Raw genomic sequence first — 144,179 nt, forward strand, 5'->3', positions numbered from 1 at the left:
GCTGCCATGATCATGGGAATAATTCCATCTATATCTGCATGTACAGAGCTTGGCTTAGATTCAAGCCAATGTTTCCCTGTGCAATTGTGTGGCTGAGAAGGCCAAGGAAGGACTGTAGCCCAGTGGAAGAACATCTGCTTTGCAAACAGAAGGTGACATGTTCAGTCTCCAACATTTCCAGGTAGGGTTGGAAAATACTCCTGCCTGACACTATGGAGAGCTGCTGCCAGTGTAGACAATACCAAGCCAGTTGATCATTGGCCTGACTGGGGTCTTGTTACTGCTTTTATGTGTGTGGAAAATGGACAGGGTTGAATGGGCCCTTAGTACCTAGAATAGCATTGCAGTACCATGAGAAGAGTGATGGATACTCTAAAGGCAACATGATGAGTAGGGAGGAAAATCTGCAAAGCTAGGAATTTAAGTGTAACATGACTCTACATGCCAAGATGAATCTAAAGAAATAGGTTAAATATTTCTTATGATGAGAAGAATTAGGAATGGGTGGGGCATATCAGAAACTATTAACTTTACGCCCAAAAGTAATTTCACTGTTACAATTTAGTTTCAAGAATATTTGGGAGTTCAGCACTTGCTATGTTGGTGAACATTTGGTGTGAGACGGAGTGGAAGATCTTGGCCCCAATCCAGAGATGTTCATAGGTTGCTTGCACATAAGGGTCTCTTTCCTAATACTTGGAAGAGAACCAGTTTCGTAGCCTACAGCTAAGGTGTAATTTGGCATGAAGCTCTCAGGTGTAGCTGTGAGCTTTGATCACTACAAGATGAAACAAGAGTAGCAATCATATTGGAGGAAACTGAGCAACAAGCCTTTCATAATTATGATTCAGACAAGTGCATAATCTAGTGACTCTGGCTAAAACTAAAGGCTACTAATCTCAGCCTGGATAGCTCAGTTGGTTAGAGCATGGTGCTGATAACAGCAAGGTTGCTGGTTCGATCCCTGTATGGGACAGCTGCATATTCCTGCATTGCAGAGGGTTAGACTAGATGATCCTTGGGATCGCTTGCAGCTCTGATTCTATGAGGGTTACTTCTGCTTCACCATTCAAAGGCAGTATGCTGCTGAATACCCATTGCTAAAAACCACAGGAGGGGAGAATGCTCTTGTGCTTCAGTCCTGCTTGAGGGTTTCTCATAGACATCTTGGTTGGCCATTGTGAGAACAGGATTGGTCTGATTCAGAAACATCTTCTTATATTCTTATGTACCCAATCCAGCAGGAGCCACAAGTGCACAATAAGGAATGAATTGGAAAGTGTGTGCATGGAAAATGGCACTCCATGCATTTGATACAGGTGGATCTTCAAAAGGAAAGGGGGTCACGGCCAGCTCATCTTTCCAGTTGGTTGACCAGCACTCTCACATCTGACAGCTTCAACCATCAGTTGCAGGGCTAGGAATGATCAAGGAAACCTGCATGTCTCTGGAACTGTGCCCTGCTCAGATTCATGGCTGCAGTAATAGGCATGCTAGACTTCAATATTACACTTTGTCTTCATGCCCTTCTTCCTTTGGATAGGTGAAGTGTGGGCTGGGAAAATGGCACATGTAAGATGCAGTCAGTTAGATCAGGAGTGTTGTTGATAGCGAGTGTTGCTTGATATTATTTTCCTGGTATTATTGATAGAAGTCATTTGTACTCAGTCTTCCCAAACCCCAGCCCTGCGTAGCATCCAAAGCAATTCCATGATAGCTGGGCAACCTCTCTCAGATAAGTTTTCCTTTATGTTAGTTATCACCCACAGTTCTTTCATATTCAACATGTGCCCATGTATGTCAATTGATTGCAATGCCTGTACTCCAAGTAAAATGAACTCTGGATATCACTCCATAATTGGGAAAAGCAGAGGTTGTGTTCCCATATGCCTACTGTACATATGTATCCGCTCTGCAGATGCACACAATTTCATTTATAATCCACCTTTCCTCTAATAAGCTCCCCTCTCTCAATTTCACCCATCAAAGGATAGCTGCATTTTGGGTTGTGTATTTGTTCAGGAACCAGGGACACGGGTGGCGCTGTTGTCTAAACCACTGAGTCTCTTGGGCTTGCCGATCGGAAGGTCGCGGTTGGAATCCCTGCAATGGAGTGAGCTCCCGTTGCTCGGTCCCTGCTCCTACCAGCCTAGCAGTTCAAAAGCACGTCAAAGTGCAAGTAGATAAATAGGTTCCGCTCCGGCGGGAAGGTAAACGCCGTTTCCGTGCGCTGCTCTGGTTCACCAGAAGCGGCTTAGTCATGCTGGCCACATGACCCGGAAAAACTGCCTGCGGACAAACATCGGCTCCCTCGGTCAGTAAAGCGAGATGAGTGCCACCAGTGGCGTAGCGTGGGGGGTGCAGGGGGGCGGCCGCACCGGGCGCAACATCTGGGGGGTCGCGCTCGCACTCGCAGCTCTCTGCCCCCTGCTAAAATCCACGGGTTAGGGGGCGCAAATTACTTGCCTTGCCCCGGGTGCTGACAACCCACGCTACGCCACTGAGTGCCACAACCCCAGAGTCATTCGCAACTGGACTTAACTGTCAGGGGTCTTTTACGTTTTGTTTTGTTTTGTGGTTCAGGAAGTGTAACTTAGGTGGGTTTGCATGAAAATGAAAAGTGAAACAAATTTGCCCTCCACGCCTATCAGAGACACAATTTTTTTACTTGGAGAGTCCATTTATCTGTTGTCGCTAATAGCCAATGGTAGATCTATTCTCTGTTTAATATTTGTCTAATCCCTTTTAAAACTAGTCTCGGAGTGTAACAGAAAAGTGTAACCATTAAGGAAAAGCAGCTTCAAAGGGGGTAATTTTCAATGGCGATACAATCAAAAAAGGGGGGAAAGTTCAATCATTTACATGCTTGCCAGTTTTGTTTTTCACTTTTCACCTGCATGGGATTCTTTTCTAAAGACTAATGTCTTGGAAATCCTGGCTGCAGAAGTGGCAATGTGAGAGCTATTATTCTTGTATAGAGGCCATGGGTTCATAGATTATGTGAAAAATGTACATGGCCTGAGTTTGGAACCACTATCTTAATTCTATCATGGTTGGGGCCTCCATAGAGCAGGGAAATGAAGTATTATACCATCAGAGTATGGAAACTACTGCTTGATATATAATGCTGACCTCAGCCTGTAACACAATCTAGTATTCATTGTTCAACATTCTAAACTGCAATGTGCTGCAAGTTTTATATGTGAAAAGGTTATTCTGAAAGTAGTTTAATGTTTCTGTTGATTTATTTCCCATGACAATAAAACCTCTGAAGGTTGGAAGCCTCCCAGCAATAATACTCACAGCCTATATAAATTTTCAGTAGTTTTATTGAAAAATGCCTCTTTTGTTTCAGAAATAAATAATATAAGGCAGTGAAATTCACAATTTGCAGTTAAAATATAAAAGCAGCAATTCTATATCCATAGTCTTGCAAACAATTTCCAACTGCTTTTTTTTTTTTTGATAACTACGAAACATTATATTCTGGGGGGGAGGGGAATCATACTAAATATACAACACAAACATGCAATTCCATCTCTGCAGGATTGACTGCAATTTGGCATAAATGTTAATGTCTCTAAAAGGAGATTTAAGCCATTATTTCTTTTTTTAAAAAAAACCTGTATCCAGTTGATACAATGATGTCAGCTACATTATTTAAGATTTGTGGTTGTTAAAGAGATGTATAAGAGCAGTATATGCCCTGCAAGATATGAGCAAGGATAGGAGAAACTGAACACATCAAAAGCAGAGTTTTTATGTTTCACTAGACTGCAGATTTGTCATGTGACTGAACTGTGTGAGTTAAGTAATGGATGAGGTGAAAAAGCATAAAGCAAGCTCCATTGCTGAAGCATCCAGCCTTCAGATCGCTGGCAGCAACTGTGTAGGGTTTTCTTTCTTTTAATTTACTTAAAGATAACGCAGCCCTGTGGTAATTTTAATGCACTTGTTAAAGTTCTATGAAGCTGCTGCAAGCTCAGGTATTTTACAAGCATTGTAAGAGCAAGAATGAAATCTATGGTAACGTTTTATTGCTATTCCCACATAAGCATGATATCCTCAGAAGAAGCAATGGAAACGGTGGTGGAGAAATAGGCACACCCAACCACTTCCCGATGAATCTACATATGTAAGAATAGCAACAACAAAAACCACCAGCCAAAAAGAGGGGAAAGGTAAGGAAGTCAATCATTTATGGTTTTGTTTTTGCTTTTCTTGATAACGATCTTTTCCAGCGCATATGCTCGGGGTATCCAGGTGAATGCATATCAGCTCCATAGTCCTCATATTCATCATCTCTTCTTTCTGATTCCACTGGTACTATGTAGGGGTCACTTTCAGGCGGATAAGGTCCACTTTCAGGTGCATATGGCTCTGGTTGAAAATAGTCGTCCGATTGAACATTATAGTTATCAAATGCCTTTGAATCCACAGATTATTTTTTTAAAAAATTAAATATTTTCATTTTAGTGGTTCTGGGGTGTAAATCTATATGACCCTAAGTACATTTACTTGCAAACTGAGTTTTCATAAAAAAGCAACTTATTTCCAAGTAAATGATACTAAGCCAGTGATTACTGCAGGAATTCTAATACACATAAAGATTTTCCCTTCAGAAAAAGGGAGCTGTTTGTGCAACTGCTCCTTGCCCTTGAAGTGAATGAGAAGGGCTTCTTGTGCAAGATCACTCTAACTGTACACCAGAGCTCAGATACAGCCTAACCCAATCGTATTTACTCAAAAGTAAGTCTCCCTGAGTTCAAAGGAACTTCAATCCCAAGCAAGCAAGCACAAGACTGTGTACAATTAATGTTAGAGACTAAGTGGCAGAGTACATACAACCATTATTTTTAGTTTCTTTGGGGGTAAGGAGAAAAAGTATAAAAGAAACTTGGTCTAAAATGTGAGTTTCAAAACTAATAGTGGGTCATATTCAACTAACTTTTGTTCAGATTGGACCCATTACAATTATTTAGTCAATGCCATTAATTTCAGTGGGTCTGCTTTGGATAAAAATTAGTTAATATGATGCATTGAAATTTGGGGAACTTTCTAAAGAAGCATTTAGGCTTCATTACAGCTTAAGTCTTAACTAAGTTACATTAAAGTAATGGGAAAAGTTAATCACAACCAACTTCTTGTTGCAATGAAATCTCAACACTGTTAACATCCGTTGAATCAGACCTTGGTGCACAATTTATTAATCCTTTACATTAGCACTTAACCTGCCAACTTCTTTAATTAGCTTTCAGTTGAGTCAAGAAGGGAAAACTCACATGTATCATTGTTTTTGTTTCTTAAAAATAGTTTTCTACTATGGCAGGCATCTACAAAAAGTATGACTAGTGGTGATCATATTCAGTAAATATTATTTCATGACAGTGTTCCTTATATTGGACTGAATAATAGCTGTGCTGGAGAAATACCTAACCCTGCAGGAGGACCAGAAGCAAAAGTAATTGTGCTTTTGAGTGCTTTAAAGAAGATTACATATACAAAAAAACCCATGCCCTGAATCAGATAAGAAGATGATGATGAGAATGATGAAGACAAGCACCAGAGAGAGAGAGGTTTCAACAAGTTTCAGAGTGGTTATGGCAGCACACAGTAAAAAGCAGCAGCAGCAGCAGGCTTAAATGCGAAAGCATGATGGTAATGTTAACTAATTTTAGCAGACATGATCCCATACAAATCATTTACAAGCCACAATTAGTTTACTATTTACATTAAGTCATTTCTCTTTCATGAAGTTAAATGTATCATGGTCTTAAATTCACTAGTTAGTAGTTTTATAAGTCTCCAATGCAACTGAGTCTTTTAGGGACTTTTTAGGTATGGGGTTGGAGAGAAAAGTAAGGATAGGAAGATGGACTTTCCCCCTCTGGCATTACCAACATCTTTGTCCTTTATCGTGTTCAAGAAGACTTGTTAGTAAGTGTATAAAAAAAGAATCTCCCCATCTTATGGTGTTCAGTTAGCCATTATCTATGTGAAATATCCATACAGATTCACTTCCTAATAAGCACGTGCGCAAACATCTCAGAAACAGGATTTTCATTGTTTTCAAACTGTAAGCAGCACTGGCGACTTAGAAAATGTGTTAGCCGGAACCTGAAACAGGTCAAAGAGGATGTTAGTTTTCCAAGGTCAAACAGCTGTGCAAAATATATATATATTCATTCAGCTAAATCCATCTATGGAGGGTTAAATTATATGCATATATCTATATATGTATACAAGGCTTCTCTTGGGAAGGAGAGCACTGCAATATTGTTTCCCATTTATTTTTAATTCATGTAAATTGTTGATCTTGTGCAAGTTCTGCATGATTACTCTATAAAATTTGTTTCATTCATTAGCTCAAAGTCCATGAATTTGTGTGTACATATATATATATATATTCATTCATGTATACATGCACATTATGATAGTGGCAAACAACATATCAAGTTTATGAATTATAAGGTGCTACAGTGCACACAACAAACTATTGATACCGTGAGCCTGAACTCCTTTCTCAAGAGATGCCCTAGATTTATACGGCACACACAATTTTGGGACTCATCCCCTTCCCAGTTTACAGTGACTTTGGCTGCAATCCAATACAGTTATCTGGGAGTAAGCACCAATGAGCTCAGTGGGGCTTACTTCAGAGTAGACACGTATAGGATTGCTTCATTGGTGCCCCAGTGGCCACAGCTATCCAGCATTTTTGTTCCTTTGGCAGTTCACTGTCTGAAACTGCTTCTTCTCAGAAGAAATGTGTGCCATTGAGTAATATAATCATAGATGCCATGGAATTTAACCCAACACAAAATTGTGCTATGGTGACTTTTTTCAGTTGTCTGCACTGTACCAAAGAATAGCATTTGTTCTCAGGATATTAGATTTCAGGTACTAATTTTGTATAGATAATCCCAACATTAATCAGAAAGACACAAAATGGCAAACAACTGTGTTCTTTTTACTTTAGATGGAGAGGTCAACCTTGTTCAGAAGAAGTAGTTTGATGGGAGGAGGAGCACAAGGAGAAGAAGAAGAAGAAAATTGTCATTTAAATCCTTAAGCAAAGATAATACTTTTCTAACACTATATTTATTAGAAATAAACTGCTTCTGAAAGGTAATATTTTCCCCTTAACACAAAACACATATCAAACTGGGGTAGTTCAGTAAATACCAAAAAAGTACTTTTAATAGTACCTGAATTATTAGTTCTAGGCTTGCTCAGTTACGACTACTGAACAGCTGAGCTGGATTCAGTTCATTATACTAGAAGGTCTCCTTCCACAAAGCAATTCAGACGGAACTGGCATATCAATGAGGTACAAAATTAAGTTTAAGTTCTCAGTAACCTACCTGGATATCCTTGACCATTGTAAGCAATGCTAGCACACTGGGATGAATCACAGTATCCAGGAGACCCGGGGGGACCTCTGATACCTGAGTTACCAGGACGGCCAGGAGGCCCAGGTGGTCCCCGTGAGCCTGTAGCACCTGGAGGGCCAACTCTGGATTCTCCTTGTGGACCTAATTATAGAAGGAAAAGGAAGATAATATATCTATATAATTCAACATGCAGCAGTCCGATAAAGTGACTGTCAAAACTGAAGTCTAGACTCAGACATATGGTTAAGAAATGTTTCCATTTGGGTTCTACATATGGTGTCAATGAAGCGACCGCAGGGAACCCAAGATGTAACTCATCATTAGTTGCTTCCCTAATTTTAAGGTCTTTATGCACAGAAAACTGCTGTGGCAAGATTGGAGCTTAGTGGTTTATATCCATCCTGTGTACGATTCAGGGATCTCATGGGGCACTTCGGTATTAGACAAGCACACTAAATTTCAATTAAAGTGTAGGGCTGCTTCAGTTCTGCTACCCTGCAGCTTTAGAATGGATGAGATCATGGGGTGTTTTTTTTGGAACAAGTTATATTCATGGTTAACAGAAATGTTGAGAGCTTTAACAAAGTGGAGCTAAAATTTGTTGCAAAATTCTTATGGATCTTGTAATGAAGAAAGGTATGTTTCAACTAGTAAATTAAAGACAGAAGTGGCAAGACAGTCTGACTACTCTTGCCAGGACATCGGTAAATGATCAATATTGTACTGATAGAAAAAGTAACTGTGAAGGCCCTGCATTCTATCCTAAATTGTAACTATACTATAGAGTAATTTACAACTGAAAGAGAGCACAACAATTGCAAATAAAACCTAATTCTGAGTCAAAAGGCTAAAATAACATTTTGTTTCCCCTGAAATAGGAGGGGGGAAATGTAAAATGTCTGGCTGGATACAAGCTAAAAAGACTTGATGCTCATTTTGATCAAATTTTACTTGCATACATAATAAAGCCTGTCAATATTATCTTTTATGGTTTTTTGCTGCCATGTGATACAGAAAACTCACCTGGTGACCCAGGCAAACCTCGGGGCCCTTGTGATCCAATCCCTCTTTCACCTTTCTCTCCAGGTAGCCCTAAAGCACACATAAAAAGAAAAGGGAAACACCCCACGTAATTGTGAAAGTGATGCTGAAGAAATAATTTTCCATGCTTGTGAAGCATATAATTAACAGCACATTTTTAAATATTGCTCTTATTCATCCAATGAACCACTTAGCATATGCTGGCCATTTTTATACTAAAACATTCTGTTTGGTTTAAAGGCTGTCCTGTGGATGTTAGACTGAAGCATTAGCAAAGGATTCCTCTGCTTGACAGCAGCTGACCTAGGATGACAAAACACACACACACACACACATTTTATACATATATAGTACAACTCACCTCTTTCTCCAGCTGGCCCTTGCATGCCAGGTGTGCCTGGGAAGCCTGGCCTGCCCCCAGACCCAGGTTCTCCTGGTGGCCCAGCAGGTCCAGGGGGCCCTGGTGGGCCTGATGGTCCTGGTTGGTTACGGTTTGAATAGTAATCATTTGGTATTTGATTCAGCCTCTGGTTAAACTGGGCCATATTGGCTTTGGAGAAATAAAACATGATAATATAAGAATGCACAATACCATTTTCTGTAAAGGGAAAAACAAAACAGAATACTGCTCCCTGGTGCCACAAAGCACCTTCCTGACTACTATTGGTTAATTTGGTACACGACTTTAGGCTAAGATTAACAAACAGTATAAACCCGTAAATAAATAAATTCAACTAAATTCCACTCTTAGCAAACTGAAATTGATGAGCCTGAGTAAGTCATGCCCATTAGCCTCAGTGGGTCTACTCTGAGTAGGATTAGCATTTAATACCACCCATAGGGTTAGATTTATTTGTGGAAGTGAGTCAGAGCCAGTGTAGGCACCTGCTCTGCAAACTGGGTGCTTCCACAGACAGAACATGATTTTCTCCCATACCCACTCTGGCCTGCAGCCTCAACACACTCAGCCCCTCACGCTGTTCTGGAGGTTCCCCAAGTTTCCAGAAGAGTGTGGGTTTATTTTAGGAGGGACACAGATGGTTGGATGTGGGGGTGGGGAGGCCCAGTCAGCCAAAATCTCTTCCACTCTTTTCTACCCATGGAGGCATAGAGCTTGTGAGGTTCCACGCTATGCAACTGTAGATCCAATAAGTACAATGAAAGGAGAAATGTTGGCAGCAAGATGGTATTATAAAAAAGCTGAATCCAGTACAACGTAGCTCCCCAGAAGAACACATATTTTATCAACAAGGTCTTGCCTAAGAATGTAAGGCACAGAATGTAAGGCAGAGTTCTGGGTGTCATGCACCTGCCTCCCAGCCCCCATAATGCCCTGATGTACTGAGTGTGCACAACAGAAGGCAAGTTTGAAGACAAGCTCTAGTGCCTATAAATGATACCTCTATGTATGGGCAGTATGCCTGTAGTGGACTTGACCATGCCCCTACTTTTAAGCATAACCATTTATTTTCATTTCTGTATGCTCTAGAAGACCATGTATGACAAACACCAGAAGGAGCAGCAAAACATATTCAGTATTTGCCAGCATTTGGAGAATGGGACCTCAACTTGTCATCACTGCTACTGCCACTGAAGAGCACAAAGTGGCAACAGCATAAGGTGGGATCAGAGCTAGCCTTCATTAAGCATTATCAGTACTGCTACAGAAAGGCAGCAGCTGACAGCAAAGCAAGGAATCAAACTCAAACCCATATTTCAATCCAGAATATCAACCACTGACTAATTTTGTGTTGATTTGGTACAATGAAGTTCTTGTTTGCCACACTGAATATGCCAATGGGAAAAGTGGCAAATAAACCTAGGCTTGTTGTGACAGCCATTGGTTTGTACCCACCTGTGGTAACTCAGAGTTGCTTTCAGCTGATCAGACTCTGCTGGATTTGGTGATTGAGCTGGCAAGAGGCCAAACATTTGCAATTTCACCCACCAGCCTAGGCTCTGCCTAATTTGAGAAACACTTAACCCATGTGACTTTAAGCTTTAAGTTCACAACAGAGTCTGACAATATGGTACACGGAAACATGTGTTTTGCTGCACATATTTCAAAGCATTGTTTACCATTCATCATTTGTTCACAGACTTGTCTTGCAACAGCTCGCATCATATTCTGGGAAGCAATGTCTCCCTTAATAAAAGAAACAGAACATGTATTAGACATGATGTGCTCTTTTGTAGGAAGCATTAGAAAATGCAAACAAATTCATTTTAAGGGTGCACTTACTCTGTCACCTTTCTCGCCTTTTATTCCAGCTGGCCCCTGTAACAAATTAAACTCCATCAGAGTGCATCACAGAAAGAGGGAGTATTAACAGGAGTGACTGCAAAAGTGTGTGCCAGGCACTCCAGGGCCTGAACATGGAAGGTCAGCCCATGAAAGTCAAGTGTCTGCCTTATACTGAATCAGACCACTGGTCCATCTAGCTCAGCATCATCTAAGCAGACTGGCAGTAAATCTACAGGGTTTCAGGCAAGAGTCTTTCTTAGTCTTTCCTGGAAATGCCAGAACCTGGGCACTTCTACATGCACCACATTTTGTGTACCAATAAGCTACAACTGCCTACCTCTAAGTTGCTATGGTGATTATTTTCATTTACTAGAATACATAGCCTTCATTTAACCACCCCACCAACACTTTGGGTGTTTATCTATCCTTTTTAGATAACAGTGCTAAGGAAGGAAACAGGCAGTATATTAATGTTTCAGTGAGTATGAACATCAGTCTGCAAAAAAATTGGGACCATCAATAATAGCTTTCCAAGGATATCATAATATAAAACCATGACCAAGAACAACATAACCTATATTAATATTTTTATTGTATTCCTTACTGAAACATCTTCCAGCATGGCTTCTTAAGAAAAGAAACATGACTTGATAATAAGTTGCCCTTATAATTATTTTCATTAGAATATATAGCCGTGGGGGGTAGGGGAGAGACAAAAATAATTAAAAATTAAATTATCTCCTGGTTAATTTCAATAAACATAGTCAGTGCATTTAAGCTGTATATTTGCAGATATTCAAAAATGCATGACAATTGTCACACATATCTATTTATTACCTATTTGAAACCAGTTAACGTTGTTTCATCTGTCAACAACATGGACTTCCCTTTTCAAATCATCCAAAAAGGAGACAGTGTTGTCTGAACCCTTGGACTGTTATCAGAAAAATATTAACCCACCCTAGTAAATCTTAGTCATTTGAACAAGTTCTGTAGTCTTTCCAGAGGCACTTAATAAACATCTCAAACCAGAGATGTTTCACCCTATACCTCTAGTGCACCATCCACAGTAATGTCCTCCACTTTTGTTGTACTAAGCTGATTTGATGACGAAGGCAGATTGGCATCAGTAATACCAGAACCTCAACTGCTGAATTTCCTTTAAATTCCCTCCCTTCTCCTTTCTGTGGGGACTCCAATTTTTGAAATAAATGATCAGAAATGTGTGGAAATTCTGGGCATTCAAATGAACAAACAAAACAGAAATTGCTATTAAACCAAACAGATTTTCACTGGTAAGCTCCCAGAGGTGAATCGTTAGTTATTATTTAATTATGCTTAATATTCTGTTGTCAGCAAAAGTAATCACCAAATCTGGCCACAAGTGGTTTCTTTAAAAAGCTCCTTCAGTGACACACCAATAAATTACTCTGCAGGACTAGAGCATAACTGAATATGGCAACATTTCAACAATCTTGCACTGAGATCATGAACATTTAATTTGTGAAAGTGAGAAGTTTACACCAGGGATGATTTCAGATGTGCAGAATTTAGGGTCATGGTGACCCTGGGTGCTGCTGCCAAACATGCAAAAGTCTGTTTGTTTACATATGGCTCTGATTATTTGTTATCCCCCAGGCTGCTTTCAGTGCAGCAACATCAACCACTCTTCTTGCAAATAAAGGGACCCTTAAACTCTTTACCTGAGTTGTCAAAGCAAGTGTGTGAAAGAAAAGGACTCTTCTAATTCACTAAACATCTCTTTGGGAGAGCAACATTGCTAGCAGCTGTACAGAGCTGCCACATGCCCGGATCAGGCAAGTAATTTATGTCTTCTCTCGTCATTTTGACCAGCCTTACACAGAATATGATGTGTTGATTGTCTTAGCCTGAGGCAGCATTTACTTTCCAGAAGTAATGTCAACCACATGTGAGAAATGGATCCAATGGGAGACCCTGGGAAGGCTGTTTAAATAATGTTTGTGTCTATGAAGTATAGTTACATTATTTGTTCTTGTTCATTCTAAATACTTAAGAGGCACCATTGTTTGCTTAGATACTTCCTCCTTATTGAATTAATTAGTCTATTGTGTTATAGCTATCTTTGTCTAAAGAATAGGCTTTTCTTTTTGTACGGTAATTAATTAGCAAATTATCAAGTTTGTCCCCATGGAAAGCAAAAGCTCAAAGCAAGTAGGATATTGCTGCTGCTTCCTGTATGTCTGTCTGTCTTCTAAACATGTATACAAATCATTTTTCTCTTATCACCCACTTAGAACTTTTTCTTCTCACCAACTTAGAATTCTCAAGAGATACTTAAAAATGCACTGATAGGCCAATGAACTCAGGAAAGCTCTCTGTTCACTATGGCCCAGAATTATCTAAACTTTTTTGGTGACATACTCATGTTGAAATGATTTCATAGTACCTGTGACCATGATATTATTCTCCCATGCTTGGCTTAAAAGTGTGTGATTTGGATCTTTGTGTTACCAGTGCTAACAAAGATTCTTAGATGGTTACATTATCACAAGAAATATGTAAAGCTGTGTGAGGAAATGCTGCTTTGGAACACAGCCATGTAGCTACAGGAAAAGTCTGGATGACCTTTAAAACTCTGCAGGCTACATTTGGCCCACCGCTTGCACACATGGGCTTAGGTTGCCACTTTGGCATTTCTTGATAGCATACATATAGGTGCTGAAAGCCCATCTACCACATGAGTCTGACAAAACATCTGCACAGACTGTATGCCAGATTCCTGCTGGGATTTGATCTGAAAAGCTGAGAAACAGTATGCGGAAGAGTGGGACAACCAAAGCAAAACACTGCACTCTGAAAACATTATATTTGGATAAAGGGAAGCATATATATATATATATATATTAATTAGAAGTTACAGGGAACCAGGCAGAGGGCCTTCTCAGGAGTGGCACCCTCTCTGTGGAATGCCCTCCCATCAGATGTCAAGGAGATAAAGAATTACAAAACTTTCAGAAAACACCTGGAGGCAGCCCTGTATCAGGAAGTTTTGAATGTTTGATGTTTTATTATGTTTTCATATTTTGCTGGAAGCCACCCAGAGTGACTGGGGAAACCTAGCCAGATGGGCAGGGTATAAATATTTTAATTAATTAATTAATTAATTAATTAATTAATTAATTAATTTTCCATTATTATGAAGAAGCCTTGAAGTTATCATTACATACAGAGCTCCTAAGCTGAATGGAGCCAACTTTTTACTGGTCACTGCTCTTCTGCCTCTTAACAGCAGCTTGATGTGCAGCAGTAGCAGATGGTGTAGTAGGGCTGTGCCACTTGGTCAACCTCTTTCTAGCTGAGTCACTGCTGCATGTTGGTGGCAAGGTTGGGGTGGTGCAAAGTGCTGGTGCAGCCAGTGCAGCACTCCTGTTGACTCAATTGCACTGCACTGACCTTGTTGCCACCTCAGTGACTTAGCTGGAGGGAGTTCAGGCATGCAGCACAGCTCCAACGTACCATCCATTACTGATACACAGAAATTTGAAGCAATGATGCCTCTCAAGGTGTGCAGAGGTTTACCTGTTTATGACTTTGGATATAACTACTATTAGACAATTAAGCAGGCCAAGCCCTGTTGGTGGTGGTGGTGGTGGTGGCCAGTTGGTAACCCAACCTGTTCCCTTACTAAGACAGCATTTATAATAAGTGCTAATGTGAGACATTAAGTACAGAAAATTAGTCACAATTAAGATCTAAGGAAATCAGTGGGACAAGCTAATGTGACCAATTGACTCCAAATATGAGACTGCGTAATCTCATAGAAACCAGATGCAAACATTTGCATGGCATTCTAAAAAGCGGGGGAGGGGGGCAGAAAAACCTTGATGTGACTTATCTGGGGCCATATAGAAAATTCCTCTTTCTCCTTTTCAAGACTATTTTATAATTACTATTATTATTTAAAAATTTACCACCCTTTGGCCAAAGATCACAGGGTGGTAGACAATCTAAAAACATAAAAATACACAACAAAGTAACAAACATAAATAATACCCCTCCCCCACTTTAAAAGGCCTTAGATTGTGTAATTGGCCAAAGGCTTGGGAGAATAGGACTGTTTTTGCCTGGCGCCTAAAGCTGTGTGGCAAAGGCAGCATGCGAGCCACCCTGGGGAGAGCATTCCACAAATGGGAAGCCACTGCAGAAAAGGTCTGTTCTCATGTTGCCACCCTCTTGACCTCTTGCTCAGGAGGCACACAAAGAAGGGCTTAAGATGATGAACACAGGGTCTGAGTTGGTTCATATGGAGTGAGACAGTCATTGGGGTATGGTGATTCTGAGCTATTTAAGGCTTTATAGGTCAAAACCAGCACTTTGCATTAGGCCCAGAAGCTAACTGGCAGCCACTGCTGTCAGGTTAGGATTGGCATTATATGCTCAAACTGTCTTGCCCTGGAGAGAAACCTAACCGCTGGCTGAAGTTCCAAACCATCTTCAGAGGTAGCCCCATGTATGACAGATTGCAGTAATCTAACCTAGAAGTTACCAGAGCACAGACAATAGTAGTTAGGCTATCCCTGTCCAGATAGAGGTGCAGTTGGGCCATGTATCTGACGGAAAGCACTCTGCACCACCAAGGCCACTTGAGCCTCAAGCGACAGCAATCGATCCAGAAGTACTTCTAAACTATGTACCCACTCGTTCAGAGGAAGTACAACCCTTCATTGCCTCAAAGGTACTGATACAAGCTAAGATAATGAGAGAGAGCCTTCCCATGCTGACCAGTGTAGTAGATGCAAACGTTGCAACCTTTGGTACCAAATGCATAATTTTCTAATAGCAGCCTTGACAAAATCAGACAGATTGGCTCTGGCAATGCTGCTGGGACAATCTCTTGATCCCTCATCTGGTATAAGATTCTAGACAGAACCCACAACACAACACCGAGGCTCCACTGTAAACATTCAAACTTTTTCAAACCAACAAGCTCCCAGAATGCTACATATAAAAATTTCCACCTTAGGGAAGCACATCATACTTGACTGTGCTTAAAAAAGAATAATTCCAGTAATTCTGCTGATTTTGCTCTGAGATGTTTACATAGTGCAGAAATATAAGCCTTGGCATGTGCAGCTTCTGCTCTCTTTTTAGTGGAAAGCCCTGACCACAATTTCCAGACCTGACTTAAATTGCAAAAAAAGATGTGCTGTAAGGAGTGAAGTTGCTGAAAATTAGACTTAACATCTTAACTTTCAGATATTAGCTAGTTGTACTGATAGACTTTTCTCAGACTCACATCACACAATGGCTCTCTCAACGTTTGATGGTATCTTTAATAACAGATGCACTAAATGCCAATCATTTGTTATCTTACCGGAGAGCCACGATCTCCTGGTTTTCCTGGTTTTCCAGTTGGGCCAGCAACTCCAGGAACTCCTGGGGCACCCTGCAAAAATGTACATTGAAAAGGTATACTAAGGAGGACATAATAATAGTCTGTTAAATCCAACAAACATGATACTCACCAAATGCAGGGAATGCATGTGAAAACTTTTCCTACTACTATTTGTTTTCATTTCCTCACAATCTGACACACCTTGTAACATAAACAGTGAGTCTCTGTTTTATTTCTTTAATGCTCTATGGACAAGTTAAGCTTGCATCTGGCAATAAAATTCTATTTTTCTGGTCATCTCAACCCCCGTCCCACCACCACACCTGCCCAATCTGTACTGGTGAGGAACTGCTGAACTGGCTCTAGGTCCCAACAGATGTGGAAAGGTGAGACCGGGCTTCCTCAACCTCAGCCCTCCAGATGTTTTTTGGCCTTCAACTCCCATGATCCCTAGCTAGCATGACCAGTGGTCAGGGATGATGGGAACTGTAGTCTTAAAACATCTGGAGGGCTGAGGTTGATGAAGCTTGGGTGATACACTCAGTTGCTATAAAAAGGAAGGAAATATCCAGGTTAATTTAAAAAGGTTTAAAAAAAAGGTTTAAAAAAGTTAATTAAGCCCAGTGTGTTTTGAACTAAGTTCAAAACCAATTTCAGTCTTGCTCTCTGAAATGTTTTGCAACAGTGTGAATTGGTTGATCCAAGGTTCATCTGAGGAGTCTTAAATGCTTTGAGCTCAATATATGATGTATATGTATATGTATGGTTTTTTTCCAGGCAGAACTCATTGGAACTCAGTTTCAGCACCTCTCCGGTAGACACCATTGCTATTATAAGAGAACAAGGGAGGCATTCCTTGTGAGTTCCAGCACCTCTTTTTCTAGAAAAATAGCACTGGGTATGTCCTATGTCTATATTTTGCACCTGGAAGTTGGCATCCTTGGCCATCTCTCTCTGCCCACTACCATCTTCTCTGTCAGTGCAGAGGGAGTCTCATGAGTTACCTTCCTAGGGAGCAAAGGATTGGTCCTTCACTTACTTATTTAACAATTAGTATGGAAGTAATTAAACAGCATCTTAAAAGAAAATAATTTTTAATGCTTAGCCTATTGATTTTTCATGAAAAAGCATTGTCCTAGCAACTAGCAGGCTTTCTTTTAACAGATTTTCCAAGCAGCAGCAAAACACTCACATCTTTCTAATCACATCAAAGGAACAAATTCCATAAGAGAAATTTTCAAGCCTCATAAAACATTATGAAGCTTCTAGTATTCCCAAAGCTTAACTGTACTCGAAATGATTTCCTTTTGACTATTTTCCAGCATAATGAACATGTGCAGACCACATTAGACACAGCCAGATCTTTTTCTTAATAAAACCTCCTGCATAACTATCTGTAGTCATCAAATCTTCTAACTGGATAACAAACAATACAGGATTGATAGGAATAGGACTTAGAATGCAAGAGGGGAGTCAAAAGGGTGCACATTTTGCCAGAGTGATATTACAGCAAAATTTGGCACTGAATAATATGCATAATTATATCAAACCAATTAGGCCTGCAACAAAATGAAGTGTGCCAGCCAGCCAGCCATGACCTTTTCCAGGATACTCCTTTATATTACCCCTCCCCTGGTTTTTTCTGTCCTCCCTCCCCTTCAAGAATCAGTCGGCATTCCATAGCCACTGAGCATGCTTGGTCATCATTGGGCTAGGGGGCAGAGTTTCCCCTAAGTTTTGTTTCCTGAGGTTTTTTGTATATGTACGAGCCCTACAGTTCATCCAAGCCTGTTGATACCACACACACACACACACACACACACACACCCCTTGTGTGTATGTATGTATGTATGTATGTGCATGCATGGTTGGTACTTCTTTTGGCTACATAAGAGTCTACATTTAGATGATGCCTATATAATAGTATGTTGTGAATGCTGTGAGCAGTGATTCCTCTGTTGCTCCATCTGCTTGATGATCTGCCCAGAAGGGTAAGGCAGGCAGAGTGGAAGGGTTGGGTCAAGGCAATGTCATGGGAAAGACAGAAATGCCCAACCAGCTGCATGATAAAAGTTGTGGCGGGGGGCGGGGGGGAGGAGATGGTGTCAGAGGAGTATAATTGGAGCAGACCAGGGTGAAAAGGAGATGGGGGTCAAGACAAGGACATGAGGAATATTGGATATAGAGACAAGGAAGGGGAAAAGTAAAGGTAGCAGGGAAACAGAGAAAGAACAAGGAAGGAAAAGGCAGCACAGAAGTAAGTAGCTAAGAAGCATTGCCTCAAATGAGCATCACCCAACAGGGAAGAAAGACATGGTGGAGAGTTCTGGGCAAGCTAAAAAGTGGTGTGTGTGTGTGTGTGTGTGTGTGTGTAAGGGTCCTTATATTACAGATCCATAAGCATTACTGTCCAGGTAAACTACTGTACCAAATCCACAGAGAGGCATGTTGACGAGAGCCCTGAACTTAGAATGAGTACCAGGCTCACCAAATGGTCTGAAGATCCTTGGAACCTTTAGGGTTTGGGGCAAAAGAGGTTACATAGTTGTATGATTTAACCTGCTCAGGTAGTTATTTGCTAACACAAACAATGAGGAGGTAGAGGGAGAACCATAACAGCAAACTGACTTTTACAAAGCTAATCCCTCCCCAATGTCAAAGCCCCCCAGTTAGTCCACAAACAGTCAAGCTAACACTTACTAATGGTCCAGGGGGTCCTCTTGGTCCAGTTGGGCCATCTTTTCCAGTGAAACCCTAGTTGAAAAGTGAAAGTTTATGTATTATTGTTTTGTTTCTTTAAAAAGATAAGCTAATTCCATGATGACTTGTTTAGGCTAATGTCCATTAACTATTAATATATATGTTTAAAAGATATTGCCAGCCTAGGTGTGATTTAGTTCTGTGCTTCAGTTACGCTAACATCAACTAGTTATCACATGAATATATCAAGGCTTTTCTCTGATTAAGAATTCATGCTGAATGCTAAAGCTCAATTACTTGTGAGGAAGTTCCAATATCATCATCTTCTCATGTGTTACACCTAAGACTCTGTTGTCCCTCTTTCTCCTGTTGTTTGCTTTCTCACATCCAGCCTTTTTTGTTAGTTGGCAGGATTCACCTAACCAGCCTTTTCAACGGAAGCTTTCTGCAAGGACGTCTGCTTGCACAATGGAGCTTCCCCCACATCATGCGCCCCTTCACCCCACCCCCCAAAATGGCTGAGAATAATGAGCACTCATCCAAAAAGTCACACAAAAAAGAGAAATATTAACTAATCAAGAGTAGTGGTCATAGCTGTCATATTAATTTCAAAGAGAAAGCACTATGCGATTAAGATAACCAGACAATATCAGGAGAGTAGTTTATTTCTAATACTAAAACTTTACTGTTCCTCTCTCAATCTAAACTTCGCCAGAGTCTTTACTCTGATGGTCTGCACAGTTTAACTTTTCACATACAACCAAACCAACCTTAAGCATTTGGGTGATGGTGATTGCCATTTTTTAACTGCACCCATCCATTAGGGATTATTTTTGTAGGTTTGGCAGGCTCTCTTCATTCATTCACCCCGACCCTGTGAAGTCCTGCTGAGGAAGTTCTACCCTGTGCTATTCCTAAAGTCAAGCCAGGTGGCTTCTCCTTACACAATGTTCTATGATGAAAATAATTACCAAGTAGGAAAAATATGTGTCGATTGCTTATATACCGTCAAAGGGAGCAGTGTCATCCATATATTTATTTTGCCATGAGTACATAAAGAAGAAACACAATGTAAGTTAAAACACAGTTCATGTACAAGCATTGAAATGGAGCCCCTCACCAGCTCACCTACTTTTGGTACTCAAAAGGGATGTCCTACTCAAAACTAGTAGACTTCCATGTAGGAAATTGTTGTGTAACTAGGAATCTTTGTCCACCAATGGCACAGCCCTAGACCTACTGTGATCATCAACAAATATAAAACAAAAATGCTTACCCTATCACCTGGAGGTCCCATTGGGCCAGGGGGGCCAGGTAAGCCTGGAGATCCCTACAGAAGAAGAAAAGTATTAATCAGAGAGAATTATTGAGTTATGCAATACAAGACACACATTTGAGAGTACCAACAAGCATAGAGACAGAGGTGATCTGGTTGACACAGTTGACTTGGACTTTCAAAAATCTTTTGACAAGGTACATCACCAAAGACTCCTGAGTAAGCCTAGCAGCCACAGAGTAAAAGGAGAGGTCCTATTCTGGAGCAGGAATAGGTTAAGTAGAAAGAAGTAGAGAGTAGGAATTAAGGAACAGTTCTCCAAATGAAGGGATGTAAAAAATGGATAGTGAGGCCTCTGAGCTTGAGAGTCTTTTTTCTTGTGTTGTTGCCCAGTTTTTCCTGGAACTTTGATGCCTTCTTTGTTTCCTTAAAACCTAGTCCCATTTCTCAGTACCAATTCACAGCTGATACATGATGTGGTTTTGTACCTGTGTGGTCTTGTTTTATTATTTTGAACTTCAATAGCATTTTGTCTCATCTGTTGAAGAGCAGGTGAAACTAAACAGAAACTTATGCATACCAGGCTACAAGTGAGAACTTAATATATGTTAGTACTTATGGGACATGTGCAGCATAAGTAGCATGACCATATTATTTTTTAAAAAAGCAAACTTACTGAGCGACCAGGTAGTCCTGGCTCTCCAGCATCACCTTTCATCCCTTGACGACCCTAGGAGGAGGAAATACTGCAAGTTTTAGAAGGTGCCATTCATCATGCACGTTGGGCTGGGAAGACTTGGAGTGATTCCCCCTTGAATCCCAGCCCCACAGTGTACAACCCATCCCATTCACCAGACTGGGGGGCTCCTGGGGAAGGCTGGACTGTTTCTTCCAGCCCCTTTGTCATTCTTTCCTCTGATTTACCTACACAGCCTGCAACACATGATTTAGTTTCTCAGAATAGTGACATGGTTAACTATCAGAAAATAGTTCAGAGAATGCCAGATAATTGCCTAACCTTTTGAAAGCTTAAGAATTTATCTGGAAATGCAGAAAGGCATAGCAATGTTCCTTCTAAATCACCACAACAATAGTATGGCTATTATTTTTGTGTGTAATCTGCCAGTATTGCAATGCTTGTAAATATGATGTCGTGTGTTAAAGCACTTATTCCCAGTATTTTCTACTATGTGACGAACAATGTCAAAGCGCAATAGTTAAAGAGTATCCGAGAGCACTAAATATGCTATGCAGGCTATCTTGCTCTCTCCAAAAACTAGAATGCCTGTTTACTTACTGGTTCTCCTGTAATGGAAAGTCCATTTGGCCCCTGTGGTCCTGGTGGTCCTTGAGGGCCTCTAGGTCCTACATCTCCGTGAGGACCAGGTGGCCCCTTAAAGTAGAAAAAGAGAGAAACCCATTTGCTAGCTAGCCTTTTATTCTTCCAAAGTGGTTATCTTAAAGAACATACGTAAAAGATGGATTCACATAATATGTTTTCACAAGGTGACAGCATTTATAAAAGGCCTGTCTAGAAATCTGAGGGTTCCACTGTGTTTCGGCTCTTTGCCGAAACTCTTTATTTTAGTGCATTTAGAAACACTGGTAGCCATCATCTGAGGTAAAACTTTGCCTTGCTGGTGAGCTTGTCACATTGTAGCAGCTTTATCAAAATATTATGTAGTTTAAAGATGTGAAAGATGATAAGCCAAGAGTGTCGGCATTATTGCTTGGTGGCATTATTTGATACAAATATTGGTGCCTCCATTGTGATGTTGACAAATATTGCCTCAAGTTCCTCCACAAAATATAGATGATGAACCAACCCCACATAACTTCCTGGGACAGGGAAGAACAATGCAGCAGAACTGACATCCTTTCTCTTATATCTTCCTCACATGTGTACTAATGATAGAAACTGAAGGCAATTGAAGTGAGATACAGATATTATAATTTCACATGATACAGATATGCAAAGTGAGATACAGATATTATAATTTCACATGAATGACGTTGATTTCAGACGGAAAACTGTCACAGAGTGAATTTTCAGTAAGATTACTTCTCCCTGGTGTGTGGGATGGTACAGATATTTGCAAACATATTTCTTGCATTCACAGTATACTAAAAATATAGCATACGATGTGGTCCTAATATATAGAACTAAATACAGATACTTTAACTTTAAATAATTACTTGGTTAAAAGTCTTTTTTTAAAAAAAACCAAGGGAGGATACAAAGCAGTTACAAAACAATCCAGTGTACGTCTGCTCAGGAGTAAGCCCCACCGAGTTCAATAGGACTTACATCCACGTAAGTGTGTATTTTAGGCAGATACTCACAGAGGGCCCAGTTGAGCCTCTTTCGCCTCTTGGTCCCTTAGCACCTGGGCCTCCCTAAAACAAAAACATGCAAATAATGAGTATAGATAGATGGATAGATAGACGTGGAAGTCCAAAATCATATATGAATGCAAATTTCTTCTTGCAAGTAGCTATATTACTTCTCGCAAGTAGCTGAATGGTGAAGCAGAAGGTTCATTATGGGCTCATTCAATGCACAAATAGAGACTGACAAACTTTAGATCAACGTATTGTGGGGCTGCGGGCGTCAAACTGCACACTACAAGTCTATGATAAAAATACTAAAAACAACAAAGAAAGCTATGAAGTCTAGCTGTGCATAGATGTGGTTTTTTCACCAGACTTGGCAGTGATATTGTTGCCCAATGTACACACAGTGATTATTGCCAGTGCATCAATACTGCTGTAAAGGTTTCAGTATTGAAAGCGGTACCTAGAATGGCCAATTTTAGCTCCCAATAGTACAACAAGCATTGCTGCCATAGTCATGTGTACAGTTATTATTGTAGGAATGTGTTGGGTAGTAACATCATCATGGTGACAAGAAGCACACCCCCATTGCACAAAAACAAAAGAAAACCCACATGCACGCCTGGGGTGTTTTTAAATATTTGCTAATAATTTTTAACACAGTAAAGAAATTGTAAATATATACCTCCTCATGCTGCATGTCTGTTATCGTATAACTCTCTACAAATATAGTGTGGAAGGGTATCTGCTCCCACACAGTAATGTCTCACTATTTCAAGAGAAAGATCTCACTTTTAAAAATACACTTTTACTTTGAATGGTGCGCACTTCTCCTTCTGCAGCACATTCAACAACAAATTTCTCTTTGTCCTTCCTTAAATTACCTCTTAGGAGTGAAATTAATCTGATCAGAAGTGTGACGATACAATCTCATCAGTTTCACCTCTTCATTGACTGGCATGATAGTAGTAGAAGTCACTGTGGTTAGGAAATAGAGGGAAATGCCTCCCCCCCCCCGCAACACTTATTCTACCCACCTCCCCCAATACTTTTGTATAATTATCAACCACCAGGCCTCCTCAGTTGGCTCACCAGCCCATTTTGATCATATGCAGTGCTTCAGACTTGCCACCAATCCAAATGCCGGGCTTCTGAAGTGCCAATGGTCAGGAGGACTTCAAAGTGCCATACAGGGCTGTTTGCAAGGCATCCATTTCCTTACACCTGTGCTAGAGCATCAACAGACAAAAGCTGTTGCTATACTAATTCTGGTGCTGCAGCTAATTTGGCTCCCTGTGCTAGTGTGAACAGAGAGGTTGTTGCCATCATCATTGACCTCTGCTTCCTGAAGTCATTGGAGTTCTATGGATTCCAGTTTGTTAATCTGAGGTACTCTACAGAGTCACATGTCTGGTAATCACAATGCAATAATTTTGCTTACAGCAGGTCCTGGAGGTCCTGGAGGTCCCACGCTGTCTTGTGTGCATGTGCAAGCATTTGGTAACGATGGGCATTTTGCTTCATCCCTCTGAAAATTAAAGGACAAACATCTGTCATTTCCCTTGAATATTTTTTAAAGGGTGATCACCAAGAGAATGGTTTCAAATATGTTTTTTATTGTCTGCAGCATGTTTAAATTATATTTTTAAGGGCAGGCAGACAGACAGGAGAGAGAACTGAGACTCAAGGTTGCCTGGGAACCATGATGGCTGGTGTGGAAGTCTTGCTGCTTAGTCCCAAATGCACATTGCTCATGGATGGAGCAAAATACTCAGCAGATGTTTTGCTACACTTTTTATGACTTCCTATATTGTAGGACTTATCCTTAGGACTAAAAACAGATTTAGATAAATCGATTTACCCATACACATAGTAATCTACACATATGAATTAAAGAAATTCAGGTTGCTTATGTGTGCCATAGGGGGTTTCTCTAAAGGTGCATCCAGAGTTATAGATTCCATATAATCTGTGATCGATATGAGGGAAAATTCAAAGCTGTCATCCTGCTTCTGAAACAGTTAATAATCCAACAGAAGTGTCTGGTAGCAGAAGAGAAGGGAGAAACAATATTCTCCAATCATTCTTTCCCCTAGAAGTCCCCTGTGCCACTTTCTGGAGTGTTCCCAACCTCTGTAACAGATTTTCAGGGCTGCTTGGGTTTCAGAAGGAAGATGTATGAGAAAACCATTCTGAAGAACAACAAAAAAGAGGACACTTTTGCCAACTTTTACTTTTAACTATGGATTACTATGATGACTCTACCAATGAAAAAGAGGGTTTGCACTCATTTGGGAAGATGGATATTGCGTTTTCTTAAACACAAACTTTGGGGCAGAAGTCGATAAGAAGTTGCAAGTCTCAAAATGGTACTGAAACAAAAAACATGGAGAACTTTAATAAGATAGTAAATTGCCCAGCATATTTTAGTAGAAACATTTTTTCAGGGCACAAGGTTTCAATTTGTTATTTTTGTAAGACTACATCTCTTTTTCATCTTTTCTCCTCTCTGGGCAGAAGCCACACAGTGTCCTCCACTTGACCATCACTCAACCATTCTGCCTTCCTTATTTGAACTTTTCTTCCACCTTTAGCCCATTACAGATTAGTGCAAATTCACCCTTTTGAGTTTTGCCTGCTAATTTACACTAGCAGTAACTAAAACATGACTATTTCACCATCCTATAGCCCAACTACCTCATTATTCCATCTCTAATTCAACTCAAACATACACTCACTTAAAAAACCCCAACAGCATTTATATGTATGAGTAGAATAGGGCACATTTATTGCTTATTTTAAAAATAAACCCTCAAATCTTGTATGGGAAATATATCTGTAAGGGATAAAATTGGACTGAAATGTGGCCTGACTGTACCTAAGTTCGAAATAGCAGCATTTATAATATGGCTCTGGTAAAGTATCTGCATTCTTGCCCTCTGAGTCTCAGGATGATTCAGAGTCACATAAGCAATTTGTCATTCCCAACAGGGACCTTTCAAACATTATTCCGCATTGTCCTCTGTGCAGGACTGGCTCAGATTGTTGACATGAAGCTTTAAATATTATATTTACCCTAGAAGGAATGTCACAGCACCTATCTCTGCTAGTCCAAACGGCATTACATACAATGTCGAAGCTCTGGATCTCTAACTGTAAGACAAAAACACAAATGTCTTCAATGTTACATCAGTAGGAAATTTCAAAAAAATAGTTATGCAGGGTGATATTATGCAAGAATCATTTTTGCCATTCAGCCAAGGCAGTAAAATGCTATTCAGCAATACAGCATAGGACAACATTGAATAAATGGTCACTTAATTGCTTACTTTGGATCAAAGACATTTTTAACAAAGCACACATAAGATTTGTTTAATGCAATAAATGTCTTGCAGCTTTATATATTAGTACATAAAAATAGCAGTGGGAGAAAGTTGTTCAGATAATAGAAATATTTTCCCAGCCAAAGATTATGTGACTCAAGCCCTTTCATGACTGAGTCATGCTACTGTTGACTCATATGTTGAGGCTACTAGATCAGAAGGCCAACTTCTATTCTACAACAAATGCCATGGGAATATCTTTATTAAGCACACAGATGGATTGTGGGGTTTTTTGATGGAGGTCAGAAAATGCTAACTTGTTTATTTACATTTATATTTTGGTCTGAAAATACTCCAGTCAACTTCTCAGAGCTACAGCTTTTGGTTCATATGGTAATTTTGACTAAAACTTACCATTTACATTGTAACAAGGAGCAACCAAGTTCATCCATCTTGGACTGAACATTTATCCTAAGTCAATATAAAAGGAACTGACTTCATGGCATAAAATTGGTCCAGAGCTGGGCAGATGAGTAGTTTTTGTGATTTGTGATAGTGTCTTGTGTGTAATCCAAACAGCATTATTTGGTGAAGTAGGGCATCACTATGAAAACTCCTGCCACAATATATTTGTTTTTAAGATGCCACTTGAGTCTTGATGGTTATTAAGTATATCCTAAACGTTGTAAGTAGACTCTTAATAATGATATCAAAATACATTTTGCATGTGCTTGGAACTGATATAAAGTAAAGCTTGTTACTTACTGTTGCTGTTTTCCTGTCACCTTTCTGTAGTTTACCCAGTATTTCATAGCCATCAGTTGTGATATTTCCACCCTCTTTAATTGGTTTTTCCATTATTTCAACGCAGTCAATGTAAATTTTAGCATTTGTGGGAGTTACGACAATATGAACCTGTAGAAAATTTATTAGAAACATAACTAAATGCATGTATGTTTTATATACACCTTAGATTTGCTGTTTAAAGTTGTTAACTGTTCTGAAGGAATAGGGGCACTGATCTATGCATGGGTCCTCCACATGCAAGGGCTTCTTTACTAAGAAATGCAACAGCTCCGTATACAAAGTTGTTCTTGGGACTTAAAAGTGGGTGCCCAAGTAAGTTGGTGAGCATTGGTTCAGGCACTAAGGTCTGGATCAAGGTATGTAATTATTTATACAAATGGTTGAGGTGGCTAAGACCAACTATGACCATATGAGTAAAACATTCTCGCAAGATATACTGTAGATAGAAGAATTTAAGTGAGGGTGGGTTTGTTTTGTTCTTTCTTGTCCCAGAACTTTATTTTTCCATTTTTCCTTTCCACACAACAGTGGTTGCATTTGAACAAAATGGGCTCACACGCTCCCCCCACCCCCTCTCCTCCTCTGGCATGACCACAAGGAGATCAAAAGCTTCCACTTCTGTTCTGAGATTAACCACAGTTTAGTGTGTTGTCCAAACCCCAGACTGTAGTTAAATTTAACTATGGCTAATAAAAATAAGACTAGCTCATCAACTCCTTCACCATTTTTTGAAGTCAGCATGTTTCCCTAACTATAGTTAATAATCAGTTGTCTAGATTTGGGCAACATGACAAAACTACAGTTAATCAAAAGTGGATGGGAAGGCTTCCAGATTCCTTCTCACAGCAAAGGTGCAGAAGCTGGGAGAGCACACAGGCCTGGACAAAAGCTAAGCTCATTCTTGTAATGTTAAATGTTTTTGTGGTCCCTAAAATATGGTTTAGCATTATTTCTGCAGCTGTCCAATGTCTTGGATTTAGCCACAGCCAGTAGAAGTTCCAGTGCACAAGAGTTCCAAACATCTCTCCCATTCATAGAAACTGGGTGGAATAGATGGGATGGGGTGGAGAGGATAATGTTCCTCATTTTTACAAGACTAGACTAAGAACTTGAAACAATAGATTTACTTATTCATATATTTTTTTTGAAAAAACTGTGCTACCATCACGTACTAGCATTTCACAAAAGGTATACTAAGAGTTCCATTTTGCATCTCTCTTATCCAATGTAAATAATTTTTTTTAAAAAAATACTATACTTCTGCTAGCTTTGTAACAGTTACATTTTCCATACTGTTTGTTTTGTACACTTTGGAATGAAAGAGTATCTAGCAGAGGCCTTGCTTGGATAAAAGGGATATGCTTCTGTTGGAATACATATATAACAAAATATCACAGGACAGCGCCAAGAGCTGAGTAATACATTTGGACCACAAATCCTTGAGAAATGGAAATACATTCCAGCACTGTTCAGCTTTCAAACAGAAGTTTATTAAAGTTCCCTCCTCAATTGCTTGAAACCTCATCAAGGGTTTCCTGCCATTTTACCACTTCAAGATCTGGATCTGTATTTCGGTGCAATTTCTGATAGTTTATTTGTAATTATAATGTCATTTCTATAGCTGCGTTAAGTCATGTTTAGCAGGAAAGAAAACTGTATATCATAGATGTTTATATTTATGATTTCTTAAACATTCTTGACAATTACAAATAAAAAGTGAAACATCTGTTTATCCAGAATTAAATCCCATAAATATTTGTTATTATATTATGTGGCACTAAATTGCTGCAAAAATGTGTGTAGATGCATCTAAATAGCTCTCCATGGTGTTATAGCTATATAGATCTGTCCATGTTTGCAGTCGGTTTATATAAAATATCTATAGCCTGCCCTATATCAATGAAAGTGAGTATACGTTTCTTCTGCTGGAAAGCTAAGGCAAAGGCTGAGGGCCAACCTACAGATTAGAGGCTATTTCCTTTTTACATATTTTTAAAGCAGCTGTGAGAAACTGAGGACTGGCTGAAGGGAGAAGCTACATGACCATTCCTGCTTCTGCTGTTCTGTGCAAAGTAACCCCATCCCAATACTTTTCTCCCGGGAAGGGAATAGATATGAGGACCTTATATCTCTTCCCCTGGTGATGAGACAGTAGCTGCAGGGAGCAATTTTCAGCATGTAAAGAGCAGAAAGCAAAAGCATTTAAGAGCTCTTCCCTTCTGTCAGCCATCTGCCCCCAGTTCCAGCTTCCTGTGTCAGCTATTTTTAATTTTTTTTAAAGTGCTGCAAGGGAGAGTAATGGAACTTCTATCACATGTAGTTTGGTTCATAATGGCGAGACACAGAATAAAAACCATATGGTTCTATAAGAGTTCTTTGATACTGCTTTAATTACTGTATTACTAAGCCAACACTTTCCCAAAGAGTCTTGCTGGATTCATCCACTATCACTACAGCAATGCTACTCAACATCCAAAGAACTGTGCCAAAACAAATTTTCCACAAGTAGCCAATATTAAGTTAGCTATTTTTCATTGAGTGAACATATAACTCGTTGAATGAACACCACAAAAATGTTTCATATTTTGGAAGGGTTCAATCCAATTTTTAAAAGTTTGGCATATTCTTAATATTGGATATTTTTTAACATCAAAATTACCATACAAAATCTGTTGCAATTTTTTTCTCTTTTGCTATAGCTAGGTCACTTATTTCATGTGCGCACACACGATCACACACAAACAAACATGATAATTCATTGCATAATTATCCAAACTCATGTGCTGAGGTTGTGCTGCACATAATAAGCAGATGACAGAAAATATGGGGTGCTGGATTTTGTGAAGCGCCCTAAGATTTATGGTTATAAACTTTGTTATACAAATTTTAATCATCATCATTATCTATGCAGGAAGTGCAATTGTAGACCAGCTCTGAAGGTTCCTTCTCTTTAGCTTTGAAACATTATTTCTAATGAATTACCCAATCTCCTACTGATGACAAACAATACAATGGCATTCAGAAATCATAGCAGGCCCATATTATAGTATTTACCACCTTTTAGCTGCGATTCTGAACTCAATTACCGTATTTTTCGCTCTATAACACGCTCCCAACCATAACACGCACATAGTTTTTAGAGGAGGAAAACAAGAAAAAAAATATTCTAAACAAAACAGTGGATGTATGATTTTTGTGGTTCATGCTGTGGCCACAGACATGTGATCTGACGGTGAGTTTGGGGTAGCCCAATGCAAAAATCCTGAGGATCCACGTGGATCCGTACTTTGTAACCACGTTTTTGCACCACTGCGGCCCCAGGCAACAGTGGGTGCTTGATTTTTTTGGTGCATGCTGTAGCCATGGACATGCTATGTGATCTGATGGTGAATTTGGGGTGACCCAGTGCAAAAATCCTGAGGATCCATGTGGATCCGTGTTTTGTAACCACGTGAATGAAGGAACTGTCAGTAATGTATGACATCTCCAATACAGTGATGAAGGAAGAGGGGGGGGGAGCTCACACTTGTCCTAGGCAAAGCAGCCAACTCCTATAGGCCTAGGTGCCTTCACCCCCCCCCATTAAAGTCATCATCCCCCCATGCTGATGGGCATTGCCATTCATATAAGGTACCAGTGTGCATGCACTTTGTCTTGAGATCATTGCAGTCTGTGACCTGCCCCCCCAATATTTTATTGAAGTTGGAAGAAGGAGGGAGGGAGGGAAGAGAGATGGAGAGCTCACATTTGTCCTAGGCAAAGCAGCCAACTCCTATGGGCCTAGATGCCTTCACCCCCCCCATTAAATATTTGAGGGAGTCATCCCCCATCCCCCATTGTGGTATGTGAGTGGGGCTTACCTGGCTGTCCCCCCAATATTTTTTGAAGTTGGAAGAGGGAGGGAAGGAAGAGAGAGGGGGAACTCACATTTGTGGAGCTGCCTTGCCTCGAACGGGAGCAAAAAGAGGAGGAGGAGACTCAGGGACAGGAGCCTTGTAAGCGGCTTTGTTTGAATTTACCGGTGAGGTGCTGGGGGAGGGACGGAAGGGGATGCCTCTTTGTCCCTCCTTCTGGCTCATTGTAAAGAAAGCAGAGTAAGAGCCGCTTACATTTGTGTAAGGGAGAGCCATAGAGCAGGCAGACACTGAGAAAGAGAGGCTGTCTCCCTTTCCCCACCTTGGCTTTTACACGCTGCGTGCAGCTCTTGCTGGCTTCCGAGCGCCCACCTCGCCAAAAAGCCATAGAGGAGGCAGACAGGAGAAAGAGAGGCTGTCTCCCTTTCCCCACCTTGGCTTTTACACACTGCGTGCAGCTCTTGCTGGCTTCCGAGCTGCCTCCCTTCTCCCACCTCGCCAAAAAGCCATAGAGCAGGCAGGCAGGAGGAAGAGAGGCTGTCTCCCGACACTCAGCTGTTGCTCAGCTGTTGCCGGCTTCTCAGCCAGCCAAGCGGAGGAAGAGAGGCTGCCGAACAGCCAGCAAGAGCGGTTCCTCCTGCCTGCATTCGCTCCATAACACGCACACACATTTCCCTTTACCTTTTAGACGAAAAAAACTGAGTGTAATGGTGCGAAAAGTACGGTACTTGCAATCAAGCCCCATTGAACTGGACATATTCAATATGTTAACCTATCATAAATATTCAATCTACATTAACGGTAAAAGCTCAAGAATATTTGCTTGAATTGACTTATAAATTATTGAATCTATCTATATCTACTAACTAGCAAGTATGGTTTTTTGTTCTCAAGAAAAATGCTTTTGTTCATAACAATTTGCACACAATTGTCAGCATTTACCTTGTGGAAACTTCCATAAAAGAGTTTCTTAACTTCATCACCTTCAAATGTTACTGTCTGAACCTCTCCTCTTGTGTCCTTGTTAAAGAATGATAATACTTTGCTGGATGCTGGGGGAGAAAAAAAAATTATTGACTATATGCATGGTTAAATTAGTTACAGTTTTATAACACTCCATGCCCCCAGTAACATATGCAGTCTAATTTGATTAAACTTGTCACAAGCAGCAAAGAATGTATTACTAGGGCCAAATCATGAATGTTTATTATCCACTTGTCTCAGGTTTACTAATAAAAAATAAACAGAAATAATACCAGATTCATGGTCAGTACACATTGTAAAGTACATTATTTGATGTCTCGGGGCCCAAATAAATATCAACCTATCATAAAACTTTAAATGGATAGGACACAGCAAAGCTCACTGGCACAGAATGCAAGCCAATTACTGGAGCACTTTGGGTAAGTACGCTTTGAGATAAGCCAAACACTGTGTTAAAACACCTGGTGCCAATGCTTGCTGCAGGTGGCTGAGAGATGAATGGCTTCTTGCAGTTCCCAACTTGCCAGTTTCCCTCCCTCAAAAGACACTACATAGAAGTAGCATGATTTATGGCAGTTTAACTCTGAAGGAAGATTATTTCAGTATAAAGATGAAAGCAAAACTTCCTGGTATTTACTTATTCTTTTCACATGCCACCAGAATATGATGAACTAGAGAAACATCTGGCTTAGTTGACTGCTCACAAATGCTGACCAACAAACAATATATCTACTGCTGGAACTCTGCCTGGCCTTTGATTATGCCGATATAGGAGCATTGAATTAACATCCTTCTAGTTGGTGTACTTTGGTGAGCAGTATGTTCATTTCTAGAGTTTGCAAAGTATAATTTCAGATAATAAAAATGGCAAGATCTTTCTCAAAGTTAGTGGCTGATCCATTCCTAATAACTTCTATTTTTAAAGCTCAGATTAAAGTATTTCCTGGATGATTTCATCCAAATAGAAGATTTCACAATCAGCTGCGGTTTTGCAAACACAGGGTCCAGGCAAATATTATGCAAATTGCACATAACTGTGCAAATTAGTTTCAGTCTACCTCAGAATTTTCTTCCCTGTTGATCTCTGGTACTGAACAAATATTGGATTGCAACAATAAATATTTCAATAATGTTCTGAGCTTGACAGATTGGGGAAGAAAGGATGGAAATTTAGCCATAAAGTTCCATTTAGAGATTCTATTCATACTATAAGCAGGTGAAATCATTCTTACAATCAAGAACAACTCCAACTTGTGGCTTGTAATCTCTGTCTGTTATCTGCCAAATTGCGAATGGTTCAGTGGGGGTGTCCGGGAGAAGGCGGAATAACAATATGATAGTGTAAGCCTTTGGTAATCCATCTGGATGAATCTCCCTATTAAAGAAAGCATAGATTATTGCTCATTGAAAATGCATGAAAAAGGCTAATGAACTTCATAATGTTTCATCTGAAACACAGAAAAGACTGTAGGAAAATGTCAACACAGTGACATTTGCATTACAAATTTCACAACGAAGTTGTGGTTCACTCAAGATCCAGAACACACAGACCTTTGCTCAGCAGTTGATCACTCGCTCCACTCAAACCTCACAAAGACTGATGTACTGAAGAAGATTCAAAAAGAAATTCCGAGAGGGCTACTTTGCATTTAAGACTTAAAGAAGCTCTCGCCAGAAAGGGAGGAAAGGCTTGTTTAAACTTCCCAATATTCTTCAGTTTGCCTATTTGACTGCTTTTCCTTCCCACTGTAATGAAAAGCATTATGAATCTGAACTGTTTTGGATGGGTACATAATTTGATTCTTAATCATTCACTAGAACTGTATTAAATTCTATTTTTTCAGTAACAAAATGAGATAGCTATCCAGACCATAGACTGAGCCTATAAAGAAGTGGGGAACTTTTGGCTCTTCAGATGTTGCTAAACTACAACTCCCATCAGCCCCAGCCCAGTTTCCCCATGCCTGCTGTAAGGGGTAAGAGGCGATGGTGACAGAAACTGCAGTGTAATCTTCAGGGTCATTAAGCAACAGGACCCTTAGAATTTGCCTGGAGAGGAGAAAGAGTAGCAGCAGAAATATTGTTGGGGAACTAGCTAGGAATAAGAGTCCAATAACGACTTTTGGGAGGCAATTCAAAAAGGAGAGCAATTCAGGGAGGGGGGAAATCAAATGTAAATAAAGCTATGAGTTCCTCTCACTTAGTACAATTTGCTCCCCTCAAAAACTGTGGCTTTGTCTTGGCTATATACAGAGCACTGGCATGTTTCTGTAGGGCTTGGGTGCTTCAACCTCTCCAAACTATGCAACTGTTTTATTCTAATAAACCTTCAGAATTCCTCTCCTATTGGCAAATGAGCTGGTGAGTCTGAGTGAAGAATATTTAGCAGCTAGCAATATACTGTATGGAACAACTACCATCATGCATCTATAGCTAAAATTTTCCCCACCACTAACCACTAATAGCCGAGTTTGAAACTGAATAATTGCAACAGATTTCAATTGCCATGTCAATAAAAGCCTGTATAGGGAATGGAGAAACAAAGCAGGCCTGGAAATACTAAATATTTTAAGCAAGAAGAAAAGTGGTACATTGTTTAAGAAAGTTGTTGCAGTTCCTTTTGAGCATATTTCTTAATGTTGCAGACTAAGCAAAATATATCACCCATCATTCCAGAAAGTTATGTGTTCCATGTAACCACACACAGTCAACTTTCCCCAGTTAAAAAAAGAAAAGAAGAAAGGTAGCACAGCTTACATTGTGGGTTGGCTAACAAAGGCATTTTTATTAAGCCTGTATGCCACATAACTGGGGTAGGATCCTGACTGCAAGGAAACGCCTGGTACTGAAGCAAAATACTTCTCCGTTAAGTTGTAAGCTTCCAGCATCCTGAAGCCTGTATCATAAAGGAGAACATGTTTTTCATCATTATTATTATGTTCAAAGGGAAAGAGACTTGTGGAATTTAGAAAATGTGCAGACACTTTACTAGGCGGGGAAACTGGTGTATAAATTCTTACCAGGAGAAGTGTACCCATCCAAGTACATGAGAGGGCAAGCTGAAACAGAAAAAGAAACATGTCAAATGAAATAATGAATGAGCCAGCAGCATTGTTGTTGGAAGGTGCGCAGGGTTACTGCAGAATCTCCTCCTTTGGAAGTTTTCAGAGTGAGACTAGACAAGCTTATATATCGCAGATGCTTTGCCTGGTATTCTAAGAGTTTCAGCATGCACCTAATAAGCTGTTGTATGTACATGGGGCTTTCTGTTGATATTCCCTTTCCATTGCAGCTCATCTCACAGCATCAGAGGACAATCTGGACACCCCTCTTCATAAAGAGCAGATTTCTGTGGAGGCATGAGGGAATGTGCTAGAAAGGGTGGTACTGAAAAGAATGCATACAGGGGGTTGTATCTAATCGTGTCCCTCCACTCATGGAAGGCTCTTTGATCACTAGAATCCAACAGGTAAATTTATTCTTAAGAAGATTAGAGAGAAGTGGCATTTGACTTACTTGAGGTAGCTGTCTCACAAACAAAGGTGATGAGGTTATCCTCAATCTTTTCAAAAGCATCAAAGTCATCAACTATAAAGACATGGCGTTCACTGGGTTTGCTGGCGATCTTGGCCAGTTCATGGTAATCAACATCAGCCACACCAACAACAAAGACACTGAAACCTGCAAATGTAGTATCAATTGAGTTAGTCTCGTCACAAGTATATTTCTACATGTTCTTCTCAAAGATAACATCTAAGCAATCTGTTATGAGGGGATGACATACAACTCAAGGGAGATGTGTAAAGTGTGTACATTTATCGTTTCCTTTTAAAAAAAGGAAAACATCATATCCTGAAGAGGGTAAGTGACTAAATCTGTGGTGCATGGGCATCAGAAAGGCAGGTAGATATTTCTATAAATAAATAAATGTTCAAATAAAAAGCTTACATGTACAACAGAGTTTAGCCAGGGTGAAATCCAACAATGCTTGAACAGATTTCCACTTGCTCTACACAGCTTCCCCTTCCTCCCAAAACTTCTTCAAAGGATCCCCTGATGTGCAAGTGGAAATCTGCCCTCCTTGTACATGAACAGCACTGGATTCAGTCCACTGCAAAGTGATACTGGATAAAGTGGTTTACAGATATCAGGCTCATAAATGTTCACTGATTATTTGAACTGTGTATATTACAGCCTTCCTAACAATACAGAATCTGACATTTGATGAAGTTAGCGGAATTATAGTTGTACAATGTTATGGCACGTAAAAGCAACTTACCAGAATGTTGTATGACAGCTGCAGCTTTCATCACTTCATCCTGTGACCGGCCATCAGTTACAACAACAAGTACCTTGGGAACTCCTTTCCTCATACCACTTTCCCATGTCAAGACCTTATCTTTGATAAATGTAAGTGCTTTGCCTGCAGATGGTGAAACAAAATTCATTGCGGTGATCAAACAAAAATGATAATATTAGTAGCACACACATTAACATTGGAATGAAATTAAAAGGTTGTATCCAACTAAGTTATACTCAAAGCAGACTGAGAGAAATTAATGTGCCTAAGTTAGTCATGTCCATTATTTTCAGTGGCTGAATTTTGGACTCAGCTAAAGGGTAAAGGGACCCCTGACCATTAGGTCCAGTCGTGGCTGACTCCGGGGTTGCGGCGCTCATCTCGCTTTACTGGCCGAGGGAGCTGGCGTACAGCTTCCAGGTCATGTGGCCAGCATGACTAAGCTGCTTCTGGCGAACCAGAGCTGCACACGGCAACGCCATTTATCTTCCCACTGGAGCAGTAACTATTTATCTACTTGCACTTTGATGTGCTTTCGAACTGCTAGGTTGGCAGGAGCAGGGACCGAGTGACGGGAGCTCACCCCATCATGGGGATTCGAACTGCCGACCTTCTGATTGGCTCAGTGGTTTAACCCACAGTGCCACCCATGTCCCTTGGACTCAGCTATACAGCTGCAAATAAAATGTTTTAAGTGTGTTGTAAAGTGCATTATACAAATGTGGCACTAGATGGCGATGGTGAGCTATGGCAAATTCAATATATTTTTCAAAAACTTTTTTTAAAAAAGCATTTTCACTTTTTTTTCTATGTGTCTAGATTCCACCTCTGAGTAGGACTGACGATGGATACAATCCCAAATCTGTGAAGCATAGAGACCATGTTTGTATTTAAAAAACTGAACTCAAATCCTCCCACAAGTACCTGTTTTTGTGTTCCCTCCTCTATACCGAATATTCTGAATTGCTCCTAGTGCTTGTGCCTTATCATCATATGTATTCAAATGGAACTCAGACTTTGGATCATCACTATATTGCACCAAAGAAACCTGAAACAAAAAATTAAATCTGGCATTATTGGGATGAATGCTCCAACAATGCAATTTTGTTCAATACCACGGGGGGAAGGGAATGGGAGTACAGGAAATGTTAATGAAGGATTTGGCACATATAAGAATGATCTAGTCCATGATTTGGAAGCTGTGGGTGTGGTAGCCAGTTAAACAGTCTGCATCACATACAGGCTTACCTGCTTATTGGCTGTTATTACATGCATGTGATGAAAGGGTTTTTCAAACAGCCAAGCTGTCATTTGCAAGGTACGGTTTCTACAGTCTAACAAGCATTTCACCATACTACAAAGTAAAGGAAGCACACACATACACCCCACATTGCTGAAAATCAGGCCACCCAAACTCTGAATGTCTTGCAAGTAGGAAAAATGATAAGAGCCAACCCACCAAGGACAGGGTGGCAATTTGTCCAGGGTAGAAGGGTGTAAAGGGCAAAATGCAGCAAAATATTGTGCACCCGTGCTACTCTTTTAAAGAATATTCAATCCTATGAGGGTCAGAATCAGTTTTGCCTCAAGCTAGCCAGTTTTGCCATTTGTTGAGGGTGGGGAAACTGAAGGTCTAGTGAATTGACTAATGCAAGGATAACAAATGTGGTACCCGGAGATGCTGAGGACTGCAACTCCCATCATCTCAGACTACTGGCAATGGTGACTGGGGCTTATGGCCATTAGGGAAGCATAAGTGTCGCCCTCTTACTGTATCTTCATCCCCGGAATCAGCAAAATGCCCATCCATGAGCTGGAGAACACCTATGATCCACTCTTTCATGGTCATGGAAAGGGGATGATGGAATCCATAGTGCAAGCATGAAGACAGAATCTGGAAGCATGGGCTATAGACTGAATCACTTTTCTAGCTTTGGCTGAAATTGAAATCTAGCAGCTTCTTTTAAGAATCTTTAGAGTCTTGGTTTCTCTTGTTTATTACTAGACAGGAAAAATAGACAAACCTGAATTCCAGCAGGGTTGATTAGGTCAAAGGCTCCAACTGTATTAAAAACGAATTTCAGCACTTTGTGGAAATTGTCATCTCCAATACTCCAGGAAGCATCAGTCAAGAAGACTATATCTGCTTTGGCACCCTTGCATACTGAAAAGTTCATTGGATTCAGTTAAGTCATTTGACACGTACAGAATAATTAAGGAAATTGAGATGATAATTTGAAGAACAGCATGTGTCAAGCTTTTCAATGTAACATATAGAATACATCTAAAAAACCATTTCCCCCATTGGAATTTATGAAAAATACATTCAAAGGCTCAAATGCACAAAACATGTTTATAGAACTCAGACTAAGAACACAAACATGAACGCTCTGGAAACGTAAAAGACTAGGGAATATATGGGAAGAGTCAAACACAGTTTTAAACAGAACTTACTTCTCTGTTCACAAGCTATCATGAGCACCCTAAATTATAGTAACATCAGAGCCTTTATTCAACAGTACTCTCAAAGCCCTGCTTTCATAGACATGGCAGAAATAAGATAAATGCTTTGGTAAGCACCTACCATCTCGAGCTGGTGGGATTGTTGGAGGAGGAGGGGGAGTTGGTGGCTGAGTTGGTGGTTCTGTTGGCTTGATCACTGAAACAAAAATACTGAATTAAAATATTTTACATATTCAATATTCTTAACTTTGTGAGTTGCAATTAGTAATATCCACTGCAGAGAAATACAATTGACAGACGTTCATTTGGTTGCAACTTATCTGACATGTCCATCTTTAAGAAAATAAACTTCTATTGTTCTTCGTATGCACACAGAGAGATAAGAGAGGCGGTGTTTTAAAATCATTTGTAATTCACCTTTTGTACTCAAAGAACTCTAATCATCCCACCTGGGACTGCAAAATCCTGGCAGGAGGTCAAGAAGTGCCAAGAACCTGGCTGGCAACAATACATGATTGGTGAAAGATTTTGAGACAAGAGAAGGTTAGAATCCAAAAGTTTTAGGATTCCACCCCCATGGAAAATATATCTGTTGCCCAATTCATGCATGAAATCTCACAAATAGGAAACAAAGGAAAACTAGATGCTGCCTGATAGCTCCGTCAATAGAACAAGAGACTCTTAATTTCAGGGTCTTGGGTTCAAGCCCCAAGTTGGGCAAAAGATTTCTATAGGGGGACTAGATGACCCTCGGAGTCCCTCCCAACTCTACAATTCTAGGATTCCTTAAAAATACTACAGTGTTTTTACAAGCTCAAAAATGATAATATCTCCAAGCACAATTACTTTGACCACATTCATTCAATGTACTTTAAATCAACATTACCACCACTACTACTCTTATTGTTATCTGCCACTTACATGTTCTTTCTCTTGTAGACACCGGAGGCCCCTCAAGGTTTGGAGTCTGAACAAACACAGTAGCATCATACTCTGTGTCTGGTGAAAGGCCAGTGAAACAGTGACTGGTTTCTGTTCCACGCACTGTAATTTCTTGTCCTCTGGATCCTGCAAATAGGTAAAATAATGACTTTAAAATGCTTAGAACGTAGAAGCTTATGAATGCTTGCTGAATGGCTGAAAGCGGAAAACTAAAGTACATACAGCAAAGAAGGGAATGGTTGTGTCAATGGAGTGTTCTGCTTAGCTTCCAGAACTTTTGGAAGAAAGTTTGGAGCATCTGGATTGCAGGCGGGTACAGAACAGTGCCAGGATATGAAAAGGGAAAGGTGTGGAACAACTGATCTCCATAACAACAGAGGAGAAGGATGCTTAGCAGGCAACATGCTTCGAGATTTAAGTTCAATCCTTCCTTTGATCTGCACTAGTGTTTCTTAATGTCCACATGTACCACATTTGTGAAAAATAAAAGGAATGGGGATTAAAAAACAACAAACTTTTCTTGTTTTGTAGTAGAGATACTGTGGGAGTAGCTGTGGTATAGAAATATATATTCATATCCTGCAACAAACAGGAGGGGCATATGTTATAATGGGAAAGAGATATTATCCATACTACTCAGCTACTAAACTCTCAAGGAGCAAAAATTATTTAAATGAAGGACAACTATGGAACAGCCTGAGGCAGAATATGTTGAAAGGAGGGGAATAAGAGGAGCATAACACTTCCTATAAGCAATCAAACACTGGTACTGTTTTATGGAGAGCTACAGGTATTTGCCCCAAGTGTTCCTGCTGCCTCCAGCCTTTCAATGATTAAGATCTCTAACGAGATCATCTGCCGTATCCCTGGTTGGGAACACAACCCATTTATTAAAGTTATCCATCTTCAGAGGAACCTAGGAATGCAAGAAATGACAGTAGGGGTCTGTGAGAGGCACACTGACAGGAGATTCCTTGCTCTTCAAGGTTTAGGTGGAAATGTGTTACAGTCTTCACATTAGTTGCATGCACAACCCAATATATATATATTTACCATCAGCTGGATTTAGCTTCAGTCTGTAAGAAGTAGCTGCCCGATGAGCTGTCCATTTGATGCAGAAAGTGTCCCATCCCACATTATAACTTGTTAAGTCAGTGACATTTAAATACACTGCAAAGCGTGAAAGAAAAATTTCCATGAACTACAATATGAAAGCTAAAAGCAAATTATGAAACTATGACGAATGTCTTTATTCTTAAAATATCACTTATTCTACCACAAGTAATAGGCTATTGAACTCACACTGCAACTAATAGGTACTGTATGTGTACTGAGGGGAGGCAAGAATCACATTTTCTCAGCAACAGCAAGTTGCAGTTTTAGTAATTGGGGTATGTGATTTTATGATAATGAGAAATGTATTTGCATCCCTAACATAAAGCACAAGATAGCAGAATGGTGTTAGGTTCCCACACAGTAACCGAGAACTGCACATTTCCTGAACAATGCCATGTTTCTCTGAAAGCCCAGCATAATCCTCCAACACTACCTGTCCCATGGGGTAGGCATGCACTAACTGATGGAACCTCCCATTTGAGGTTATTTTTCTCACATCTACTAGCCCAGAAAAGGCTCCTCTGTGTTAATATACAGTGAAACCAAAAGCATGAAAAGTAGTCTTACATGTAGTGCCTTGATCGACCAGAGGTGCACTGAGTCCAGAATCATACTGAGCATAAACATTTACATCATAGGAAGTACTAGGAGACAGGTTGTGCAATGTATATGAAGTCACATCTCCAACAAACACCTCCATGGGCTCATTGGTACCTTAAAGGAAAAAATGAATTTTCATTTGCCTTAATGAGAGCAGATCTCCAAGAGCTCAGAGAGAAGACTCATTTTCACATTTATATCAGTCACATTCTCATAGTGTTTAAGTCTTGAAATGAACAAATATTAAATAATGTCAAGTGTACTTGAATATCTTAAGCTCAGCCTTACCAACAGGTTTGTAGACAATTTTGTACCCAAGAACAGGAGATGGTGAAGGATCCCAGGCAACTCTGAACCGTGTGTACCATTCATCTGAAATGCGTATGTTCTGAGGTGAAAGCAACCCAACTGAAGAAGACAAAAATTGAGTATAAAGTTAGAATGGTAGCATAAAATGTTATTTCTATGCCTGTATGACATCTAGCAGACTGGGTTCCTGGCAGATGAATGGATTGGACAGTGATAGTGATTAGATAACCCAAAGTGTTCCCAAAGATCCAGGTTATGGCTGTAATTCTGCCATGTCTCTGTGTTGGGACATTCAATCTTTCCCTATGCAGACACACAGCATTTCATGTTGCATGTGCAAATATTTGAGGAATGCTGAGATAGGATCTCAAATGAAGGTCCATTTGGCAAATATCAACCATGGCAACAACTCCTCTACCACTACTTCTGGGTGGGGGGGATAGTTAAGGACCATTTGCACCTCAGTTGTTTGCATATTATTTAACAGCACATCAGATGTACCTGTTTTTCCATTTCCTGTCAACTGTCCACCATCTCCATCTTCATAAACTGCCACAACGGTAATTTTGTAGGGTGTATCTGACTGCAAAGGCTGTAGCAATACATTATTTCTTCTGCCAGGCACTGTTGTCTGGAACATAATGGGAATCGAGTAAATGTTGTAGAACCGTAAATTGCTCAAAGCTGTAGTAGTACAACTTGGAGTTCTACTCCACACTGAACAAGCAGCTATGCTTTTATTCATAGGTTCCATAAGGCCCATTAGCAAGGTTCCACTCACATAAAACACTCCTGCTGAGGAAAGGGATACATAGCATTCTTTTATTCCCCATATCTCTTGAAGCTCCTTGTATAGTTCATATGGGGAGCTTCTGGAACAATTTGGAAGGTGGCACAGGGGAAAATGGAGAGCATCATTTCTGTCATCTCCAGCCTTCACTAGCAGAAGGATCTGATCCTACCATGAATGAAGGGCAGTTCTGGATCCAAACCAATGCATGGGCATCAGGGATAGAAAATATTTTCACTGTAATATTTATATAGGTGTTTGTGTGTGTGATTAGAAAAGAAAAGAATAGAAATGAAAATAAAGTAAAAAGAACACAATAGGAAAAGGATGAGGAGCACATGGATTTATAATAAAGAAACATTTTTTAAATAATAATTTCAGCCCCATCAAAATTAGGCTGCCTAGGGTAATAGATGGGACATTAATTTATGATATTTATATTTTAAAATGCCATTGTAATGTGGATAAAGTGATGTTTGTTACCAATGAGAATTTTTTTAGAGCAGCATCTGGCAACACTCAAGCATATTGCCAAACATGTCTGGCACACGTCCAGGAAACCAAAGCCTTTCTTTCAAGGATAGCCCAACATCCATTTATATGAACAAACTGCATGTGGGGGAAGGTACTACTGTTGTACATGCACATTTAGAGAAAGAATGGCAAAATAGCAACCAGTAGAGAGTGGCGGCAGACCAGAAAACCCCTTGGGATGGTGCAGTGAGCCTCCAATGTGTGTAACAACTGCAGTTTCTTTCGGCATGCGAAAATAACAGGACTGTGTAGAAAAATCAGGATACAGCCTGCAACCAGGGGCTGATGCAGGAAGAGAATGCAGAAGTACAGTAGAACCAACTAGTTCTGTCCTGTACACATATGACTAAGCTCTGCTTATTTCCATACTCAGATCACTTTCTTACATCTGCACCTTTGTTAGAAAAACAGCAGATGTGGGAGGAAAATGCATGTTTTAAGGGGACTGGGGAGTTGTGACAGTAAACTATTCACCAGTTTGGAATGCAAAGTGGAAGGGGGGGATTGAATTCACAAACTCTGTTCCTTCATCCCTTCCAACCAGATAATCACACTACCATGGTTGTACTGTGCTGTCTTGACTGGCAGCAGGGAAGGGTAGCAGACAAGCAGCTGATGAGACTATCTGTGGATCAAGTCTAGTAACTGCATTTTGTAAATTGTTTCCTTCAAAATATATTTAAGACAATGGTTTGAAGAAGAAGTGACAACTCTTGTCCTTAACTTTTTGTCTGAATGGAAACAGAATGACAGAGAATGTGAGGACCATATCTCTGCTTCTGGTAAGAAACTAGTGGTCTGAAATAACTCCATCCAATTCAGTAGAACTGGATTACACAAGCATTTGATCTAAAATGTGTAAGACAGAGACAGCCCTGGAAGAAAGTAGGGCTGTATACATACTCCCATTAGTTCTGCATTCTCCATACTCCCAATAGTAGTCTGGGAAGCATTGTACACATGATAGCCAAAGTCCATATATATCCTAAATCTATCCTGTTGTTTCTTATGAAATACTGAGTTTGATACACTCTGCTCCAAATCAGCTTTGATCAGAACTGAGAACAAGACTCAACTTAACTACATTTTAAGACAGTAATATGTACACAGCCCAGATGATAAAAGATGAGAATTATGGAGGGTGAGGGGTGGGAACCATCATAAGTAATATTTAAATGTGATGGTTAAAATGTCCTCTGAATAGTTCATGTTTATTTCTTCATGTTTCTGGGAAGATTTGCCATTAATTTCTCTCCCCTCCCCCAAGTGAGTGAAATTCCCATAGTGAAATGGAGAGCACCATTTCTTTATTGCATGAGCACCATTTTCAGTACAATGTGCTTTCTGTATAATGCCAAGTTGTAGCAAAATATATTATCATTCAGAAGTAAGTAACCGTCATGAACAATTAGGTGGTGTTTTTATGGGCTGAACTAAGTTTCCACAGAAGTCAGAAGTCATGCCATCAACCTCCCTATGGGGAAATAATTTGGCTGCGCTGTGCATCTCTAAGAGAATTCTGCAGGCATTCACCGAAGTTGTGCTGCCAAATAAGGAGAAGGAAGTTCACTTGCAAATTATAAAAATCTTGGCAGAACTCCAAACAAACCAAAAGAAAAAAAGATCAAAGCTGCAGACTGCCAATACCGCTCATAATAGTCAGATACATGATGGTCTTTAGACACAGATGACAATTAAGGTCGCTCTCTATTGATCTCCCCAACTGCACAGAACAGGCTCACAGAAATATATAGCTCCACAAAAGAGGAATGTGTACTGTAAGGCCAGTTAAAAATTGTCAAAGGGAACCAAGATTATACTTAAGATACAGTCCAACACAGAGTTCAGCAAACTTAAGTCCATTAGTATCAAAGACCTTGAACATGTCATTGTGTATGCTTAAATCTGCACTGGATTGTACCAAAAAGCTCTGTACAGACAAATGTTGCTCAGAATAAAGTTTACCACTTGCTGCTAAGGAAGTACTAATTCCATTTCAGTAGTCTGGTATCTATGCAAAAATATCGAAAGAAGAGGGAGGAGCTTTGCTACACCATAAGAAACCCGTGCATTTATTTTTCTAACTAATGAGGAAATGTTTAGAGACAGGAAAGAGTGTACTCTGTCCAAAGGAGGACACATTCTGGGAGAGGGGAATATTCTTGAAAGGGTGTGCCTTTACTGTGGGTGGGCAAGGACTACTGAGCTCAGGCCTGGTGCTCAAAACAGACTCAAAGGTTTGGCATTCTTGAATTCTTTTTCACATCGCTCTGGTGGGTGGATCTTATGGCTTGGGGAAAAAAACAAAAAAACAAAGTAGATCCCCCCCCTAGTTTTGCTTTTGTAGCACCACTAAAGCCTGTCAAATATCAGAGATATCCCCAGGAAATATGAAATAATGAGTGTGTACACTGAAGGGTAAAGAATACACCATCTCCAAAGATAGCTATTGTCTGTACACAGACTATACACACTATGGTTTGGTTAATTGCACATGCTCATATTTTTGCAAACAGCAGACAAGTAATGTATTTTTCAATCCATCAATACCTATGGGACAGGAAAATGCAAGCTTACAAAGTAGGACAAAACGATTCAATAGGAATGTGAACATGCAGAATTCCTGATAAACTGACTTCCTATGGAAGCTAAAGCCAAAAATACTTAAACTGAAGTAAATAAGCTGTGATATATTTCTAACATGCCTTCATGAGAACACTTACATATTCATCTATGGGATCTCCAACCGTGGGAGAATATATGATTCTGTATTGCTGCACTGGTCCATCAGCATGTTCCCATTGAACGGAAAGGCTGTTTGTAGTAGGATTAAAGACTCTTATGTTCCTGGGCCCACTGCGAGGCACTAAAAGAAAAAGGAGAGATAAATAAGGGCACGAAATGAAGTGGAATTTGGAAAACTGAAGTCTAGAAAGTAACCCTTCTTCACTGTATGAAGCCGTGCAATAGCTTATCTGCAAGTAAGACCTAATGCAGAAATGTGACAACTGAACAATACCAGCAGAGCTTGGAGAGAATAATAATTCATAACATACAACTATATCCTAGCAATAAAACATGTGTTTTCTGCTTACATGTCCTTCCCTGTCCAGGACTTGGATCTCCTTCTCCATCAGCATACAAAGCAACAACATTGACAGAATAGGGTGTATCAGGAATCAAACGCTCTAGTAAAATATTGCGGGTGTTGCTTGGTACCACAACCTAAAAAGAAAGCAACATTGAAGTTTAAACTGCTGTTTTCTTTTAAATTTTTAAAAAAATCTGAGCTTGATAGTATGAGAAGAAAGCTTCTTGAGCTCTTCACAAACAATCTTGCTCTTAGACAACTTTCCTTACACTTGAACGCTTTTTTGTTGTTGCTGCTGTAATTTTTGAATGAACTAGGGGAAGGTTGTTTTTTAATGAAATCCTTCCCTTAATTTCTCAGACTAAATTAACCAGGGCCAGATTTGAAGTAGCACCCTGGCAAAGTGCCCTCTGGCTGTCCTCTTCTCAAACCAGTGCCCGCCCACCGGTGGACTTATTTGCTGCCTGTTGACAGCAGCAACAAGCAGAGCTGTAATGTGCTTGCCACTTAATTTTCCACAGTACCACAGACCACCACTATGTTGGGGACTTTGTGGCAGGTGCCAGTCTACACAGCAAGCTGTTTTTACACACTATGGTTCTTGTATGGAGCCACCATCATGCAGAAGCATTTCTCGCCATCCTTTATGAGGCAGCTATAATGTATGAAGTTGCCCATTCATAAATCATAGAATCATAGAGTTGTAGAGTTGGAAGGGACAATCATCTAGTCCAACCCCCTACTATGCAAGAATCTTTTTCCCAACATGGGGCTTTAACTACAACCCTGATATTAAGAGTCTCATGCTCTATGAACTGAGCTATCCCAGCTGTCATCTATCCCTAACCTGATGACCTCCAGATGTTTTGGACTCCAACTCCCTTCAGCTCCAGAAACAACGGGAGGGCACCAGGTTGGCAAAAAGCAATACAACAGGGTATCTGCTGAATACTGAGAATTTTAAGAGGGAAAATGTATTCTTTAATCATAAATACATGTAAGAGAAAGTTACCCCCAAACATGCAGCAAGTTCAGTGCATGTTATAGGGTGCAGCCAAGCAGTCATCTGAGAGAGTTATTAGGTGGCGAAATTGGTTTGCTTCCCAAAATAAGCTGACTAACTTTCCTCCCAGATTTCAACAAAGGTCGAAAATAAAACTGGCAGTTAGAAATTTAATGTTTTCTAACAAATGATCCTGACCTTGCATTTAACATTTACCTTCTCTGATTTTGATCTACAGATGTTTACAGTTAAATAAAAATATGTGCAGCAAATACAGAATGACATTCAGAGAAGTAGGATGGAATAGGACACTTTACATAGATATTTATTTTTTCACCAGAAATAAATAATAATAATAAAAAATAAATTTTATTTATATCCCGCCCTCCCCAGCCGAAGCCGGGCTCAGGGTGGCTGACAACAATCAAATAATCAAACATTCTAAAAACATTTCATTATAAAAATTAATTAAAATCAAATTGATGGCAACCGTTAAGCAAAATTCTGTGCAGGTTGCCAGAGGAGGGAGTCAGGCTGCGCTCTGACCAAAGGCCTGGTGGAACAACTCTGTCTTGCAGGCCCTGCGGAAAGATGTCAGGTCCCGCAGGGCCCTAGTCTCTTGTGACAGAGCATTCCACCAGATTGGAAAGCCCTGGCTCTAGTTGAGGCCAGCCTAACCTCTCTGTGGCCTGGGCCCTTCAGGACGTTTTTATTTGCAGACCGTAGGTTCCTCTGTGGGGCATACCAGGAGAGGCGGTCCCGTAGGTACGAGGGTCCTAGGCCGTATAGGGCTTTAAAGGTTAAAACCAGCACCTTAAACCTGATCCTGTACTCCACCGGGAGCCGGTGCAGCTGGTATAGTACCGGATGAATGTGATCTCGCAGCAAAGACCCCATAAGGAGTCTCGCCGCGGCATTCTGCACCCGCTGGAGTTTCTGGGTCAGTCTCAAGGGCAGCCCCACATAGAGCGAGTTACAATAATCCAGTCTGGAGGTGACCGTTGCATGGATCACAGTGGCTAGGTCAGGGCGAGAGAGATAAGGGGCCAACTGCTTAGCTTGGCGGAGATGAAAAAATGCCACCTTTGTTATAGCTGTAATCTGTGCCTCCATAGAGAGGGAGGTATCGAAGATTACACCCAAACTCTTAACAGACGGTGCTGGCACTAATTGCACCCCCGCAAGAGATGAGAGTTGCCCCCTCAATCCCATATCGTTCCGTCCCAGCCAGAGGACCTCTGTCTTTGAAGGATTTAACTTCAACCGGCTCCCACATAACCATCCAGCCACAGCTTCCAGACATCTGGTCAGTGTGTCTGGGGCCGAGTCAGGATGGCCATCCATCAACAGATAGAGCTGGGTGTCATTGGCATACTGATGGCAACCCAGCCCAAAACTCCGAACAAGCTGGGCGAGGGGGCGCACAAAGATGTTAAAAACCATCGGGGAGAGTATTGCACCCTGAGGCACTCCACACACCAAGGAGTGGCGCGATGACAATTCCCCCCCAAGCGCCACCCTCTGTCCCCGACCAGAGAGAAACAAGCACAGCCATTGAAGGACTGTGCCCTGGATCCCCACGTCAGCAAGGCGGTGGTCCAGGAGTTCGTGATCGACCATGTTGAAGGCTGCTGACAGGTCTAGAAGAATCAGCAGCCCCGACCCGCCTCGATCCAGCTGCCTGCGAAGATCATCTGTTAGGGCGACCAGAGTCGTCTTGGTCCCATGACCAGCGCGGAAGCCGGACTGGAATGGATCCAGAGCCAATGTTTCATCCAGAAACCTATCAAGCTGTTCAGCAACCGCTCTCTCAATCACCTTACCCAGGAATAGAAGATTCGAAACCAGGCGGTAATTGGATAGATCTAAGGGATCTAATGATGTTTTCTTTAAGAGCGGGCGCACCACTGCCTCCTTCAGTTCCCCTGGGAATATCCCAGGGGAACTGAAGGAGGCAGTGGTGCGCCCGCTCTGTAGTATGCCTTTATACCCAATAATTCATATATGGAAAGGCCCAGGAGGTTAAATTACTTACAGATTCTGATGGCCGTGTGCCAACCAATGGAGCATAGACAACTCTGTATTGCTGCACTGGTCCTGGTGCAGGTTCCCATTGGACATTAAGGCTGTTTGGTGTTGGGTTGTAAACTTGGATGCCTCTTGCTGTTCCTCTCATTACTGAATCAAAAATAATGTCAGATAGTTTTGGACTAAATAATAACTCCTTAGTTGCAGAGCCAGGTAACAGGAGAGAGTGGCTATAAAATGAATGGACTATTCTAAGAATGCTGATGCCAAGGGGTGGGGAATCAGTGGACTTCAGATGTTGTTGGGATTCCAACTACTATCAGCTCAAACTAGCATGGCCAATGTTCAGGGATGATGGAATCTTGAGTCCAGCAACATCTGGAGGGCTAGAAGTTCTCCAACCCTGTATTGTGATTTGAGGACCCAATCCCCGCTTGGGGAATAAAGACACGTGAACACAGAATGTAAGGTTAATGGGTACGGTAAAGGCCACAACTTTATTGATTACAGCATGTGAGAAGGTATTTGCTTAGGCATTGGACCACGGAACATTAGACTCCACCCACTCATAGAGGGGTGAGTCTGAGGAGGGGTTAACCACCAGTAGGGGAAGCCTGTTGATGCTAATCCAACTATAGGCTCTCTTCCTGATGTCACCGAGGGTCGTGCCATGGCCCCCCACCACACGGGCATCGGACAGGATCCACGACCGCCGGATTCCTTTAGCGGAATACCCAAAATTGCCAGGGAAGGCGATGGCCACACCTTGCACCCCGAAACACCAACAACACATTCCAATGCCTAACCACCAAATACCACAAAAGTTGTGACGGTTGCTACGAGGTAGGCGAAAAAAACCAAGAGGCCGGGCCAATTTAGCCAATTGGAAAAAACTCCTACCAGACACAAATAAGATTGCTTTGAAAACTCATAACATGGTGGCAGAGACCTTATCACTCAGAGGGATCTATATTCATGTTCTTATCCTACTCTGCATTAGAGAATTGCAAAATACCCTTTCACAGGTCCCTGTCCATAGAGGGAAGTGTGTGCAAAAGGGCCTCAAAAGGTTTCATCTTAACTATCTGTACAATAGTATAATATGGTGCAGTTAACTAAGTTAATTAAAATAAGTGGGTTTAAGTAGCTCAGCACTGAATTGTGGCTCAAAGCCCAATGCCTCAATATTTTATGAAGAAGACAAAACAACATAGTGTTACTTACAAGTTTTCCCATTGTCAGATGCTCGCCCTCCATCACCTTCTGGGTAAACAGGAATCACAGTTACTTTGTACTGTGTGTCAGGCTGGAGATTTCTTAGAACTGCATAATTTGTGTTGCCTGGAACAGTTGCCTGTTGGGTTACAAAAGGAAAAAAGGAAGAGGGAATGGTTTTATTGGGCTACTTTCTACCATGTAAGGACTGATCTTCATGTTCAAAGGACAACAAGACGAGCCAGCTTAGCCCCGTGGTTGCATCAACCAACGCATTGCTTGGATCGGGTACTGGCTGGTTTGTGGTGGTGGTGGTGGTGGTGGTGGTGGTGGTTGCTGCTGCTGCTGTTTAAGGACAACAAGACACCTTCCTAGAATTATGAAAGTTCAGCATGCAACAGCAGCAACTCACCAGGTGAGGCGGAATCGCTACCTGGCAGGTGGGAGGGAGAGGGGCATGGTACTGGGGAGTCTGGTGTGGTGCAAATGCAGAGCAAATCTGGCAGCCCTGCCAGTGTGTCTGCACCACTCTAACCTTTCCCATCTCCTTGCTGGTAAACAAAAGAAATTTACCCACCAGGAGGCTAGAGCAGTAGCTCTGTCCACTCCAGCAAGCTGTTTCCTGCATGCAGGGAAAGGGTTGCTGCATGTTTTAATCTGCCCAGCCAGATGTCAACAAAAAGGGTTGTGCCCTAGCTTTCTCCCTGGCTTGCCACTGCTCTATGCTCATAGAGTAGGAGTCAAACATATGAACTCCTCACCTGTACACTTAAGTAATACAGTCCCAAGAGGGTTGTACCATACACAATTTTCTGAATGGAAAATTCAGCTCTAAGTGGTGCCCCAGCCCAATTATGAAACCACCTCTAGCAAAAAACAGTTGCAAGTGCAGGGCAAGTATGAAGTATACAAAAGTAAAAAGGAATACCAGTTCATCTGCACCTCCCGCCACTGGTGCATAAAGCAACTTGTACTGACGAGGGTTCCCTTCAGCATGATCCCATCGAACATTCAATGTGCTGGTAGTTGGATCATAGACTCTGAGGTTTTTCACAGTGTTGAGAGGTTCTGAGATAAACAGAATTCATTGTCAGGCTCAGAGAATCTTACTATTGTGCATCATGTTGCCTTCTTATGTGAGTGGCTGTGCCTAGCCTTGGTCAGTGACAAGTAACACTTTGTCCAAAAACTGCTCTTTGGACTTACAAACACTTGCAAGATGAATCTAGTCTGCCATACTTGAGCACAAAGGGAGTTGAAAAATAGAAGATGCAGTTCCTTGCTGCTGGTTTGACTCACAGGGAGGCTTAGGAAGGAAAGAACAGCTATTCATCCTTCCAACCCAACAGTTAGCCTGGCATGCTGCTCATGGCATGACTGAGTTGCCACTTGTTTTGTGTCTTCACTCTCAAGGGATGGGGCAAATGTGAATTAAAGAGTTGGAAGGAACCCTGGGGATCATCTACTCTAACTGTCCCATATGGGAATCAAACATGTAACCTTGGCATTATCAGCACCACACTCTAACCAACTGAGCTATCCAGTTGTAAAATACTGATGTAACTCCATAATGCAGATATGGGGATAGAGAGGGAAGGATTTGTCAGTTTCAGTTCTGTTTCTCACTTTTCCCAACTTAAATTCCACATTTTGCAGAAATTTGTGTTCATTTGTTTGTTTTTTTAAAAAACACCCTCATGAAATTCATCAACGTTTTAGTTAAAAATTCTCTTAATAAATAGATTTTATATGCATTTTGATTAACGTACACATTTTTGCAAACAATTATCCCTACTGCATGTTTGTATGTTTTTTTTCACTCATGCATTTATTTTTATTCACACTTTCTACAATAGATGCATTTTGGTAAAACAAAAACAAAAATATTGGTCAGAGAACTGCAACGCAAAATTTGGATATATGTGAATTTCAAAGGATGGCTGTTCTCATATTGTTTTGGAAAGGGCCAATTTGATAGTTTAGCCTTTAAATGACAACTGAATTGAATTTCTCCCCCATCCGTAGATGGGGGATTTATTTTCAGGTCCAAGGGCTGCTTTCCCTTGTGGGGAACTTTCCAGTAACAGGCAGGGCTAGAGGCAAAAGTGCAGAAGCAATGGATTTGTGTCTAGTGAGCTACATTCCAGCCATGCAAAAATCAGAGGCTTCAGTAGACACACAAATCTCTATCCCTCCGTTCAGGCAAACGAGAGGAATTAGCACACTGCAAAGACACATTCCAGCCAGGCAAGAACATTTAAGGAAAGCACAGAGCAGAGCCAGTAAGGTACATGGCTTAGGGAATGGCCTAGGGAGAGCCTCAAGGGCTAGATAGAATGCCTGGGGGCCACATTTGTCCCCAAGGCCTGTGGTCATAGTGAAAAGACAGTTAAAATATGACTAATAAATATTCTTCCCCACTCTCAACAATACAGTGTCCCTTATGACACATACCCTTGAACTATTCCTACCATGTTGCCTTCCACTCTTTGGACTAGTGTACTTATCTACTTGTCTCCCACTGTTAAGAAAAAAAGTTATTTCTATTCTAGATAACTACGAAGTATAATTTGTCTTAATAAAATTAATTCATCTCTCTTGTTCTAGCCAACCATGTCAACCATGTCAGAACATTCAGAATGTTCCTCTTTCGCATAAAACTAAAGTTTGAAAATTTCAAAAGATAATTGTGGCAAATTAATCAAGAGCACGTTTTTTGGAGAACATGTACACATACTGGCTGCAGTTTTTTAAAAAAAATCCGGGATTTATTATCCTTGAGTGAAATCCAGTGAGTAGTAATGATAAGCATCCAAAAGAACGTTGACACCAAGGGACTTTCCAGAATGTGGAATAAAAGGAGCACATGTCTTTGAAAGAACTAAATTTAAATAGAGGGGAAAGAGGAAAATGTGAAATATTCATATAAAAGGGCCAGGCACTACAGCAGTGGGAGCAGGTAGCCATGCTGGTAGATATGTTTTGCTTCTTTTTGTTGGATTTAACAGTCTCCATGTGTGCTCCCAGTCTGAGTGATATAGCTGACAGACATTCATCCTTAAGCTTAATGTTGTATTACTTACTTAAACAAAAATAACAGAGTATTGGGATGTGAACTCTGCCACCTATTACCAGTGACAACAAGGTCACTGACCAGCAGGTTTCCCTGAAAACTGTGTAAATGCGTTCAGCAGTCCAAACCTGGAAAAATAAGTCTGGAAGGTTGCACCACAGATGAGTAAGAATTGTGTGATGATTGTGCAATAAAAAAAAAAATCACCCAGAAAGACTATCTCTCTCACACTCTCTTTTATACACAAACAAAAAGAAAAGATGCCAAACCTCTAAGATAAGGATTACAGATATTTTCAATATGAAATTATATATAATTATCAATATAAAATCAGACATGAAAAAAGAAGAAGATATTTTCACTTTCAGAGCAAGTTTTGGCATTTCTCAAAAAAAAGGGGGGGTTGCACATAAAGAAATGAATATCTGTGGGGACTTCAACAAAGGAAAAGCCAAGCCTGCCAACTTTATAAGTGATTTAGCATTACTCTTGCATAATTCTTCACAAATGAGAAAACCAAAGTTGTTTTACTTACTGGTTTTGCCACTGCCTGTCATTCGTCCCCCTTCACCTTCTGCATATATGGATGAAACCGTAACACTATAACGTGTCTCAGGTTGCAGCTTTTGTAGTACAACACTGTTCTGCCTCCCTCCTACTGTGGTCTAAAAAACAATGGAATGAAATGTAAATTGAAGGAGCAGGCAGCTAAATTCCAAAGATGCTGAAAGGATACAGTTTGTATATACTACAAGTATACAAGTTTCTGTTTTCCAAACAATACTGTCTGCCTAAGTCAATATACATTGTTTGACTTTTTCCTTCAGTGGATTAAAGAAAAAATACCAGAACTACATTAGTCATTTGTTAAACCCATGTGAATAAAATATTAAATGTTAAATGATCTGAGCTCTTTATGGATCATCTTTCTTATTTCTACATATTAGTTAGTGAGTACAGATCTCCAAGTCCTCAATCTACAGCTAAAGGGCATATAAGGCCAATTCTGCTACCCAAAGAAAATTAACCTTGATGTTTATTGGAACAGCGAAACATGATGATTCCCACATTGTCTCATGATCTAAATGCTTTGCCTATGGGCTCCAAAGAAATATCTTTGGCTTCTGTTGTGGCCAGTTGGACAGATATTGTCAGCATTTACAAAGACCAGACGCAACAAAGTTCCTACATAAAAAGCATTTCCATAAAGAGAAAAGCATGTACAAGTAATAAATGAACAAGTAATATAAACACACTAGGAAGCTGTGAATACACACAGCAAAATAAGAATACAAGAGTCCTGTTGGAGCAGAACAAATGCCTCTCTAGTCAGCATTCTGCTCCCACAGTGACCAACCATACTGCATACAACTGTGACACATGACAATTTAAAATAATCTGCATGCTTTTTCACCATGGTATGTCAGAAATCTGCAGTGTTTGCAAGAGCCTTTGGACAGAACATCCCAGTAAAAAGCAATCCCTGGCAACTGTTTGTTCTGCAGGCTCTGAGAAACTGATATTTGCCAGATTACATCTGAAAGACCACCATGAGTCATCTTGTGGGTTCTACTTATACAGGAAACAAATCCACTTTCTTTGATTTTGTAATATAAATACTTTTCTGCAGAACTGTAGAACATGAAAACAAAACAATCTGACACGCTCATGTTTTCAAAAGCAGATATTTGTTCAGGAGCACAATGCTGCTTTCCCCCCTATTAGAGAATAGTTTCAGAGTTGGTTACCGATTGTTCAGCACCATCGCCAGTTGTAGGTCGATAGGTGATCCTGTACCGCTGCACTCGTCCAATGGCAGGATCCCATTTGACAGTCAGGCTATTGGACGTTGCATTGTATACCTGAAGGTTTCTTGGGGGACCCGTTGGAGCTGAAATGAATTTATTAAAGGGTTGTTTAGCAAATAGATATAACCAACAACATATAATGAGTCATTCTACATGACATTACTGAAAATCAGCAGCAGCAGCAGCACCTTGGAATAACAATACACATATAGGGGCCTGCTGAGAACAATAAAATCCACCCAACTGCAGAATTTGGGCAAGATTATATCAAAATGACTTATACAAGAAGGGGCAAAGGAGAATTGAATGGAAATGTTGCATGCAGCTAAACATGATTAATGGGGAGTAGAACATCACCAAATATACAAAAGTTGCTATTAATTCACCAAGTTGTCACTTTTTTTAAAAGCCACCCTATCCTTTGTATGGGTGGAAAGTACTTCAGTGGACATAGGGTAGTGGCAGCAACTTTTTTCTTCTGGCTGCATTACCTCAAACCACACACCCTCTGAAAAGCCTGCTGAAGTTCAGGCAAACCTCCAGAGCAACATCCCACAGCGCATGAGAGAAACTCAAGAAGGGACAAAGCCTGTGTACACACAGGAGTACTTTCAGCAGTAGAGATTAAGACAGTAGTATCTTCCCAGTAGTGATGGTGAACTCGGGGCAGGGGCAGGGGGAACAAAGTGGCAGTGGTGAATTGGGGGAACTCTAGGATGGCAGAAGATCTACAGGTGTATGCACTGCCACCAACCCAGAGGTCACTTGACCTCATCTCCACCTCACCCTGACTAGTAAGTGCTGCCACTGCCAGAATGACACCATTGCCTCTGCCTCTCTCCCCTTTTATGAGTCACCACTAAGTATACTGTACAGAAACATTGGCTTCTCTGCATCCTGGCTTGGTTTGGACTAGCTCTGTCTTTTGGTATCTGTATAATCCTCATATATAAAATGTTATTAATGAATTCAGGCTCTTACCTGCTGTTGTCAGAGGCACCTCGGGCACTATAGGAGGGGGAGAAGCACAAACAGGGCAAGTTTGCATTAAAAACATGTCTTTCATTTGAATACTATTGTTACAAATTGTAATCCATGAATGAATGCATTTCAGAATTTCTTACATGTGGTCTCACTGCCAATCAGTTCATCACTCTCTGATTCATCGGGATAGATTGCAGTAACTCCAATCTCATAGAGTGTGTCTGGGTTCAAATTTTCAAAAACTAGAGTATTTTCATCACCGTTAAGAATTGTCTTCGAAAGTGACAGGGGATGGGGGGGAGGAGAAAGAAAGTTACTCATTGAGGCAATATATTTAACAATTAACATTTTTCATGGACTAGAATAGATCTTTTAAGTTCTTTAAATACAGAAATCCATCTACAGACAATTGATCAACAGTGATTTATACACAGTTGTGCACTACAGGAAGAGGCTGTTATGTCCTTGAAAAATTAAGCCAACATGTTGGATAAATCTACAACCCTATGTCTTTCAGAGCAAGGAGACCATCATCCTATGAAGTATTAGTCTCCCCCACCTCTGCCAATGGCCACTTTATGACAGAAAACTTTTCATAAACTACACTGAGGGAAATTAGGAAGTGTATGAACATACCCCAGCTTCTGCTTCCAGTTTATTCATAATGACTGCTCCCCGCTTAAAACGGGGGGCGCCCTTTGCGTGGACGCGTGCAGCCCCTAGATCTGGAGCGGCTCCATCAGCATAGGCTTGGCTTTGCCTTCCCTCAGGTGGGATACCTGGAGGTCTCCGCCTACCTCAGTCAGTTGTCCAATCCCACCTGGGGGAAGCGTTGCCAAGGAGACCAGGCCAGGTAGGGGAGGGATTACCTGCCCACACAATAGAGGGAGGATCTTACCTGGGAATCCTCACTTGGCTCCAGAGCTTCTCCCACCCTACCCACCCTCAGTTAATGGCTTATTTTGCAGGTTAACTTTTCTTCACAGGTTTTGCAGGTTAACTTTTCTTCACAGGTATGCGGGCGCTGCTACGTTAAGGTCGCTGTTAAAGGGCCAGAAAGGAATTTCCCTGCATTGGCAGGTTTCACCTTTCCCATAGCAAAATGTCACAACTTTGGCGGTATCAGGCCTTGGGCGGAATCCTTTTGTCCATCTTCCTCTTTGCGGCGGCAATACCAGGGTTCCCCGTTAAAGGGGTTTTCTGAAGGGAGACTTTGACCGTACGCCGAAAGGTCGTCATTGCTCTCCCCTGCGGCAGCGGCGTTACGGGGGCAGCTATCTCTGCTTGAACATATGTTCTCCAGAGCCGGCCCATCCCCCACACAAACACTGGATAACCCTGATGCTCCCTAGGTCCCCGGCTGGGGACTGGGGAGGGAGAACGCCCAATGCCTGAGCCAAGGTCTACCCACATTTGAAATTTAATAAAGTTGTGGCCAATTTAATCCCATAGCACGTTGTCTTGAGTCGTTATTCCACATGACGGGGGGACCGCACGGGATCTGGGGACTCCGCCTGTCCACGCAAAGAAACCACAAGCTCTGATTCACACATAACACTAGGCCAGCCACTCTGTCATTTGTTTCCCCATTATAGAAAGACAGTGAGTAAGATGGGGACTGTTTGAGCTGCATGCACCAGCACACAGCGTGTCCACAGGCTAATTTATCCAACCATGATTTTATGGTCAGCTTTATGTGATAATGAACCATTTTATATGGGCAGTGACGGATAAACCAGCCTCATATAACCAACATGCTTAACTCTAAGTAATGCATGAAGGAGTTAAGAAGAGTAAGCTGCTCTGCCAGGCTTAGCTAAGTCACACCTCTTCACCCTTGGAGGAACATTTACCAAACTCTTTGCTCTTTTTTTCTTCCACCATGTGAACTCTAGTAAGGATGTCAAAGCTAGATGCTCCAAGCTTAGACCACATGGCTTTAGCAAGCCATCTTTATGTTTCTATACAAATAATTTATAAACATTTTACTACTTTTTGAAAATAAGTTGTATTGCCTGTCTTTTCTTGCTACTGCATGAAAAGCGCATGAATCTGAACTCTGAAGAGTTTTTAAGTAAACCATTTTTAACTTACCAAACTTGTGGTCTCTTTCTATACTAAAGGAAGTAAGTAACTTTGGAAGCCATTTAGAAGGGGATATTTTAAAGATCTAACAGCCTATACTTCCATGCTTTACTTTACTGCATGTTCTGTGATTTTAAATCTCTGTTGGGGATCATTCACTTTACCTCCCTCCAAGTGAGTTCCTTCTGCACACTGAAATGGAGAAGGTGAGGGAAGAGATGGCAGTAAGATCAGCACACAGCAGCAACTCAGGCAGAGGGTGGTTAAGTGAGCAGTGCAACCCCACCATAAAAAAGGTAAAGGGGCGCCTAAGCGTTAGGTCCAGTCACGGACGACTCTGGGGTTTCGGCGCTCATCTCACTTTATTGGCCGAGGAAGCTGGCGTACAGCTTCCGGGTCATGAGGCCAGCATGACTAAGCCGCTTCTGGCGATCCAGAGCAGCGCACGGAAATGCCATTTACCTTCCCAACGGAGCGGTACCTATTTATCTACTTGCACTTTGATGTGCTTTTGAACTGCTAGGTTGGCAGGAGCAGGGACCGAGCAACAGGAGCTCATCCCGTCGTGGGGATTCAAACCACCGACCTTCTTATCGGCAAGTCCTAGGCTCTGTGGTTTAACCCACAGCACCACCCGCGTCCCTACAGCGCCACCATACTATCCACTAAAATTGATCGCCAAATGGACCATTGCACAAAAAGTGCAATACTATCCCTGAGAACTCCCTAACTGGATAGAGAGGAAGACGGGGTGCCAGGAGGCAATATTAACTGAGCTAATCTATAGTTGCAAGGAGGAGAACACATACAGTCACTTTTGTATACAAAAGGATTCAGTGTGTCTCCAGACTTAATGAAGAAACCGGTTCCCTAGGTATCAAAGGTTTAGAAAACACAGTGACCAGTTTAACATTTCCAGCAAACAGCATTAAACACACAAAAAGGGTTTAAAGTGATTGATTTTGGGGTTATTGAAAAATTCTTACCTGTAGTTTCTCTTCACCTGGTGGTCCCCATTCTACTCTGTAGAGAGCTACATCAGGTGCTCCATGGTCCCAAGTACCTCTGAAACTTGTCTTGGTTACTTGATCAGTTCTTAGATTTTGTGGTGCTGGTACCGGTACTGCCAGGAAGGGGAAAGGAAGTGAGAAATTACCTCACAAGAGGAAAAACCCTGCAAACTAAACATCACTGGAAATGCAAGGTTATATGCAGAGACTAATCCACCACATAAGACGTTTGGAGTTTGGACACAAACCACATGGGGAATGTACAGAACAGTTACATACCATATACTCATAGGGTGAAATCCTTAATTTCTCTAGAACAGCAGAGATTTTTTTCCTACAGTAGGATTGTCAGGCTCAGTCTTTTGGCTCCACAGTCTGCACATTGCAGAATGCTACTGCATCTGCCATGCCCAGAATCAGAATATGGCAAGACTGGATATCCGCCTGGGGCCTATGAGTAGTTGAGGAGCTCAACAAGCCCATTTTCACTCAAACTACAATACTGTACATGGAAACAGGAGTTTTAAAACCTCTTCTTTATCTTCCATAGTGCACTTCTCTATCTGTTCAACACCCTTCCCCCACCCACCCCATGTTTGTGCCAGTTATGAAGTCTCTAGTCACATCTTAACTGCTTCCAGTCAGGGGTAGTCACAGAAACGGCATCATAGTGATTTTTATCTATAGAGACTGTATGTGGATATAAGCTGTCTCAAGAACATGCTTCCTTTATAAACTGAGTGGTGCGCTGCAGATGAGTACTGGAACAATCCTACCCCAGTGAACTCTGTTAAGGTGGGTGTGCAGGGGCTCGGTGTACATGGACTGACAGTGTCCACAGTGTTCTAGCTGGGATATGGCCAATTCTATGTTGTCCCCTTTGGCCCTTTTCTCTGCCTTTATGAAACCTCTTCAGGTTTCTGGTCCTCGCCTATGTTATTGTCATTATTTATGTTGCTGCTTTTCCCATACTGCACATCCAACTTTGTGTTTTCTTTCCCTGTGTTCCTCATGAGTCCTAAATACCAGACCTCCGAGTGATCTGGGGTGCAGAAGTTCATGCCAGGTGTGCCCTACAAAGTGTCCTCCCTCTGTTATGTGAGTTTGCCATGCCTGTGGGCAGTGGCATGAACTGGCAAATGAAAAAGGTGATCCTTTGCAGCTTTCTCCTTGAGAACCAAAGGCACTATTCACAACAATATACCTGAGGAAAACTGTACCAAAGACACTGTTTAGTCACCGCAGTGGGCGTTATGCCAATCCTGATGCTGTGCCAGAGAGCTAATTAATCGCTTCTGCAATGCAATTTCTGGCAGCATGCCTGATAGGAGCTATTGCCTGGGATACTGTTTGGATTTGAATCCATGATCTCATGGGTGAATACAGTTCCTATGTTAATGGCAGCATGCTTCTTACTGCCCAATTCGTGGTTGCTACATATACTGTAGAGGTGGGAGCTGCTGCTTCATCTTTTCATGTTTTCCTGCTGGCACCTCGCACCTAGGATGATGATTGGGAGAACAACCTAAGTCTCCTCATCTAGAGTCATTCCGGTCTAGGCCAAAAACTCAACATTTTAAACCCTACATTTCTTTAAGAAACTGACACAACTATGGAGAATTTTTGGTACTCCAGATGTTGCCAAACTACAATTCCTATCATCCTTGGCCATGCTTGCTGGGGCTGGTGGGAGTTCTAGTTTAGTGACATTTGGTGGGCCAAAGGTTTTCTGCACCTGATCTAAGAAAACCTATTAAGCAATAGAGCTGACTTACAAGTGGTGCCTTCTGCAGCTACTGGCATAGACGGTCCTTCATCATATACTGCAACGAGCTCAACATTATAGAGTGTTTTTGAAAAAAGATCAGGGAGAACTGTGCTGGTCTGAGAGGGATCCACTTCCAACTAGACATAAATAAAAGAGATTTATTAAAACGCTGCTTTTCTCCTTACAACATCACTTTCATACTTTTGTTTTCTATGTGGTTGACAGTTCAGGACTATCCTTACAAAGCTATTCCTGGTGGATAGATATCACTGACGACTTGTGGTGAACTTGGTACTAATCTGTTTTCAGTATTTACAAATGAACAGCATCAAAGTGTGTTAACCTGAATATATTTTCTTTTATCCTTCTCCATGATCTAGGACCATCATCCCTAGTGGCTGAAGCTAACAGGAGTTATTGTCCGAAAACATATGGAGGGACCAAGCTGGGGAAGGCTGCTATAAGGACAAAGCCCTGAACTTTTCCCAGCCTTCAATTTAATGAGTGCTCGTGATGGTGCTTTTTGCCAAGCTGTTTCACCAGTCTTGCTGTGGTACAATATTCACAGCCGTTCAGCCCTGTACAGTGGTACCTCTGGTTACGTACTTAATTCGTTCTGGAAGTCTGTTCTTAACCTGAAACTGTTCTTAACCTGAAGCACCACTTTAGCCAATGGGGCCTCCCACTGCTGCTGCAATGCCGCCCCATGATTTCTGTTCTCATCCTGAAGCAAAGTTCTTAACCCGAGGTACTACTTCTGGGTTAGCGGAGTCTGTAACCTGAAGCATATGTAACCCAAGGTACCACTGTATCCTCATACTGGCTTGTTTCACATAGCTTTTTTCTATATTCCTTGGTCACTTTTAATTTTTTTTAAAAAATATTCCTTTTGCAAGCAAAGTACACATGCTAACCATTGTTACTCTTTTACCACTTGTATCTATAACATAAGAATCCTGTGGCTTAGCAATGCTAACTTCTAAGAGAAGAACAATCCATATATGTTGGTTCAGTACCACTGAAACCAAAGGATCTAAATTTGTTTAAGAGGGGAAATAATTTTACGTATCAGGAACTCAGGCATCTCTGATTGCTCCTTAATAACACTGCTGCAGGTGGTCATGCTGTAATACTCCACTTAAGCTATCTTCACACATTAGCTAAAATTCACCTACCTCTTTCACGTCATCTTCCCCAGCTGCTTTGTATCTCAATATGTATTTCCGAACTTTCCCTGGAGCACGTTCCCAAATGACTCTCATGCTGCTGTGAGTAATATCTCTTATCATTAGGCTTTTTGCTCCACTTAAAGGTACTGTCAAATAATCAGACATATCGGCAATAATATTAAATGCCATCCCCCAAACAGGTTTATATTTTAGCAAATATTTATCTTTAAATCTCCTAGTCCATGTAACTTTTACATTCATATTAAAAAATGAATTGAAGTGAGAATGCCACCTTTCAAACAGATTTTACAAGTTATTGAAACAATATGTAAACCAGAAAAACATGCTTATGGGAGGTAAAAATGGGCAAGTATATATACACAGTAAGAAATGGTTATTCTAATAAAATCCTTCAATTCTCCAGAGGGGGAAAAAACTATCATCTATTCCTAATACGCCTTATGCCTGTGCTATATGAACAGCCATATCAAAAGGCTTCCCATGGAGAATAACATGGTATGTGCCTTTTTCAGAACATCTTTGGAGAGTGATTGTTTTTTAGCAGCCAAGTTTCAAGCACTGTATGGGTACAGTAGCACTATCACATTTTATGTACTAGTGGAAGGGTTTAGTTACAATAATCTAAGCCCCTAGAATGTGTCTACATAACTGAGTAATGGTATAACTGTGCAGTGGTGGAGCTTCATGCTCCGGCACCGGGGGGGGCAGAGAGCAGGAGAGGGTGGGGCTGACATGCATCCTGGGGGCGTGACAAGCGTCCTGGGGGCATGGCATGTCGCCTGCGGGGGTGTGGTGCCCAGTGCAGGCGGGGGAGCAGCCGCAATGGCACCCCACCGGGATCGCGCTGCTGGGGGAATGCGCTCCCCCCGCACTCCTGTTCCTCTGCCAGTGTAACTATGTACAGGCAACACCTCACTTACCCAGGGGTAATGTTCTGGCCCTCCACATCCATAAATGAAATGTGCATAAGTGGGGAGAACCCTGTAGAGTCCTCATGGCTCATGAGGAGACCCTCCCCAGAGCCCAACAAGGACATCCTCTTTGGGCTCTGTTGGGAGTCTCCTTATGAGTCAGAGGAACAGCGGGGCTTTGTTGAGAGTGCTGACCCTCCCTGCCTAACAACTGAGGTGCAGCAAAGCAGCTCTCTCCTGCGTGTCAGTTTTTAGGTGGGGAGCCTCAACAAAGCGCTGCTGCTCCTCCAGCTCATGAGCAGACTCTTCCCAGAGTCCAGAGGACATCCTCATTGGGCTCCAGGGAGGTAGTGCACAGGAAAGTGGCTGTTGCTGTTCCTGCTGCGCTATCCCACAAGTCAGCTATTAGGCAGGGAGACTCAGCAGCCTCAACAAAGTCACGCAGCACATCCAGTTGATGAGAGCTGTGCATGTGCAAGGTCGTGCACAAGTGGCAAGTGAGAAGTTGCCTGTACACAAATCACATTATAAATTTAATATACTGAAGCATGGCATTACTAAACCAAGAGGAGGTAAATGTAAAACAAGCAAGATATTATTCCTACAGGTGACTTCCTGAGTGGTGAGTGGATCACTGATGAGGTCACCAAAAGTTGAATGAATTGTTAAAGTGTATTCAGTGTTGGGAATCAGGTCAAGCAGCTGTACATCATTCACTGATGCTCCAACACGCATCTGGAAAAAGAGAAAAAGAAACAAGGAAGTTTAGAAGAAGCCACTAGAAAGAAAAACAAAATGCTTGGGCCTTTACATTGTTTTTTTAAAAAATCAGCTTCCATGTTTAATAATGTATTTACAACTTCCTGATTCATATATCATTTTGTATATAACTTTCCAATCAAGCTGCTTTATTTTATAATCTATGCACACACAAAATAAATGTCTCACTGCTTTGGCATATAGAAGCCAATTCAGGTTCTCTCTGTCTGTCTGCCTCTCTTTCTTCAATTTGTTGTTACCTGTTTCTCTGTTGCTGGTATTGTGGCATTGACAGGTTCATACAGCAGCACATAGCCAGTAGCTCCACTGACAGGTTCCCATCGCACGCGCATTGTTGTTGAGGTGATGTCATACGCATTCAAGTTTCTGACTGAAGGGATTGGCACTGCAGAAACATACATGTGATTCACATCAGTTATTTGTGTCCATAAACATATTTTATGTCTTCATTTTTGAAAACATGTTTGAACTTTCAGCTTTCAGATGGGGAGTAGCTTTTAGTTATTGTATTCTTTTTGCAGTAAACCAGGCCCACACAACTTATAACCAACTAGTTTGAACATAGCCCACCAGCTGTACATACTGACCCAAACAGGGCTTAAGAAACCTTTTGTTTTTGCAGTCTCCCAGGGTTTGTAAGAACAGGGGAGATGTTAGGTACTTGGCAGGTTCTGATGCATAGCTAATAGTCTGAACTTAGGTTAGTGGGTCACAAACTGTACAAGACTTTCGGTGAACAGTGTTTTAATCCTATGAGAGCATAATACACATAACTGTCCGGGATAGTTTATCTCATCTGTTCTGGACTTAATCTACACAGACACAATCCCAAATTGGTAAATCTGAAATGTATATTGACAAAGCTGAATCACACTCTAAGGGTCACCCAGCTTGATTGGCACTCATCCTTTTCATAACTCTACCCTTTGGACTGAAGAACCAAAAGTCTCCTGTCATATTGCTTATAATATCATAGAATATTAAATACCCAATGTTCTCTTTCTCATCTTAGGTTCATTCTTCAATATACGTTTAAAGTAGTGTCATACCACTTTAATCAGTCATGGCTCCCCCCCCCCAAAGAATCCTGGGGACAGTACTTTGTTAAGGGTGCTGAGACTTGTTAGGAGACCCCCTATTCCCCTCACAGAGCTACAGTTCCCAGAGTGAATCATTTTGTTGTTCAGTAAGGTAATGTCTATCTACAAGGAGGTTGCAATTTTTAAAAATATCCATAGAGGTTTTTTATATGCTTGGAGCTCTCATCTCCACTCCATATTCCCACAAACATTCTATGCAGAACTTTGTTTTAAAAACAGTTTGGAAGTTTTATGAATTATCACATATCTTAATTGAATTTGAATTGACACTTACAAGTCGTATCAACGCCCTCTAGAGGTACGCTACTGGTACCTTCTACCACAGAATATACATTCACAATATACTTTGTTTCGGGCTTGAGGCCAGTCAGAACCGTAGTCGTCTCTGAACGACTTACAAAGACCTGCATGAAAACAAGAAACGGGAGACATAATTGTGCATAAATCTATCTACGGCTATTTCTGCTCTTGGCCCTGATAGAACAAAAGCAACTTCTAGTAAAGACACTCACACAGGACATTCACTGCCTTCACTAGTTCCAATTTAAAAGAGGTAGAGCTGGGTATCATCCGCATACTGGTGAACACCCAGTCCAAATGCCCCCCCCCCGATGATCTCTCCCAGTGGCTTCATATAGATATTGAAAAGCATGGGGGAGAAGACAGAGCCCTGAGGCACCCCACAAGTGAGAGCCCAGGGGTCTGAACATTCATCCCCCAGCACTACTTTCTGGACATGGTCCAGGAGGAAGGAGCGGAGCCACTGCAAAATCAGTGGTATACACAAACATAAATAAAAATAATAAAATTGGGTGTCCAGTGCTGACCTCCTTTCGTGGGCCTCCATCTGCAGGATAATATTCAACCCTGTATCTATCAACACTCTCAGTAGGTGGTGTCCATGATACTCTGAAGGAATAAGGTGTCTCCTCAGAGGTTCTTAGATTGGTTGGTGGTAGTGCCAAATCAGCTGTGATGCAAAAAAAAGGAACAATACTATAAAATCTTCATTAGGAGGGTTACCAAAGAAGGAAATGCAAAACATTCACTGCCTTCACTAGTTCCAATTTAAAAGAGGTAGAGCTGGGTATCATCCGCATACGTCAACTCAACTTGTTTTTACTTAAGTATTGGATCTATTTACTTACTGAACTGAAATGTATATGATTCATATGCATAAAATAATTTATAGTAAAATCTGATGCATTCTTTAATCTGTGGTAATCACACTTGAGATGTTATGGCAAACCTAAGAGCACTGAGAAGCTGCAGCCAGTAAAAACTTCAGAGCAAAAAACCCAATTGATGTGCAAAAATCACAAATGACATGCTGAGGGCATGTTATTTCATATATTTGTTTCTGTGCAGGACTTGTTGTAACATTTGGATTTGCCCTTTTATCTTGTTAAATAATATGTCAACAGATGCTCATGTGTATCTCTGTCTTAAAACGGCTATAGAATATATTTTCATCCCAAGGAACTTTTCTCTTATTACTCTGTGATGGAGTCACCAGTGTAGTACAACTCCTTCCTGGACTGTGAAACTAAACATTGGTGACTTGGGTCATGTGGGAGAAGTCCATCCTATGACTTGTTCTCACTCAGCATTTCCCCATTCACAGAAAATGTGGTAATGCTGGCATGTGTGAAGGGCTGCCACACCGCTGCTTCTCACATGATCCAGAGCTTCAGATGCTACCTGAGAGCTCAGAAAGCAGATGGGCTTTAACAGCTAGCACATCATGGGGGTAATGCAAAAACAAAGTTCCAAGTAAGTAATTTAGGAAAAATTCAGCAGGCATCATATAAAAGGTAAAAAGAAGTTGAAAACGAAACTAGAAAGAGAAACATACCTGGACCTTTTACACTATTGCATAAATTATTAGTGAGGTCATCAATAATCGTAACAAGGAGGCCGAAATCTCCAACATTGTAAACATGAATGTTATCAGGGTCTGTTGCGATCTGCTTCAGTTCATTTTCATCAGCATTTTTGATACCTTAAAAAGGTCACAAAAATAAAACATTTTAAAATAACCTAGGCATTTTCATTAGACGGTTTCCCAATTCATATAAAGGAGAATGAGTGATTTAGTTTTCCAACCAACTTCTATATTTCCCACCTCTCCACATAATACTCACCAACAGCATACAGCTCCACTCCCAAATCTCTCAGTGACTGAGATGGCACAACTATATCATCTTGTGATTTGCCGTCTGTGATGAGGACACCAATTTTGCGAGCTCCAGGCCTCATGCCAGCTTCAATCTTAAAGTTGTTGTTTAAGATGAATTTCAAAGCATCTCCTGAAATCACAGCACACACAGGTACCCATTATTCATTAGCCATAGATTCCAGCATAGAGGGTAGACGTCCCTAAAGTAGGATAGGTACTTTCATTAAGAGAAACATAAGCTTTGCCCTAAGTACTTACTTCATTCCAGCTGTTACGGTTACCACTCATAGGTAAATGACCCCTGGACGGTTAAGTCCAGTTAAACTTGAGTATAGGGTGTGGTGCTCATCTCGCTTCAGGCTGAGGGAGCCAGCGTTTGTCCACAGCTTTCCGAGTCATGTGGCCAGCATGACATTGCACTTCTGGTGTAATGAGACACTGTGACGAGTGTCGGAGCACACAGAAACGTTGTTTACTTTCCTGCAGCAGTGGTACCTATTTATCTACTTGCACTGGCAAGACAACTTTCTGCCTGGTAACCATAGACTACCCTCCTAGTTTGGAGATCACTTATACAGAGTAAGATTGTGCAGTGATGCTCCCTGTGAGATATCTGTAGCACAGACTTTGTTGTTGTTGTTGTTCCTTAAGGGCTACTATAAGGGACTGAAGGTCTTGGCTGAGGAAATTGGGGAAGCGTTCTGAAGAGATTCTGTGGAGTGTTGTTTGAAGAGACTGAGTGGCAGCAGATAAACAGAGGAGATTAAAGAACCACTTCTTTGTCCACTCTATAAAGTCAGTATAATATATTCAAAACAAAAAATCTTTTCAGACCATATAACATTGTATTAATTTCCCCAGTGTACCTTATGATGAATTCAGCAACAGAATGTTACCTGTGAGGGTGTTCCCTCCTTTATAAGGCAAGTTGGCAACAGCATCCATCAAACTCTGTTTGGTTTTGTGTGCATTGAGGTTCCATTCTGTTCTAGGAGATCCACTATACTGTGCAAGAGCTGGGAGAGAAATATAACTTAGTTGCAAAAGGTCCCGAAACAGCAACACCCCCAAATTATTTCAGGACATTCATAGAATCATAGAGTTGGAAGAGACCACAAGGGCCATCGCGTCCAACCCCCTGCCAAGCAGGAAACACCATCAGAGGCTTACCAATCTGCACTTTGTCGGGACCAATGTCAAAAACTTCAACAATGCGACCAATGAAGCTTCTGATTGTTTTAAAATTTTGCCGACCAATGCTCCACGAGCCATCCACCAGCAACACAATATCTGCTTCTACTTTGGTTTTGCATTCCAGGCCTGTCACAGCAATCAAAATACAAGTGTGTTAGTTGCAGCAAATGAACAGCTGTTTTCTATCCTATCCTCTTTTACATTGTCCAGCATGCATGGCTTAAGTAACTGACTAGTGTTCTTCTATATAAATTGGAACTTAAAGTCGTTAGGAGCATTCCATAGCGCTACCAGTAACACTTCCGAGATTATGTATTATTAATATTTGCTTTAAAAGATGTGCTGTGAAGCATATTCTGGTGAGCACTGCCCGTAACACTGACATGATCTATTAGAATATTACTTAGCCTGGGCCCAAGTGCAGTGAGAATCAACACAGCTAAATTATTGAACAACTAAATAAACTTAAGTTAGGTAGCCAATGACAATGACTACTTCAAAATTGCACATCTTCTCCAGTTAAATATGTGTGAGCATTGATAAAATCTGAGGAGTGTTAAACAAGAATCTTCAGAAATTAGTCCATATACTTAATATGTGAAGATAAATGATAAAATTAATTTTATACTGTTTTGTGGTCTGTTAATGAAGATGGTGCAGACTTTTACACATTTAACACAACAAGAGAAAGAACACAACACATATAAGATACAGAAACACACATAAACACAAAAGAATCAGAAGTGACAAAAACAAACATTTATACAAAGTTTTAAATGCTTCAGAGAGAAAGTAAATAAAATATTGGGGACTGTCCACTTGTAGGATAAAAATAAGAACTGCTTTCTACATGCTGAAAATCACAGTGTGTTTATACAAAGCAGAAAGACACAAGGGTTTAAAATATGATCCTGTCATTAGCCGTTTGAATGGGTGTATGTGTGCTCTTCCTCCTTTTTTCCTCTGGAGATCATGTTACCAGCAGCAAAACCTTCTGGCTTCATGCCATCATAGCTTCTGGTCTTTACATGGAAGAAATCCCATTGAGTAAAATCAGGCACACTCATCAGAGTGATTTCATCTATGTTCCACATAATTGATCCAAAACTGTAGATTCATGAATAGAACTATTCCAGGTACCTGAGGATTTAAAAGCATGATCCTCTTCTGCATAGAAAATACAACACTAGTCTTTAATCAACACAATCATAAATCATGAAATAGGGTATATATTAAAGTTCATGCACTTGCTAACACTGTTCAGGATTCTAAGAGCCTTGTGTGAGAGGAGGGGACCAGAAAAGCCCTGATAATTGTGAATGCAAAGCAACACACACAGTTGTCTGGAGTCTGGCCTTAATTTTAAACATTGGAAATATCAATGCCATCAAATCTTTTGTAAATTTAGTCTCCAGCCAGAAAGCCATGGCAGAAAGTCTATATGTTTTAATGCAGCATATGGATTTTTATGAGCACAATTTTCCATAAAGGCTGCCACTTCACCTCATTTATTTAAAAAAGAAAGAAAGAAAAGCATTTTAGGTTGTAGGGAATAACTGCAGGAATAAAGGGAAATTGCAATGATATAAACGGGGTATTATCCTGCCAACATTAGGAACTTTTTAAGGTGCACTTATTTCAATGGGAGAGAGTTAAGTAAGGGTAGTGCTCAATTACGTTTTACTCAAAGCGGATCCACTGAGATTGACGTAAGTCATGTTCATTCATTCTAATTAGCCTACTCTAAGTAAAACTTAGTCAAATAGAAGCCCATGTGCTTAACTGTCCCCTAAGAATAAATGAGACTGAAAAATACCTAATTTTAGCCAGACTGTACTTTCTGAGTTGGATCCAAGGGTTCCCTGCTGTGAAGGATGGACTTTTCCATCCTCAAAAGTTCTTTCCTCCATAAGAATGGAACACAGTATAACTCAGTATAAGTGACTTCAGTGGAATTATTTTATAGTGCTGCACTGAACCTTGCATTTCTTTCACTCCCTTCAAAGGAGGAATTCATTTTTCTGCCTCTTTTGCAGGGAGCAAGAGAACTTTGCAAAAAAATAAAATAAATCATAGGATGGAGGTGAGGACTGCATTTAGCTTATCATGTCAGTCAAGTGGCCAATGGGTGTTATCTGTTGTGAAGTTTCAGAACACTGCTCATTTTCTATATGGAGGAGTTAACTACTACAGTGGTACCTCGGGTTACATACGCTTCAAGTTACATACGCTTCAGGTTACAGACTCTGCTAACCCAGAAATAGTACAGTGGTACCTCTAGAAACGAACAGGATCTGTTCCGGAGCCCCGTTTGCATCTAGAAGTAAACGTAAGTAGCGACGGCACGTCTGCACACACACGCGTCGCTTTTCGTCACTTCTGCGCATGCACGTGACATCATTTTGAGCGTCTGCACATGCGCAAGTGGCAAAACCTGGAATTAACGTGCTCCGTTACTTCCGGGTTGCCGAGGAGCGCAACTTGAACGCGCTCAACTCGAAGCGTATTCAACCCAAGGTATGACTGTACTTCGGGTTAAGAACTTTACTTCATGATGAGAAATTATACTCCAGCAGTGCAGCAGCAGCAGGAGGCCCCATTAGTTAAAGTGGTGCTTCAGGTTAAGAACAGTTTCAGGTTAAGAATGGACCTCCAGAACGAATTAAGTACTTAACCCGAGGTACCACTGTATTTCCCATTTCACTTGCAGCATTATATACCTCCCAACAGTGTTTCAGTTTTGGCCAGTGAACTATTGCACAGTGAATTATATGCACGCTTACTCAGAAGCTGCACTGTGTGCACTGGGGCTTACTCCATAGTAAATGTATTTAAGATTGCACTATCAAGCAGAAACAGTGCAGAAACAGTCCTAGATCCAAAGAACTGAAGAAAGTTATTCCAGATGTCCATGTTTGCTTGGAGTTTTTCAAACACTTGCCATAGAGTAAAGCTCTTGAAAATTTGGGGAATGTTCAAACATGGTATGTTATTCACCACAGGGATCAAAGAAAAATGTTTTTAAAAATACAATGGGTGAAGTCATTGGACACATATAAAATAGCTGTTCAGATCCTGGCCAAATTTTATTCACCCTAAATCAGGCATAGGGCAAACTCGGCCCTCCATATGTTTTGGGACTACAACTCCCATCAATCCCTGACCACTGGCCCTGTTAGCTAGGGATGATGGGAGTTGTAGTCCCAAAACATCTGGAGGGCCGAGTTTGCCTATGCCTGCCCTAAATTCTTTGAAAGGTTTCAAAATCCTTCCTACAGCATTTTCTAATTTCCAGAAAAAGGACAGTGGTGGCACCATATGGGCTGTTTATTGACTTCATATAGTGCTGTATGGTGTGTGTATATCATGTATTTGACAATGCATGAGTAACTGTATAAGTCTGCATAGCTATAATGTGAAATGGGGCAATAATCATTTAAGTCTTCACAAACAAGAGAGAGCCTTTTCATAAAGATGGAAACTAACGGAGAGGGAAGTTATCTTTAAAAATGGTCACTAAAGACCAAGGAGTGGTCTTCATGAAAAGCAGCCTTTTCTTTTTGCAATTACTCCTGCAAGTAAATAACTGTATCAGTTAATTATGTTCGCTTTACCAGTTTTATAAAAGTAAAGATCTACAGCTAGAATATCCAAATAAGAAACGGCTTCTCATTAAAACCATATTTACCTTCAGGTAAAAAGGGCACCTCAGCAGTATCTGAAAGGGTAGTCATTTCTTCTCCAATCAGTGGTGCACTTTCACCTCCTTCAAACATTCCAAAAACATTGACTTTGTAGGAAGTGCCTGCCCTGCGTGATTTAAATGTATATATGAAGCAAATTAGACTGGGAATGGATGGGTCACTTTGACATCTTTATAGATTAATTCACTCTGTTTTTAATCCTGCCATTTCTCAAAGGAGCTCAGGGCAGAATACATGGCTCTCTCCCCACTGATTTTATCCTAAGAAGGATATGAGGTCGGTTAGGCTGGCCCAACAAGATCTTCAAAAAAGCTTTGTGGCCAAGTGTAGATTGGAACCTGGGTCTTCTTGATCAGAGTTCATAAACACTAACCACTAAAGTACGATGATTCTCCCTGTCATGGATTTTTAAGGCAGGGTAAGTCTTTAGGAGCTGAAATCTAAAGCTTTCTTTTTCACAGGGAACTCACAGGAACTCCTTTCCGGCACCTCTCAGGTGAGCGCCATTGCCATTCTAAGAGAACAAGGGAGGTGTTCATTGTGAGTTCCGGCACCTCTTTTTCTAGAAAAATGGCACTGAGCAAAAAACTATTACTGAAGCAAGAGATTGGTCCTTACAACTGAATATCTATAGCTGTATCTCCTAGCTTTGAGCCAAGCTTGACCATCAAGACAGCTAACAACTACTACTGTTATGTTTCCAAGGGGTTGCTCGGGAGCAAGCAGGCAAATATCTCCCTACTTGGCTGTGAAGACATGGCTTGGCTGCCAAAATAAACTTTATCAGTCCGGAGCGCCACTCTCCCGTGGCTGACTCAATCTCTGGCAGAATCCGTGAGTGGGCGGTTCTTAAACTTTCTCCAGCAAAGCAGTTCCTTGACGCCCAGTCTGCACCTCCCCTCTCTGTGCGAATGCTTTCTGCGCAAAGAGGGTGTGGGCAGCGGAGGACCCCTTCCCTCCCCGCTTCTCCCAGGCAAGGAGTCCTGGGACCGCCTCGCCACTTCCGACTCCTGCACCTCCTCTCCACTGGAGCTGCATTTATTCTCTTCCGTTGAAGAGGAGCTACTTCCCACGATCCCTGAAGGCTCTCTATAATCCATCTGGCTTTTGCTCTCTCCCTCCTGCCCTGATGGCAGTTCCCTGACAACTACAGACCCAGCAGAAGGGTTTTACAAGCTTTCTTGAGGGTCATATTTTAATTCATTTATTTGAATAGTATATCTACCATGCCTTTCTGCCTTTGGCATCTAAGGCAGCTAATGAAATAGACTTTAAAAAATAAACATAGGATGATAGAATTGGTATTATATGCTGAAAGAGATGCAGTTGACTGAAAAATACCTATTGGGGGGGCAGAAATACTGATAAGGAAGGAAATTATGAGTGGCAATACCTGAGCTCCTCCAATACAACAGTGTTGTCATATGGCCCAACTATTAATTCTCCAAGGCGCCTGCTTTCTCCAGTTGGATGGAAAGTTACTTTATAACCCGTCACTTCACCGGGGGCTGGCTCCCAGGTTACACGGAAACTTGACATCGTAGAATCAGAAGTGTGCAGATTTCTGGGAGGTTTAAATGGGGAAGCTGCAATAGTCAAACAACACCCAATAAATTAAGTGTTTGCTATATTCAACCATAAAACCCTCATTTCAGTTTTTAAAAAGTGAATGCATTATAGCACCTGTATGCTTTGCCTTAACAGCCCAAGAAAACTGGTTCCAAGGAGTTGAGGGATCCTTCAGAACACGGTAGAATGTGGCATAGGAGGAAGGAGATATGGTAAAAAAACACACCCCTCCCTTCCTCTTCTATTACCAGATCCCTCTACTGGATCAAAAGCCCTTGCATATGCACAATATTACCAAATGGATTCCACCATAGGTTTCCGCCCCCCACACATTATGATTGTTAAATGAGCAAAGCTATGGAGATGGTGCTATCACTCATTATAGCTGCTATAAGTGATTACTTAAAAAGTTGTATACATTTTAGGTTTTCATTGAAATGTCACACACTGTAACTCTTACATTCTATGCTTCAGATGAAGGGGGCTCTAATCTGTAAACTCTTATGTTTTCTATTCACCTGTAAGGTGCCACAAAACTCTCAACCATTCTCATTTTTGAAGCAATTCAGATGACCTAATCATTGCCATGCCAAGAGGAACAGGAGCAGAGAACTAGTCTCTAAAGCTCCAAACCATTTAGAGCACCTTAAAGCTAGTTAACACTCATCATCAATTTTGCACTGTATCTGGAAACTGGCAAGCAGTGCAGCCAATGCAGATTAAAGAACACTGGAATAATATACTACTGGTTTAACAAGCAATAGATTCCTTCCTGAGCCAATTTATCCTAGTGGGTTGAATGCTCTCTCATTTGCAGTTTGTTTGTTTGTTTGTTTGTTTGTTTGTTTGTTTGTTTGCTTGTTTTTTAGCTAAAAGGGCAGCAATCTAATCTCAAAGAGCAAAAGCCATGGATTCTAGTAGGGAATGAAACAGGCACCTTCTTGCTTTTTAAACTCGCTAAACTCAAGAGTCTTAGGGGAGAAGATAATGTGAGCCCACTTCCTCGATCACTGATAGCAAGACATAATTATAACATCCTTTCAAACCACTGTTACTGCAAAAGGGTGCTCTTTTAATAGCTCCTATGATGATTCATAATCAGAGCCTCTGAAAGAAGAGCATCAAACCTAGCTCTCTAGTGGAAAGCCATTTAAAAATATTTATGCTTCTTTGGCTGAAGCAGCCTCAATAGAAGTTTAACATAAACACCGCTTAATTTCTAAGATCAGAGGTGTGAGGGTTCAAGACCCTGTGGAAGTTGCTCTATAAAATACTTTCTCCAGGTGTGTGTTAAAGGCTGGTTACCAGGAGAATCTGCTCAAGTTATCTGTCCTTTATTCATAATTTATACATATTCCATTGTGGAGCCCTGGAATTGAAAATGTTCCTAAGATTAAATGTTACCGAATAATTCTGGCTCAGGTTGAAAGCTTTGAGCACCACTAAAACTCCATACAAAACAGTTAGAAATCCAAGTAGGTAATTTCTAATTGCCACACAGTCAAGCAGCTTCCCATACTGCTAAACAAGGCATGCAGGAAGCAGTACTTTAAAAAGAGGTTGAAAATGTGTGCCAAAAGAAGCCCATATAAATTCCCTGTTTGCTCTTTGCGCCACTTTGCTAATCTCCCTTTCTGTCGCTGGGCTTAACCAAGAATTAACACAGAGATCAGCAGAATCCTTGTGTGGTTTGCAGGAGACAAGCGGCTTATACCACATCTGACGAGGTTGGCCCTCCCATGTTACCTTGGGAGCAGATAGGGAGCATGTTTAAAAATAGCTAGAATAATATTGTAAACACACACAGAGATGACAAAATATGACATCTTAAACTAACATTTACAGTCTTTGGCAGCCTTGCTAATGCTCATACAGGGTGAGTCCTTTAAAAGAAGCTCTGTGGATACAGAGTACACATGCTGCATGGGGCCTCTTTTAAAAAACTCACCTGTACATGTTGCAGGAATGAATTTACACACACACACCCCTCTCTACATTCATGCAGCGTAGAAATCAATGTACCTGTTGTTCCTTCGCCTTGTCTGTGTTTTCCTTCACCAGTTTTATACATTGGAATGACAGAGATGTCGTAAGTAGTCAGTGGCTGGAGCCGTTTCAGGACGGTGGTGGTGGAGGAAGGCGGCACTTTTGCGACCATTTGTCTTCCTCCTCTACGGGGCCGGTAAACTACACGGTAGCTGACAACTTTTCCAGGTGCAGGCTGCCAGGTAACTCTCATGGTGGTCTCTTTCTCGTCATCCACTCTCACGGTCCTAGAGCTAGGAGACACTTTTCAGTGTAAAATAAAATGAAAGCAAACATATTGGGGTGGGTTGTTTCTGTTTTTGGTGAAACTTAACTTGACATATAAACTGCAGCTACAACCCTCTGTAATATTGCAGGTATGCACACGTCCAGCTTCTCTCCCACAAAGTTTGGGATTCTGAACTTTTGGAAAACTGCAAACTTCCTTCCAGATTAGCACTGGTTTATACTGCCTCGGTAGCTCAGTCAGTAGAGCATGAGACTCTTAACCTTAGGGTTGTGGGTTCAAGCCCTACATTGGACAAAAGATTCCTAAATTGCAGGGGATTGGACTAAATGACCCTTGCTGTCCCTTCCAACTCTACAATGCTACGATTCTATGCCATGCTTCTATACTATCTCTCCATGTGAAAGTTGGTAAATATCCCTTTTAAGAGCAAAAATTTCTCAAATTTGGGAAATGTGCTCTCAATATTTAGAAAATCCAACTGCTCCAGAAATCTTCACCCATATATAATTAAAATGATGCAGCAATGGCTCTCAGTGCTTTGAACAAACAGTTCCAGGTTCACACGGGGTATACTGTTTCCCTGTAACTTTGGAATTTCTGCTTTTATGCCATACTAAACACTGTTTCCCATTTCCTGTTGGTTCATTCAGCACAATAAAAGAAGCCATAGCAGGTGGCTCTGTTAATTACTACAGCACTGCTGGGGAAGTCAACTCCTCCTGGATGACTTTAATATTTGATGGTGCAGCAGCAAAGTTGGCACAAGCTTGAACTTTCCAACCCATAGCTTCTGGCATGGGATGAATGGAAGCAAGCAAAAGGAACAATTCTCTGCTGTCATGAATGCAAGGACTGTCTGATAAAAGAAGGGGGTAGCCCACCTACACTCCATCTGCTAATCTCATTGAACTACGCCCACAACCAAACCTCAGTTCAAGTTTCAAGACAAAAATCTATGGATACACTTCTGAGACGCTAATGTCCTTTTCGACAAATCCTTGAATTGGAACTCAACTAGGCAACATGGATTGCTTCATATTCCAAACTTGGGTGCAAATTCTTCAGGATTCAGAATTATAGTATAACTAATAATTAGGTATTTAAGAACTAAATAGATAGTGCGCAATTCCAGCAGGTCCTGCCTTTTTTAATCCTAGTATGGTCCCTACCAATATTAGGTGCGTTGGGTAACATCACTATTGCAAACTTACCTGTACAATGCACATGCTCTACTTCTCTTCCCCCTGCAAGCCCCCATGCTTTCCCCAAAATCTGCTCTGTGGGTTTGGGGGAACCCAACAGCACAGATTGGGAGATGCAGAGTGCAAGGAGGACATCTCCTTGCGTGTCTTCTGGCCCTACACTAGATATTTCCCATTAACGTTAAATTATAAATTATAATAAAATGAGAAGTTTTGAATCTTTGTTACCAGTGATTCTATATTCTATCTACCTTCAGTTGTAGCTTCTCCCTCTAAAGGAGCTCCTTCTCCACTTCTGTATGAAGCCAAGACTGAAATTTTATATCTGGTCTCAGGCTGAAGGTTTTCCAGTACAGTGTTTATTACATTTCCAGGAACGGTTTTCTCTCCAGACTGATCATCATAAAGTGATTTCCATATAATTCTGTACTGATTAACTGATCCTGGAGCTGCTGTCCATGACACTCCAATAGTAGTATCAGTTATGTCTCTGGTAACTAAGTCACGAGGGGAGCCACGTTCTGCAAGGGAGAAATGCAAGAAATGTAAATTAAAATGCAGGAAAGAAATGCTGCAATAAACCAAGAACAGTACAGGCCATGAAATAAAATAAAACACAGCAAAACTAATGCATATTAAATTCATTCATTTAGAAGTCAAATTCCAGGTGTCTGAAGTCAAGAGAAAACTTTTGCACACACTAAATGAATATACATAATGTAATTTAGCTATACATTGGGCCGAAGTCCATTTTAACTACTTTTTTGCAGTTTTGCTTCAAAATGGGGGTGTAAATCTAGTGACTCTCACAGATATTGCAATAAATTGTTGTTCTGAAATAAAACATACAAACTGTCTGAATTACTCAGTACAAATAATTTGGCACATCTCTATTATGAAGATCATAGACTTTGAAACGCCATTGCCATTTTCAAAAATAGCAGATAGTTCAGTTCACATTAGGTTGTATCAAATAAACAACAACAACAACAATTCTATTATTTATAGCCCGCCAACCTGGCTGGGTTTCCCCAGCTGCTCTGGGAGGCCTCCAGCACATGCAAAAACAAAGTAAGACGTCAAACATTAAAAACTTCCTGATACAAGGCTGACTTCAGATGTCTATTAAAAGTTGTGTATATGTTTTGTGAGTGGACGTCTCCCCTGCAGATCCCAATACATCCTCAAAATCTGCTCCAGGTGGTCTGCAGTGGGGAAGAGCATATGGGGAAGTCCTGTTACACTAACAGAAATCCAATCCACTGATGTAAGGCCAGCATTGGATACAATCCATTTTATTTAAATTTTTACTTAACCTGACTGTGCGAACCTGCTGTTAGTTATGGGGATAGCTACTTATTACCATTGGCCATTTCCTATGTTTCACTTCCAACAAGGGCAGATTTAGGGCTGTGTATGAGTGATGTGCACGCACTGGGCACTGCGTTGAGGGGACATCGGGGACATCTTCTCAAAGCCCAGTAAGCAAGGTGCTGGGCTTTGAGAAAGAGGAGTGAGGCACTGACAGGGTCCTAGAGTCCTCCCACCTCCTTCACAAAGCCTAGTTAGTGCTTTTCCAGCTTTGCTTGACTACAACCCCAGGAGAACAACCTTCCTGGAAGAGTGAAAGGTGCTGGATTTCAAAAGAAACACACACTTTTTTAAAAAAAATTTACTTTCTTCTGTAAAGCTTCAGCTCTCAAAATATGGCTTTTTCATTCATTAAAAAAAATGACTTAAATCCAAATGGAAAAATATGGAAAAATTGTGTTGATATAAAGTACAGATGTCTCAAAATAAATGGCTTTTCTTTCCATATTTTAAAGTAATATGAATACACAAGCCACTTTACATTGGCTACAAGCCTCTGCTATAGTGTTCCTTCAGTATTAAACTATCTGCAGTTATAATATTTCAGCAATTAACTATGGAAATCTGGATGACTACATCTATACACTGGACATACTGCAAAAATAACTGTATGTTTGAAACAATTGTCAACTGAACTAGGATATGTACCATTAGATAGAAGAAGTGATTTATTTCCAATGAAGTATAATATATGTCAATTAATAATAATAATAATAATAATAATAATAATAATTCAGGAGTCCTAAGATGTTCTGTGGTTTTAAAAATACCATGTATTTGTTGAATGAACTATTACTGTGAGTTTCCAATCAAGCCACAAGGGCTAAGTGGAAAATGCTGGCCTCAGATAACTGGGAACTGCTGACCAGACACCTTTCCTAAGAAAGTTGACTAGCTTTGCAAGTCAAATGATACATTTATGAAAAACATATTGAATAGCAGCCTGATGCTAAACACATTTTACATGGAAATAAATATCCCCCTAAATTACAACTAAATAAAACCTGTGGCATTGTGCAACAGGACTTCCCCCATCTCCTCCCCTGAACACAGTCCCAAATTTGCTCCTGGGGGCAGGGACATAGTGTGGGGAGGGTCAGGGGGCATAGTCCCAGGCGCCTCCACACAGGGATCCCCACCCTGCCTACCACTGGGGGTCTCTGGGCCCCAGAGCCTGGCCCATCTTTTTTTCCCTATTCATCATAACTCCCTAGCCGCTTCACCTATGCTTCTGACATTTTGCAGGTTACTTTTCTAGGGGCACTTCTATGGTGCATATTGGCTAGGACTGATGGAAACTGGAGTCCAACAACATAAGGCAGGTCACATATTCCGCACCCTGAAGTACATCATTTTCATATTAACATTGCTATCCATAAAACCACAGGAAGGGAAGTAAATCTCTTTTAATCTTCCACCAGAAAAAGAACAACTTCAAAGGTACCTATCAAAAAATAATACAAAATCCTAGATCTATTTCTCTGTAACTTGGCAAGTTTCTGACCAAGGGGTACTGCTGTGGTGTGGGTTATTTACACATACAAAATGCCCGTAAAACAAGAATGGGGAGGGTAAATGAATCCTTTTTCAACTATCTCAAAATTGTAAGGGTTGATCCTTGCAATAAAACCATCATTCTGAAATGTGACAGGATTCAGCACTTCAAAAGAGGCCACGGTGCCTGCAAATTTTATTCAATTCTGCCAAAAAATTAAAAAGTTTTTAAAAATGTTCTTTAAACAAAAGCAAAGGTCCAGCATAAAATTCCCTGAACCTATTTGTCTCTACTTTAGCTAACTTTCTCCAATCAGGCAGGACTAGTATGCCTGTAAATTTCACCCAGTTCTGTCAAAATGAAAAAAAAGCCTGTAGCCTTTCTTTCAATTCCCCATAGGAGTGAATGGTAGCAGCATGAAGTTTTGATTTTCCAAACTGGGATTCAGTTGCAGATCATCAGCTAAACTGAATCTAGCAGCTTTATGAAACACCAGCTTGAGGTCTGAACCAAGTCTTGTGGTCAGCACACACTAATGTATTCACCAGTATTCTTTTCTTCTGAAGGGTTCTTATTCCTTAGAAACATGCCAGATGTTTCCATCTTGTCATTAGTGTCCCAAAGAAATCTGAGATGCACTGTGAGACTGAGGCAAAGACATATCAGAATTTGCTCCAGAGTGAGATAGTCCAGTTATAGGCAGGTATCAACCACTAAGAGCATATTACATTGATTCTGAAGCAGTTCCAGTGGATCCCAGTTAGATTCCCATATGTGAAGATCATCAATAAGTGTCTGCTCTTACTACCACAACCTTCAGAAGTGAAGTTACCAAATATGAAGAGCAGGGGTGTTTAAGTTTCACAACATATTGTTTTGAATGCACAACTTACAATGTTTTATCAAGCTCGCTCTTTCGTTGTTTTTGTTTTGTTTTACAAAGATCACAAAAACCTTTCTGTTTCAGGGGACTTTTGATCCAACTGACTGGTTTTCTCCCATTATATTGTTGATTTTCAGGCTTAGACACAATGGTGTCAGTTCACTGCAGAATAGAATTCACTAGTACAATGACCTCCTTCCTCACCACCACCACCACCCCAGTCTTCTCTGGAGGTCCACTGAGGCAAAATTGCCATGGGGAGGGGTCTATCTTGGCTGAAACATTAGCATATACTTTTGAAAAATAGATAAGTGATAGAATTTACAAGCATTATCAACATGACAAGCTATTCCATTGTAATGCAGGCAAAAAGGCCAAGAACTACTATTAGCATTGAGTCAATGTGTCAAATCACTCCAGGAGCAGTCAAAGTCTCCATCATTCATGCACTAGAAATCATTAACATTTCATCTGTGTCACAGCATGGGTACATTAAAATATGGAAAATATTTGAAGCACTTCATAAAGGCCTGGCTGCAGCTAGATGCAAATGTTTCCAAAATTCCATATCCACTGTTTCCACCTTACCTAGCCACAAACAATAACTTTCTTTAAGTAGTTTCCCTATTCTAGGCTCCCATCTTCCTGTCACTAGATGGGCAGTATCTGTATCTATACAAGCCTCAGAAAGCACAGAAAGTTACATGTGAATCTTCTAACAGGGCTTCCTCTGTTCTCCCTGCACAACTCCATGCCTCTTCTCCCAGAGATCGTTCTCTTACTATGTACATTCCATACATTTAAAGTACACCCCCCCCAAAGAATCCTTGAAACAGTAGTTTACCCCTCACAGAGCTGCAATTCTCAGCACCCTTACCAAACCAGTTCCCAGGATGTGAGTGCTTTTAATGTATGGTTTGTAGTATGCAGCCAGTATCCCTTCCAGCCCCACCTGGCTCAAACTTCCCTTTTGTTCAAGGCACAATCCTTGAGAGTAAGCCACATTAAATATAGTGGGATTTATGTCTGAGTAGACATGCCTAGGAATTGGACTGTTACTCTCCATATGATCATCATTTCTGGCAACAGCCCAAAATAGGGTCATTGGAATGAATTGGGCAAATTAATTTACTGCAAATCCTTGTTTATATATTAGCTTCCCTGACACTGCAGCCTGTAACTGGCTAACCAGAGAAACCAATGGAGATGACTAACTTAAGTCCATTAATTTCAGTTCGGCAAATGCAATGCTTTGTCTTGGTGAACCTGCTTCAACCACAAATGCAATGATCAACGTTAGCAGGACTATAACAAGACAAGGAGGAACTGTATACCTGGCACCTCTGGCTGATGCCCTCAATCTAGGAACAAGGAAGTTAAAATAGAAAGGGATGTGGAGTATCCACAAGAAGCTATGGGGAAAAGGAAGGAGTATTACAACATTGATTCCTAGCACTGGCAAATGGATAGGAGGCACTATGCCTTCTGGTCCAAGCAAACTGCTTGCTGGAAAGGTGCCAGGGAGGATGTTCTGCATCCTCTGGAAACAATGTGTACCTTTCATGGTGAGTAGAGGCTGCCTATAATATATAATTTGTGGAATTAAGACAGAAGAGAAGTCTGGCCCAGAAACCTCAATTTATTCATTATCATTCTGCTGGCTGGGATCATTTAGGTTACATGGAAATGCCTCCATTTCCTTACCACATAAAATTCCAGCAGTTATGCAACGTGCCTTTCTATTCTAGAGGCACTTGTAAGAAGCCAGTAACACTTTTATTGCAGAATGGATCACTTCCTCTAGGCCGATTTGTTTTTTCCTAGAAATATGGCATTCCCACAGAAAGGACAAGTGACGTGATTGTTTGACAATTGGCAAAAGTCTCTTGAAAATGTCAGAATCCAAAAAACTAAGTACGCAAAATTTAAATAATGCATGAGACAGCACTAAATCTCCTAAGAAGAAACAGAGTCTCTTTGTGTGGTGCAAGCCCTTTGCGACTCAAAACATGTACGTAACGTTCCTATGTTATGCTAAAAACTTCATTGTAAAGAAATGTCACTTGTGCTGGTACCAATTCAATCTGTAGGAGGTCCACAATCTCTAGAACATTTTTAATTAACTGTTAGAATATCAGAAGAATAGAGAATATCTAGAGATTGATAACTCTCTACAATTAAAAAGGCATGCTGCAAAAAAAAATCTGTAACTAAAACATAAAATATGATGAGCTCTTTGAGTGTTGCAGTTCTCAGAGTTTGAAAAGAAGGGTGCTATTTCCTTCAGCATTGGAGGAATAAATCATTATTCAGTTTTATGGGGGAAAAGGAAAAAATATCCAATATTTACAGAGAGATGCATTGGACTCTTATAACTTTGTTAAACTAAGTTTTGTAACCTCAGAAGGCTAAATGCACTTGCAAAAGGTAGGCTACATCATCTCCTGGAATAAACTGGCCCAAAACACATCAACGTTTACCTACAAAAACTACACTGTGCATTATTTAAATTCAAAACATAATGCGGTTGTTCACAAAACAAGTATAAAATGTTTGAGTGCTTGTTCTGCTGACTTGCTTTTAATGACATGGAGTACTTTAAATGGTAAATTAGTTCCTCTGCTTTGATCAGTTATTCTGAGGCCCTGATATCCAATATTTGTAATATATTTAAGACAATGCTGGAATATTATGTTCAGACATAGGTCATTTGTCAATTTTTCAAAGAATGGTTATGCAAATTACAGTTAATAGTATAGTTTCTGTCAGAAGTTTCCCCCCCAAAATTGCAGTAATAATAATACTAATCCTATATTCTGTTTAAATTAATCTATTTAACAGATGTAGTATACAGCATGTTCTTGTCATTTGACATTAATACCTCAAGGCAAACAAGTTAGCTCTTGCCAGAACTGCTCTTACCACCTCCTCTCCATGGGAAAAACAGATTAGAAAAACAGTAGCTCTCAGAAAAAGTTGATTGTTAGCCATCTACTGGGTTTCCATTCATTACAATTGCTGTGTTTATCATTATGTTTTATTTCTAGTGTATGACCCATGGTTTTGGCTCAGGCTATGAAAAAAAAGGGGGAAATGGAAAACTCCAAGGGGGGTTGGGGCATAGGAAGGAGAATGATGAGGTGAAATATTCCAATTCATTTTTTAAGCTAACTATGCCAAAATGTGAAATTGATCCAGCACCAACAATTGCAAGGAAAAGCAGTAAGTAGCTTTGTAGAAAACCAATATGGTATTATATGGCAGTGCATCTGCCATATAATAACAACAATACTATGTTCCATTTCAGGATGAAATCTTAGTACTGGGTACATGAAGGATGTGTGCCAGGTACAATGTAGTCCTCTGGTGGACCATTGGCCGATTTCTGGTAGACCAGGCTTTCCCAAATTTGGGTCTCCAGCTGTTTTTGGACTACAACTCCCATCATTCCTAGCTAGCAGGACCAGAGGTTAGGGATGATGGGAATTGTAGTCCAAAAACAGCTGGAGACTCGACTTTGGGAAACCCTGTGGTAGAGCTTCTAACTAGCACCTGCTGGTTACTGGGATTTCTGCAGAGTGTTGAACTCTATGAACTTTAATCTGATTTCCAGCATGAGGCATCCCTTATGTTAGTGGTTTTCATCCAGTATGCCATGGCACCCTGGGGTGCCTTTAATGATGGTCAGCGGTGCAGCAGGCAAAACTGGCCTCTGTCCCTCTTTCTTTCCTTCCTTCCTTCCTTCCTTCCCTCCCTCTCCTCTGATGCCCTCTTGCGTCTCTGCCTCTTAAAGGCTTACACAGCTGTTGGTTGCAGGAGGCCAGGCTACAAGCTCCCCAGGTGAATGGTGCCTCTGGGGCTGAGTAGGTGGTGCTTCCCAGCCACCTGTGGGGCACTGTGCGGCAGGGTGAGGAGGCAGCTCAGAGACCAGGGGCAGCAGCAGCAGCTGTCCAGAGGACTCCCAAGGGGAGAGGAGAGCTGGCTGAGGGAACACTCCACAAGGGAGAGTGTTCAAAAAAGGGTGAGAGGCTGCCAGCTCTTCAGGCAAGGGGTGACATAACTGGGCTCCTGAGCACCACAGGGGTGCCGCAAAAAGAATGTAGTTGGTCAAGGGAGCCACAGACTCAAAAAGTTAGAAAACCTCTGCCTTACGTTATTAAGCAAGAACGTACACTCAGGATCACTTAACATAGTTATGCCTTAACTATTAACAAGACCCTGAGAACACACTCTTTATACATTTTAAACACATTACTTTTAGCAGCTTCTAACTCCCAGACAGTGAGCAGCTTTCAGGAAACAGAATATTCTTGTGGTGGGGAACAAAGTTATATTAGGGCCTAGGTGGGTAGACAAAGAATGCAGACATACACACCAAGTCCCATACTATGCGGTGAATTTAGAAGCGCTATAAAGTAAGTTTGTGTGTGACTCTGTGGGGTCAGTACAGAGATCTAAAAGTTCATCTGCTGTAACACGGATCACTCTTACAAAGTTATGCATCGTTTGTCCATGAAGCCAGACTACCAGGGACACCATTTCAGGTTTCAATAGTGAAGAGTTTTCAGTGTTGGGAAAGACAAGATGCATAGCCAGTTAGGAACATAAGCAACTAGATAGCTAGAAATGTGACGTTGTGCAACAATGGCCTCTGGGCAGTTACGGCATTCCAAGCAGTCACCTTCCATTAAACTAAACTTTATGTTAAATGAATTATGGCAGTGGGAGGTGTCCAACCAACCAATTCCATTAGCACACAGACTTCTGACTGCACACTGGATCATCCTTTCCTTCCCACATTCCCTAAACAGAGGGAGGGAAAGTTGTGTTGCGCAAACAGAAATCCTTGCACTAACAGAACTGGTTCACTGGATACCTCCCAGTGTTTTCCACCAGTTGGGCATGAGCCACTTTCAGATGGGCCTCAGTGGCACAGCCCGCAAAGTGTCTCCTCATAGGCCTCACCTGCCCTCTAGCCATGTCATAGCTTTCCAGCTGGACCAATGCCAGTGCCAATAACTCCTTGCTTGCTAAGAAAAGATGACTGAGAGACAGTTAAGTCTGATGGGAGGAGGAAAGAAGGCCACAGCAGGTATTGAAGGAAAATTAAAAAGCAAAAGGTTAATATTTATTAATAATAAATAATTAAGCAAATGAAGTGGAGATATAAAGGAAGGTGATAAGACTCTGCATCTCTTATTCATGGGCTGGACATTTCCAGATCACCATTTCAAAAAAGGAACTGCATTGTCAAAAAAAAAAAAAAAAGAGAGAGAACAAGAGGACAAACTTGCATAAATTTGCACATACTATTGAGTATAGAAATAAACCTAGAAATAATTGCAAACACAATACATCTCACCATGGTAGGGAAGATTGTGCCTTGACGACTTGGGTACCTGTTCAGTCCACAGTCCAGTCCAGCTGATGGGCAGCTTTATGGTACTTTATCTCCCTTCTTATGGCTCTTTCTCTCTAAACCAGAACTGGGATGGACAGTCCTTTAAACAGAAGACTGTCTTCTGAAAAGTAGGACATGTCTCAATCCCACTTACAAGTTTCCATTAAATTATCAAGCTAGGAGTAACTTGTTTTTTCTTATGTTATTTCTTATCACTAAGGGTTTTTTAATTAGCCCTTTGTGAAAATCCATCCTATTCTAGTACTTTCTGCTTTCCACCCCTTGTTCTTTCAAGAACATCCTTATAACTTGCTTCTCTCAAACACAATAAGCCTACAATTCTTTCATCCCACCCCTTGAAGGCAGCTTGCTCTAAGAGTATACAGGATGGGCTGGGGAGAAAACTAGCTCTGTTTCTGTGCTGTTAATTGTAATCATCATGCCCAGTTCAAAACGTCGCCGTGTCTCCTCTGGCACTCCAATTTAATCATATATATTTTTTGACATTTTGTTTTTTATGTGCTCAGCCAGAGCTCTGTTCACTTTTCATCATAAAACAATCCAGAAGCAAAAACTTCTCAAGAGCTCCAAAAATTCAGCTACAACATGTTTGCATAGCTTTCTTATCCAGCTGAAGAATAAACACATTCCAGAGGATGAACATTCTAAAAACTATTCATATAAATTATAGAAGTCATCATGATCCGCCACCGAAAGAGGCAAGCGGGATTTCCAAGTTATATTTCGATAATGGATAAGTTCACACAACACGTGAGATTTAAGTTTGGAAGATGGAAGCCAGGCCATCTACAGACCCAAATATATGTAGGATGTATACTTCATTATGCCTTATCAATAAAGCTGAATAGTTATGTTAAACATGCGTATAAACCGAGATAAAAAAAGATTGGAGGATTGGAGGGAGAAGGGAGGGTTTTGATTAGGGTCATATTAATGTTTATATTAAAAAGTTAACATGTAGCAGCTGGGTGTTTATTTTATTCAGTATTTAGGGAATAAATGATTAGGGCATCGAGGATGTTTTTTAAGCATTCCCTTGAGTTCTTGGCCTGATTTTTCTGTTTAAATCAGTGTGTTGTTTTAATTGGATTTCTTTGTTTGATATTTTAGTGGGATTATTTTATTGTGTGTTTTAAAAGAGCTACTCCCAGAAAAGAAAATCGGAAATTATGCACCCTAGACATGGCATTGGGCATGTGCAAAGGCCTCTTAAGATTCCAACTTATGAATATATTAGGAGTAAATAAGTTTGTTCACTACCTTCTTTGATATGGGGGTGGGGGGAGGAGTCTGGAAATAAAACTCAGTTTTATATGGCCTGGGATGTGCTTCCTTGTTTCATTCTATTGTGCTTGGATCTTTTGACATGTTATGTCAGATTTTTATTGGCACTCTTAATCCCCCTATAATACAAAGTATATCCTTATTTCTCAATACTGCTGCAGTTCTTGTTTCTCTGCATTCCTCTCCCGGGTTGGGGGGTGGGGGGCATGTGGAAGCATCTGTAGGGGAGTGTCTGCATAGCACTTCGCCCCATAAAATGGGATTGCAAGAAACAGCCATTGATAAGCAGTGCATAGATGAATTATGGAATTCGCTCCCAGAAGTAGTGATAGCCACCAACTGGGATGCTTTTAAAGGAGGATTAGGCAAATTCTTGGAGGATAAGGCTATGAGCAGCTGCTAGCTATGATGGGTATGTTCTACCTCCATTGTAGAAGGAAGCACTACTTGCTAGGAAACACAAGTAGGGAGAGAGCTGTTGCACTCAGGTCCTGCTTGTGGGCTTCCTGTATACATATGGTTGGCCATTATTAAAGGAGGATGCTGGGTTACATGGGCCTTTGGCTTGATCCAGCATGTAACGCTGTATGTAAATAATTGCATAATCTTTACTGTGTAAATGGCCGTACCCCTGTGCAAGATAGTGAGAACCCAAGAACTTCAGAAGAGGAGCCAGCTGTCTGCCGTTGTCTGCTTCCCAGCGGGATGCCTGAACTATTCTTCTCTCCTTGCAGGATTGGAGCCCTTGCTGAAAAGTCCCTCCTGCTCCACCCCCAGCTGAACTGGGTCATCTAGCTGGGTTGAAGACATAAAAGCCAGGCTGCAGTGGGGGCTGGCACACCACTGGCAGGGGTGAAATCAGCAGGGGGAACCACAAAGGGAAGTTTCCTGTTTCCTTGGCAGGCAACTCTGCTGAAGCGTTGGCGGATCTGTATAATGGAGAAACGACCAGGGCGGTGGACACAATCGCTCCTTAGCACCCCCTCTCGCAGGGTGGAGTCAAACCAGCCCCCTGGTTCTCTAGGGAGCTGGTAACAATGAAACATGTGAGGCAGTGACTACAGCGAAGTTGGCGGAAAACTCAGGGTGGGTACGACCAGGGCTTTTTTAAAGCCGGAACTCACTGGAACTCAATTCTGGCCCCTCTCAGGTGGGCACCATTGCCATTCTATGAGAATAAGGGAAGCATGCATGGTGAGCTCCAGGCCCTCTTTTTCTAGAAAAATAGCACGGGATACAACGAAGACAAGCTAGAGCCTCTTCGAAGACCTACTCTGCGGCATTGTGAGCAGTAACAAATAAAAAATAAAAAATCTCTCAACCCTCCAGAGCATATTTGGGAAAGGCGTAGGGCATGCATAGTGGGAGGAGGGGTGGAAACACCATTTTGCAAGCACGTGTGCATTTTTGTAAGCATTATTTGGTTGGAGAAGTGCATCACAAAATTTGGACAAGAGTGAATTTCGAAGGATGGATGTGTTTTGGTTTTCCTGTTGTTTCAGAACGTGTGAATTTGATAGATTTATCTCTAAATGCAAACTGAATTAAATTTCTCCCCCATCCCTAGTGGGGATACAAAGAGAGATAGGATATTGCTCATGATTTCTGATGGAATAAAATAATAATAATTGTATAAATACAGTGGTACCTCAGGTTACAGACACTTCAGGTTACAGACTCCGCTAATCCAAAAATAGTATCTCGGGTTAAGAAATTTGCTTCAGGATGAGAACAGAAATCACGCCACGGTGGTGCGGCGGCAGCGGGAGGCCCCATTAGCTAAAGTGGTACCTCAGGTTAAGAACAGTTTCAGGTTAAGAACAGACCTCCAGAACAAATTAAGTTCTTAACCCAAGGTACCCCTGTAGCCTGGAAAATGTCTGGGATCACTATGGGATAGCACTGTAATAAACCGCTTCTCTTTGCACACCAGGCCATATCCTTCACAAGCAGAAACATTGCATTCTGAAAGGGAGCTGCAAACAAAGCCTCCCTCTTGCTGGCTAGGATCACGGAGGATAAGGTTCTAACTCGCTTAACCAATCTATGGCACACTTCTGATTTGAAAAGCTCCATATGTTTTGTTTTGTTTTTAAAATTCTGACATGATTAATGTGCCCATGCACTACCTTGACATTGCGCATATCATTAGCAATGAAAATATTATCACTGAGAGCTCACATCCTGTGTGGTAACCTGCATCCCGCAGTATAATGATTCATTATCATTTTATTTCTGACACCTTACTAACAAAACCAAAAACCTACACAGATTTAGAGTACCACTGCAAAGCTGTGTTGGCAAACAGTAGAAGCAAAGAGAAATAAAATGGTTCATAATGTTGCACAATGACAAGCAGAGCCACATACCCTGCTCCACACACACACACCCCACTGTGGGGTAAGCATGGCAATATAAACATAGGAAACTGCCTTTATGTCTTACCATGGTTTCATCTAGCCCAACCTTGTACACTTTGCCTGGCAGCCCCCAGCCAGGTTTATCCATTTCTCCTCCAGGCCTTTTAGAGGACTTATGCTTACAACAGCCAGGGGGAGATGAAAGGGACCCTTATACATCTAAAACACACTCTGTTACTTAGCTATGGCCCCTTCCCCACAACTGTACCCCTCCTTTTCCCCAGAAACATAGCCTTGCCTTGGAAAAAGACCTAGGACCAATTCACAATCAGTGGAAGAATCATATATCCAAACAGTGAAATGCTAAGAATGTGTCCAATATCAGTACAGTCATACCTTGGAAGTCAAATGAAATCTGTTCTATAAGTCCATTCGACTTCCAAAATGTTCGGAAACCAAAGCACAGCTTTTGATTGGCTACAGGAAGCTCCTGCAGCCAATCGGAAGCCACGGAAGCCCCATCAGACATTCAGGTTCCAACAAACGTTCGCAAACCGAAACACTCACTTCCAGGTTTGCGGAGTTCAGGAGCCAAAACGTCTGAGTACCAAGGGGTTCGGGATCCAAGGTGTCTTTCAGTCATATGTCTACATTAATGGTTATACAAAGAAAGGTTGCAGAGAAACAACTGGAAATGACTATGGCAAAAAAATAAAAATAAAATCCTAGGTCTCCACATGTTATAATCCAAGAGGGATATCTGTTCACAAGTATATCTTCAGTACCAACTATCAGCATCAGCAGCAAGGTATGTGATTCAGCTGTTTTTACCTTCAAGAGTGACTCCTTGTCCAGGTAGAGCATCGCCTGCTCCAGATGCATACAACGCAGCCACAGACAAATCGTATCTTGTTCCTGGCTCCAGGTCTCTGAGAACTGTACTGGTGGTAGTTCCGCTTACGGTCACTTCCTTAGTTTCACCTCCTGTTGCTGGAGTATACGTCACAAAGTATCGCTGTACTTTGCCAGGTGCTGGACTCCAAGATAATCTCAACGAGGATGTCGTAGCATCAGAAACCTTCAAGTCTCTTGGTCTTCCCAAAACTGCACATGTTTTAAAAAAGAAGAACATTAGAAACAGACAAAGAACTTCCTTGCAATAATAATTAGCCATCTTTAAGGCTTCCTGTGAAATATCCATGATGTAAAATATTAATCACAATTAACTTTTAGGAAAGCAATCAATCGACACAGGGTAGCGTTTAAATATGGCAGCCAAGTCAGGACAACCACCTCCTGAAGCAGCCTGATAAAGAAGGGGGTCACTTTTTAGCTGAGTGAAAGCAGAGCAACGTGTGCATTTTTGACAGGAGTGAAATGCAAATGAAATTGAATGAAATCTGAGATATGGAGAAAAATGTGCCTCAAACAGCTAGACAGGGATGGGGAACCTGTGGCGCTCCAGATGTTCACAACTCCCATCAGCCCCAGAAAGCATGGTCCACGTCAGAGATCATGGGAGTTGGGAGTCCAAACAAACCTGGAGGACTACAGGTTCCCCACCCCTGCCCTAGACAAAGAACATAGTCGGTTGAGGCTTTGCTGCCATGGTAAGAATTGCTAGACACACTCTTTTTCAATGCAGGGGGGTCAGCTTCAGCCCACTTCACACACTGAAGTTTTAAATACAATGGTCTAATATATACCAAGTGCCAAAACACCCTGAATCACAGAGATACATGCACAAGGGAGCCAGCTGGGTCTATTATTACATTGATGGCTTACCTTCCTCAGTTTTTCCATGTCCATTCAGTGGCTTTCCAGCCCCAGACTGGTACTCAGCAGTAACAGAGACTTCATATCTTGTATCTGGTTTCAGATTCTGTAGTGTCGTTGCTCTTTCATTTGCTGGGACTGTCACTTGTCTTCTCTCACCACCAGCAACTGGCCTGTAAGCAAGCCTGTATCTGAGAACACTGCCTGGAGCAGGTGACCACCCAACCTTGAAACTATCCGTTGTCTCATCTGTTACTCTTAAGTTTCGTGGTGATCCCCTGACTATAAAAGAAATATAAAAGCACAAATGAAATGGTTTTAACTGGTTGTTATTGTTTTTCATAAAATTTTATCTGTCTTGGTTTTTATGATTTTTTACTTATATTTTATTGCTGCTTTGTTGAATTGCATCTGGTTAGATTTAATATTTATACCCTGCTTTCCTATTAAAATAATGCTCAAAGCAGATTACACAATACAAAGCAACAAAAATGTAACACACAACATTTTTTATATTAGCTGCTTTGAACACCAGTGGAAAGGTAGGGTCCAAATTTTACCAATAAATTTAATTTTAAATCAGATTATCTCATTGGGTGAGGGGGGATAGTACTATATTAAGTTATGCCTTTCAACCAGAACTGGGATACAGAGGATTCTGCACATACTGTTCCTCGACATCATTTGAGATTCCACCCAAAAAATAGCACAATAAAACCACTACTTTCTACATCAATAGTATTATCAAATAGTATTATCAATATGTAGGAGGAATGAGAAAGAAAGGGCATTGGCAGGAAAGTGGGAGTTCCCATAAATATGAAATTTAATCCATTTGAAGTGCTGAAAAATCAGCTTCAATATGGAGTTATCCGTCTTTGTTCTACCACCTCAGGAACGCCAAATTGGTTTGTGATACAGGACTTTCCAAATAAGAAAGATACAATGTATAGCCTCTCTCTAGAAAACACAGGGAAGTGGACCCAAGAAACTCAAATAACCAAAGGGTTTTAATGTATCTGTTAGATTAGTAAATACACCTTGTAGCCTTGTACCTTTTCTCATTTACCAATGGTAAATCTCTTGGTATGTTCCTCATATACAGTTCTGCATTAGACAGCTGTTATCTGAACACAATACATACTGATTCATATTCAACCATGGCTACTTGGTGTGTGCCAAAGCCAAGAGCTAATTTTGGTGGGGCAGGGGCAGCAAACACATCTCTATGGTAACACATACATAGGGCCCCTATCTTGGTTTTCAGGAAGGAGAATTGATGCAGGACAATAGGAACAATACCTTCTAAAGTTGTTTCTTCCCCATTCAAAGGAGGTCCATCGCCATCTTCATATTCTGCAATCACACTGACGGTGTATGTGGTTTGTGGTAGTAAATTGGTAAGAACTGTACTAGTAAGCGGAGCTGGTACAGAAACAAAGTATTCGTCTTCGCCAATAGCCACCTTGTACTTGACAAGGTAAGATAAAACACCAGGTCCTGCTGGAGACCAGCTCGTTTTGAAGCTGTTAGATGTCACTTCTGAAAACTTCAGATCCCTTGCTCCCAAGTGAATTGCTGAAAAAAAGCACATGGTGAACAAATGAAGGCTTTAGAAAATCTCTTTTCAATTTCCAGTAAGGTGTATAAACACAATTGGTTGCTATATATACAGAAACATCTTGATTTAACAGGCTGTTACAGAGGAACCTGTGGCCTCCATATGTTTCTGGATAATCACTCCCATTATTCCTCTTAATTGGCCATGACAGGTGTGGCTGATGGAAACTACAGCCAAACACTCAGAAACCCACAGGTTCCCCACTCCTAGTCTAAAAGCCTACTGGGGGAGGGGGCAGAGCTGGGGAGAGGATAAAGCTATCATTGGCTAGCCATGAGGGCTATGCTTTGCATCCACAGCTGGAGGCTATAATGCTTCTGAATAAGTGGAATTGAGAGTATGGAGTGATGTACTATGCATAAGGGGAGTGTGATTGTTGAGTTGGGTGTGTGTGGTTTTGTGTACATTGTTAATTATCACGATTGCATTATAGCGGGCACTTCTGCAATATACATGGGATTCTCTAATGATATTTTGATGCTGTATTTTTACTTTTTTGCATGATTTCCTTTAATGGTTCTTATTTTACTTACTAGCATTGTTTTGAGATACTTATCATTGCATAATTATGTTTCACTAAATTAGTAGTATCAGTGTCTAGTTCAGAATTAGTACTGTGTTTTCTATATTCAGTTTTAGAGTTTTCTGTTTAAACTTGCATACCATTTCATATTTCATCAACCAATACTAAATTAAAAATTCTGCACAGCAAGAGCGACTCACCTTTCTTCCTAATTGCCTCAAGTTCCTGTTCAATTCGTAAGCAGATAGCCCGTGTAAGCTCAAACGATATCCTTTGAAAAGCGTCAAAATCTTCCACTGTGTACACATGGGTTTCTGTAGGCTCTGAAGCAATTGCTTCCAACTCTGATCGTACTGCATCTTTAACACCAACTGCAAATATTTCTACATCTGAATTTCTTAGTCTGTCAGCAGGATCTTTAAAGGCATCTGACGATTTCCCATCAGTAATAAGAATCATGACCCTTGGGACATTTGGTCTTGCACCTCTGCTTTGAACAAAGACTTTCTCCCTTACAAAGGTCATTGCTTTGCCTGTGTTTGTAGATCCACCTCTGTAGGGGAAGGTGTTAATTGCATGAAGTACATCTTCAATTCTAGTGTATCTGTTCAAAGTGAATTCTGTATGAGGATCCCTGCTGTACTGAACAAGGCTGATTTGGACTTTGGCTGGCGAAACATCAAAGCTTTTAACCAGCACTTCCAAAAATGCTCTTACTTTAACAAAATTGGCAATGCCAATACTGTAGGAGCCATCAACCAGAAGCACAATATCAGCTTTTATATCCACGCCTTCTGAGCATTCTGTGTAAAGGAAAGGGGGAGGGGGGAGAACACTTAGTATTTTTATATATATTTAGCACTTCAGAGTGTTCAAAGCATTACATATCACCATCATGAATTATTCCTATATTTCAGGGGTGGTGATGAGGCAGAGAGACAGCAGCTTGCCTCTTGTGTTCACAGGGGTGGCAAGATTTGAAGAGAGATTCACATTCTCTTAGCTACTATGCTAACTACATGAGCTCCGATATCACCTACTAAATAGGTAGTCATACAGCTTTGGGGGGTGTACACTTTGGGGTAGAGATTCCTGGTATGAATAATAGTCTAGTACATAGGCTTTATTTCCCATGCCATTTCTGCAACAAGTTAGATGATGGCAAACAGAAGTTAGATTTCTAATATTCCATGGTGGGGAAGCCGAGAGGCTGAACTGGTCCAGGATCTGCTAAATCCCAAGCCAGCACCACTGCCATCAGTTGACAGCATCAGGCCCAACCATATCTTATTAGGCATTAAGAGCCAGTGTGGTGTTGTGGTTAAGAGCGATAGACTCGCAATCTGGGGAACTGGGTTCGCGTCTCCGCTCCTCCACATGCAGCTGCTGGGTGAACTTGGGCCAGTCACACTTCTTTGAAGTCTCTCAGCCCCACTCACCTCACAGAGTGTGTGTTGTGGGGGAGGAGGGGAAAGGAGAATGTTAGCCGCTTTGAGACTCCTTAGGGTAGTGATAAAGCGGGATATGAAACTCTCTCTCTCTCTCTCTCTCTGATATCATGTAAAATATGTACGCAGCAGTAAGTCCTATTGTTGAGTGGAACTTATGCTTAGGTAAGTATGTATAGGATATGAATCTTTGTCCTCCATTTATTTATCTCTGTGCATTTTAGATAAATTAATAGAAGCCCATTTTTTTGCCTTGCAACAGCAGTCCCCAAAGCTTTTCTAAAATACAGTTAAAAAGAAAAATATGAAATTATATTTTATGTCTTTTACATCAACTATCTTTTCCCAATAATGCTTTGTTTTTATGCAATTCAAACACGATTCTGCAATCTTAGTAGCCAATAACTTACCCACTTGAACTTTTACTGCCTGAGTTTTTTCCATAATAGTCACTGCCTCACTGGGAGTCAGTCCTTTCATTGCATACACATTGATTTGGTATTCTGTGTCTGGTGAAAGGTCTTTTACATTAAAAGCAGTAGTCTGAGGTCCTACGCTCAATGAATGTTGCTTGGCACCAGCTATCATTGGAATGAGGTCCACCTTGTAGCCAGTTATTTCACTAGGAGATGGATGCCAAGTGATTCTAATGGATCTTGATGAGACTTGGGTAGCTACCAGGTTTGAGGCAGGCTCTATAGCTGAAAAAAATAAAAACAAAGATCCAGTTGGATCTCAAGAACAAGGAGATTAAATGCTTGATTATGTACACAAGTATCTAGTTCTTGTGAAACTTTAAAATGTCCCTTACCTTCTTCTCCACTGACCAGTTCACCCAACTGTTCATCAACACCTGAGCACACCTGCGAGATTATTTCATTCTGTATATTCACAATGCCATCAAAGTTGGCCACATTAAAAACATGAGTCAGTGAGGGCTGAGAGGCAATTAACTTCAGCTCTTTGGCGACCGCAGCTTTGATTCCTTCAAAAGAAAAAAGTAACAATATGTGAATATGTTTGCCAGTGATACACCAATGCTCCAGATAGCATTTTACCTACCCAGGCCCCAACATCACCAGCTAATGTTGAGTGTCCCCCACAATATGAGATTCAGAGGGCCTTTTCAGCAGAGAACCCCACTCCTGGTTGTGGGACAACCTCCCTAGAGAGCTTCACATAGTGACTTCTTTTATATCCTTTAATTGGCAGGCATACATTTTTCCAAACTATTCCCCAGGTCTTTTAACACAATTTTAATATAATTCCATAATATTTGTACTAATACTTTAATTGTTGCAGAAATCTGACATACCCAAAGAAAACACTTCAACTCCTATGCCCTGAAGTTCTCTTGCAGGGATTTCTACTTCATCTTGAGATTTTCCGTCGGTTATGACGATTGCCACTTTAGGAAAGCCTTTTCTTGCTCCAGCAGATTCAATGAATGTATTCTTAATCAGATAGTCTATTGCTTCTCCTGAAATTTGGAAAAATGGGTTGTAATTTTAAAATCCACAGATGTTCCAAGTTTAGATGAAATTCAAAATTTGTAAAATCAAGAAGGCAGCACAATCAATGAAGAAAAATTATAAGCTCTTGAAACTCATCCATGTTTTCAGCTCTGTGTCCAGCCCAAAATGACAAGGCAAACTGAGTTGATTCTGATGAGGTTTTCATACGTCCACATTGGATTGCACCAATTAATGATGCATCTTGAGCTGGATCAGACTCCCTAAAGCTCTGTGACACTGCATTTTGCTGTAAAATTAAAGCAATCACTGCATTTGTTTTAAAAAACTGACTAGGGAAACACCCTGAATGTGGAGGAAGTGTAGAGTGCAGTGCATGGGTAGAGAGGTCACGGGATATTTTCATGTTGAGGGGCAAGTCCTGGTTTTAATCAAAGTGATTATTTCTCCAGGGCACTCAAACCACAATAATTTGGGGGAGGAGTGTTAGCATCCTTTCTGTTTTCTAACAAAATTTAAAATAAACACTACAATAAAATTGTTTTCATTCTTCTGTTTTTCTACACTCACACAAGTGATTTCTATTTTACCCACCTACCAAATGATAATGGGAGAACCACTGCAGCTATCATTATGATAATTCTCAGGCTTCATCCCCTCAGAAGGGGAAACTATGCCTACCAACTGTCTCTAATTCTGGCAGAAAAAAAGAAAAAATGTAGTTTTTAAAATAGCACAATATATTTTAAGGGTTCCCTGCATACAAAAAAACCTGGTTGGGTCTGCCTATCGCTTGGCAGATCTATTGCCTGCAATTTTCATCCATCAGTTTCTAGATTCCTCTTATAGTCAATTGGAGGGAATGTGAGCTTCAGATTTAACAGAACTAATTTGGACCCAAATAACAAGTCAAATCAGAAAAACAATGAGAGCATCCAAAACAGATCAGGTTGCTTTCCAACATTACTGATACAAGGTGAATTTTGAGAATGGTGCACATCCCTGATTACTATAATATTTAAAAGTCCATACCTGTCATTGTATTGCCTCCTTTGTATGGTATTCCTTTTATTGCCTCAATGAGATCTCTCTTTTTGAAATACTGATTTAAGTTGAACTCAGTCCTTGTATCAGAGCTGTACTGAACTATTCCAACTCTTGTCTTATCTTCTCCAATATCAAAGGCCGACACAAGGGTAACGATGAAATCCAAGATGTATTTAAAGTTATTTCTGCCTACACTCCAAGAGCCATCCACAAGAAAAACTAGATCTGTAACAGCACTGAGGGAACATCCTGAAATATAATTTTATCAAAATTAATGACCATTGCCATACACCCACACAAGTAATGTAGCATAAGTAATGCACTACAAAGAAATATGAGACAATTTTCATTGACTCCTGCACCACCTCCCACACTGACTAGAAGGGATAGTTTTTCAGAGGAAGAATCCACATATTTCCTCTCCTTCCACAAGCAGGAGATTCCATAAGTGAAACTCCACCCACAGGATCTCTGGATCCAACCTATAATATGTATAAAGCCCCTTACTATACAGGCAATATATGACTAAAAATAAAATTGTTTGTTGGCACTTCACAGTTAGAATCAGATTCTTGTTCATTTACAGCAGGCATCCCCAAACTCAGCCCTCCAGCTGTTTTAGGACTACAACTCCCATCATCCCTAGCTAACAGGACCAGTGGTCAGGGATGATGAGAACTGTAGTCCCAAAACAGCTGGAGGGCCGAGTTTGGGGATGCCTGATTTACAGCAACTGTAATGAAGTCCTCTGTGTGGAATGTTAGTATCCAAAATGCATATGTAAAGAGTTAATGGCAAGAGCAGTAGAACTCTATGACATCATACACAGTGGCGTAGCGTGGGTTGTCAGCACCCGGGGCAAGGCAAGTAATTTGCGCCCCCTAACCCGTGGATTTGCGCCCCCTAACCCATGGATTTGCCCTAACCCCAGATGTTGCGCCCGGTGCGGCCGGCCCCCCCTGCACCCCCCACGCTACGCCACTGATCATACACTCTGTGGCAGTTATGACAGTTGGTACAGTTATGGCAGTTAGTAGGAGCAATCTTAACAGTCAGAGCAGCAGGTATGAACTGTTCTGCTGCTGTCTGGCTCAGAGTTAGTTAGTCTGTAACAGTTTAATCCAGTGATGGCCAAATTTGGCCCTCCAGCTGTTTTGGGACTACAATTCCCATCATCCCTGACCACTGCTCTTGTTAGCTAGGGATGATGGGAGTTGTAGTCCCAAAACAGCTGTAGGGCCAAGTTTGGCCATCACTGGTTTAATCTACATAAAATGTTTTAGCAACTTAAGTATCACCCATCTGCATTGTGTATTTTAATCTGCAGCTGCAACTACACTAAGTAAAAGTTACATGTTATTTAAACGTAAATACTCTTTTTATTTAAAGAGAGTGTCTTGTGTAGTTTTTATAGGAGGGGGAAAAGAGAATTAATTTAAAGGTTCAAACGACCCAGGACTGTCTTCCGCATACTCTGCAAATGGGAACTAGAGTCCAATTCCCACATTCTGAACCATAATTTAAATGGTTGGAAAGCTTGAGGAATAAAACAAAGGCTGATAGCTCACCAGGCTAAATTCACTTTTGTCCATAAATGGAGAAAGGAAGATCAAAAGAGAAAAGGAAAATGGAGAGTTTAAGAGTTTAAGGAAACAAAAGCTTGCAAAAATAAGTAAGCAAGCAAGCAAACCAACAAATAAATAAATAAATGTTTTCCTCCTTAGCTACCAGACCTAGCAGTCAGCACAAGGAGTGATACAGACTAGTGTCTGTAATACAGTGATTGGGACAGGGTGCAACTAAACACTCTTTTCCCTGTCCAGTAGACATACCTATTGAGAAAAGGGAAAGGAAGAATTTGCACAGCTCAATGGGCAACTGGTGGTGCTGACTTAGAAAGAACTGTCTCACGTTCCTAATGTCATTTTAAGTGATTTTAAATGGGCAAAGTCACTTACTCTGTAACTGAACTTCTTCGATTTTCTTTTCTGTTGTTACTAAACCACCTGTTTGAACTGGAACAACAAAATAACATAGGATTAAGAAGTATCCCATATCACTGATAAACTGTCAGAATCTAAGGATGTGCTGGGAGAGTATGTAAATAGGGCCAAAAAAACATTTGGGCTTCTCCAGTGATTCACATCCCATTATTCTCCTTCAAATTCAGAACAGATGGGGGCACATTTACTACAAAAGTCAACATGTGGAGAAAGCCTAGCAAAGTCAGAGCAAGGGTAGGTTCAGCCAACATACTGATAACCCCATTTATCTGATAACCTCATTGCAAGTGACAGTTTTCTTGCATGCCTTCAGGTTTTTGAAATATTATTATGGAGGCGGGGGGAATGATGGATGCTTCAGGTGAATGTTGCTCATTACACGACAGAAGCATATGGGGACAGGAAACTGTGCCCAAATAATACCAGGGTCATAGAACCACAGAACTGTAGAGCTGGAAGGACTCAAGGGTCATCAAGTCTAGCTCCTTGCAATTCAGAATCTCAGCTAAAGCATCCATGACAGATGGCCATCCAACCTCTGCTTAAAAAGCTCCAAGGAAGGAGAGTCCACTACCTCCCGAGGGAGACCTTTGTGACTCTCTGGATACATCTAAATCAATAATGCGAACTTACTTGTAAGTTGTCCAGAGACAGATATGCTCTCTTCTCTGTCATCATATGAACTTATCGTTACAATGTATTCAGTATCAGGTGTAAGGTCTGTTAATAAAGTTTGGGTAGCGCTATGTGCTAGGGTAAATTCTCTAGTAGGTCCATCTGCAACACAATATATGTAGAACAATAAACACGTCATAGTTGCAAAGTTTCATTCAAAACAATAAAAGAGAGCTTTTACCTATTTAACAATGAAAGAAATTTAGAAACTACACGGTCACTTCTTTTCCTGAAATAGGTATAGTAGCATGTCCATAGTACAGTGGCCCAGCAGAAAGTGGCTGAATTGCACTGATATCAGAGTGTGGCCACAGAGGTAAAGCTGTCATGGCCCTTCTGCCTACTACCCAGCTACTCTAATGGCAGTTACCCCTGCCACGTTCTATCGCATTCAGCAGGGTTTCCCAAACTGGGGACTGGCGCTGCCACGGTGGGAACATGATCAGGAGGAGGCCTTGCCCAGGGCCTCACAGCTTCAATAGCTGCTGCTCCCCTTTTCTCATGCTTAGGAGGAGCCTGCGTTTGATGCTGCACTTGGCTAGGTGATTTCGCTAGTGGGGGCTTAGGCTTGTGCTAAGGAACGGGGGTGGGGCTGTGGGTTAAACCACAGAGCCTAGGACTTGCCAATCAGAAGGTCGGCAGTTCGAATCCCCCTGAAGGGGTGAGCTCCCATTGTTCGCTCCCTGCTCCTGCCAACCTAGCAGTTTGAAAGCACGTCAAAGTGCAAGTAGATAAATAGGTACCGCTCCAGCGGGAAGGTAAACGGCATCTCCGTGTGCTGCTCTGGTTCGCCAGAAGCGGCTTAGTCATGCTGGCCACATGACCCAGAAGCTGTACGCCGGCTCCCTCGGCCAATAAAGCGAGATGAGCGCTGCAACCCCAGAGTTGGTCACGACTGGACCTAATGGTCAGGGATCCCTTTACCTTTAATGATGCCTCCACCCTCTAGAATTAGTGCACCTGCCAGGAAACCATGCTGAACATGATTACCAGGAATCATTTAGGACAAATTAAAGCTGTCCCTGGTATGCATTTTCATATTGTATTTGGACATACCCCCCCCCCAAAAAAAAAATCAGCTAGGAAAAATGAATGAAATAGAGCAAGACTGCATTATTTGAGGTTTCAGCTTATTAGAAGGCCAAAACTTACCAGCTTCAGGTGTCACTGTTATCCTGTAACCTTCTATTGCATCAGATGGTCTTGTCCATGACATTTGAACACTATGTTCATCTATAATTTTAAAATTCAAGTCTGACGGCGGATTAACTGCAAAAGATTTACACCAAGCAAGAGTGTGTTTAAATGTTGAACAAATGAACATTTTGTTAAATTTTTAAAAAATGTATGTTAAGCAAAGCTTGCTAAGATATGTCTTTGCATAAATTTGTTTCCAACACATATAAGGATATGCTGTTGGCAAAGGAAGGATACAAGCTGATGGAATATGACAAAACACATCAAAGAGAATACACATTACAGAGGACAGCACAGAACATTTGTTTCTTGAATTGCCAAGTCATTCAAGAATGGCCAGCAAAATCAAGCACAATAGAAAACACATTTGGATACATGTACAATGAGTTCACAGATAATAACCACATATGCAAACATTTCACATAACAATTAAAAGAATGTTTTTAACATGCTGGGTGCAATTCGTAGAAGCATGCCAAATCACAACCTGCTTACAACACCATGAGATCACTTGACATTAACACAATAATCCCTTTCAATAAGACATCAAAGAATTTATCGGTCTTTTTAAAAATGGTCTCTGCACATTTGAAACTTTTTTTTATAAAATAAAAGCTTGGCAGAGAAAAAGAGAAATATGTATTTTGGAATGTGGTAAAGATTTGAGCAGTTCAGAGCTCAATTTATACCATATATGCATATATTTGTTCTTGGAGTTTAACCCCTCAGTTCCAAAAAGCTGCCCGAGTGGCTTATCTTGAATCTGCTTATACATAAAATTGGGAATGAAGGGGTTAACAAATTAGAAATTATTACCTATCACATTTAAACTATTATGTATAACTTTTTTAAAAAAAACACATTTTCTGTTTACACCACCTTTGCTATACTATTCCTGAGGTGTAAACTTTTTGTTTATCTTTTATCATGTCCCCTTTGCAGCAGGTGTATCCATACTAAAGAATGGCATTTTAACACAAAATGCCAGTATGGCGTTTACACAACAATGGTTAATTATGGAAAGACAACATCAAGGTATATTTATAGACATTTATTTACAGAATGTATGGGGGGGGGAGGAAACAAGGAAAAGGTCATCAGTGGTCCAAACGAATGACTGCAAATAAATTTGTGGGAGCTAATGAGACGATGAACGGAACAGTACAGAAAGGAATAGTTTACATATGCTATCTTGCAGCATCATGCATGTATGTATATGAAAAGTCAATTTTTTTTATTTTGGTTTAGCTTCCCACAATGGACGGAAGCTTCCATGTACAAGGATCATTACGCAAAGACGTTTCATAGTAATATTTTATAATGATATTCTCATGGTTAAACTGTTCATGCTGAGTCATGCAGGATTTTACTGATTCACTGTCAGTGCATGGTAGGCGTTCTATAAATAACTATTTAAACAAGTCTAACAAAGGCAGATGAAATTCAGCTGTACTTTCCTTTAATACCTCAGATTGTTTGGCAAGCATTGTGAATGAGCCATATCTTGTGGTTTTCTTGGAAGATGTCCATTTTTACTTAATTTGGCCTATTTAAATTTTTAAAAAAACCCAACTTACTGAAAAGTGGGCCTCTGAGCAATCAGTGACAAAATGTTAACTACTTCCAGGGAGATAATTCACTCATCACCTATGACACGGCAGTTACATTGACCACAGAAGCACATCATCAGTGTGCATTGCAAGTGATTCACAGTTTTAAAAATGCATAATAAAATTTCATACAATTAAATGTGGGGGAGCTTGAGGTCTTGAATAAATATTGAATGTATTTTAATGTATGGTCATTTCCAATGAAAATGGGATAATATGGCTTTGTGCTGTTGCTGTAGTAGATATAGTAGTAACTAGAATACATGTTATTTTTCCTATTGTCCATACACAGGCAGTGAGATTAGAATATTAATCTGCATGTACAATTGACTCTTCATTCTGTTTAAGCCAGTCACACTTCTGCAGTCAAAACTTAAAGCATACATTTATATACTGTACCAAAGTCATGCAATAGATGTTAATAGTAGGATGCACAACAATTTAAAGAATACCATTATAAAATATTGTTTCCATAGCAATGGCTCAGGACAAATTTAATGCAAAGGCAGAGACAACTGACCTGAGCATGCTCTTTTTTAAATAATCAGTACATGGGAAAAAAATAGCACCACCAACCTTGAAGGTAAATTGACCTGAAGCAGCAGAGGTCTTAGGCTGTAACTGCTGAGGGACAGCAGCAGCCCACCTTGATGATATCCAAATGACCGGATTCCAGATAAACTGAAAAAACTAACTGTGGGGAAAAGTCTTTAACATTTCAAAAGACTGTAATTTGCTTCGTGAAAACTCAGATGTGGCACTTGGCATATATATATATAGAGTGTGAACATCACTTTTAACTCTCATATGAGATCATCTGTTTGTTTGTAGCAAATTCAACGGCGCAATTATTATTTACTTCCATAGGAGTATGGATCATACATGAGTTTATTCCAAACTTGATCATACATGAGTTTATTCCAACAAAATTCAAAGTTCAATAACCAAGCTCAATAGGGCTTACTTGAAAGTGAAGTGTGATGGGATTGCAATCTATACTTCTGCTAGATTTGGACAAAGGGCACATTTTTTAAAAAATAAATAAAAATACTTCTTGTCAATGAATCTAGAACCTATTGGTTTCTTACAAAAAGGCAGGCTTGCAGCCTCTGGCTAGGATCCAAAGTACCATGCAACTATTTCTGTGCAACTAAAAGATCTTCTATTTCTCAAACAGCATTCCCCTATGCATCATACCTAGCCACTTTTGAAACAGAGTGGTGTTTCTAAAGCAGTTTCTGATGCAGCATAGGTAGTCTGCTTCTGTTTCTCAGAAGCCCACTAGACATGCACAAGCCCTTCATCATGCATAAAGTGATTGATTGGATCCAAACCTGTCTTTTAACTTCACTACTATGGATGACTGAGGAAATCAGACTTCAAAATAGCAAAAGTAAGTAATATACTAATAAAATGTAGTATTCTATGAGCCAATTTAATTACTTTTTTATTACGTTGTGAAGAGTCTTCTGAGTCCTTCCTGACTGTGTGATTGTTTCTAGTCAAATAGCTGTACCAGTGTATAAAATACACTGAAAAAGGGAGCCCACAATGCAATCCTGCACGTGTCTACTCTGAAACAAGTCCCACAGAAATCAAGGAAACTTGTTCCCAGGTTCTCTCACAAATTATTCTATACCACTGAAAGTATTGTGGTAAAGCCAAGAACAGGGGTATGATTTATATTGTTTTCCGCATATTTCTCTCACAAAAATAAACATAAGCAATAGGTTGTCTTTATATTGATCAAGTTCACACAACTGTTAGCATTGTAAACATACGCTGACTAGTTAAGATGAGGAACACAAGCCCTTCATGAGGTTGTCTATTTCTCACATTGGTTTGGGTATCAAATGCAATAAAAATTAATCAAAAGACAGCATTTTTACAGGTGACACTATCTGGCTACTCCTTGTGAATATCTAACGAGATAGGAAAGCAATATTTAAAGGAAGGCTAGACTCAAGCTACCAAGCCATGACAGAAATGTATAGTGGACTATGCCCATGTCGTGTGTGTATGTGTGTTTTTTTATTTAATATTTAAGGAATAAGGAAGAGGTAATTTGCTATATAGCTGCTAAGTAGTTGTATACTGGCTTACTTCTTAACATGCCCCCAGTAACGCAATGGGTCCTTGCCTCTGGCTGTTAATCAGAAAGTTGGTGGTTCGAGACCACCCAGGGACACCTATAGGCAGTATTCCTGCACTGTAGGGGGTGGGACTAAATGAACATTGGGGGGGGGGTCCCTTCCAACACTGCAATTCTATGATTCCCCCAGCAGGTGAGTTGCTGCTACTTACCAGGAGGAAGAGGGGAAGGCATCAAGAAAGGTAATGTACTACCTTGGTGGTTCAGCCAGCACATCTGCCATTCCCCAACCTCACCACCATCTTGCCCCTCCCCCCCGCAGGTAGGCAGCAGCAACAACTCACCTGCTGGGAAGTCAGGTAAGTGCCTCCACCTTCTGGTTCTATACTCCATATGATCAGAGCTCTAAATCAAAGAGGAAACAACCTACACATGAAGAGCACAGCTTTAGACATGCTCCCCTAAAGCATAGACATCTGGGGAGGTGGGGGGGAGGGCCAGCAGTCAGAGACCCACTCATGGAGGCTTACCTTAAATTTATCACCTCTCTGAAAGTCTGTTCAGTGCCAAGTCATTATTTCAGGTGAAAACTCACATGGTGGAATACTCCCCTCATGGAGGAAAAAAGAATATTCCAATATACAGAAACCAAACCCTGGCAGAGGCACCCCACTGATAATCATCAGGTTTGAGGGGGATAACAGCACCTATTGTTGCCCCACTGTCCCAAATTGGGAAGAAGAGAGCTCAGAAAAAGCTGCTTCTTACGTCTTATGTTTCACCTCCCCGCTGTGTGTGGCTTTCAGAGGGAGAGAGTGGTATTATTAGCTGATGTTCTAATGCTAGATGAGTATCCCCATCTGCAGGTCCTAGTGTGCACCAAAAGGCACAGAACTGCATAGAAGGATATTGTCATGCTCGCCTGAATAACCCAGACGTTGGTTCTGCATTGGGGGTAGAAAGAACTGTAATTCTAGAACGGGGGGGGGGGAGGGTGCTGAAAACATTTCAAAATTAATTACTGCCTTGTAGAAACAAGTAAACCAGTCTGAATTTAGCTGGGAGGGTTTACACGTTTTTATCAAATTACAGTGCTTTGGGCTGCTAGGAGATACATCTAAAACAGCAAGCTTCTTTCAGTTTTATACCCATTTAACAGACACGGTCCCTCCCCACCAAGAATTACAGTTTCTAGGTTTCCTTTGAGGGAAAGAACTGTTTTAAAACCAGTCTGTAGCAGGGCAAAAAACCCAATGTCTGTGTTGTTTTATGAGATACCAATATTTTGGTTTTGTTGCAACCTATAATAAAATCAGGAGCCAGCTAGAAGCTGAAAAGCAGTAATCATTTCAGATCTGCATGCAAAAAAAAAAAAAAGGTCAAACCACCTATACTGGACTAGTCTCAATGACTTCTGTGGTCAGTGATTGGGAATTGTGGCCTTAGGTTAGAACCAACCATAAGTACAAGTCAGACATTTGAGGTCATGTATGGATTGGAATGTTGGTTTGGATTTCGATACATTCAGTTAAACCACATCTTATCCTTCAACACAGATTTCCAAAGGCTCCCAAGCAACTTGAACGAGATAGATAAATACATACTTGATGCATATCCCATCAGAGCGGCACACGCTACTCCCAAGTTGCATGCATTCAGTTTGTACTCTTGCATGCCATGACAGCATCGTGGTGCTATGTCCACAAGTAGTCCTTTACTTTGTGTCTTCGGCTGTAGCCAGGATAATGTTATAGAGTCTCCAGCAGGACCTCCCGCAACAGATCAAATGGGGAAGTGGCACAGCACAACCACCACCCTCCTCCATGGAATATTAAGAAAGAATGGAGCATGCAAAAGGTCTGAAATCTGCTCCAGTGTATCAAAGGCTTGTCTTGAAACACATCCACAATGAGAGGCCACATGTGCCCCTCACCAGGATTTGTAAACATATTGCCTAAATGCAGTTTACCGTAAGTCTCTTCTTAACCTAAAGTATTTTTTTCTTTAAACACTATTTATGGGCACTGCCAGGATAAATATGCTGCACATAGATTGCTAGAGGCTGCATCCTGGAAATTTCATTCGTGTCATTTTTTGAGCATCATCAATGAACATGGCACTTCATAGCATAAGAACACAGAAGAAAAGGAAAGGTCCAGGCCCCAGGGTGTATGCAGGGGGTGGAATCTAATAGTAGGAAGAAAACAGAAGCAGCAGAGTTTTGGATAGTGGTGATGGCACCGAGATGTGACAAGGCAAGGCTAGAGAGAAGGGTGCAGTTGTCAACAACAGAGATGACCAAAGTTTAAACAGACTTGAAGCTTCCAAAATTGGATGCAGCAAATTACAATCTATACAGAATAAGATACTGGAAAAGTCCCATCAGCACAAATCCACAGTGCTGGCAATATTAGCTACTACCTCCCTCTGGATGCAGCAGCAACAGTACATAGGTTTTTTTTGTCAGCTATGCAGATTAAGAACAGATATGCAAAAATTCTCATATATGTGTAAGAATCAAGTTACCAGACTACATTTTTACTCTTGTATGAAAATTTATGAGCATTCAGTGCTGCCCAGTACAATGCTAACTGTGTGGTTAACAAATCTCAATGAAGAGTTTTGAGTAGAAGAATGTAATGGATGAGTTCATGGATAAATTAAGGAGAGGTTTTCTTTGCTCTGTTTCTATTTCCCCAGTCAGCAATGGTTTGCTGTGCACATGTTTGATCTGAATATCCCCTCCTTCACAGCAGCAAAGCATGGATTTGTTGTTGGATTACAACTCCCATCATCTTTGACCATTGGCCATGTACCTTGGGCTGTTGGGAGTTGGGAATCCAGCAAAATCTGAAGAGCTCTAAGTTCCCTATCCCAGCTTTAGGTAGACTGTTCACCACTGGTGTTGCCACTGAAAAGGAATAATAATAATACTAATAATCTGAGAGGTTGAAAGGAGAGAAGGGAAAACCCTTCACCTATTTAAAGTATGTTATGTGTGATGTTGTGTGTGATGGCAGCATGGGGATGAGGAACCTATGGCACTCCAGATGTTGCTGGACTTCCACCATATGGAGAGCCAGAGGTTAGTCCCACCCCTGGGACAGTGGATATGCCAGGGGTCATTCAGCACTGCCTGAGATGAGAAAGGGAAATCCCAGGTTAGAGATTTTCTTTCTCCTTTATGAGCACACGTTCTAAACCAGGACTAAGACCTCTGAGGCTCTGGCATGAAGATTCCAAGTTACTAATCTGACAAAACTTACTGTGAGGACCACAACCAGCACTGTCCTTAGCCTCAAGGAGCCACTTGCCTCAGGTGGCAGTGTGAGAGAGACATCAGAGTGACATGCACACACCCTCCCTCATATGCCCAAGGCCCTCCTGGACCACCAGAATGAGTGTAACTATTTGCATGCTTTCTGAGTTCCTGGCGCCAGCAGCTGCCTGGCCAGGCACTTTGGCATGACCTCAAGAGACTTGGGAACGATTCTCTGCAGCACCTGCAGTAAACAGCCATTACCGGCACTGGGGAACAATAGCCCAGAGTTTCCCAAACTTGGATCTCCAGCTGTTTTTGGATTACAATTCCCATCATCCCTAACCACTGGTCCTGCTGGCTAGGGATGACAGGAATTGGGTCACCAGCTGTTGCTGGACTACAAGTTTGGAAAAACCTGTAATAGCTTTATCCCAGGCAGCAAAACAGTTTTGAGGTGCCTTGCTGAAAGCCAGTCTCCTCTGTGTGAGAAAGAATGGCAGGAATGTCATGTTAATTCTAAGGATCTGGTTATTGCTCCCTACACAGGAGCAAGTGCAATGCCCCACATGTTTGACTCATTAGGAAAGACTTCCCACCTTCCTCACCCATTTAGCCCCACCACCATTCAGACAAAGATGCACAGGTAGCCAGATTCTGTTGGAGTACTTTATTTTATAAAGGGTTTGTTTTTTAAGAAGAGAAAGGGGGGGAACTGTGCATGTGTCTATTATGTATTCACAGTACAAAGCAAAGCAATTAAGCATCAGGAGGGCGTGTGCGAACGCTCCAGGGTTTCTCTGGCTTATTAAGGAGAAGGTTCAAGTTTGTACAGGTGTCCTCCTTCTCCCCGGAGGGAGGGAAAGAGGAAAGGAGGCCACGGGAGGGCAGAGGCCAGCTTCTGGTTGCAAGGAGACATCCAGTGTGGACAGCACACTGGGAAGACAACAGAGAAGAGGAAGGAGAGTGGAGCTACTCAGCTGGAGTTGCTCTCTGGAAGTAAACAAACCACAGAAAGGAAGGAAAGGGACGGAGGGAGGAAGGGAGAGAGAGGAAAGGGGGTTTGGTGAAGCACTCACACGTAGAGAGAAATAGTTTCCTTCTTTAATTCTGCACCATCACTTTTTTTCCAAGGAATAAAGGAAGGGATGACTTACCTTCAGCCTCTGTCACACAGAGGAGAAGAGCACACAGGGCAGCAACTGCTGCAGGAAGCCTCGTCTTCATTGCTGTCGATTTGGATCACAACCACATGAATGAATCTATTGGAAGAAAAAGAAGGAAGAGAATCAGCATACATTTCTTTCAGTAGTTTAAATGGATGAAGAGAAGAAATCACATAGCACCAGAAGGGAAGCTGCTGAGCACTGAGCAGCTACTATACACCTCTGTTCCCTCTTAGCTCTTTTTTTTAAACCCAGTGTTATACATAAGATGGGATGCGGGTGGCGCTGTGGGTTAAACCACAGAGCCTAGGACTTGCCGATCAGAAGGTTGGCGGTTTGAATCCCCACGATGGGGTGAGCTCCCATTGCTCAGTCCCAGCTCCTGCCAACCTAGCAGTTCAAAAGCACCTCAAAGTGCAAGTAGATAAATAGGTACTACTCCGGCGGGAAGGTAAACGGCATTTCCGTGCGCTGCTCTGGTTTGCCAGAAGCGGCTTAGTCATGCTGGCCACATGACCCAGAAGCTGTACGCCGGCTCCCTCGGCCAAGAAAGCAAGATGAGTGCCGCAACCCCAGAGTTGGCCACGACTGGACCTAATGGTCAGGGGTCCCTTTACCTTTATACATAAGATATGGATCACATCTCTATTTGAAAGTGCTTTAATGATCAGCTGGGGTTTTCCCCTGCTTCATGCACACTGCCACCATACATACTATGTTCCCTTTAAATATCCATAATGTCTTGCCAGCTAGAGCCAAACTAGAAGATATATTAGCTATGTATCGATGCCCATAAGTGCAGGGAATTTTCACTAGAACTGGGGGCAGGGGAAACAATCCAAGATGGCTATGTATGGCTTTGAATACCAGCTCTGGGAATCACTATTAAGGAGAGTGCTGTTGCCCTCGGGTCCTCCATCTTCCTATAGACATCTGGTTGGCCACTGTGAAAACAAGACATTGGACTAGAAGGGCCTTTGGCATGCTGTAGCAGGGCTCTGGAGGGAGTAGGTATCCCCAGGCTTCAGTTCCCATCTAGATTAGGATGCCATATCTTCAATTTGCATTGGCAGTGGGGTGGGGTGGGGAAAATTCCAGTCCTTCCAACTTGCCTGTTCATCCCATCTGATCTACTACTGGCAGTGCAAAACCATCATCCATGTCAATTTCACGCAGTCTTTTGTAAAAATAAGTATTTGAAGTGACCAGAAAGTGGCAGAAGGGAGAAGATCTGCTGAAAGTTACATGAATTGGTTTCCAGCTGTGCAGTGGTGGATTTAGGGGAGCACAACCAGTTTGGGGAGCATCAGGGGAAGCTCAGTAGCACTGCAGTGGATGCTGCAGAAGACCCCAGAACGATTATTTAGAATGGAGCGTGAGAAGAGAAAGGACACCGAATTCTGGTGTCACACAGGGCGCCGCTGAAATTTGAGTCCCCAAAGTGTGCCACTGAGCTACATGATGAATGATTAATAGATAAACTCCTGGACAGATCAGAGACCAGCAATGTATGGCTCAAGGGCCAGATTTCATGCAGGTGGGGAGAGCCAGGAAGGAGAGGAGGAGGGAAATAGGGAGTGAAGCTGAAACAGACTGAGTGAGGAAAGAAAGTCTTCTTTAAGTAGTAAGTTTAGGCTTTTTGGCAAGAGCAACCTGTCCCTCTTTGGCAGCCTTGTAGGTGGTAGGAAGATGGAGAGACAGAGAGAGAAGGAAGTATCAGAAAGAAAGAGAAAGAATGAGACAAAAAGGAGAGAAAGGTAGGCAACACCCAGTTTTGGCTCTGGCCATGCCCACTTCTGGTTTTTCCCACCACAACCCCAAGCCTCCTGACAAATTATCTCCAGAGAAATGTAGAGGTTCTGTAGCCCTCAGTGTTGAGAAAGACAGGCATCCTTTAGGGAGCGGTATAGCTGGAGCATATCCTTAGGAGGCAAGGGGGTCTGAAAGCAGGATTTGGTGCTTGTTTGTTTTTCCTTTTCCCTTCCACTTCCCTTCTCTTTCAAAAACTTTGCCCACTAGAATGGCTGGAGGGTAATTCATTCTTAGGGAGGCAGAAGTGTGTAGGCAAAAATGTCTAGCTTATAAAATGCAACGCCTGTTAAAAGAAAGTGGCCAAAGAGGCTATTAAATGGAAGACACATCCTCCCAAGCATACACAACTTCTGCTTTTTTAAAGAAGTGCTTTGCAACTGACACCAATATCCCAGAAAAACTGGCATGCAACTTTCTGGCATGGTCATCTATAGATTTTCTAAAAAACAGACACGAGCAAGAAGCATTTTTTGCCCTTCACACATGCACACCAACAATAGGAGAGATAACCGAAAGCACTTCAACTGGCATGCATGAAATCTGAGGCCTTGGAAGTGGTGGGGGATTCCATCTGTATCCTCCTTCCTACCCCTGACCCAGAGCAAATGTAGAGGCCAGCCATGAGTTCCAGCAACTGCTAATTCAGAAGTTTCATCTCTCTCCCAGCCTTCCCTTTCACTGGCTCCAATTCAGCTGGGAATTTTATTTGGCTCCTTTTTCGTAACTGTTGAAGCACTTAAGGATGACTTTAGAAGTCTAGGGTAATTTGGAAACTGCAATAAAAACACTCTGCCTACAAATATGCAGCTCCTTGATCCCGTCCCCCTCGCCTGCCTGCAGTAAGGTCTGAAACAAATTATACACAAGGGGATGTAACATACCAATGAAACCCAACGCCTAGGTCTAGCACCCCTCTGACGCAGCAGCTTGATCGGGGGTTTTTTGTTCACACAGATGCAGAGAAAGGAAGAGAACTCTAAAAACACAGTATGGAGGTGAGCAACAGAAGATGTATTTGGTCTAGAAATATGCAGTTGGCTGCAAATCTACAAACCACTTAACTCTACTTATTCCTTTGAACAGTTCTGAAAGAACTCATTAACTAGCCCTACTTATTGTTAACGGAGCATTCTGTGTGTATTCCAAGCAAGCAAGAGAAATGTGCGGAATTCAGCAAAGGGCGTGGAATTCAGAAGCTTTACAAATCTCAGATTTCACTTTTAACCAAAAGAAAAAAGTGGTTGGCGGGGTGTTGTTTTGGCTGAAAACACAGACGCAAAACTGTGGGTCCCGTGGTCTGATAAAATCTCCTGAGGAGAAGGGAGAGAAAGCCTTAAGAGGATGTCTAGTAGCCAAGGTACACTGCATTGTTCTTCCCTGCATCCAGCAAAACATATTTTCAAAGTAAGAAAATCTATGCAAATATTACATTTGTGTAATTTATACCGGTTGCAGAACTCAGAATTTTGCACTGAGGCAGAACATACTGTATACTAAGAAGGGTTTTTTTGGGGGGGTATGGGGGAGTTAAGTGATGCTTTTCCTTGTCAATACTTGATTTATCGATCTATTGCAGGCTGGGTGGCACCCGCAACACATTTACCACATTATAAACGTTTAAAAGCAGCAGTAAAATATATATTTTAGCATCAAGGAGATTTTTGTATTTCCTCTCTGGAAAAAAAGCTATATGGGTGGTTTTTAAAAATCTACTTGCTTAAGACCTGGGAGATTGGAAGATCCAGCACAGACTCTAAATCCACAGTGATCAATGCTGCAGTCCAGTGCACACTTACTTGGGAGTAAGTCCCATCCATAGGATCAGGTTGGCAGTGTGCCTAATTCTGCATTTAACTGTACCCTTCCTACTGGGCCTTGAGCCAAAGTTCATTGTCCTGATAGGCAAATCTAGTCAAGTTTAATGGTCTTGCAGAGTTTTCAGAGCATCCTTGTCTTCACTCTGAAGCAATACAAGGGAGCCAATAAGGGGGGTGGGGTGTTGAGTGATATAAACCCCTGAAACTTTCGCACACAAGTCTAGACTAAAAGGCTCTTACATAGCCCAAAATGAGAAGCGGAGACGTTTGTAACCCGTATAAACGAAGCATCCGAGATCTGGTGTATTTTTTAAAAAAGAGGAAATACCCAACAGCAACTTTTAGCTTCAGCTTTTCGTTTACCCATTCCCGCGAGAAGGAAAGGCGCGAGTAATTAAGCAATAGACTTGAATCACTGATAGCGCTGCCAAGACCAAACCACAAAGCAAAACAGCTGGCGTAAATCATTAGGCGATTAACAGGAGGAAGAAATAGTTTCTGGGCTATGGAAAGAGATGTTTTGTTTTGTTCTCTTAAACACACACAGCCAGAAGGTACGTTTAATCGCTCTGCGAAACTGACAAGACTCGACAATACCTTCCCAGTTCCTGCCCGAGACCTGACGCTCAACAGAAGCGCACAGGCAGCAGAAGCGCCTGCTCAACGGATGCTTTTAAATATATATAAATATACCCCCACCCCAATATACACACACGCGGTGCTAATGCAACCGAGAATCTCTCGCTTCTGTAGCAGCCAGCCAACGTGAGCGATCTTGTTCGTTGCTCTTCTCATTGCCTACCTGCATACATGCACGCGCACGCTCTCCTCTCCAGCGCTCCACTCGTGAGCGCGTCTGCTCCTCGGCCGGTGCGCACCCAGGAGGCATTTAAAGCAGCGAGCTCGAAGGAGGACGCGGCTTCTATCCGGGGTGTGTTTTCTGAGCTTCCAGCGCCACCTGCCGGGCAGAAGCAGCAACGCAGCTACTCGCCCCCGAAAGAACCCGAGCGGAGCCAAAGCATTATAAGGAGATATATTCCCAGCGCCCCCAACCCGCCCCGGCCGCTCCTTCCAGACTGGAGTTCCCACCACCAACACCCTTCGAAAACGTTTCTCTTTTTAGTTTGGCCAAAACGCTGATCCGATCGCTTAGCAACAGTTTCGCTGACTTTTCTGCTTTCCACTGCACAATTTATGAGCTGCCTTTCTTGAGTTGGCAGCAGCCAAGGAACGCCGCCGCTCTGAATTTATTTCAGTTTATTTGCAGTCACCCGGACCTTGAGAAAAAAGAAGCAGCAGAAGCAGATCTCTTTCAGACGCGTCGATCCCCGGCCAGAGAATCATTTCGCACACAATGAAAACAAAACGCAATCTTGCACACACAAAAACTCGAGTCCAAACCTGCAAACGTGAGCGATTGCCCCCACAACAAAACTACCAACTGGAAAGGAGAAACTTACATATAAGGAGCTGTTACACAGCCAGAGAAGGCGCGGTATGAGGGCGAGAGAGAGACAGAGAGGCAGAGAAAGCTTCCGACGCCCAGCCAGTGTGAAGCAGTTGCGACCAGGGATTTCCCTTGCCCACGTCGAGGGGGATTCCTTGCCCACCCCCAACTCCCACTCAGCTTGATAAAAATGGGGCGCAGGAACTAAAGATCCCCAGGGACAAACGATGCGCGCCTTTCTTTTTAAACGCCGCTATTCTAAGCAATCGCCAACGGAGAGAAAAAGGCAGCAAACCAGAAACTATTTGCGTGTGCAGCCTTTTCAGAGCCCAGAACTGCAGAAGCAAGAGCTGATGAGAAGCCGTCGGGTGCCACGCTCGTCTTTGATTCCCTCCCTCCTGAATCATCTGCCCTTTAGGGGGAAAGCTGACCGGAGACCCTCGACGACCTCCTGCCATCAAATCCGAGGACATCGCCCCCCGCGCGCGCGCCCTATAAAATCCACGCTTCCACCGCAGGGAGCCCGCGCGCTCCGGCTCGCCCGCGCCGCCAGCCCCGGCGCACCAGCAGCGCCTCTCGCCTGGGGCGCCTTCGCGCGCGGGCTGCTGCTGCTGCTGCTGCTGCAAGGGCTCGGCCGGCACGAGGCGAGAAAGGGCTCCCTCTCCGCCGCGCGCGCACAGACCTGGGCTGGCGGGGAGGGCGGCGGCGGCGGCGACGGAGCCGGCTTCAGGAAGGAGGCAGCGGCAGCAGCGGAGGGAAAAGGTCTTGGGCACCTTGAGGCAGGGCGCGGCCAGAGGCAGGAGCGGTGGCGGCGTCGAGAGGAGCGGCGGCTGCTGAGGCGCGAGGGGTCGCTCCGTCCGGCAAGCCTCGCCTTCTCCGAGTGGGAAGAGCCTCTCGCCAAGCGCGCTCCTTAAGAGAGGGCTGCTCCCAACTCCGCGCTCCCCTCTCGTAAGCGGTTACGAAACGGCGGCGGGAAAAGGTGGACGGCTGCCACGGGATGAGCTAGGCGCTCCTCTCCTCTCCCCTCTCCGCGCTAGTAGGGGAAGAGCGAGCAGCGCCCGCTCGCCTGCTTGGAAAGGGGCGCATACCTCGCCGCATTCCTGAGGCATGAGGAGTCCCGCGCGAGCGCAGCCGCAGCCCCCACCGCGGAAGGGCTCGCGGGGAGGGGGGAGGCAGGCAGGAGGGGGGAGGCAGGCAGGCAGGCGCGGGGGGCGGGGGCGGGGAGGGGGCAGCGGCCGCCCAGCCAAGAACACACGTAGCTGCTGCTCTCTGGGCTCCTCCGCGCCCCAGCCAAGCAGCAGCAGCAGCCGCGAGGCCGTGGCTTCTGGCTGAGGCGGGGGCCGGATGGGAGCCCAGGACAGAGAACGCAGCCAGCCGCTGGGGACCTCCGGCGCTTAGCTCGCCCCCGGGAGGCTGGCGGGGGGGGGGAGGGGATGTCCCTGAATCCACAAGAGGAAAGATGTGGTCTTCACTGAGAGAAGTTTGAAGTGGAAATACTTGCGGGAAATTGAAGTGACCCTGAATTTCTTGGGAGCATTTATTATTATTATTATTATTATTATTATTATTATTATTATTTTGCGCGAGGGGATTATTTCGTGTGGGGAGCTCGCGCATTCGGGAGTCAAGGGGTGTGAGACACGCGCCTTTCTAGAAAGTCCAAAGTCTCCTTGGGCATTCAAAAGTTCTGCAAACTCGCGGGTGCGAAATTGAGTGAAAAGCAGTCATCTGTACTTGGTGAGCGGGCCGTCCCAAGCGCACAGGATTGCATTCCCTGGTATCGGGGAGAGAGGGGGGGAAAACCCTCCCTCGAGTGTGAAATTTGCTGGGAACCCGGAGAATGCTGTTCTCATGCGGGGAAATTAAACGTTGAGGGACGCCCTGAGGAGAGACCAAAACGCACGGGGTTTTCTCATCTCCGGTTTTGACGCCGCCCTCTTTCACACGTTGCTCACCCATTTCTAACCAGTGTATACTAATCCTTCTACTGCAAGGTCGCCCTGCACTCACCCACCCTTGAAGTCATCACCTATAAAAAATAAACAAACACAACTCAGGCAGCGGCTGCCTAGTGCATTTCTTTGGCTGAAACTGGCGCGCTGCAGCTGAAGTATTTGGATTCCTGTCGGCTCGCAAGTCCCACTGGGGAGGGAGCGGGGCTTCCACCCGACTTAAATCTTCATTTAGTTTAGTTTGAGGCGGAAGGAGTAGCAGGAATGCAAGGTCCAAGTTTGACCAGCCATCATTTCCTCAGACCCCGGAATGTGGCGCCTCGCCTCCCGCGCCTTTCCTCGGAGGGAGAGCGCGCTTCTGCTCGCCGGCACGTGGGCCGGCCGGGCAGCCCGGGATTTTGGGCGGGAAAGGCGGGACAGAGCCTGACGAGAGGAGCTGCGCGAAGCCCGACCTTCGTGGAAGTTTGGGGGGGAAGCCTTCCGAGAGCGCTTCTCGTCATCAGCTCAGCAAAGCACACTGGGCAACCCAGTCAGATGGGCGGGGTACAAATAATAAAAACACTACTACTACTACTTGACAGCCCTTCGTGCGATTTTTACAGCCCATTCGGGGAGGGGGTCTTTCCTTCCACAGCAAAGCATTAGAAAAACCAAAAAAAGTCTCGTCCTCAAAAAAAAGGTGCCTCACACCGAATCAGTCCGTCTGGTTCAGTATTGCGTCCACTAACTGGCAGCTGCTCTCTGTGGGTTCCGACAGGGGACATTTCCCAGGCCGACCTGGAAATGCTGGGGGTTGAATCTGGGTCCTGCAGAACAGATGCTCTGCCGCTGCGCTACGACCCTTCCGCATTGTGAAGCCTCCAGAGGGGCGGCCTGTGCGCGCGAGAGAGCGCTGCCGAAACTGGGTCTTTGACCCGGGTGAAAGAAAGCCTAGTTTGGCCCCTGCCCAAAGTATCCCTAGACATATACAATGTGCCACTGAAAGGAAAGGTGGAAGAGAGAAGAAAGGTTGCCACTGCGTCTCCCTGCTAGAACAACGCAGCTGTCTCCCTGCGAGGGGAAAGTGGTGAGAAAGAGTCGAGCGGCGCTTTGGGAACTCCCTGGCTTCCGCCCGCTTGTGCCCTAGGCTTTATCCCCGTAGAGGCAACGGGGAAAGTGGACTGTATCCACCACCTCCTATTTCCACCAACAGGACGCCTAGGCAGGACCCAGCGGCCTGCGGTTAGGCTGCTCCGCTGAAGAACCTTTAACGCAGCCGCTCTTCGCTTTCGGGGTAGAAAAGCCATGATTAGGACCGCACGGGAAGAGGGAGCGCCAGCAACTGCCTCGTCGGCCCGTGAAAAAACCAAAGTGAACAGCTATGCTTTTTGAGAACGCTGCAGAACAGTCACCTACAAGCTCGTCTACGGGCCCGTGCCTTCTCTGAAGGTCTAGCTCTCCTGGCTTTTTTCAGACTGCGAGCTGAGGGCTCAGCCTGACTGAGACCTGCTCCCTGCTCGTAGAAAACGAGGGCGCAAGGGAGCGAGGAACACTAGACCACTTCTCCCGGCCTCTAGCCTTCTGTGTGCGGGGATCCATCCATTGACTTGATGATGGACAAGCATTCCATCAGTTAGGCCTCCACCTGGTGCAGCCCAGACACGGGTCTACCGCCTCAGCCCTGGAAAGATGGGAAATGCACGCGTTTATCTTCCTCACGCTCCTTAGGCTAAAAACAGAGAAGCGCAAGAGCCCAGCAAAGGGTGTCGCTCCGCACAGCGGCAGATCCATTCCACACCATATAGTTAAAGCACATTCGATGCACGTGTGAGGCGCATGGCCTCGCCCCCAAAACAATCATGGAAGCGCTTTCAATGTATGGCGTGCATTTGCACTAAATCCCATAGGAGGCGGGGTGTTTATAATCCTCGCAACACTACCCCAAAAATTGAAATAATCCCCTTCCGTGAGACACAGGCGCAACTCATCTTGGCCAAGCTCGTGTCCAGAATCTACCCGGGAAGCGAAAGAATTCTGTATGTCTCTGGTGGCGCAGCGCACACCTCAGAATGAGTCCACCTTGATGCGCGGGCGCGCGGGCTGAGTCCTGAACCGCAACGTGCATCCAGCTACAGAAAAGGGAAAGTGGGCGAGAAAGGGAAAGAGATCCTGGAAGAAAAAGGATAGGTGGACAGCCAGGCACTCCGAAGCTGTCCCTCAAAGGCTCTGACGCACAGCAGCATCTCACCTCGCGGTGCTGCTGCCCTTTGCCTACCTATAGCCAGTCGCTTTTGAATTATGGTGCTGGAGGAGACTCTTGAGAGTCCCATGGACTGCAAGAAGATCAAACCTCTCCATTCTTAAGGAAGTCAACCCTGAGTGCTCACTGGAAGGACAGATCGTGAAGCTGAGGCTCCAATACTTTGGCCGCCTCGTGAGAAGAGAAGACTCCCTGGAAAAGACCCTGATGTTGGGAAAGATTGAAGGCCCAAGGAGAAGGGGACGACAGAGGACGAGATGGTTGGACAGTGTTCTTGAAGCTACCAGCATGAGTTTGACCAAACTGCGGGAGACAGTGGAAGACAGAAGTCCCTGGCGTGCTCTGGTCCATGGGGTCACGAAGAGTCAGACATGACTAAACGACTACAAAAGCCAGTCGCGCAGGGTGGTGTAGATACGCCTCCCTTGCACCTGGGAGAAACGAGGCCCGTTTCCCGCTACCCTGCCCGTGCTTTCTCTCGGTCCCAACGATGCATCAGGCGAGGCTCCTTCTCCCAAGCCAGTGCCCCCCCCCCCTTACCTGGGTTTGGAAAGAAGACTGGAAGCGCGGGGCGAGCAGGAAAAAGTGGCCCCGGAGGCTCCGCTGCGCGCCTGCCTCCGCCCCCGCGCAGGTGTGCCTTATTCTGATTCCCAGCCCCTCACCCAAGCGCCGGGCCGCGTTGCAGCACTACAGGCGGCGCCAAGGCGAGGAGGCGCAGCATCAAAAAAGACGCCTTTCTTCGCGCCCCCCGCGGCATTCAGGAGTCGGGCGGACCCGAGAGACAGGGGTGCAGCGGGCAGGGCGAGACCCGGGAGGGGGAAAGAGGGGAAGAAAGGCAAAAAGAGGAGAGCCCGGGCCCAGCAAGCCTCGTCTCCTGGCGCAGACTCCCCGATCCTTCCGACTCCCGCCTGGACATTCAAAGCAACCACGTACGCGCTGCTCGCCGCCGTCGGTCCTTTGCTCCGCGCGGGTTAAGGCTCAAGATTATCTCCAGTATTTCTGCTGCTGCATCTGCTGCGCCCACCGCGCTCTGCTGGCCGAGGGAAAGCTAAGCCGCCCTTCCGAGATCGAGAGGTCCCAGCTGCCCAGAACTGCTACATCCAGAGAGCTCCCACTCAGGCACCAGAAATGGGCTTCCTTTTTGCCAGGGACCGTTTAGAAGGGCTTCCCTTTAACCCTCCTCCGCGCGGAATTGTACGTAGGAGGGGAAAAGCGGAGCAAGGTCCATTTGTTGTCCAATAGCCCTCCCTAGTGGCCACTGTTGTTATTACAATCAACAGGAAATCTTGCCATATCCATTCACCTTTCCATCTGGCAATAACGGGTTGCTAACAGCTAGGTTGGGACGCGGGTGTCGCTGTGGGTAAAACCTCAGCGCCTAGGACTTGCCGATCGCATGGTCGGCGGTTCGAATCCCCGCGGCGGGGTGAGCTCCCGTCATTTGGTCCCAGCTCCAGCCCACCTAGCAGTTCGAAAGCACCCTTAAGTGCAAGTAGATAAATAGGTACCGCTTTATAGCGGGAAGGTAAATGGCGTTTTCGTGTGCTGCACTGGTGCTGGCTCGCCAGAGCAGCTTTGTCACACTGGCCACGTGACCCGGAAGTGTCTTCGGACAGCGCTGGCCCCCGGCCTCTTAAGCGAGATGGGCGCGCAACCCCAGAGTCGGTCACGACTGGCCCGTACGGGCAGGGGTACCTTTACCTTTAACAGCTAGGTTGGGACGCGGGTGTCGCTGTGGTCTAAACCACAGAGCCTAGGACTTGCCGATCAGAAGGTCGGCGGTTCGAATCCCCGCAACGGGGTGAGCTCCCGTTGCTCAGTCCCTGTTCCTGCCAACCTAGCAGTTCGAAAGCACGTCAAAGTGCAAGTAGATAAATAGGTACCTCTTCGGTGGGAAGGTAAATGGCGTTTCTGTGCGCTGCTCTGGTTTGCCAGAAGTGGCTTAGTCATGCTGGCCACATGACCTGGAAGCTGTACACCAGCTCCCTTGGCCAATAAAGTGAGATGAGCGCTGCAACCCCAGAGTCGGCCACGACTGGACCTAATGGTCAGGGGTCCCTTTACCTTTACCTAACAGCTAGGTTTGGGGTGCTGTTGCCTGGCGCAACAGCATCAAAGCCGCATTTCCTTCCACCACCCCCCTCACTACACGGCAAGAACTTAAAGAAAAGTCTCCAAGTTAGTGGGGGTAGAATTGGATGACATTGACACATACCATAGACTCCTGTGAGGGCATGAACTATCATGCCAAATCTCATCAGGATGGTTGCAGTACAATGCAGTACACCTACATTGGCAGCTTTTACAGCTTGGGGGTGGGTAAAAAAACACCATATAGGTTGTCACACTATATTCCTAACTAGATTACTGAGGGCATCGACTTAGTAGAATGATGTTTTTGTTTGGAACAGATTGGAGCCCCTAAGGCAGTTGGTGTCTTGTGTGCCTCTTTCCGGCAACTCCTGCAGCCAAGCTGGTGCCAAACGAATAATTCTGCTTTCCTTTGGACCACATTGGCAAGGCCAAGGGGGTGGGATGGGTCTCATTGTCTGCTTTGACTTCACCTCCAGAAGTGCACTCCATTGTCTCTTGAGACAGATGGATGCCAACAAGCTACTGATTCAAGAGCCTGTGCTCCAGGGGACGCCCCCCCAAAAAAATCTTGCCTACCTCATTATTCCCAACAGCCTAGATATCTATTTGCAAGGCAACCTGAATTATTTCGTTGACCTGGAATCTATCAGATCATATATCCATCATGGGGACTTAGACTGTCCCAACGTCGGAACCTTCTGAGCTTGCTCCAACAATTTTGAGCTTGCCCAAAGACCTTGTACTAATTAGGGGTCAGCAAACTTTTTCAGCAGGGAGCCGGTCCAATGTCCCTCACACCTTGGGGGGGCAGATTATATTTTTTTTTGGGGGGATGAACAAATTCCTATGCCCCACAAATAACCCAGAGATGCATTTTAAATAAAAGAGCACATTCTACTCATGTAAAAACGCGCTGATTCCTGGACCATCCGTGGGCCGGATTTAGAAGGTGATTGGGCCGGATCTGGCCCCTGGGCCTTAGTTTGTCTACCCATGAATTAGCCCATGGACCCACCAAGCCTCCCTGTTTGGCTGTCAACTGATTGGTGGTACCTGCAAAGCCCTGTGGGAAATGACTTCACAAGACTTGACCATCACCTGATTGTCAATTGTTGCAAAGCCCTTTGCAAAGCACTCTGCAGACTACCTGGCTGCTCTGTAGTCATTCCTATACTTGCCATTGCTATGATTTACCAACACCATGCTTTATGGGTGGTTCGCACAACTATTCTCCCCACCCACCCAAGTCAACCCAGGAAAATTACTTCAGTGCATTTCTGTGTGCTGAACCAGTCTTCAGAATGCTTAAAATACCTTGTCTAGACCACTGTGCAATGTGTCACAATCTGAAGATACATTGATAACCATGGGTGGACACACGTAGATCTGCATTGCACAACCACGCACAGGCCTTTAGCCTGAAATAAACCAGCATGTTAATCCCAAAGCATTGATGGTTGCTTTGGACATTATTAGTTGGGAGAAGGAAGCAGCACTCTTAAGTGAGGAAAGAGCTCCAGAAAGAAAGAAAAGACTGTGATGGTCTGACTACATTTCAGAAGTCTTAAAGCACAGGGATCTAGGTACCTTCTCAAACATGTGTTTCTGATATGCAGCATTTGAATGGATTTCCCCTGGCTATTAAAAGAACAAATGAATGAACCATATTGTCATGCTTGCCTAAGATCTACACCACACTGTTTCACAAGAGGCATGTTCAGGGTGAAAGTTAATATGATTTATAAATGACTCACAAGCACTTCAAACTTCCAATTTTTTCACTTTCATGATAAGGAAAAATCACAACTTTTTAGCTGCTTATGTTTCTCTGTAAAACACTGCATACATTGGCAGTGCTAAGTAAACACTGATATGTACCTAATACAAAAAATTATTTCAGAGGCAATTGGGTCTGTCCCAAGTAGGTAGCGTCAACTAAACCCATCAGCCAGCAAAGCCCTCACCTGAGTATAGCTGCCTTGTTGCATGAGTAAAAGCAAGGAACAGAAACTTCTGAATGTGCTGTGTATTTTACCAGGCTGTTACTGTGTGTTTGCTGTTAATCCCAAACTCGGCCTTTCTATGTATGTTCTAGGAGCCCATCATTATCCTGGGTCCCATTCTTTTCATTTCCCACATCCTTTAGCCACTTGACCAGGTAAACCCACCTGTAGCTATTTTAGCACAATCAAATGTGCAACGAAGGCAATATGTAGCAAAACGTTGATTTTTTGCATTTAATATGCTGAAATTCTAGTCTAATGAAACATATTTGACGTTACTGAAAACTATTTTGTTCTGTTTATTGTGTGCCTACGTGCTGAGTACACAATGTGCTATTCAGAAGGCATTCCTGAAATGCACAAACATTTACCAGCATATTCTGGTCTGCCTGAATTTTGGATAATGATGTTAGTTTGCAATCTTAATCCACCTATGCAGAAGTCATTTGCTTAAACTCTATGTGTCTTACTTCCAAATAAATGCATTTATAAAGTATTGTAAGATTCTCTAGGAAGGAACATGTGGCTCCAACATTTTTCTTCTTATTCAGTAAACAAGACAGGCGGAGAACTTTTATCTAGATGTAACATCTAACATACCCACATGCTTAATTTTCTATTTTGATAAACTTAAAAGAATGTTTTTCTTCACGGAGGAAAAAGCCTCTGGAATTGAATCCAGCGAAAGATAGTTATTCTCACAGCATCTTTCCCAATGTTTCTTAAAAACTTTTTTTCAGGGTGACATGTGCAAGTTGGCCGTGTAGCTTGGAACCACGGGTATTTTCTCATCTGTCAGGCCTGAGCAATGTGTGATCTCCCCTATGGAGCGGAATGTTGCCGGAGGCAGTGTCCAGCAGCTGATCAGGAGCTCGATAAGCCTTCTGTTTGTGATTCCTGCCTGGAACGACAAAAACAGGGGTGGGGGGGGGGAGGATTGTTCCTGGCAGGCCACCGTCCATGATGAGTGGAGTGTTTGGCTTGGCAGGCCAACATATAGGCATGCCGATTAGGAATATTCACACCGACACAAATTCTGTGCCTTCTCATAGTGGAATACCAGGGGAGGCTGGTCTCCTAGAGAGCAAACAGAGCACTGCTGCACCTCAGTTTCCCCACAGCCAGCTCCCACTAGCCTGCCTTCTTGCAAGATGCCCAGACTGTCAGCTCCTTCCTCCTCCTCATTGTCTTTATAGAACTCAACAATGAGGAAGATGGGGACAAAAGTAAAATTAGCTGAATCTACCTGCCATTGTCTTTGTTTTTAACCTTACTACTGCTTTCCTTGTCTTCCACCCTGCCAGTCCCAGTCTGGTGGGAAGTGTCCTCCTGATCGTGGTTTTTCCTCCCCCCTGATCTAAGTTTACTATGATTTTGTAGGTGATGTCCTGGAAAGGTGTAGCATGTTATGTGATCACAAACTTTTTATCACTCTACGTATCCCAGGCAAGGAGAGAAGCCCACCTTTTCCATGGCTGCCATGTTCAGGTCTTTTTAATTGACACTTTCCAGACACTTTCTTGCAATACAAAAAAGGAATGAAACAAACTATGCTTTTTGGTGCTTTTTTTTTTAGCAGCTTAAAAAAGCAAGCAGGACAACTGCATCATGGGCCATTTAGATATTTACATTTTATTCCTATAAGGCAGGGGTAGCCAACTCCCAAGAGACTGTGATCTACTTGCAGAGTTAAAAACTGACAGTGATTTACCCCCTTTTTGTGGGTTCAGGTCAAAGTTGTTGAGCTTCTTTTTATGGGCTGCAAGGCTAAAATGTTTAGCTTTTTTTAGGGGAGCCAAAGTTATTGGGCTTCTTTGGAGGGAGCCAGTGATCTACCACAGACGTCCAGTGATCTACCGGTAGATCACGATCTACCTGTTGGACGTGCCTGCTATAAGGTGTCAGCCCTCTTTACCCTATTTGCATAAAATAACCAATGTGAATTGATGATGATGATGATGTATTACTTATGTCCCACCCATCTGATTGAGTTGCCCTAACCACTCTGGGCGACTTCCAATGGAATACAAAAACATAATGAAACATCAGACATAAAAAACTTCCAGATAGAGGGCTGCCTTCTGGTCTCCTGAATGTCATATAGCTGTTTGTCTCTTTGACATCTGATGGGAGAGTGTTCCACAGGGAGGGTGCCACTGCCGAAAAGGCCCTCTGCCTGGTTCCCTGTAGCTTTGTTTCTCACAGTGAGGGAACTGCCAGAAGGCCCTCAGCGCTGGATCTCAGTGCCCGGGCTGAACGATGGGGGTGGAGACGCTCCTTCAGATATACATGCTGAATAATGAAGTTCAAACTTCCAGCATTAGCCTAATCTTTTAAACAGGATGCTGGAACACTAACAGGCTAACAGTCATGGGGGTGGTAGATGTTCTCTCTTCTTTTTCTTTTAAAGTGGAAAATTATTTCCCTTAGTGACAATTTATTATACCATTCTGGCTTTTTAATCTGATCTTTCCTTTACATAATGCTCTGAAAGGAATACGCCAACGTACTAATAAATCAAAAGCCTGGGAAACAAAACATGGCAAAACGGTTCCACTAATAGAAAAGACAATGTTCATGAATACTTACTTGTCTGTAGGTGAACATTTGTTTTCATGTAATTAAATAACTTGCATTGGCTCTGACTTACCTTTCTGAATTTTCTAAAATGAACACAATGGTTTAAGAAAATAGGCTTAAATTTTAAAGTTGGATGTATGTGTCAATGAAACACGCAGTTAACACTTAATTAACTTCGCAGCATGCCCAGAATGAAAAATGTATGAAAATCTATATAAAGCCCTTTTACAAAATCAGTCTGCCTAGAAGGTTTGCCAGTTACTTCAGACTTTGGCTTCAATCCTTTACTCACTTACCTAGAACCAAGTCCGATTCAACTCAGTGGTGCTTCCTTACTTATTCAGTGCAATTACCTTAGGAATTTGTTCTCCATCATTTAGCTACCTATAGTTGGAAAGTCATTTTGGATAAACACACTGGACCTGAGCTGTAATTAGGGCCATGCAAGTGGTTTCCCCAAACAGGGCACTGAGTGAAGGGGGCACAAAATTGAGAAGATCCATCATTGGGTGGGGTACAAATAAGCAAGCTATTATTATTATTATTATTATTATTATTATTATTATTATTATTCCAGCCCTCTGGAGCTGCTATGGGTGATTGTGCAGAGACGGTTTTAGGGTAGTGCATCCGGTTCGGCCGCATTGGGTGCTGCGCTGCAGGGGGTGCCACAAAAATGCTGTAGAACAAAGCAAGAGAGGCAGGGGGCATATAATTTTAGCATTGTGCTGGGCACTGTTAAAATGTGAGAGCACCATGGGCGGAGGGTGGAGTTCCATTGCCCAAGCAGAAGTTATTTCCCTCACACAATTTCACTGAATGCAACCCATGCTATTTTTCCACTGAAGCTGAACAGAACACCATGGATGCAGATCCTGGTTTGCTCTCCTTCTCCCCCACCCCACCCCCCGCCACCTCCCAGTTAAGTAAGACCAGCAACTTGCTCTGCATTAAATTACGTTTAAGTTTGGAACCTCCTGGAGAATGGGTTCGTCAACACGGCATGCTGCCTAGAGAACCTCCGTTATCACAGTGCCAACATTCACGCACATGCTCTAGCTAACGTGTCCTTGGTTTTCCAAAAGGGTTCCTGTCAATAGTGCAATGCTGCTACCTCTGCCTTCACCACCATGAAATGTAATCTGTGGTGCGTCTGGATGGGTTGTGGTCTCTAGCCAAGGAAAGAGATGGTGGAGAGATCCAGGCTGGGGGGAATCTTGAACAGAGGTCTGGGGGACAAATCATATCACCCCAAAGTAGCTAAGCGGGTCAACGCAAAAGGGAAGAGGCCAAAGGGGCTCACCTCCCCTTTCCTGTAATTTGAGAACTGCAGCAGCTGCTGCTGCTTTTGGGGGGGGATTGGGGACAAGATACAGTGGTACCTCGGGTTACAAACACCTCAGGTTACAAACACTTTGGATTACAGACTCCGCTAACCCGGAAGTAGTACATTGGGTTAAGAACTTTACCTCAGGATGAGAACAGAAATCATGCGGCGGCGGTGCGGGAGGCCCCATTAGCTAACGTGGTACCTCAGGTTAAGAACAGTTTCAGGTTAAGAACAGACCTCCGGAACGAATTAAGTTTGTAACCAGAGGTACCACTGTATATCATTTAAGTACCTTGGCATTTTATGTCAAGAACTCAGGCCAAGCCACCCGGTTCTCCCACCCTGCTGACAGGCCAGTTACACCAGCATAAAGCCCCTGTTTCCCTGACATCAACACTGGGGAGTATCTCAAGATATACGGCTGCTGGTGGCTTCAAAATCCAAAAGCTCCCCAACCAGCACATTTGGAGCACAGGATGGCATTCTAAGGATGGTTTTGTGAAAGCCTGCTGCCCGGTGAATGGAAGAGTGTGAACTCAGCACACAATAGGGGAGAGCTTTTTATTAATTTATACACCCAAATATGGCATGAAAGCTTCTAAGCTTACATGCTCGCTGCTGCAACCCTAGCTTTGCTATGTGATTATAGCACCGTGTAAATTTAGGTTCATGATGTCACATTTTTGAAGCCACAAGGGACCTTTCAAATTGGCCAAGGGGATGAGCTATGCAGGAGCCATGGAGAGTTGTGCAGCAGTTCCTTCATCAAAAGCATTAACTTCCCGTTGAGCTAGATTGTATCTTTTATAAAGATAAGAACATCCGTACTATGGAGATGAGATGACTTCAAACAATATTTTGCAGTGTGTCCAATTCATGACATTAAATGAGAGAGAGCACTGAGAAAAATGACAGCCGCCAGCCAGGCTCCTCCAATACTCATTTTTTCCATTGAGCAAAGATCAGTAAAATATTTTAGTCATGCATTTCCATTTATAAATAAAACAGCTATAGATAAGATGAAATACAAGGTCAATCTTTCCATTTAAAAAAGAGCAACATTTCCAATGCTTAAATTATAACAGGAGGGGCAGAAATCACAACATGAGTCAACTTGACAGGGAAGCATTAGGGAGTTTTAAACAGTTTTGAAAATGAACTTAAATTGGATTGGATCCAGAGTGTCTGTTTCATGAACAGAGGGACTCCTTTAATATGTGTAAGCTCCTGCTGGACAATGGCGAGGGGTAGACAATTAGCTGTTCCTAATCAGCCTTCACATTACCTCCTACACTGATCTGGAGAGTCTTGCAACCCCCTGGAGCCGCTTTTGGGGATGCACACTGACCTGCTGGAGAAGCTCATTCCCCATCTTCCTCCAGTGGGAGCATCTCATAAATAAAGTTCCATTATAGAAACTCTGTATCTAAGCAATAGCGTAGGGTGAGGGAGTCTACAGGGTGGTTGCCCTGGTGCAAAATTGTTAGGGGCAAAAAAATTCAACACCCAGTGCTGCCTCAATACAGCTGTGCGCTTCTGTTGCTGGGATCCGTTGAAAACAGTTTCTCCATGCAAACCAGGAAGTGACCTCTCCAAACAACGGATCAACTATCTCCGCAGCTGTGATCTCCTGGGTCACGCAGGTGCAGTTAGGCAGCTGAATGCACATGCGTACTCCATCTCTCATGTCCTGCTCCAAGCACTATACCACACTGGAACCACCATTTTGTTTTTGGATGTTGTTTTTTTAAAAAGTCACATGCCTTCACTGCTGCTCTTTCTCAGTTTCATACACTAGAAAAAGTTTGGATTTTCTGAGGCAGGACATGGGAATTAAACACTGCCGTTGCTGTGACAGAAGAAGAAGTCGCCCAATTTTTCACCCTATGGATTTCAGTATCAAACTGGATTTACGGGCTAGGATCCAAAGAACTATGAAGCTAGTATGATGAGTCCAAATTGACTTTAAATTTGCTTTTCTCAAAACCTTAACCCCCTCCCCCTGCCACACGGCAAATGGACTTCTGAAACTGACGTGAGTTTCAAAAACAGACAATAATGTGACATATGGGGAGGCACAAAAAAGGAAAACATTTTACTGGGCCTTTGTATGAACCTAAGTAGTTCTTTGGATACCGTCCACAACATTCCAAAACTATATATAGCTTTTGTAACATCTGCCTTTTGAGTCGCACCTACCTGGATTAGTTGTGGCTATGCAGTGTATGCTCCATTTTCTAATGTGCTCCTAATTATTATGCTTTTTTAAAAGAGTTTCTTAGCTCATTGCACGGAGAGTGACAACTGCTAACAACACGCCAGTCTGTAGTCTGTGCAGAAGCAGGAGTGGGGAACTGCAGGTGCTGTTGGACTGCAACTCTCCTCAGCCCTAGCCAGCATGGCTGATGGTCAGGGGTGATGGAAGTTGTAATCCAACAGGATCTGGCTGTAATCTTACAGGTTCTCCATCCTAAAGCTCAACGGCTGAAAGAAAGCCCAGAAGGAAAAGAGAATATGTCACAGACATGCATTGCAAATCCTTCTAGCTACAGCACTTTTCAGAAGAATTTTAAGTGCCTGCTTAAGATGGCCTTTGGCGGAAAGTCTTCGAATTAGATGAAATCTTACCATTTTGCTGATGCTGGTCTTTGTCCCCCATGAGATGCTTGCGGAGAAGCTGGTGAAATGTGGTCTGGATGAGGTAACCGTTAGGACTGAGGGGTCTTAGTAGACCACAAGCTTAACATGAGTCAAAAGTGTGATGCAGCAGCAAAAAAAAGCTAATGCTATTCTAGGCTGCATCAACAAAAGTATAGTGTCCTGATCAAGGGAAGCAGCAGTACTGCTCTACTCTGCCTTGGTCAGACCACACCTGGAATACCGTGTCCTATTTGGGTGCCACAATTTAAGGATTTTGCCAAGCTGGAGCATGTGCAGAGGAGGATAACCAAGAGTCTGGAAACCAAGTTTTATGAGGAATGGTTGAGGGAGTTGGATATTTTTAGCCTGGAAAAGAGGAGACCAAGATATGATAGCCATCTTCAAACATCTCAAGGGCTGTCACATGGAGCAAGCTTGTTTTCTCCTGCTCCGGAGGATAGGATTCGATCCAATGGCTTCAAGTTACAAGAAAGGAGATTTTGAAAGGAAGAACTTTCTGACAGTTAGAGCTGTTCAACAGTGAAATGGGCTCCCGCGGGAGATTATGGAGTCTTCTTCCTTGGAGGTTTTTAAGCAAAGGTTGCATGGCCATTTGTCATGGATGCTTTAGTTCAGATTCCTGCTTTGCAGACAATTGGATTAGACGACTCTCTGGGTCCCTTCAACTTTACATTCTAGGATTTGTGATCCACTGAGTCTTTGGGGTGGGACAGGCCACACATCTAAATAGCATAGAAAAGTGCTAGTGACACCATTTACGCTTTTGTGCAACCTCTACTTATTCCATCCTGAGATGTATATTTTTTGTAATGGGAGGGGCATTTTCCACTTCACTTAATATGCTAAATACAGTTTTCTCTCTTTTCCCATCACACTTAAACTAAAGCTGTATTTCTGTAGCTTTCACAGCACATGAATTCTTATGTATTCGTGTAAGAATGCAGTCTGTTATACAAGTAAAACTGAATGTACATACCTTAACTCACAACCACTTGGCATCCGTAAAGTTTAAATGACCATGACTTTTGTTTGAGTGAGTTAGCTATACCCATGGATGTTCCACCCATAATTCTTTACTCCTCTATTTCCAACTTCAAACACCCATGCTCCTTGTAAAAATTTTCTCTCTCTGATCACCTTACACATAATCTCTGAACAACCTTGATCTTATTTCACATAAAGAACACGTTCTTACCTGTTTCTTCCTTGTCATCTGGTTTTTGTGTCCTCCAAACATGTTGAGGTTTTAACACACAAGGAGATCTGACCTGACTTGATGTGCTGGCAGATTTGCTCCATCAGCAAAAATAAATAAATAAAATAAAAAAATCCACCAGTGGAATTCCGAAGCTGTGAATATTCAAAACCATATTGCTAAACAACTATTTTTGAACCAAAAACAAAATTCCATGCATCGTAGAGACAAGACAGCACAGCATCTTGTGACGAGACAGTCAAAAGATAACACTTTTCTGAAGAATCAGACAGACCATGGAACTTGAAGAAAGGGAAAACTCAGGTCAGCTCAAACTTTTTTTCCATCTAGTTTCCTAATTTGATTTAAGCAGGTGGTACCCTAACAAGCAATAATAGTCATTTGTGCTGCAACATATTTGCCTGCAATGCCATTCTAGTGTTGCTTCAACATCTCAATTTTAAAAGGTGCACTTTTTATGGTTTAGTCTGATCCACTGCATTCAATGAACTGGGCAGTGTAATCCTATGAATATTTCTACAGAATTAAATCCCGCTGTGCCCAGTGGAGTTTACCTCTAGGTAAGTGCAGAAGAATGCCACCTTAACCCTAACTTACTCACATGAGGAAAGGATAAATGTATTGGGGGAATTTAGTGAAAAAACAAAGGGCCCACCCACACTTTCGTTTGACCCATGCCATCATCATATTCTGTGTCAATCTCTTATGCCAGGTCTGAGAGCTTTTCCCCTCACACTTCTTGCTCCAGTTAAAACCTGATGTTTACCACTGAATTGGGTTTGACGAGATCCCCGCTTCCTAAACTGCTGTGAAAATACGATTCCTCATACTTTCCCTGGAACTGTGTTTGGAGGCCATCTGATCTCACCTCCTTTATTTGCCGCCTACCCCTCAAGGATCATTTCCAGTTTCTGAGCATTGCACTTCCAGTTCTCAGCATGGCTGACCTGACCCGCATTCTTGCAGGTTCCATCTTTTCTTCTACATCCCCTTTAGTTTAGTGCTCACATAAAATTATTGATCGTAGGATATATGCACAAAACACACCTGCCTATCTTCACAATTTGCTGACTCTCTGCCATGGGTGGGTGGAGCTGAAGGTAGGGACAACACCAAAAGCAGACTATTACTTACAAGAAGAATGACTTGGAAAACATGGAGTTTCAGGGGTCTTTCCCAGAGTAAAACCCGAGGCAAAAATCACCCGGTCTCAGACCAAACTGAAAACAAAGTGAGGAGATGCGGACTTAAAGAAAAAAGTGGGTGGAACCCAAGAGGCTTCTTGAAAAATTGGTGACTTTGAATTTCACTTGTTATTTTTGTTATATGCAAAGGCATACTAATGTCACAAGCAGACAGACAGATAGAAGTACTTTCCTGTTATCAGACCAGAATCTGCTGCCAGCCAGTTTTGGCTGGTCCTGAATTCTAGTATTACGAGAGGGGCAGAAAAACACCTATCAGCATTGGGCTACCATTTAAAAAGCTGGTGGTCTTTGCTATAGAGACCACCATGGACAAAGATGGCTTCTAAGCTGCATAACTGCTCCTTCAGTTGATATGTACAAGGGGCGTGCACCAACAAGATTTGCTCAATTTATTGCTTTAGGCCCTAATTCAGGGCTTCATTTCCCCCCATTCCATATTAGGAAATCTAAAAATAGCTATAGCTTTCCCCGCCTTTGACAGAAATGGATATATTATGGGCAATTAGGTCCAGGGTTGTTTTTGGTTTGGCTTCATTCGGCTTGGGACAGGGCATCTTTAAAATGTATTTTTTAAAACATAACCACCTATAGCTTTTATAGTGATAAATAAGTTTTATAGTGAGATATAAGTTCTATTGCATGCAAGGGAACTTACTCTCAGGCAGGGGTACTAACTTGCATGGGGCGGGGGGGGGGAAGTAAGCTCCACCCTGCATAATTGCTCACACGACGTGGTGCATGGACATCATTTGAATGACAATGCTCATCAACTTGGGGGGGGACAGCCCCCTCAAATATTTTATTAGTGGGGGCTGAAAAGATCTCGGCCCCCTAGGAGTTGGCTCCTATGCTCTCAGGTAAGCGGTGCTGCCTTAGACAATGATTTAAATCACATTGGTTTCAGTGGCTCTGCTGTATTGTATGACTAAGGCTGCAAACTTCTTAGCTGGGAGCAAGCCCCATTGAATTCCACAGGACCTCCTTCTGAACAGATATGAACAGGACTGAGTTCTAAGCCTAGATTAAAGTCATTCTTCTCCCCATGGCCCTCGATCTACAATTTGAAGTGCTCATGCATTAGACTCTCTCCTCTGCAAAAGAAAAAAAATCAGACTAGCTTAACAAAAGCAAGAGACTTTCTAGAAAACGGTGTACAAGCATACACACGAAATGATGTGTAACACAGGAGAGAGACTTTTGACTGAGTCATAAAGGAGTCTCACCACAACAATTATTTATGTACTGTCTGATTTCACGGCCAGTGATGTGTCTGAGCATAATTTCAGGTATCTGACTCAGTAGGAGTTATGCAGGCGAAATCCATTCTCTCATATATGTCACACATGAAAGAAAATAATAACAGCACTATTAAAGCAGCTGGAAAAACAGACAAATACAGAAAACATTTTCTCAATTAGGCTTCACAACAATTACCTAATTTTATAGTTTATTAGAAAACAACATTTGGCATGGTCCCATTGCAGGTGAGAAAACAGGACCTTTAAACATGACTGTATCATTTAATAACTTTAAATGGTTTAAGAAAATGTATTTAGAGGAACGGTATTTAAACAGAAATTCAACAGTGACATCATGTGGTGATACTTCAGTTGATTGTGACACAGGGAAGGTATCTTCCTCCTACTAACTGTAGCTTCCATGCTCTTCTAAAGGCAGTTAATAAGCATTGCCAAGTTCCTGCAGAACCCTTACTCGAGAGTAAGGCTCACTGAACATAGCAAGACTTCTGATTAAAGGCACATATGGCTAGGTTGCATTTTGCCTCAAAATTGGCTCACAGCGTGATTAGAAATCATTTATATAGACCACCTTTCATTGCAAAAGTAATGGTCTGTAGGAAGAATCCAAGTGCTTAGCTTAGACATTGCTTTATGCAAATCACATCATAGTGCGAGTACTCAGGGAAATAAGTGAGTCCTTATTGGTAAAATAAACTTCAATTGGCTAAACTGTGAAGAGCTATAGGAGATGAATTTTGTTCCATGATATTAAGACTGTGTTTATAGTATGACATTTACCTAATCCATGTTTAGCTATTTTTGATCCTGAAGACAAAAAGGATGGCAAATTAGCAAGCCCTACAAATTCAAACTTGAGCCTATTATTTCTGCTTGAGATTAAACTGCAGGCTTCACAAAAAACACATTAAATTCAGCAAATAAACTTTCAACAGATTCGAGCACACAGGAATGTAAAACTACTTTATTGGTCACAGCATAGAACATTTCAACTCAATAAATATTGATCCCCAACACAGACATCATTTATGACAAGGACAAAGTAGGTCCCTGAAGAGTGTTTTGGAATGGTGTGGAGAGGTGTTACTCCAAGATGCATCCTGTAAACTGGGGTCAATTGTTTTTCTTGGGCATTGCTGCATTGAAGAGCACATAAAGGAGATAGCCTGTTCCTGAAGAGAAGACACACAACATTAGGTCAGATCAAGCACAAATGCTTTAGATGATGGCAATTTATTAGCATAAGCTCTCTTTTTTTTAAAGTATTCATGCCACTCTTTTGCTCTAATCTTATTAGACTGACAGAAAATGACACAATATATGTTAAGTTTCTTCAGGCTAAAAGGAGCCAGTTTTCCCATTCCTTTTATATCGCCAGACCAATTAAGTACATAAAGGGAGGATGATGACATTTCTGAGCACAATTCAAAGTGTTGCTGATGACCTTTAAAGCCCTAAATGACCTTGGCCCTGTATACCTGAAGGAGCGTCTTCAACCCCAGCGTTCAGCCCGGACACTGAGATCCAGCACTGAGGGTTCCTTCACTTAGAGAAGTGAAGCTACAGAGAACCAGGCAGAGGGTCTTCTCTGTAGTAGCACCCATCCTGTAGAACACACTCCCATCAGATGTCAAAGAGATGAATAACTTTATGTATAACCTTCATAAGACATCTGAAGGCAGCCCTGTACAGGGAAGTCTCTTAAGGTTTAATGCTTTATTATGTTGTCATATATGTTGGAAACCGCCCAAATGGCTTGGGCAACCCAGTCAGATGGGTGAGGTACAAATAAATTATTATTATTAGGCAAAACTCTAAAAATGCCGTAAGTTTTATGATAAAAATTGCCATCTTAAACTCTTGAGCTTTCAGAAATTTTGGTAAATTAAAGTGCTTCCAGCATGATGTTTTCAATACAGGGATCAGGAACCTGCAGCTCTCCATATATCACTGTACTCTAGGCCCCAGCAGTTCTGGCCAAGGTCAATGATTACTGAAGCTGTAGTCCAACAACATATGGAGGGGCACAGGTCCCCCATCATTTTCCTGGCAGCTGCATTTTAACCTGAGCTTCCATTCAGAAGTTTCTGCCTCATGTTTTTGGGCTTTAAAAAGGTTCCCAACAAATTATTGTAAAGACTGCATTCTCAAAGGTGTCAGAAACCCACTCAGCCAAATAGCTAAGTAAAGTAGGCATTATGGGAAAGTGGCATAGGAAAACCTGCAAGCTTGAATGTAAACTCTCATCCAAATTTGCCCACTGAGCAGAGTGGGAATCTGGGTTCCTTTAAGACAGAGCTCTTATAGACTCAAGTGATGTCCACAACAGAAAGAGAAAATAATGTGGAGAATATTCACAAACAGCAGTCTGGTCTCTCGTGTGCTTTTATATTGGTTTTCCTAAGCATGTTTTTAATAACACGGTAACATACAGCAGAGAATTTCCAAGTTCCTGTTTAAGATTTATGCAGAGGAGGGGTACTTTCTCTCTCAGAAATATGAACACATAACCAGAGACATCTATGACAGCTCTGCTGCTTCTCTGTTAAAGTCTTACCAAAAACGGAAAGGATCATGGTGGTTCGATACAGCATTGCATCCATTGTTCCACCTTTTAGGTACACTGGAATGCCATTATCTTCCTAATAACAACGACAAAGATGCAGAATTCATGTGTTAAGACTCATCTCTTTTAGGCTTTATTTTTTAAAAATTGAAACCTATTCTGCTAGAGTTACAATGTTAGAAAGCTAACTCCTGCTCTGTTTACTCAAGTCCAGGCAAAAAGTACAAAGAGTTATTTCCTGCATCGTTGCCAGTTATTCAAGGCTAAATACTGTAATTTGGAACATCTACCTGATATTGAAAGTTCACCAATACTTTCTGTTGAAAGCATGCTACCATATACTGTAAAAAGAGACTCTACTGTTCAACTATATATGTCATATGAGCAGTAGGGCTGGGCGATAACTGGTTTTCAGCATCACAGTATATCACCAGCTCAACATCACAATAAACCAATATATAATGATGTCTGAAATAAGGATAGAACCATGTGAAGCAAATGGGCTAAGGTCCTGGGAACTGCTACCTAGACAGAGAAAGGTGGGGAGGAAGAAGCAGCCAAACCTTGTGTTGATTCTTGGATGGGGTGGAGTGGAGGTGGAAAGCAGAAGAGGGGAACCCCCACATCCATATTCTCTTAAGGATAAGCCTTATACCCTAAATATTTCTGGGGGTGGGGAGAGATACAATACTCAGGACAGGCAGGCTAAGATAAGCTGCAAGGAAGCAACCAGAGAGGAAAGACAAGATGTAGAAGAATAAATCAACCAGCTCTAACGAGCAGCCTACTTGCAGCCCATTCCTATGCTTGTTTACTTAAACATCCCACCAAGTTCAATAAAACTCAAGTCCCAAGTATATATACACAGGACTGCAGCCTAAATTTAGTGTATTGGGACACCGTTCAACTGATTAGTTACAATATTCTTTTTATTGACCATAGTCAAATATGATCAAACTTTCTAAAGGGTCAAGAATGCCCTTATGTAAGTGGCAATACATTGAGTGCAGAACTGGTTAATCAACCAGCAACCGTGAAAGCAAGGAACTGTTCCCTCCTCAACCCGTATCAGAGCTTGTGTCACTCACAGATCTCTCATTCAGCCACTATGAGGGTATGCGCCAGTCAAACTGTCCCAACCCCATCTACTCTGTGGAAAATGTTTTGTGCTGGCTCCTGCTCAGTGGAGTTGGTTGTTTTCTGAGCATGCAAGTTTAGGTGCACCTACTGTGTTTCATAAATGCTATTAACTGTTGTAAGAACTCAAATCAGAAAACAGGTTATAAATCTACTGAATAAATTTTAGGAGCAGGTATCACCTGCATTCTCTCTCTAAAGAATTTTTGTCCTCATCCTTTCCAGTTAAGCAACATGTCCTGGTTCTCTGGCCATTTGCTAAACTGCTGGCATCTCTAAATGGGAGCACAACGGTAAAGAGGAAACACAAAGCATGTGCATACATAATCATAAATTAGGGTCAGCAAATTAGCTAGAGTCAATAAGGATTGAGTCAGCAGCCTAAATAGTGCAGGGAATGTGAGCACTGTAGCACAGGACAGCAGCGGTGCAGTGAACGTCAGCACTGTGGACGAAGGCATGTATGCACACTGCAATATACTGCCTTAAAGGGTCATGGAAGACATCATTTCATAGACAATGGTGACACTACTTACTTGTGGTTCTGATTTTCCAGTTAACACACAGATCAGCCAGCAAGATTAGAGACCAACTTTCTCCCTCTCAGTTAAATGACCACCTGTCACTGCCCAAGGCTACTTTTCAGGCAGTGCAAAGTCTGTGGGGCCACTGCCACCCTCAGGGAGCAAGTAAAGAAATCAGCCAGCAGATTCCACAATGGCCACAAGGAAAGGAAGAACCCGTTTTATCAAGGCATGATAAAATCTTTGCTTAATCCTTCTGCAAAAGTTTAGCCACATTTCACATGCCAAGGGAGATGACATTCAGTGTGAAATTTGCTGTTATTTTGCAAAGACTGAGAGAGGGACTAGACTCTTAAGTCTTCTAGAATAAAATAATGAAGGAAAATACTTTTTTGTAATTTAGCATGCTTTGCTAGGGTTTTACTGGTTGGGGGTTGATCAAATAACTTATTCCTTTAAAATTCTTGAACAATTTTTGACTAGTCAAATGCCAACACAATGTACCCACCACTTTTGAAAAGATGTCCCATTTTGAACTACTCAACTTAGATGGGCTGATGCTTTAGTGGGCATGGCTTGGGATGCAGGGGGGAGGGGGCCAAGAAAAACTATTTTATGAAAAGTATTTGATTATTAACATTAAGGACAACACAGCTGAAATCCCAACTTTGGAAAAACCAAGTCATGAATCAGACTACCTAGATGATAAAACAAACTATCAAGTAAAAATATTACAGCACATTTTTTACTCATAGCAAGCAGAATAGTGTCTTCTTACATTAGGGATAGAAATCTGTAGCCATCCAGATTCCTGCCCACCCTGACCATCAGTCATGCCATCTGGAGGGCTGCAGGTTCCCCACCTCTACCCTGTACTGTTCAGCATGACAACCGAGAATGAGCAAAGACTGTTAGTACAGCTGTCTATAGAACACACAAAAAGGTTTGAGTTCTAACTTATGATACCCAGCACCACAAAGATTATTTATTAACTAGTCACAATTTGCTAGCCAGGTAGGACATTGCCTATATTTTTTAAGATACTCCCAGAAGCTAAAATTCTGATTTGTCTTCAACAGCTATTGCTGTATCTTTCACATGTAACTTAATTGCATTCGTAAGCATAAATTCATTCATACAAGCATGCTATTGGATTTCAGATAATTTAGCACTACTGAGAAAATAAGCAGCTATCACACAGCAATCAGACTGTGTGGTCTTAAAAGATCAAAAAAAGAAAGATGGCTTGGACGCTAAATGCCATTAGTGGTGCTACGTAAAGTATATTCATCGTAAAAAAAATCATATATATTTATATAGATAGATAGATAAAAACAATATTAAGAGGTTCCATTACATTGTCATTTGTTCTCAAAGTATGCATGCAACCATACCTGGAAATGTTTCTGTAATTCCGGAACCTTGTTTGTAACCTGCCTGCGGGAGGCAGTGCTTATGGATTTCTGAGACATTTGCCGAAGAGTCTGCAAAACAAACAAACAATATTTCTTTTTAAATTATTATTAGAAGTAGTGCTTCTTTTGTTAAGGGTACACTCATATGCACAATTACTTGGGAAGCAAGTAAACTAAACACTAGTGGTTTAGACCAAATGTAGTTAGTGACCACACTAGTGTACACAGAATGATAATCACAGTTTTCTCTGAAACGAAAATGTTAGATATAGCTTAATGAGGCAAGCCTACTTCAGACTATGGCTAACAACCCTAGCTAGTTTTAATAAGCCATACTTAACACTATAATTTTTGTTCTGAACCTACCAAACTGTAGTTAGTTAAGAATGAAAGGAAGTGTTTGATCTTATATGTCAGTGCTGGGTGTGGGGAGTGTATTGTTCAAGGGCTTGCTTACATAAAGCTTAATCATGTTTTGCTATTATATGTAAAAACAGCTATTCTTGTATATATTTAACCTGTGCTGACCATTGCTGCCTCTTTCATTGCATGGCCATTAGGCCCCACTGTTTCACCCCACATTTCTACAAACTGAAAATACAGTAAATCTACATAAATCTGATGAAAGGCACACAAGCTTGTGTCACATGCCTCTTTAAGATACCAACAAAAAACCTGTTGCTTCTGCCAAAAGCTAACAGCTACTTTGTTGAAATCCTGCTTTTCCCAACCCAATTTCCCCTTCTTAATCTGCACCATGTAAAAAAGGAAGTTGGTGCACCAAGTGAACAATACCCAAACCACCAAACTGGGAGACCAAAGACCAACACCTATCTTTGAAAATCAAAGGACTTTGACATGGCAAACATTACCAACCAATGAAAATATAAAGTAAAATACATTGGCTTGGATCCCAATATGTGAACTTAAGACCCATGGAAATAAAATGCCTCATCTCCTCCTGGAAGCCACCTTAGCCCACCAACGCCTCCCCAGATGCCCTCTCCTCCATTAATGTGTGACAGCCACCGTGGAGGAAATAATTGCCCCAAATTGGGCAGACTTCTGAAACCTGATATTGGCAAATTTCCCCTTCAACCCATCCTCCATGGCACCCTCCCCAGCCTTCTTAAAAGAGGTTTTCCAGATCCCGCCCCCTGACCATTTACAAGGCCCAAACCAGTCACAATATGACCACCCCGCCCCCCCCCCCAAACCCCGATACCTTAACTCAAGTATGGTTCCTTTTTAAATAGGCGTAGTTTAGTTTTAAGCAGCCATTTCGACAAACAAAAATACTATTTTATTATAGCTGTTTTTGTGGGAATTGCTGAGGGTGCGGGGTTCACTTTTGCTGCATATTTGCTACGCTGTGTTTTCATTTTTCGCTTTTAAGACTGCGTGGAATTTGCAACCTTGAAAAAGGCAGTTCACAACCGCAGGAAATGCAATAAAAGGGGCCTCCCTTCACTCGTCTATCTCGCTGCTTCCGCGGCTACTTTCCCAACAGCAAAAGCCACCCAAGTCACAGGCCAGACCCTCCTCCTCCTCCTCCTCCGGCCATACCAAAAGGTTCCGAAGCATCTTGGCAGCTCTTCCTCTTCACCTTCCTCCTCGTCTACGCCGTCGCCTTCAAAGCAGGAACAAGGGCACCGGAAACAGGAAGCGAGACGCCGCTCGACGCCGCCTGACGTCACAATCCCTAGGCGACCATGGCGACCGGCGCGCGCATCCAAAGCGAGAGCTTCCGGTATTAATCAACAAGCCGTCTTTCCAGTCTTTCTAGCCGTTGGCACCTCTATGGTTAAATATTCTTTTTTTAAAAAAAAAAATCTCCATAGCGGCGAAAGGCAGATCAGTTTGAGATCGGAAGTATCATATATAACCAGGACGGGTGCCGTCTTTATTTGTAAAGTCTATGAACCCCCTGGTCATTGAGAGACAGAGAGAGCGGGACTTCCTCTTAGGCTGCGGAGTCGTGAGCCAGAGGGAAACCTAGAGCGCCACAAGCGGGCTGGCGGGTGAACTGCAGTGTCCCGCCGCCTTGCTTGATTTACCCGGCTCCTAAGCGCATCCCTGGGCAGGGCAGCCAAGTTCTCCCGAAGCCGGGAGGGAGGCGCTTTTGAAGAGAAGGGTCAGGTTCAACTGCAAAAAGATGCCGGCCCAACTCTCCTCCCCTCCCGGTCCCTTCTTCTTCAGGACTTGGCCAGAAAATGGCTATGCCCCCCTTTCCCCTCTTGAGTAGCTGTTTTATAGGGATAGGGTGGGTATAGCGTTCTTCCCTAGCACGTTTGTTAAAGAGAGGTTTTGCTTTCCTTTTAAAAACACTGCACAGAAGTTGCAACCTTTCAAGGGCGGTTATTATAATTCCCATAAATGCAAGAAAACGGCCACCGCTCCTTAAACCTTCCGCAGCATCCCCACCCGCAAGCGCCGCTTGACTGCTGGAAACTGACGAGGCGAAGGTCTTGCTTTGTAGCTGCCGCTGCTGGTTCCTCTGCTGATTTGCTGACTGGCGGGCAACTTTTAAGGGTGCAAGAAGAGCCCCGAGAAGGAGGTGGATGGGCAGAATTCAGCTGGATAATTTGCAGTTTGGGGACAAATTGTGAAATTCTTCTGGCCTGCCACAGGTTCAGCTACAGGGAGATTGCTCCAGGCAAACCAAGCAGCTAACTGGCTGGCTCAGATGCACGCGATTGCTCCCAAGAAGAGGACATTGAACACACAGAACTTCCACTTCAGACTACTGGATAGTTCCAGTGCACCCTCACTGGAAAATTTCTAAGCCCAGAGTGTTTTTCAATAAGCAACTAGAGAGGGCAATTGTTTGAGGCACTTCACATTATCTCAGTAATTGTTAGCAACCCCTTATTCTACTTTTGCCATTGCCCACACCAGAGTCACATAACTTTCCATCTTTATTTGGTTTGTGGAATCCTACAGCCTAAGACGGTGAAGGGGAACTAGCAACCTTCCAGCAATTGGGAAACTGTTGTTTCCTATTTATGATCTGTACACCACCCACCTTACAATGGGGCCTGGGCAGTTAACAATACAGTGGTACCTCGGGTTAAGAACTTAATTCGTTCCGGAGGTCCGTTCTTAACCTGCAACTGTTCTTAACCTGAAGCACCACTTTAGCTAATGGGGCCTCCCGTGCTGCCGCCGCGCGATTTCTGTTCTCATCCTGAAGCAAAGTTCTTAACCTGAGGTACTGTTTCTGGGTTAGCGGAGTCTGTAACCTGAAGCGTATGTAACCCGAGGTAACACTGTAAAGGATAAATAAAAAAACAATAAACAATGGCACTAAAATGAAAGTGTAAAATAACCAAAGTATAAAAACCAATAATTGAGATTTTGCTGCAGCTGGCTTTAACAAAGAAAACATTAGCACGCTAAAGACTACAGCACCTATCATCCCTGGCCATGCTAGCTGGGACAGATGGGAGTTGAAATTCAACATCTGGAGAACCACAGTCTCCTTTAAAAGCCTAGAAGAATGACATTGTTTGACTTAGTTTGAGCAATTTCTTGTATGGAACTTTAGATAAAAGTGTTTCCTTGTTCTAGCTTCTTTCCTCTGGGGTTTACATTCCCAAATGACCTACTAGCAGATGCAACATCTGACCAGCTCTCAGTCTTCAGAAGAGTCTACTTTTGCACCTGACCTGGTGCCAGTGGTTTGGCGCTGCCTGAGAGCCCCAAGCTTGGCAGCAATGGCAGTGGCTGGCTGCCATTTTAAATGATCCAAAATGCAATGCCCCATTTCATATATATATTAAATTAAAACAGTGGGCAGCCACCACAGATGAGATACATACTTGGCTCCTATTCAAAAGCAACACTGATGTGCACCTATCACTAAAGAGCCTACAAAAGAGGGCAGCAAGTTGCCACTGCTGTCATGTCAAAAGGTAAGTGTAGTCACGTTAGAAGAGTTACGTATTGGGGCCCATAATTCCTAGGCAAGCTGGAGATGCATTATTAGGTAGACTTGGAACATGAGGGCTTAGAGCCATATTTGTGTGAGCAGGTGCAACTCTCACTTCAACTTACTCCTTGGAAGAATGTCCAAATCCATCCATCTTTCTTGCTTTCTTGCTTTACTTACTTACTTACTCGCTTATTTAGAATTGTCTCTCCCGAGCCTGAGGGGGAGAAAGTGGGGAGGCTGTAGTGGGATGAAGAAAAGAGGCAGCCACCATCATGTTGGACCCATATAATCAGGGCTGTTATTTGTTATATCTTTGTCATCATGCAAGTTTGACAAGGTTTGTTGCTGTTTAATTTTAGTTCAGCAATGCTCAAAGAAGAGGCCTTACAATGGCATAGTTTCCTGGAACTTACTACTAGTTAATTGCATGACAAATTGTCCCTAATGACTGTTAACAAGCATCATTACTAACACAACTTGAAATACATTTTGAATGTTGTGACATTACACTACCATTAGTGTAAACAAAACAGGTGATATGATCCTTTTACTGGGGTTAAACTCCCGCCAATAAAAATATATAACCTCATTGGTGGGTTTATTTTCCCATATCCTGTTATATGAATATGCTAGTTACTGTTATGAATCTTTTTTCATATTACTATTTTCCTAAGTAATGCTTGGTATGAAGAAATTAGTAGACTTTTAAAAACTGACTTCTCCCAGCAAATGCAAATTGCTTCTAGTTATCACTCACATGCTGTCTGATGTGCTATTCAACATAATAAATTCATCTTTGTACTTTTATTTTTTTGCTCTGACCATTAAATTATTTCTGATATAAAAATGAAAATTACTTTTGTAGGTCTGGTAGTTTTATTTTGACTTCACAGAACATTTTAGGGTTTCAATGGATGTTAATTTAGAATGAAATGGAAAGGAAACTGATTCTCTGAAGAGAATCCAGGAACACTTGCTATAATGATTATCTTCATGATTTGAAGACAACAGCCTGCCTTTCATTAGGGCATAAGCAGTGCCTTTAGGACCCATGTGCTGACTGTACAGTTCTCATGAGTAACACATTTATGCACAACGGTAGCTAAGAACACCTGGAGTTGTGGTTAGTACCAACTGCAGACATGGTGAAAAATTCACAGCATAGAAATAGGAAGAAGAAACCAGGGCTAATCATTTGTTAGCAAGAACATTGTACACCTCAGGGGGAGGGGGGCAGCCACATGCAGTTGAAGATAGGCAACTCTTAATTGTATTTTTCCTTCTAAGGTACTTGCTTAAAAACAGCCAAACAATGGAGCCAATTAGATCAGCAGCCAATTAGAACTCTTAAAAATCTTTACTTAACAGTTGACTCAAATTACAAAGAACAAAATCAACTAGTACCTTGGTCTCTAAAATAATCATATCTCACATTGCTTCATTCAAGCCTTTTGTCTTGATTTCCATCCACTAAAATCCCAAAACCTTTCAGATGAAAGTATGAGGAACTTACCAATTCAAGCAGCTGCGTCTGTTTCAAATGAACAAAGGTAATCCTAAATTAACCTCAGTCTCTATTAAAACTAGAGCAGGGAACTTGTTATTCATCTTTTCTACAGAAGGTACAACAAATTAGAATGACAGCTCTTACGTAATTTGCTGCTTTAAAGACACCAGTGCCACAACAGTAACAGACTTTCGAGCTTAAATGTTAATTAAGCCC

At 42.1% G+C, this 144,179-nt stretch overlaps 2 protein-coding genes across 24 annotated transcripts; both read right to left on the bottom strand.

The window, feature by feature from the left end:
* Positions 1-3,311: 3,311 nt before the first annotated feature.
* On the bottom strand, positions 3,312-119,705 carry COL12A1 (collagen type XII alpha 1 chain). Of its 23 annotated transcripts, none has more exons than XM_083608079.1 (66): positions 119,463-119,705; positions 109,254-109,358; positions 101,091-101,207; positions 99,897-100,040; positions 99,219-99,275; positions 97,246-97,509; positions 96,057-96,221; positions 95,553-95,726; positions 95,152-95,442; positions 93,494-94,096; positions 92,452-92,727; positions 91,159-91,431; positions 90,205-90,477; positions 76,810-77,079; positions 75,104-75,370; positions 72,906-73,098; positions 71,497-71,618; positions 67,785-67,934; positions 67,511-67,630; positions 66,580-66,744; positions 66,291-66,437; positions 65,263-65,405; positions 64,710-64,839; positions 63,575-63,720; positions 63,161-63,290; positions 61,630-61,769; positions 60,462-60,591; positions 58,663-58,799; positions 55,732-55,864; positions 55,589-55,615; positions 54,548-54,690; positions 53,335-53,464; positions 50,655-50,794; positions 49,736-49,865; positions 48,519-48,661; positions 45,485-45,614; positions 45,113-45,255; positions 41,567-41,696; positions 41,045-41,164; positions 40,724-40,870; positions 40,094-40,210; positions 39,020-39,166; positions 38,220-38,294; positions 37,660-37,799; positions 36,560-36,683; positions 35,615-35,758; positions 34,852-35,016; positions 34,356-34,394; positions 34,093-34,231; positions 32,568-32,710; positions 31,294-31,403; positions 26,456-26,605; positions 25,443-25,520; positions 23,809-23,895; positions 22,377-22,430; positions 21,331-21,426; positions 20,710-20,763; positions 20,034-20,087; positions 18,758-18,811; positions 16,037-16,108; positions 10,678-10,713; positions 10,515-10,581; positions 8,797-8,985; positions 8,418-8,486; positions 7,365-7,535; positions 3,312-4,380 (listed from the first exon to the last, which is right to left on the bottom strand). In XM_083608079.1, exons 2-66 carry the CDS (start codon positions 109,321-109,323, stop codon positions 4,199-4,201), a joined length of 9,369 nt encoding a protein of 3,122 aa, XP_083464205.1. In that variant the 5' UTR covers positions 109,324-109,358; positions 119,463-119,705; the 3' UTR covers positions 3,312-4,198. The 23 variants fall into 23 exon arrangements, with proteins under 23 accessions (XP_083464205.1, XP_083464215.1, XP_083464214.1 ...); XM_083608089.1 differs by having other exon boundaries at positions 3,312-6,993; XM_083608088.1 differs by lacking the exon at positions 119,463-119,705 and adding an exon at positions 115,130-115,368 and having other exon boundaries at positions 3,312-6,117.
* A 14,111-nt stretch (positions 119,706-133,816) lies between these two features.
* Positions 133,817-142,791, bottom strand: COX7A2 (cytochrome c oxidase subunit 7A2). The gene is made up of 4 exons (XM_083608215.1): positions 140,089-142,791; positions 138,502-138,591; positions 135,438-135,522; positions 133,817-134,052 (listed from the first exon to the last, which is right to left on the bottom strand). The coding sequence occupies exons 1-4, from the start codon at positions 140,104-140,106 to the stop codon at positions 133,994-133,996; spliced, it is 252 nt and encodes an 83-aa protein (XP_083464341.1). The 5' UTR covers positions 140,107-142,791; the 3' UTR covers positions 133,817-133,993.
* Between the last annotated feature and the right edge of the window lie 1,388 nt (positions 142,792-144,179).

This window comes from Podarcis filfolensis (genome assembly GCF_964270895.1).
Source record: "Podarcis filfolensis genome assembly, chromosome: 3".
Lineage (NCBI taxonomy): Eukaryota > Metazoa > Chordata > Lepidosauria > Squamata > Lacertidae > Podarcis > Podarcis filfolensis.

Bases quoted from the DNA above. Each gene is read 5' to 3' on its own strand.
- COX7A2 (XM_083608215.1), bottom strand. The intron at 135,523-138,501 runs GTATGGTTGCAT...CGTTGTTATTAG, and splicing joins AATTACAGAAACATTTCCAG to GAAGATAATGGCATTCCAGT. The intron at 134,053-135,437 runs GTAAGACTTTAA...TCTTCTCTTCAG, and splicing joins CATGATCCTTTCCGTTTTTG to GAACAGGCTATCTCCTTTAT.
- COL12A1 (XM_083608079.1), bottom strand. From the start codon at position 109,323: ATGAAGACGAGGCTTCCTGCAGCAGTTGCTGCCCTGTGTGCTCTTCTC. The intron at 41,697-45,112 runs GTAAGTGTTCTC...ATTATGTTCCAG, and splicing joins GAGATCCCATAGATGAATAT to ACAACAGTGCCTGGCAGAAG. The intron at 10,714-16,036 runs GTAAGATAACAA...AATTTGTTACAG, and splicing joins CAGGAGATCGTGGCTCTCCG to GGGCCAGCTGGAATAAAAGG.